This window comes from Rhamphochromis sp. 'chilingali' (genome assembly GCF_963969265.1).
Source record: "Rhamphochromis sp. 'chilingali' genome assembly, chromosome: 1".
NCBI lineage: Eukaryota > Metazoa > Chordata > Actinopteri > Cichliformes > Cichlidae > Rhamphochromis > Rhamphochromis sp. 'chilingali'.
In genome coordinates, this window is record NC_137929.1 from 51,088,262 (window position 1) to 51,231,456 (window position 143,195).

Genomic DNA, 143,195 nt, shown 5'->3' on the forward strand with positions numbered 1-143,195 from the left:
AGCATGAACTAGTTTTTCAGCATCACTCTGAGACAGGATATTTCTAATTTTAGAGATATTGCGCAAATGGAAGAAAGCAGTCTTACATATTTGTTTAATATGTGCGTTGAAGGACATGTCCTGGTCAAAAATGACTCCAAGGTTCCTCACAGCGTTACTGGAGGTAACATAAAGGTAATGCCATCCAGAGTAAGAATCTGCTTAGATACCATATTTCTAAGCTTTTCAGGGCCGAGTACAATAACCTCAGTTTTATCTGAATTAAGAAGCAGAAAGTTAGTGGCCATCCAGGTCTTTATGTTTTTAAGACATTCCTGCAGTTTAACTAATTGGTGTGTGTTATCTGGCTTCATGGACAGATAGAGCTGGGTGTCATCTGCATAGCAGTGAAAATGTCTTCTAATGATACTGCCTAAGGGAAGCATGTATAATGTAAACAGAATTGGTCCTAGCACTGAACCCTGTGGAACTCCATAATTAACCTCAGTGTGTGAAGAGGACTCTCCAGCAATAAGAACAGAATACACAGTTTTAAAATTACAGTTTAAAATTAAAGTGACTGAAAGGTGAATACATAACTGTAAGTAACTAAGAGTGAATAAATTGTCGGTAGTATAAGAAGAGTGTAGAGTAGTTTTTGTTTCTGGTGTGGGAAATGGTCTTATCGGCTGGAGTTAAAAAGCAGAGTGGCCTTGGGGACAAAGGTGGCTCTCCTCCTCTCAGTCCTGCAGGAAATGCAGCAGAAGCGTCACACAGAGGGCAGCCATTGAAACGCGGGGTGAAGAATGTGAGAGGGGTCATAGATGATTTTGGCTGCCTGTCAGCCCGTTGGCTGAAAACCTGTGCCAGAGTTCTGACAGGCAGGCCAATGATATTAGAGCACACTGATGCAGTGTGCTGCAGTCTGTTCCTGTTCTGTAGGCTGAGGGAGTGGAACCAGCAGGTGATGGAGAAGGTCATGATGCTTTCCGGGAAGGCATTGTAAAAAGTCATCATGATGGGTGTGCTGACTCCAAAGGAGTTGAGTTTCCTAAGGAGGTGTAGCCGTTGGTGGCACCTCCTGAGAATCTCCTCTGTGTTGGCAGAGAATTTCAGGAGGTTGTCAAAGATGGTTCCCAGGTATTTGTACTCCTCAACTACCTCCACTGGCTTCCCGTGGATGGTGGTGGTGACTGAATCAGCCAGATCCCTCTGCCTACTGGAGAAGGTCACCACCATCTCTTACCACCATCTCAAACCTGGTGTAGAAAGCGTTGAGGTCGTCAGGGAGGGAGGAGGGGTTCCTGCCCTCCACCTGGATGGTTCTGGGGGTGATGACCACAGTATTCACAGAGGCCATGGTTTTGAGAAACTGCCAGGCTGAGTGGAGGTCCCTTGTGGTGAATTTTTTTTCAACTGTGTTTTTCTAATGTAGTTTAGCAGTTTTTATGGCTCTCTTGAGCTCCTGGTTGACCTCCTTTTTGTCCAGAGCAGAGCCGGTAACATGAGAAAAGCACAAGAAAAAAGCTGAAGTCAGAAAAGGTTAAAAGGTGAAATATTTGACCACTTGTAGTCTTAATCATGTTGAACTGGTCTCTGTAGTGCAATACATAACTATACTACTGCACACTGTGCAACCTAAACTTTACACCTGTTATATTAAAGTTTTCCACACTTCCTAAAAGACACTTCTTGAAGTCTTCTGCCCTTTTGCCTAAACTTTAAACACAAATACTCTACAAAAAAACAAACAAACAACAACCACACAAAAACATTCAAAACTGGTTAAACTCAGAATCACACAGTATCACTCTGACTCTGTTACTTCTGACCTTTAATAACCTATTTATGCCACTGTTACAGGGCGTAAACTCACTTGTCAGTAGTGCACAGATCTTATCTGCAGTCTGGAATTCTGGTCTTATCAGAGCAGCAATAAAGAGTTCATAACATTTCTGAAATTTGCAATATGTGTGTGTGTGTGTGTGTGTCTGTGTGTGTGTGTACCACGGCTAAATACTCAAAATGCGGTTTTAGTGTCAGGGTTAGAGTTATCGTTATGGTTATAGTAAGCAGCTAGGGAAAGCATTATGTCAATTAGATGGCCACACAAAAATATGAAAACACAACTTTCTCTGTGTGTGGCTATGCGTGTGTGTTAAATACAATGATATAAAAAGAGAACAAATCTGAGTGCATAACTTTGTAATGATTAATGATTCAGGAACCTTTGTACAAATGTATGAGTCAATCCAGGCTTGAGCAGCAAAACCTATAATTGTTCAAAGTCCAACAACAATACTTAGAAGAAGCAGGAGACACAGAGGCTGCTATTCCAGTGCTTTGAAAAACATTTGTTCGAGGTAGGATTTCTTATTTTCTGTATCATCACATCCCTGCCACAGACCAACAATATAATCGGCTTTTCCTTCTTGGAAGTTTTATCAGAGAATCAGTTTCAGTGTGACAGAAAGTGGTTTGAGCATTTCGCTCAAGATCACATTCATGAATTTCCACTGTTGTCTAATGCCACTTAGCTTGCGTGAGTAAACACCCACCACTAGAGTTGTATGAAGACTACGGGTGAAGTCAGTGAGTGTTTGGAGAGAGACTCCAGTTTTTACCAGGTTTTGAATTTCGCACCATTTTGTAGAATTGACCTCAATGGATTAGTCTGTACCATTTTGTGTCCACATTGTTAGACTTTGTTGAAGAGTTGTTGACTCTCCTTCTGAGAAACTGCAGTGAGAGACAGTTGTTGCTCAGTATTGCTCTGTTAGACCCAAACAGACAAAAGAAAATCTGAAAAGCATAAAAACTTACAAAAATCTGAACGATCTCATTTAACCAAATGAGTGTAAATAAGCCAATCCTCAAATCCAATCAGCCATGAAAACCCAGAAGTACACGTAGAGGCGTAGGAGCTGTCACCTGTACTTTCTGATATTTTAAAGGGTTTAGAAAAAGCTACGTTACAAAACACATTGTTGTCTTGGTTTCTTTGACAGAGAAAATAGTAACAGGAAGCTTGCTTTTCTTTTTAATTTTCACAGTAATGAGCAATGCTCTTCAGGAGCTCAGTTTGATCTTCACACACACCCTCAGCTTTCTCTGCTGCTGTGGGAACAGGAAGCAGGTGAAGAAGAGCACCAGAGAGAAAATCTGTAGAGAAAGTCTTTGAACAAAGAAGAAATTATTTCCAGTGTCTCCAAAAGTGTTTCTTTGAGGTATTTTTTTTTCTAATTTGAGCTTTCATATTTAAGACTGTAATGTTTAATGTTTCAGAGGATTGTGCTGGTGCTTCCTGTAAGACAGAGATAAAGAGCATTTGTTTTTGTTAATTTTCAGAGGTGAATCATGGCTCTTTATCAGATTTCTGGACTTTTTACACTTCGACTCTCATCCTTCATTAATGCTGCCCTGTCTCTAACTCTTCTCTTCTGCAGAGGTAAGTTTAGAGGCATAACACACCATTACAGGCTGAAAACACATGTTCATCTTCAGATTATGAAAGAGTCGAGCCCTGGTCATGTACACAGAGAGACTCTTTACACAATAAAAAACACAGAAAAATGGGACCAAATTACTAACATAATGGTACAAATGTAATTTATTTGCATTGTTGTTGCTCTTTGTGTCATTTACTCTCTGAGTTTAAATAAAGAACAGACTCTTTTAGACTTCATCTGTGCAGAGATCCATCCATGTCTGAGGTGTTGCTTCAATCAGCCTTTCATCTGAATCCTACAGGAGTAAATCAAATCTGATGTGTTTCTTTGCAGGTTATTCTCAGGAAGCTCCAACAAAGCAAATAGTGGCTCTGCTGGGTGATGATGTTGTTTTACCCTGTTTCCTGACAACTCCTGTGGATGTATCACAGCTGCAGCTGGAGTGGGCAAGAACTGACCTGACACCAGGATTTATCTACATGTGGGACAAAAATAAAGAAAATGTGGAGTTGAAAGAGCCGTCGTACGCTGGAAGAACCTCACTGTCTTTTGATAAACTGAAGCATGGAGACGTCTCACTGACTCTCTCCAAAGTACAGCTGTCTGATGAAGGACCGTACAGATGTTTCATTCCACAACTGGGTCAAATGTCATATGTTCATCTTATTGTTGGTAAGATTATTTTATTTAACTTTATTATGACTAATTCCTACTGTCAAAGTTTATTAGCACAAAATAATCTTTTAAAAGTTTTCTGGAATATGTGACATTATTTGTCTTTTCCAGTGTAAATAAATAATTCAAAGTTACGATATTGATAATCTCACACACAGTTAGTAGATATCCAAATGTTCTCTTGTAAATTGAATGCAGCAGATTACTGTGATTTCTCTCGTCTCCCTTCATCAGGGTCAGCATCTACACCCGTCATGAAGGTGATGTCAAATGTCAGCAGCAGGGTGGTGTTACAGTGTGAGTCTGCAGGCTGGTATCCAGAGCCTGAGCTGCTGTGGTTGGACGGTGAGGGAAACCTCCTCTCTGCTGGACCTACAGAGACCCTCAGAGGTCCTGATGACCTCTATACTGTCAGCAGCAGAGTGACTGTGGAGAAGAGACACAGCAACAACATCACCTGCAGAGTCCAACAGAGGAACACCAACCAGAGCAGAGAGACACACATACATGTTCCAGGTAATAATGACTCACAGTCAGAAACTATGTCATTATTTCACCCTCATCATGTGCAGTTTGAACCAAATCAGAGCTAGTTTTACAAAAATAACTTGTATTTCTTTATGTTTTAAGGCTCTGCTGTCAGGAAGGAACCATCGGCCACTTTCATCATCGTGATCGTTGGCCTGCTGTGGATTTGTACCATTGTCACTGTTGTGTGGAATTTCATACCATCAAAAAAACCTGGTGCATCACACGTTTGTTTCCCCTCTCATTAATAATCAGACAATGTTTTTTGACACTGTGGATTTATGATACTCAGCTGAAATAACTAAGCAGAGCGTCACCTTTGTTCCACTCTATAAAAGTCTTTGATAACAACCAAACACATTCAATTCAATTTTATTTATACAGCACCAAATTACATCAACAGTCACCTCAAGTTGCTTTATATTGTAAAGTAGACCCTACAATAATACATACAGAGAAAAACACAACAGTCATATGACCCCTATGAGCAAATGCTTTGGTGACAGTGGGGAGGAAAAACTCCCTTTTAATAGGAAGAATCCTCCTTATTTTGTCATTTCTGTGTGCAGACCCCAAAGAGATTGAAACTGAGAAGAAAACAACAAAACAAAAATGCACCAGAGCTCCTGCTGACAACACCGAGATCATAGCAATAAAAGCAGTGCCGCCATCAGAACAGCTGGAAGACGACACATCTGCTGCTGAGGAGATCAAAGAAGACGAGAAGGAAAAGAAACAGAAGAAACAGAAGTACAGAATAAGTGGTTCAAAGAAAAAAGCTCAAATTTGACGACCGTTTGTCTTAAAAACAGAACTTTAGCTATCATGCTGCATCCAATGTTTCGAGGAGCTGACGCCATAACGTGCATGACGTGAGACACAGAAGACTCCAAACATGTTTGACACTCTGTTTCTGTGCTCACCGTCACTTCATCATCACATGACGGAAAACATCAAACTTGTGATGTGTTCAGGAGTTTTCATCTATGAGGGAACTGCAGTGACGTCACAGAAAAAACTAAAAACCCTGCAGTTTGTTTCGCAGCACTTCCAGACTCACACACTGCATCGTGTGGTAAAGGCTTTACCCACTGGAGGGAACCACAGATCTGACTGTTGTGATAAAGCAGAGTGCACGTCAGCCTGTGGGTCACTTTTAAAGAGGAAGTTCAGAAATGTAAAATGAGTCATGTGACCTTCCTTATGCGTTTGCTTCTTTGAGTCTGTCAGCTACCTCCGCATTATCTGGAGGATGTTAGGAAGTTAATGATTGTTGCGACTCAACAGACGGACGTGCTTTCAGCTTTTCTAGTGTGTTATTTTCCTCATGTGTGTCATTGCCTTCAGTTTACATCCATGTTTATCGACCATCCAGTTTCATGTTGTGCTTTGTGCTGCACAACTGATGAAGTTCAGAATCACATTTATTTAAGTTTGTGCACAAACCAGTGTCACAGCTTATAACTGAGGTGTGAGGGGTCGGCAGCAAGCTTCCACTTTCCACTGCAGAAAGACTTCAGATTGTTTGGAAGTGACCTTACAACCTTTCTCAGAGTGAAGAGCAACAGCCTGGCTTTGATTAGATTCATGTAGTGTCTTTGAAAAGTGTACAACATAATGAAATGAAGTTTAGCATCTAATCCAAAGTGTAAACTATGTGTGTAGATGTATTTGTATATACAATATACACACACACACACACACCAATTACAAGATGTACAGTATTTGCATGCAATATTAAAATACGCGGTGTGTATGATGTCCATGTGTACAGGGCTTTAGTTTTGCAGTTTTACTTTCAGTTCAGCAGAATGTTCAGCTGGATCTAAAACTCTGGTGTGATTACAGCGAGGGCGATCAGAGTGTGACGCACGCTGGGTCACTCTCACAGGTAACAGACTCACAGTGTAAGACAGAGACGGCGATCACTGGATTTGATGGTTTTATTATCAGACACAAAACACACTGATCAGTAAGTGTGTCATCTGTGAGATTTGTGACCTGCAGCAGTCTCTGTTAGTAACACTTCACAGTTTGTGTAATCTGAAGCCAGACTGTGCAGTTAAGACAAGTAAAAACTTGTTTCATTCAGAATCTGATGCCAACTTACCAGAGCATCCAGTTTGACCACAGCAGAGCCCAAAGACGATGACGCGCTGCCTTTCTGCTGGTTTTTTATCTCTGCTGAGCTCCAGCAAACTCTCATAACGACTTTATAACGACCGATTTACTGTAAAACTCAGGACAACAGGAGTTACAGTCTGCACCACTGCGGTAAGCCTTTTTTAATATATAATAATGTGTCTGTGTGTCTCTGTTTCGCTGTAGAGTTCCTGGTGAGTGTGATGGTGCACGTCCAGCTTTAGCAGACCGATGAACAGGTGAACACAGCGGACATGTTTCAGCATTAGCAGCATCATAAACAAACATGTTCTAAAAACGATATTTAAATATGAATTATGGTCTTAACAACAAATTTTCTCTTATAAAGTCAGACTTTCTGTCCACATTACTTTGATTTTTACTAGAAGTAATTTGTCAAAAAGACACAAAACACAGAACTGTGTTTCTTTTTCCAGATATTTTTCTTTTATTAGCGCTCTGAATAACACACAAACCCACCCTATAAAACCACCCTGTTGCTTTACAGAGCGTCCTGGGGTGGAGTCAGATTCCCACGCTTACGTTGTTATTTTTGCTCGTCTTGGTTCAAATTGTTTCCACTGATTGAAGGTGGATCAGGTTTGTTTATTTGACCTAAAATCATGCAAAGAAATCACATTATACAGAGTACACACTTGCCTGTGTCGGACTGTGACATCATTGTTAACACGAGCCACGATCCTTGATCCGAGCTCATGAGGTCGTCATTAAATTAAAAGCAACTCTAACTATGCACATCTTACATTTACATTTGTTAAAGTTACACTTACACTCTGTGGTCTCGCTTCATGTTGTGTCAGTGTGATATTGTGGTAACACCTAAGTGGACATTAAATGTTTCCATATGTAGGCTTACTGATACAAGATGCAAACCGGTGTCCCTCTGTGCTCACGTGCAATATGAGCACAGACTGTTTTACATTTGTTTGTTTTTTATTATCATTATTAATGTGAGATTAATCAGCTCTGTCTGTTTGATAGTCCACCGTTCACAGGTTTCAAGATGCGTTATCTTCAAACTTTGCCACAATAAACTAGGCCTTCAGGAACACGAGTAGCTAGGCTGGCTAAACATTTAAACCTTGACCTTTATTGTTCTTGCACCCAAAGTCAAAGTTAACCTTGGAAAATTATTTCAAGAAACCATCTTGAGTAATATATCATATGAAAAGGCGTGGAGAGAGCCATACGACACACTTTTTAGTTTTTTCAATTTGATGCCCTACAACATCCCAGTGACACCATAACAGGCTGATGTCTGCCTTTCACTCTCTGGGTGGAGGTCTGTGATGAAAACAGAAGCATTAGGGCAAGTGGTGAAAGACAGATGCTAATGTGTTCTATGGCAAAGAATAAAAGCATGAAAGATGTGTGTCTAAGTTAATTTGATCCATTTATTAATTAATTTAAGCAGTCACCTCAACGCACTTTATATTGTGAGGTATAGACTCTACAATAATACAGAGAAACCCCGGCGATCCACTATGAGCAAGCACTTGGTGACAGGGAGAAGAAGAAAACCTGTTGTAGAAGCAGACTCAGGGAGGGACGACCAATCATATATGACATATTTTAGTCATATTTCGATGACTAAAGAAAGACATAAAATATGTTCTCATCAGTCCATGTTGAACTTTATTTTGAACTTATATTCATATGAAGATAAGTTCATATTGAATCAAAAATAAAACAGGGTTTGTGCATCATGTAACCTCTGAGACTGTGGGGTTTCAGGCCCAGTGTTGATGTCTAAGCGAGGGTCTGAAACCTTTCCATTGCTGGAAACATGTCACAGTTCTGATTATAATATTTACAGACAGTTTCAGCCTCCGTTCTGCGGCAGATTGCAGTTAAGTGTTGAGAGAGAGGAATGAAAATTAACACCTAAGTGGACAAGTTCAAGTATCTCAACGTTCTATTTATAGCAGTGCAGTGAGAGTGGATCGACAGACTGGTGCAGCGTCTGCAGAGATGTGGCCTGAGAGAAAACTGTAAGCTGTTGGTTTACTGGTCGGTCAACATTCCTAACCTCACCCAGGAGTGACATTTCAGAAACAAACAACTTTAAAATGTGTTTGAGCGCTCACTTAGCGAAAGTTCAGACACGTGTTGTTGTGTTTACTTCAATCATTTTGTTTGAACTGACAAAAAAATTTCCCAAATCTCTGATGAATAATTTTGATCATATCTTTTCATTAAATGCAGTAATGATGATCTTTTGAATGACCTTTATTTTGTTTTGTTTTTTATAAAGACTGAACATCACTCATTACAAAATAGAAAACAAATTTAGAATGGACGTAAAAGGGAAGTTTTTTTTCTAGAAATAACTATATTACCGAATCAGTTTCCACAATATCAGACCATTAGCATGCTTCACTGAGAGCTGAAGAGAGTAAAAGCCTTTTGTTTTGACTTTCAGATAAGAAGCGAAGGATGTCTCTTCAGGAGATCTTCTGGAGACCGTCAGCTGTCACTTCTGTTTTGGTGCTTCTAACAATTCTCTTCTGCAGAGGTTAACCTCTGATGTTCCTGTACACTATCTCAGACACTTGGTTGTGCTCATTCCCAGCTTGTACCTTACCTCATGTTGCTATGTGTCAGATAGTCTCTGGGACACCTTGGGGCAGCCTGTAGCTCTGGTCCTGTTGGCTGTGGTAGAGTCTTAGCTCTATGGATCTGATCTTAGGGCCTCTTCTTGTGCTGCCATGATCAGAGCCTCTGTACAGTCCTGTAAGGTGGTCTTTTCCAACCACTGGTAGGATTTCTTGATACCAGCCATTTCCTCAATCGATCGATGGTACATCCCATGCAGGTGTTTGGTCGTCCATGACAGTTTCTGTCCTGTTCCTCCTCATTGTCCTCTTCAGCTAGCTGATGGAGTCTTGAAGCAGCTGATCTCAGGGGGGCTTTTTCCTGATGTATTCATGGATGGTTCATATTTAATCCTGGATTGTGGTTCTGCCACATGAATTCTCACGATTTCTCTGTTGCTCATAGAGCATCAGGATGCTGGACTTTGGGTGGAATCCTGCACGCATAATAATCTGTATCTGTCTTTACATCAGTCACATATATCTTCTCATGTGATGATTTTGTTACTGCAGCTGAGTATCTTATGACTGTTATGAAATAGTATGTATAAAACATGTCAGGTCCTGATGCTGTCCAGCTCTTCATTCTGGAGACTCATTGTTAGTTGTCTGCATTTCTGATGTTGACTGACTCTCTGTGGTCTACTCTTAGGTCCACCACCCACTTGCTGTTAGTGTTGTGTGATGTGCCCTTCTCCCAGATGTTCTTGCAGACCTTGTTCTAGTCTTCTCTTGAAGCTGAGAGTACACCTTGGACTAATATTTGGAGAGCAGCCTATTTACTCTCCAGGCCTCTGCTTCTCTGGCATATCTCTTCAGCCTCAAACGAGTGAACAGACCTGTGAGCAGTTGTTTGGCACTTTTTAGAATCTCAGTCATGAACATCTTGCTCTTCATCATATCATCCAGGACCCATCTTATAAAGCTCTACGGAGTGGAGAAGTTTCAATGTGTGAGACAAAAACTGGCTTTTTTTGCATATGAACCCTAAAAGATCAATTCTGCTGGAGGCGTAACACAAGGTAACAATGGTAATATTTTTATTTTAAAAATTTATTTTACTAATTATAGAAGCATCTAGAGACATCAAACTCTTTTTTTACTGTGAAGAATGAGGTGAAATTAAAGAAAAAGCTTTGAAAAAGGTCTATCCAATTACCCTGCATGCAATGGCTCAGTGGTTTCTCTCGTCTCCCTTCCTCAGGGTCAGTCTCTACACCCGTCATAAAGGTGATGTCAAATGTCAGCAGCAGGGTGGTGTTACAGTGTGAGTCTGCAGGCTGGTATCCAGAGCCTGAGCTGCTGTGGTTGGACGGTGAGGGAAACCTCCTCTCTGCTGGACCTACAGAGACCCTCAGAGGTCATGATGACCTCTATACTGTCAGCAGCAGAGTGACTGGGGAGAAGAGACACAGCAACAACATCACCTGCAGAGTCCAACAGAGGAACACCAACCAGAGCAGAGAGACACACATACATGTTCCAGGTATGACTCACATTCAGAAACAAACTATTTTATTATTTCACCCTCATCATGTGCAGTTTGAACCAAATCAGAGCTAGTTTTACAGGAATATTCTTCTATTTCTTTATGTTTTAAGGCTCTGCTGTCAGGAAGGAACCATCGGCCACTTTCATCATCGTGATCATTGGCCTGCTGTACGTTGGCGCTGCTATCGCTTTCGTTTGGAATTTCATGCTATCAAAAAAACCTGGTGCGTCACACGTTTGTTTCCCTTCTCTATATTTTCTGGAGTATGAAAGGCTGAATTTCTGAGACTAAACTGAGCACAGTGTCAGCTTTGTTTCCCTTTATAGGAGTCTGAATATGTTCGTTCATGGACAGTAATGCTGCTCTGGACTTTGGAAATTAACAAGTGATCATTTCAGCATTATCTTACCTGAATGAATATTTTATTCTCACACTGCTCAGTTTCCAGTTTATGATTGCTCAGTATTTTTACACTGTGGTTCAGGGATGAATGTAACATTACAGGATCTTGCAAAGAAAAGCGTCTGGACTTCTTTAAGGCCCCACCTTGCATGATAAGGTGGGGCCAGGTTTCACAATGAACTCACCCAAAACTCTGGCTGATTGGAGCCCACACCCAGTTTCACACCTTGGCTCAGGCGATTAGAGGATCATCAGGGGGTCCTTTTGTCCCTCTGTGGGGGGAAACTCCCACTAGGTTTATATCTGGGACTCTCCACCATTTGACCTTAGAACTGAAGAAGCTTCTCGGATGAGAGGTGAAACGTCTTCAAGTAACTTAAAGAAGTCCAGACGCTTTTCTTTGCAAGCTTCTTTGACTATGATGACCTGGATGACTGAGAACCTTCACAGACATTACAGGATCTTAACCAGCAGGAGGGACCAGAGGGAGTGTCAGTGGGGTTAAACAGGAATATAAATCAACAAACGCATGATAATTGCTCTGACTAATGCGTACTTTTATTTTAATGTTCCCACACAGTTACAGGTATTTTATGGTCACATAAAAATTTCAATAGGAAAGCTGTATTCAAACACACAAACACATGTATATGTATGACACTTTTCCTTTCTGTGTTTAGACACCAAGGTGAATGAAACTGAGCTGAAAACAATGACACAAAAACGCAGCAGAGCTCGTGGTGACGACACCGAGAACAAAGAAATAAAAGAAGAGCCGCCATCAGAACAGCTGGAAGACGACACATCTGCTGTTGACATGAGTGAGGTGATCAAAGAGGGCGAGGAAAACCAGGAAACAGAGACTCAGAGTACGGCACAGTCAGCCTTAACCAGCAGTGAAAACTAAAGAACAAGAAGCTCTCTGAGAGCACAAACCTCAGGCAGCTCGCTGTTTGTGCAGTGCTTACTTTTAAGCAAGAATAGTGTATTTTTATATAACATTACACTGGAGTAGGATAATAAGTATGTGAAAATAAATGGACATTAATGACTTGAACTTATTATGTAATATTGTACTGCATTATATTTATAACTAACTCATTCATTCTCCTGACAATACTTTAAAGATTTAACACATTTTGGGGTCAACGTGAAAGAAAGACAGATGTGAAATGTAAAAGTGAGGTCAGAGGTCAAAACTGACATCATATTTTAAATGTACTTTCTATATGTTAACGATACACACATACACACCACACTTGTAAGAATCATAAAGTTTAACTCTTTTTTGTTAGTTTTCCATCAGTAAACCATCAAACATGACCCCACTCTGAATCCCTGAAAAGTTTTATCAGAAGTCATTCAAACTTTTCCAGCTCTGGTGTTTACAGATGCAATGACCCACAGAGACGATCAGATGATAGAAAAGTCCAAACTCATGATGTTTTTAATTGCGTTTCACTTTCAGTTACTTTTTTGTTTTTGATTATCTGCTGACAATTCATTTCACTTTTCTTTATGCAGCATCAAATCACATCAGCAGTTAACTTCCAGGTTAACACATTACATTCGGTTTTCCCACTAGAGGGAGCTACATAGCAATCTGCTGCTATGACACCAGGATAAAGCAGGTTGTGTTTACAGCACAGCAAAGAGCCAGAGGACATACAAAGATGTTCAGAAATATAAAATGTGGAACTTCCTGTTGATGTGACCTTCCTCTTGTGCATTTGGTTTTGTGGTTCTTCTTTGGGCGTTGACTGTATCTCTGTCAAAGCTGATGGATGGTTAGAGGGTCGTGATTGTTGATTTGTTGATGCCAACACAATCAGATGATCCCAAAGACACCAGTGTGTATTTTTAAATGAGTCAGTGTGGAGTAAAGTTCCTTTACTGTTTAATGGTACAGTGTACCACACATGTTTTCATCTGTTTTTTCTAATGTGTGTCATTGCCTCCTGTTTAAAGCCACATTTATGGGCCATCCAGGCACTATGTGTTTGTTTTTGTGTTGTTTCTCTTGGTTTTGTAAATGATTTCTGTTTTTGTAAATAAAGTTTCTAAGTTACTCCCTTATTCTGCCTCCACAGTCGAGCTGTGACAGTATTTATGTCTGACTAAATACACCCACTGAACAGAGTACATACGCTGTCCATTCTGAGGGTTACATAACAGGACATACAAAAAATAAAAAAGCTCTTAATTTTTTTTTTTTATATAAAACCTCAAATAAACAAAAGCACATATTATGCCTTGTTGTTGTTTATTTAATAGAAAATAAGTCAAACTACAGAAGCAGTCCTGCAAAAAACTGAGCACAGACTCTTATTCAGTACCACACATAGTAGGATTAACTTGATGTAATAGTTTTGGTATGATTTTATGGGTCATCTTTACATCCTGACATGCAAGTATTTGTTCATGCACAGCTCTCTGAAGGTCCCACAACAGTATTTGAGTCAGGCTGAGGTTTGGACTGACCGGCTCATTGCTGCATTTTGGTTCTTTTCACTTTCAGTGGTGTAGATTTGCTGCTGTGCTTGGGATCACTTTCCCTGATGATCCAGTTTCAGCCAAGCTTTAATATAATACTTTGGTGTACAGAGAAGTTGATGTTGAACTCAATAGCTGTGAGGTGCCTGAATCATCACGCCTCCAACACCGGGCTGTCAGCTGTGACGAAGCATGAAGCGAGCTTTGTAAATGTTGTCCTGGTAAGTTTATGGGCTCAGTCTCTCATTTAAGGTCAAACTAAATGAAACGTGAAGTCAGTTTTTAAAGCCCTAAAGAACAGGGTCAGAGATTAAATTTGATCCACTGTGACAGAAAGTTTTGTATTTATAGCAACCCATGAAAACATCACAGGCTGTGTCTCACACTAAACACAGTCTTTACTGAATACACACTGCAGAATCAGGTTGCATGGGAAAAGCACCACTCTCTGGGTAATGATAGTTTATAGCAGATATAAGCTGTAATTCTTAGTAATCATACAAGGTTTTTCCACAGAGGCCTGTGGGAAGAGACATTTGCTGCAAGCAAGGAAGCAGAATCGACTCCACATGGAAGCAGTTGCTACAGTACTGTTCAAAAGTTCTGAGTCACCCTTCATTTTTTTATATTTTGGAGGAAAGTAAGAAATTTGGGCCACTTTATTTCCTTTAAGTAGTTTCACGAATTGTTCTCCGGGCTTTTTGAAGGATATTTTCCTTGGGGGAGGCCAATCCATGACTAATAGTCAATTGTCAGCACCAGTCAGATGATTTCCAGGTGGTCTAACATTGTGGATCCAAATCTGATGGTAATTCTCTGTCTCCAACACCACCGGCTGAAATGCAGTTTCAAACCATGGTAGAGCCTCCACCGTGTTTCACAGATAACTGCAGACACTCCTCCATGCATATTGACAATGATTTAAACCAAACATTTCAAGTTTGGTGTCATCACTCCACAAGATGTATTGAATCTGTTTTTGTCCAGTTTTTGTGTAGTTTGTCATGCTTCAGCCTGTTTCCCTACCTAATGGCTTCTTGACAGCCACCTTTCCACTGAGACCATATCTGATGAGGGCTTCAGGAAACAGTAGCTGGATCAACAGACAGTTGCGTCTCAGGTCCTATTTCAGCTCAGTCTGCTGTAGATATTTTTTTAGGCCTGCCACTACTTCTTTCATCCTCCACTTGGCCAGTTTTTTCCAACTCGGCTGGGTGTGGAGCGTTTCCTTTTCAGGCATAAACTGCACAACCCACCTACACATGCCAAGTTTTAGGCTAATAACTCTGAGTGCTCTTGTCTATGCTGGATAAATGTTTGGTTCCTCAGTCTCGTCATGCTGCATTTTTCTAGCCTTTTAGGGTTGTGGGCATTATCAATGTCATGTATGAAAGATACACAACAGAACAGAAATACAAAGAACACAAAGAACTTTAATTTGGAACAACAGCAGAAAGAGTCAGCTCTGAGATTAAACAGAAACATTCTTTGAAATAAATTAAACAGCACAAACGTGGCAATAATTAAATAATAATATAATACTTATTTTTTTGCCTAAGTTTCACAGAAGGCAGCAGAAATAAACAGCACAAACAACAAACAGCATAAATATGGAGCTGCACTGTCTACATGTTGGCGGATCCAGAACATCAAATGAATATCTGCAGTTTCAAGTTTCAGTTCATGGCCGTTCACACCCTAAAGGGTGGATCTGAGGGTAACCATGAATAAAAGGAGTAGTGAGACCAAGTTTGATTTAGATCCATGATCACTGAGCTATTTTTAATTAAAATTTTAATTCCAATGTATAATCTATTAATAGAGTCTCCATAAATTATGTTTTTGGTACTTCAGAGGTCTTTGGTGTCCTTCCAGTCTTCAATGTCTCCAACATGTTTTTCGACTCAGTTTCTACTTCAGTCCTTCCACATGATGTGTGACTGAACTGTTCCCACTGAAAATGTCTTTCCAAGGCTGTGGGTTGGAAATATCCAGTAAACTGTGACCAATAAACCAGCATGTTCATTTCAGTTCAACACAGTGAAAACCATGAAGGACTTTCCCACTTAACCTCCTAAGACCCGAACTCTTCCACAGCATGCATTTTTAATTTCTCTTTGATATTTGGGCTGATTGGGACCCGATGAATGTAAAAACAAAGAATTACCAGATTTTTTCTTTACCTGATTTTTGTTTCTAAGAAAAATGAGAGCCACACACGAGCATATTTATTTAAAATTTCAATAGAACAGTAGCAGTATAATGTCCTCATAAGTGAATATCAGGCCCTTGTAAAGAAAAATTGAGTATTTTGTTCAAAATAACCCAAAATGTGATGTTCACATATGTGGACGCCAGGTCCTAGATTAAATTTGTCCACTGGAGGTCATTCAGAAGCTTACTGAAAGATTCAAGGTGACCTTGACCAGCAAGATGTACAATTTAAATAAATGAGAACATTAAACCTGACAGTAATAAATAATGCTCTTTATCCTGCTAAGTGTTGATCTCCAGACTGAACTTCAGGTCTCTAATGAAGTCCAAGCAGTCCTCCAGTGTTTGACAGAGAGCTACAAGTGAAAAAAGAAAGTACAAAGAGGGTGAAAGAGATGGACCAAAGAACAAAACTGCAACGACATGATAGAGTCACATTCAAACTAGCCTCTAGTCTCTCATCCAGATCACCACACCCTGAACCCACTGCTCCACCCCTCCCCTGCAGCTGAGCCACAAACCACACCACAACTACAAAGAGGTGAAGCTTGGACATCTCTGCTGGCACATCCTCCTTTGAGCCTTTGAACTCAAAAGTTAAAAGTTGCAATAAATATTCAACTAGTGTACAATTATAGAGGATGAACACATCCATAGAAATTGAAACTGTTTTTGTAGCTGGCTATGAAGACGTGGATTTCTGCTGGCTTTTAACATGACAGTCTGTGAGGGCTGACTTGAGTAGATGAACTGCAGTTTGGGGCATTTTCACCCCTGCTTGGCATTAGCTCAGTGTACATGTTGGTTTTTAAACAATCATTAGGGTTAGATCGAAATAATGTTGCTGACAAGGAATGGAAAATAATTTAACCATTGGTTTTAGACTGGCTACTTCACTGCATCTGAATCCAATTTAAAGAATAACTACATGTGGCTTGTTTCATATATTTACTGTTTAGATATCCAGATTTTGCACGCTGTGTTTTTTCTGATACAACACTTGAGTCTTCACCTGAGGTCGAAGTTTAAATCAGACTCCGTTTATAGAAGTGACCTTATGATGGGTCTCAGTGCTGCTGGGCCAAGTGTCTTCCTGTGGCTGCTGGTTTGAACCTCCAACCTGACTATCAGGATCCAGCAGAGCCAGAAAAGGTAAATCTCCAATGCTCTCAGGTCCATTAACACCAACCCTCCTTTGAACTCCTGGAATTGTTATGGTTGGTTTGGGTCACTTTGTCGCCTTGATGCTTCTGTTGAAAGAAGTTGAATAATAAGTCAGTCTGATGGCAGAAGAAGCAACAACATGTTTGTGTTTGTTTGTTTCTGATATACATTTTATTTGACGGCGAGAGAAATACGCAGTCACAGCCACAACCGACACAAAGGCAGTAACTACGACAACCAGAAAGACCCTGGACCGACCTGCTGATATATAAACAAGAAAAAAAATGAACAAGGTCACCACACAAAACATCTCACCCAAACAAAAACAATGCAGAGAAAATGTGGGTTGTTATCTCACTATTTCTTGGAGACATCTCACGAGGATCTGGAGTTTGGAAGTTTCTAGGATACACGGGACTCTCTGTCGTAGAGGTCTTAGCGTACTTTGGATCTAAAATATAGTCATGATCTGTTCACATGAAGGTTTGGAAATGAGTTGAAAACAAAAACGTACCAAAACAAATCTTCTCACCGACTACAAGTTCAACAACAGCAGCTTTCACTCTGCTCTGCAGCTTGGGGATGAAACATCTGTATCTGCCGTTGTCTTCCTCCGACACGTTCAGGATCTTCAGTGAAATGTTCCCGTGTTTCATGTCGTCCATGAACAGCTCCGTCCTCCTGAAGTACGAGGCCATCTTCATGTCGGGAACCTCCTGCCTGTCCCTGTACAGGTGAACGTACTCCACTCGGCTCAGCCGGTCCGACGGGTCGGGCTTCAGGTCGGGTTTGGACCACTCCACCGTCAGACCCTGGACATCGAACATGGGCTCCAGGTGACACGGCAGGATGACATCATCACCCGGAGCGGCGATGATTGGAAGATTTGAACCGATCACCAGAACCTCACCTGGAAATATGGAAAATTAAACGTCTTGAACTCCACAGACCCCTGTAGAGTTACACACTGACGAAATAAACGCTAACAACAGTTGGCTCTGCCACTTTATACTGTAAAGTGAAAACTCTACAGTGATCCGGAGAAATCAAAAGAACCTCTAAGAAAAAGCACTTGGTAATAAAAAAAAAGAACTTTATTTTAACAGGAAGATGCCTCTGACAGAACCAGGCTCAGGGAGGTGCAGCCTCATAAAGAGCATAAAGATGTCTACTGAATTATGTTTAACTGTGTCATGGTCACCTTTTTGTTTTTACTGCTGAACAACTCATGTTAGCATCCTGACATTAGCGAGTCTCACCACTGGACTGCCTTCGTTAATGTGTGATTTTAACCTCAGCAAATAATCAGAATCAGAATCAGAATACTTTATTGATCCCTGGGGGAAATTATTTTTTGTTACAGTGCTCCATTTTAAACCAACATTAAGACAAGACAGACAATACGCTAACTAAGAATAGTACAATATATACATATATATACATACATACATACATAAGTCACTTATAAATAAATATTTGGAAAAGAAACATGTGTAGCTGTAGCAGCAAACAGTGTGTTAAGTGGATGCGTTGTACAGGGAGATGGCCACAGGCAGGAATGATTTCCTGTGTCGTTCAGTGGTGCTTTTCGGTAATCTCAGTCTCTCACTGAACGAGCTCCTGTGACTGACCAACATGTCATGGAGTGGGTGGGAGGTGTTATCCAACATTGTCTTTATCTTGGACAGCATCCGCCTCTCCGACACCACCTTGAGGGAGTCCAGCTCCATCCCCACAACATTGCTGGCCTTACGGATCAGTTTATTGAGTCTGTTGGCATCAAATAACCTGTTATTATAGGAGTCTGTGCAGTAAATACAGACACTCTGTGATGTTACTCATTCATTTAACTCTTTTAAATAACAGCTGTCAACTGTGACTGCAGACACAGTGTTAGCTGTTAAATGACTGTGTAGAAAAGTAGTTTGTGGTTCCAGCCTCGTAAACTTTTATTTTAAACTGATGACAGTTGCTGCCTCTGGGAGAAATATAAACTTCACACTTAAACTGTTGAGTCATGTGGAGCCTAAATGATGTGACACTGAAATATTGAAGAAAATAAGTCACACACATCTCTGAGACCAGCCAACAAACTGAACGAGTATCTCTGAGCAGCTACAGATTCATCTGAGATGAGACACGTGCACATTCATCTTAGTCAGTATTTTTTGAAGCTTTTAGCTCTGCTTGAATGTGTGAGGGAGTTTTCTTGGTTTCTTCAGATTCAATACTTGGAGTCCTTTATAATACATAAATGCACATGTTCTAAAGCTAAACTTTCTTTCTAAAAAGAAAATTACTTAATTTTGTGCTTTTATGACTTTTGTATGTTTTAAATGTTGCTATTAAGCTGGAAAGAAGGTCTCTATCACAGATAGCTGTAAATTCCTTAGATATCAGGACACAAAGACACGACACATTTTCAGATGATCATCGGTTTTTAATCTTTGATTGTTTGAAGTTTATTGACATTAAACCTCCATAAAAGTACCAAACTTGACAGAAAAACTTTGCTCATCATGAATGCAGAAGTTACCTGTCATCACCTTCAGTGACGCCACAGTAAGAAGTAGTGGCTCTACTGAATCTGGCAATCTGGCCCAAACAGCTATTATGTTATGACATCTTTCTTAAAGTTATTTGTTGTGCAACGTTTAATTAAGATCATTATTTACCTTGAACAGGAGTCCTGACGATGAAAGCCGAGCACAGGATTAAAGTCCAGAGTGGAAAAGGGAAAAAAGAGTCCTCAAAGTGCGATTTGTAGACACACATGATGAGAGCAAGCTCAGACAGTCTGTGGCTGAGAGAAGCAAATCTTCTTCTTCTTCTTCTTCTGTACAGCTGCAGTCAGGTCTGCCTCCTACTAATAAACGATGCAGCCCCTCCTTACCGCTCATGTGAACATCCAGGCTGTGAATGGGGAGGTTTTAATCACAGTGTTCATGCCGTAAATCTTTTAGCTGTCACAGTCTGACTCTTCCTCATTTTATAACTCGAGTGGCTTTTAATTAGTCTCGTGTTTCTAAAACCGCGTGTTTAGTTGGGTTTGATTTTTCTTTGGGATTAAAAGAATCTTCAGCTTCTTACTGATTGAATAATTAGAAACCTTCAGATATATCAGTATAAAGGAATGTTCAGGGCCAGCTGTAGACACGATAACTGGCGCCTGATATCCGTCATGGCCACCTCGTAGCTCAGGGCCTGCAAAACAAGCTTCGCCCCACAAGATTTAACTGGATAGAAAGATGAACATTCTCATATAAAACTCTGTGAAGTGCCAGGAGGCTTACTCTCTTTTGGGAAGCCGACCACAGCTCCAGGCTAGATCCAAGCTAAATTTGAGGTTGAATTTATGAAAGTAAATTCTTACTGTTCCATTTGAACTAATATATGAGTCACATTATGACTGAGGGAGATGAGTGTAAAACACTGAGTTCATTATTTTCTCAGTTCAGTTCAGTTCAATGTTTTTTATATAGCACCAAATCACAACAACAGTCGCCTGAAGGTGCTAAACATTATCAGCTAAAGATCTTAAAATAATGAGTCATGTGGAATAAAAACCCACGTGAAACAAGAAACTATTCTTCCCAGACTGTCTCGCCTAAGCATTTATCCTCCCTCGCACATTTTCTCATCCATTATTCTGTAATGTTGCCTAAAGTTTAGTAAAATTATAATGCATGGGAAAAACAGGAGTAGTGTCACTCTTGTGAGCAATCATATTTTACTGTAAGTCTTATTAGTAATATGAGTGTTTTCCCCATAGAGGCTGTGAGGGAAGCAGGGAGGGTCACAGATTGTCTTTAAACTGCATGCAAAGCGAGGAAAACTAGCTCGCCACAGAGCGAGAAACTGTACAGGACATGTAAATTCCAAAAAACAAAGCTTCAGATGATGGTTCTGCTTCAAATGGTGTAAAAAAGCACGTGTGAGACCAATGATTTTAAAATAGATATTCACAGAGAATTGAATATGAGTACACACACACAGTCACTGTATTCATATAAAAAATAACTTTATTTAAATCCATCCGAGAATGAACTTTATGTAAAATCTTCAAAACTGTGAACAGTCCCAGTATCCATCTGTACACAACAGAACAGATGCACAAAGACACACAACTTTAATCACAACATGTCTGCTCTACTCTTTTATAAGCGCTGATATTTTGTTGCATTTCCATGAGAAACAAGGAGAATGGGAGCTAGCTGTGTCGTTTACCAGAGGTAGATCAAATGTACATGATGAAATTATCACTGATAACTGCAACAAAAATTTAAATCAGAATCTGTTTGTATCTTTATTTTGTAACTTAAAATGAAAAAATATAGACACTTCTAGTTTTCCTTACATAAACCGGAGCTCTGTATCAGCTTAAGAAATGCATTGACTCTGTCGTAGAGATCTGCCCACCAGCCAATTTCAAGCTAAATTTGATAAATTAGTTTAAAAACATAAAGTCTCATGTGAAAATCAGTTACATGATGTCATCCAGGACAGCCTTTGTAAGTAAACACTTTCTCCACATCAGTGTCACGATAACCGACCTGTTTTGATTCAGACTTGCATTAAACTGATTTGGTAAACATGAAGAAACAAAAAGTCTTGAATGTGGTTTCCAAACTTTATGGTTACATCAAATCCTGTTGATGTTTTTACAATCTTCTGCATCTCCAAGATCCACACTGATAGAAAAATCTTTTTCCAACACACTGAGCTGGAAATGTCCAATAAAACTTTATAAATAAAGCAGCAAATCGATTTCAGGGAGGACTTCCTCTTTTAATTTGTCCATCACTAGTAGCTTTTAGGAAGAATTACTTTGTCCTTAACTAGTAAGGTGTAAAACTTTAATAAGTTAGAATTTTAAGTCTTCAAGTTAATACAAATCCATAAAAATAAATATGATCTTCATCCTTCTACATCTTGAGCAGAGGAGGTTTTCTTCAGTCTTGCATTAAAGGGACTAGGAAGTCCTTAAATCCTTAAATGTTCTTTTTCTTTGAAAATGAGCTCGATAAATAAAATCCACTGCCTTTATGATGACCTCAGTGCTGCTTGGCCCGAGTGTCTGCCAGTGGCTGCTGGTTTAAATTTCCCACCTGACTGTGAAGATCCAGGAAAGATAAATCTCAAATGGTCTCGGCTCCATTAACACCAACGTTCGCAAGGCACCTGGAATAGTTATACTTGGCTTTGGGTCGTTTTGCCTTCTGAAAGCTTCTGTTGAAAGAAATTGAATAATGAGTCAGTCTAAAAGGAAGCAACAACATGTTTGTGTTTTATTTGTTTCTTACTTACATTTAATTTCTGATGAAGGCAGCGAGAGAAACATGCAGAAAAAGCGACGACAACCAGAACCGACATGAAGGTGATGACAACGGCGACCACAGAGACCCTGGATCGACCTGCTGACGTAGACGAGAAATAAACAAGGTTACCACAAATGGACAAAAAAATGTCACCCAAACACAAGTGACAGAGAAAATTTGACTTCTCACCGTTTGCTGGAGTCGCGTCCTGAGGATCTGGAGTTTGGAAGTGCAATGGCGTCTCCGTCGTGGAGGTTTTAGCAAAATTTGGATCTAAAAAGACCATAAACACTAGAGTTATAATAAGCTGATAAAATGAGACTGAAAGTTTGGAAATGAGTTAAAATAATACACAAAGCATGATTCCAAGTCTGAAAGTTCAGTTTGGATTGAACAAATCTTCTCACCGACTACAAGTTCAACAACAGCAGCTTTCACTCCGCTCTGCAGCTTGGGGATGAAACATCTGTATCTGCCGTTGTCTTCCTCCGACACGTTCAGGATCTTCAGTGAAATGTTCCCGTGTTTCATGTCGTCCATGAACAGCTCCGTCCTCCTGAAGTACGAGGCCATCTTCATGTCGGGAACCTCCTGCCTGTCCCTGTACAGGTGAACGTACTCCACTCGGCTCAGCCGGTCCGACGGGTCGGGCTTCAGGTCGGGTTTGGACCACTCCACCGTCATACCCTGGACATTGAACGTGGGCTCCAGGTGACACGGCAGGATGACATCATCACCCGGAGCAGCAATGATTGGAAGATTTGACCCAATCACCAGAACCTCACCTGGAAATATGGAAAATTAAACCTCCCGAATTCCCACAGACCCCTGTAGAGTTACACCGTGAAGACCTGAAGATCATTAACAGCCCCATGAGTCTTTGTGCTGTTACCGCAGAAGTGTTTCTGGGACCAAATTAAATGAAACAAATACTCCTCAGTATATTTGGTAAAAAGAACTGTTTAATCCTTCAGTTTAAATGAAGTAGTGACATATCTGTGAAGGTTTTCAGCCATCCAGATTATCGTAGTCTCAAGCCCTTGCGTTAAAGTCTGCCAGAATTATTTTTCCCGTTTTATGTTCATGCAGATGCTTTAACTCTTATTTGAAACACCTGGAACATCCTACTCACACTGTGGCACTTTGGCTCTTAATAAACCATGTTGGTAGGGTGGCTCAGCGACTCACAGGACCACCTCGAAGCTGAAATACCTGCGACTTCCTGTCAGTATTTAGACCTGGAGAAGACCTCTTCGAAGAACCAAAACCATTCCTACTGTCTTCAACTCAAGCGTTTATGTAAGGAACGTTTGGATTCGGGGAATAAACAAAGTCATGTCCTTTTTGTTATGTAACATGCAATTTGTTTTTTTTTTTTAAAATATGTGATTTTTTTTTATAAAGAGAGAATGCTGATTTCTGTTGGACTGAAATATCTCATCGTCTTGGTTGGATTACCATCTAATATTTATGTCCCACCCCCAAGGATGAACTGTTGCCTGTAACTTTGTAATGAGATTAAATGTGTCAGGCTCAGCTTTGTGTCTTTAATAAAGAGAAACGCTTTGCTGCCTTTTAAACAGTAAATATTTTAATTTCATTAATGTATCACTGGATTATACTTGGATTGAGCTTTATTTAAATGTTCATTATATCTGTGTAAGTTGTCAGTCATCCATGTTCACACATTGGACATAGAAGACAGATGGTTTGAAAGAGGAGTGAAAGACGCCATCTATGTCCACTGTGAGCGACCATCTTTGAACAGAGGCGGGGGTTTACGACACCAACTCTCTGCCATCTATAATCCAGTTTTGAGATCCCTCCCCAGACACCTTAACGCCCACTCACATCTTGCGTCAGTCGATTTCAATGGATCACATGATAGGATGAGGCAAGGTCTCACAGCGGTTTCACCTGAAACATGTGGTGATAATGACCCACACTCTTTTTCACATCTTGGCTCATGTGATGAGGCACATGATAAATAGTGGGTCAACAACCCTCTTAAGGGAAAACTCCCACTATGGCTTAAAAAACCTGGGACTCCTGAGACAGCTTCATGAAACTTAAAGAAATCCAGTCTCTTTTCTTTCTAAGCGTAAGCTTTTTACTTTTTTTTTTTTTTACATTTCTTTGTTGTTTTCTGGGTTTATTTTTCATTTATTTATTCCCCTTTTGAGCTCTTTTGGTATAAAATATAAGGTAAGATTTACATTTTGTATCTTAGCAATAAATGCTCAAAAACGTAAAAGATTTGAAGACATTTGAGATTAGAATGAATTTTTATCCTTAGTAAAACTATTTTGTTTTTATAAATATATGAAATCCCTCCGTTTAATTCTACAGGGAGGGATAAACAACATATTCATTATACATTGCTTAGTTTTAAATCTGCTTTTTGCCTTTAGAGAAGGCTCTTCACGAGAATTCAAATTCTGATCAATAAAACAATATTTTCCTTTTTTAAGGTTACCTGCTTACATTAAGCAATCTCTAATTACTTAGTGTAAGTTCCCTTTTCACGGTGAGTATAAAAACTGTACAGATATACACTTCTGTAATAGCGGGCACAAACATTCATGGGACTGTGTCTAGATTTATAATTATGTATGATGCAGTTTCTGGTGTTTGTGTGGCAAAAACAATGCAACTATTAAGCTAAAGTGAAGCTATTAAGTGCTGAGGTTTAACCACTCGGTCCTGAAACTGTGCAGTGTATGAAACACAGGACCAAACGTTGTCTCTTCACTGATAATATAAATACTGTCTTATTTTAAGTCTTATATTTTTAAGTTGGATTCATTATAAAAATTGCTAAAGTAAGGGTGTATTGTCCATATATAAAACATTCAAAATAAACAGTGTGGTTTAGCTCGCCCTCCTTTCTTGATAGCATTTTTTGCAGGCACTGATCTTAACTTTTTAAATTCAGTGTAACAAATTTCAAAGTGTGGACATGTTACCGCGATGGCTGCTGAAGGTGACTCCTACACTTCTAGAAGACACTGTGTTCTATCAAGGGACATCAGATTAACTGGAAAAAGAAATCCACAACTTACTAAACTGTCCAATCAAACTGGAAAAGGTTTGAACAGAGTTTATAATGCAACCATAGACAAAAACATGAATTGTGAAAAGAAAAATGTGAAAAAATTAGAATATTAATATTGTTTTTAAAAAATTAAGAATAGTTCAAACTCATTGAATTAGTATAAATTAAATATTACCTGAAAAAACTATCATATCAGGTTGTGAGTGCTGTTATCATGTAGAGTGACCAATATTACCTACAACAGTGATTCATTAGTTGTAACTCTGATAAAGTCAAAGTAACAATAGACAAGACAAAGTCATCAACCCCTTGTTTAGAAACTTAGAGCAAGGACGCTTCAATGTTAAATTCCCATTGGGAATATCAAAATCATAATTGCCAAAAAATTAAATATGATTACAACATATACAACTTAATATCAATCAAATATGGAAAAAAAAACACAATACAAATCAAACATTGCTTCTCTGCCAAGATGAACTACCTGATTATGTAAAACAAAGGAGGGCTCCATAAGAGGCTACAGGTTAATCGTTTTAAAACAACTAACTATTAATGTGAATCTTCTGCAACCCAGCCAAGCATTTGATCATCATACTGGATAATTATTCATTCATTATTTTTTAATTTATTCATTTTAATCCTGTCATTATTTACTCGTTTAGCTTCATTCTCCACCTGATATCCACTGTGAGGAGATTAAGCTGAGCTCAGGGCTATACAAGAATAATAAGTATCTAGACTTTGCTTCATTCGTTCGGTTTAAAGTGTAAATATTTATTGGTTGTTGTTTGGGATTACACGTTTTTTAAATTTGAAACATATATTATTAATGTATGTATTCCAGTCCACTTAAATTTTTTTAATTAATAATTTTTGTAAATTGATTCGATTTCATTTAACGTTAAAAATAGAAATATATATTTACACACATACACTAGGTCACAGCACATTAGAGCCGCCCTGATTGGACGAAAATCACGTGATTAAGGTTTGAGCCTGAAACAAGATGGCGGCTCATTCCAAACTGTAAATTTCACAGCAACGGCTGCGCGAAACGAGTCTCTGAAAACATTTCATGCGACAAACCGGATGTTTAGTTAATGTATACGTCATTATTTCAGATAACCAGATGCTGGTTTTCCCCGAATCGCCACAGTTATCGCGTCACCGGAAGTGTTGCTAAGCACGTGTGTAAACAGAACAAACATGGTTACTGTTTACATTGTGATAAACTCAGGGTTCTGCTTCGTGTGGCTTCAGTATCGGCCTTAAACCTTCACACACAGACATGACACTCACAGTTATAGACTGTTCGGTGGATCAAAATAAAATCACGAAAATAAACCGCTCGTTAGAGGAGAAGTTACCCGAGAATCATCACATTTAATATATTATTATGTAATGTCAAAGTAATTCGCTGAAAGCTGTCATCGCTTATAATACCACACGGCAAAGGAAAATTGATAATAGTTAATTTGGCTGATTTGATTCATAAAATGTTATTAAACTGCAGCTCAGAGTAACGTTTAAAATATCCGCTTACCCTGAACCAGAGTCCACACGCTGAAAGCCGAGCACAGGATAGAAGTCCACAGGAACGAAGAGTCCTCAAAGAACGAGTTGTACACAGACATGGTGGATAAAGTACACAGTCTGAATGAATGAATGAATGAATGAATGAAGGCTCCTCTCGACTGTGTTTCTGCCTCCTGCTCCCGAATATTCTCTCTGACACATTTTCTCTCCGCCGGTTGCTCAAATACTCTCAGTGTGTTTTGGAAATATGGGCGGATCTAAACTCCACCCCTCTCTGTGTTGATTGGCTTAAAATGACATAGCCAATACGCTTTTCCGGGTTAACTGGTATGCTTGGTGTTTCCTTGGCAATATTTGTTTACAGTTCTAGATTTTTCTTTTCTTTTTTTAAATTGCCATTTGTCATGTGATTTTTCAGAAAAACATCTTTGTCATGACAGATTGAATTGTTGTTAAATGTCACCTGACAACGAATGATTTTGTATATATTAAAACAGTAAAAAAAATAAATAAAGTACATGTATATATAAGTATATATCAAAAGGAGGGATGTCACAACAATGAATCACCGGTTTACAAAGAGATAACAAATGTCTTGTTGCATTTCTTGTTTGGTTTGCGTAACTATTACTATGTGGAGGTAGAAAACGCAAAGTGTTTCTACAGACAAAAGCAAAACAGTGAATTCAAACAAAATAAGAAATTGGGGAAAATTAACAAACAATTAAAACAACACATATTTTGTAGTAAATACCAAGTAAAGGCTTGAAAAAACGTTTTATCACACCATCCCTTTTTTGAGGGAAAGAAAACAAACAAACAAAAGAATCTGCTGGCTGTAAATTGCTAATGCTACCCAGTCATATAAGTGTTAAGGCCAATATGTGACCCGCCTCCCACTGTGACACAAACTTCAATACAAGAGCAGTGAATTTAGGCCAAATGTGTATTTTTATTAAAAAACTAACCACAGCCTGTCCAGCTTAATTCAGTTTTTATACAAATAAATACGTTTACTTAAATATGTAACTGTTTTATGCACCGTACAAACAGTATAAACAGTTCCTGTTATTACTGTGCCCAACCGGCAGTATGTTCCCCAACCACCAGGGGGAGCTGGTGGAGCAGAGCTGAAAATGAACACTGTGGTCTTTGCATGTGAACTTCCCTCATGTGCAGCAGGTGCTGCCGGCTCTGTTCTCTGTGCAAGAGTCGTACTGCCCTTATTTTCACTGATGAGATGAGCCTGCAGCAGGTCTTGAGTTGATTTATCTTTGACCTGTAAACAGGTCAAAGATAAATCAGCTCACAGGAGCTACAGTATCCAGAGTCGTACGCAGTGAGGAGGTGAAATTATTAACAAGTCTGCTGTGAAGATCCTGTAAAGTTAAATTTTAATGCTTCATGAAATATTATCATCAGCCTCTTAAGAAATACAGCAAGACTGTCATAGCTGGCTTTGGGTCCCTTCATCCTCTCGATGTTTCTGTTAAAATAAGTTAAATAATGAGTCAGTCTGAGGGCACAAGAAGCAACAACGTGTTTGTGTTTGGTTCTCACTTTTTGTTTCTGAACCAGGCGATGGGAAAAATATGCTGCAAAAGCAGCAACTGATATTAAGGCCATGAAAGCGACGTCCACAAAGACCCTGGAACGACCTACTGATGTAGAAATGAACAAGGTCAAAACAAACATACAGTTTAGAAAAAAAAACTTCACAAAAATAGAAACAATGCAGAGAACAGTTGGAGTGTTTTCTCACCATTTCTCTGAGTCACATCTTGAGGATCAGGAGTTTGGAGGTTTCTAGGAAGCAGCAGCATGTCCATCGTCGTGGTTTCAGAGACATTTGGATCTAAAAGAGACACATAGTCAGCGTCTGTTTGTAAAATGAGGCTGAAACTTTGAAAATGGCTAAAAAAAAAAAAACCAAACAAATCTCCTCACCGACTACAAGTTCAACAACAGCAGCTTTCACTCTGCTCTGCAGCTTGGGGATGAAACATCTGTATCTGCCGTTGTCTTCCTCCGACACGTTCAGGATCTTCAGTGAAATGTTCCCGTGTTTCATGTCGTCCATGAACAGCTCCGTCCTCCTGAAGTACGAGGCCATCTTCATGTCGGGGACCTCCTTCCTGTCCCTGTACAGGTGAACGTACTCCACTCGGCTCAGACGGTCCGACGGGTCGGGCTTCAGGTCGGGTTTGGACCACTCCACCGTCAGACCCTGGACATCGAACATGGGCTCCAGGTGACACGGCAGGATGACATCATCACCTGGCACGGCGATGATTGGAAGATTTGAACCAATCACCAGAACCTCACCTGGAAACAGATGGAAAATTAAAAAGTTAAACCCTTTGAACTCCCACAGACCCTCATGACTAGAAATGTGTTTCTATAAAACATTTCTAGTCACACTGAACATTTTAGGTACAAGTCAGATTTTTGAGGCGCACACACACACACACACACACACACACACACACACACACACACACACACACACACACACACACACACACACACACACACACACACACAAACCTGATAATCTGTTTAAAGGAAATGCAGACGAGGCTCAGTTTACTAATGTTCACAACTCAGAGACGTTCAGCTGATTATCAGATGAGACAAAGAAAAGCAAAAGGCACTGAAAGCAACGACATGGAGTATTTTGTGCTAATTAATCAGATTCAGATTTCTGATTGAGTCATCATGACTTCTTTTCATTGCTTCGTGTCACAGTGACAGTCTTTGAACTACCCAGAGTTTAAGAAGATCATGAGATGAAGCTGCAGCATGTTGATAACTGGATCAGCAGGACGTGGTCTTACAGCAAACCAACAAAACAGCAGAAGATCTGCCTTCTGTCAGTTTTTCACAATGACTCATAATGTGGAGGATGTGTTTCTGTAACTATATAACGAACCCTACATACACGTGCTGCTCAGCAATAATTGCCTGTGATCTGCAGACACATGAAGTCTAGAAACTAGACTCAGCTGCTTATTTCCAAGATGGATCCACATATTTGGTCTGACTCAGATTTTGACACCGGACGCCTGTCCTGCAGACACATCAGTTAAAACTGTATGGATGGATGAGATTAGAGAGCAGAAGTTCCTGTGAGTCACTCACACATGGCATTGCTAGCTGCTGAATCATGACCAGAGTATCTGATTAGTTTGGTTAGTCTTATAAGATGAGTTATTAAAGTCAAAGCTCCTCGTTTGATTTATTATCAAATCAGCTTGTTCAGCTTGAACCAGACTGTAGAGCATGTTTCACTTACAGTCAGAGCTCTCTTACTTTAGTACACTAAAGCTGTGTTGTTCTACTTCATGCTAGGCTCAGTGACTCTGCCTCAGATAACCTGTAACAGAGCAGTGATTAAAAAAAAAACAATAACTGAGTGTTAATAAAACCTTCAGTGCTCCACCCAAACCTTTAAACCCAACTCTAATCATCTGTTTTTACTCCACCCTTCACATCCTCCTCATACACCCTCTAAATGAAGTCGTTTCCACTCAGTGATGATAGAACACCAGCTCAGTACAATACAGACTTCATCCTGTGTGTTAGTCAGAAACAAAAACGCTCTATTATATTTTTTAAACATAATTTTTTTTTTTTTTTAATTCTGCTGCATTAACAGAAGCAGCAGTCTGACAAGTTCACACTCACACAGTCCACCTGCTATATTAACGGGGGGAAGCCGCAAATCACAGGGGCGAACCTGAATCATCTCGTTTAAACTTCTTTCCGTGTCAGTAAGTCACTGATAACTGTCTTTGCTCACAGCGACACAGAGAAGAAACCACAGCTGTGAGCTGACAGTAACGTTTACCTCGAACTGGAGTCCACACGCTGAAAGCCGAGCACAGGATAAAAGTCCACAGCGAGGCAGAGAGCGGGCTGCACACAGACATCGCAGAGAGCACGGACTGAGTCAGTCAGGTCTGTGTTTCTGCCTCCTGCTCAGTCAAAGCGAGACTGGCTTTAAATTCCCGCATCACTCGTCTGTGATTGGTTGAATACAGCAACAGCTGACTTGCTCCGCTGCTGAACATATTTCTGTCCTTCACAGTGTTTGCGCGATTTAACAGGTGGTCAGGCTAACTGGTGATATTCGTTTATATATGAATGAATAAATAAATAAATCTTACAATTCATCGTGTCTATCAGTAAACTCACTGCGCTCATGATCGCAGATAAACATGTTTTTGACTCTAGCAATTTAATGCCAGAATTTTTAAATCAGGAACTCCAAACGTGAAACATCCAGAAACATCTGGAAACACCTGGAGCCTTGACCCGTTAACGTTCGTTATCAAACAACATGATCACCAGATCAGTTGTTCTTTGTTGTTAACAATAATTACTCATTGCTATAGAAAAGCTCGGACCACGGAAATGTTAGAAAAAAACATGATCTATAACAAACAATAATATTTAACTGTAACTCGATGAAGGGGACAAAATAAAGTTTCCAAAGTCTTCAAAAACTCCCATAAATCCCCGCGGTTAACCCCGTGATTATTTTTAGATTCAGCTGGCAGATAAAACAGGTGTTTGTCACAAGCTTCATGACTTTGATGACTCAGAACATTGATGCTAACTCATGCTGCAGGAGAAGACAAAGCGAACAAAATAAAACCATAAAACTAAAATACTGCTGTGCCTCTTATGATACTGAAAGACAAAATACTGCTGTATTTGCTTTGGTCATCTGTTTGTCTGCCATGATTGTTCTCTCAGCGCTCTGACCCCTCTGAAAATACTGTGTTGATTATATTTTATTTTATTTTTTTTACTATGATTTAATCTTTAATCTCACTGTCTTTGGATTCATTTTGAATCAGCTGAAAGTCCCTCTGAACGTCTCCGCTGATGTGTTGATCCTTCTTCTGTGAAATGATTTAAATCATCTGAATATGCGATGTGTTTCACTGCTCTATGGTTAGCTAAAAAAAACTTTAACAGATCCTGATATGAAGTCAGAACTCAGCATTTCTTTTTATCGGTGTAACGTTGTGAGTGTGCAGACAGGCTCTGGATTTACCCACACCTACGTGTCTAGACAAGCAAATTCAAAGGGATGTTATTTGTAAGTCACTGATTCTTAAAGTAAAAGTTACTTTTTTACTTCTATTTTTTTTTTTTTTACTTTAAGACTGTTTTGGTGGAGGAATTAACAACAACTCCCATGATGCATTGCATCAACGTATCCATCTGAGACCCTGTGTGGGTCTACTATGTGAACACTTAACACGGGTTCACGAACAAATCAGCTAAGTTCAAGATGTCACTGCGGATCGTCTGTAGCCTGAATAACGATCATTAACTCTCAACTCTTCATGGTCTTCATGATGGTGACGATGAAGAGTTCTGAGCAACGCTGTGTGATCCTCGAACTTTTGGTATCGACTCAATACTGATTAACTACAGTATTGCCAACACCAGTACCAATACTTTCAAATTATAAAGTCAGCTTCCTCAAAGTTGAAAAACGGACTCAAGGCATTCTTGACTTTTACTGCATTTAATGGACACAAGTGGCACCAACCATGCCATTTGAACTGTGCAAACAACATAGAGTGATCAGTTTTCACAATAAGTTGTTATCATAGAGAATAAACAATAAAGCATATTATTCAACAACATAAAAAACATTCACAATTTGACCTTTACAATGACCAACATAAACTTGACAGTTCTGTCACAAACAAACATCTAATTTTTCTACTAACATATAAAACACAAATTGCAAACCTCATTGGCCGCATGAACTTGAAGGGGTTAATGAAAACACATCTCGCAGTGCACACTCTTTCCCCATAGCCGGGAAACTTCTTTGCATGCGTCTACATAGCTCTACCACCAACTGAGAAAGGAAAGCATGCTGCTCTCTACCGAGTGTGACGTGTAAATGAAAATATTGTCAACCTCAAACAACAGACTGAACATTGGTTCCACCCTGGAAACATTCTGTAAAACCTTTAAATGTCTGTTGTTAAACCAAAAATGTATACATTAAATATGATTTATTAAAAAGAAAGTACTTTAATGTATTTATTGTAACTTACACCCATGAAATTACCATAAACTGCATAACTGCTGCTGACGGCAGTCACAAGGGGAGAGCAGTGTGTCATCATCTATGTGCCAACAACACTAACACGAGGATATCATATCGTGCGTCTGAGATGAACCATCAGCAGTTCTGAACACATTTTAATGATCACTAAATCACTGTGACTTGTACTTTCTGTATAAATATGCTTTTTTTTCTGAGTGTAGTCTTTTGGTTTTTTTCTTCAACCGTCTCCCTGTGTGTGTATTTGTGTCCATGCTCCCAGATGTTTTGGGTTGCCAGATCGTGATCCTGCAAGTGTTCCTGCGCTGGAGGAAGCCACACCTGCCACTCGTCATCAGCGCCTTATTTAAGAGTGTGGCTGAGCTCCAGTCGGTGCCGATTCTTCCTTCTGACTTGTCAGTACAGCCGCGGTCTGCTATTTTAGAAAACCCTCGCTAAAGTAAGGATCGTCTAGTCATCAATGTGTTTTGTCTTCACTAGGTATTGGTAGGAGTTTGCTGTTTTCACTATGCACTTTTTATAGACACTTGCACTGTGTGGATCAGGGAGGAAGCGCCACGCCACCCCAGTGCCTGGAACTTGTAAATAGTGATTCATTGTGCACTTTATAAATAAATTCACTGTTCACCACAAGAGTCGTGCATTTGGGTGCTACTTCTCGCCTGCAACTCCATGGTCTGCCACCACAGTCTCTGACAAATTCAGTGACATACAGGACTGAGGACTCGAGTCTGCACCTGTGTTAAGTGGAACAAAACAAAAACAGTCCTGGAGATGGCTATAAGAGTTATTATAGTTTTGCATTTTCTGACAATTTTTAGATTTTATTTTAGTTAACTAAAATGTCACTCTTTGTTTTTTTTATATGTAGTTTTAGTTTTTATTTTAGAGGGTTAAGACTGTTTTTGTATGAGGCCCTGAAAGCTAGTTTGTGATAAGGAGCAAGACGAGGACTACCAGACTTGGCAAATTAAATCCAGGTAGCTCCTCACGTGCATGTTTCCCATCAAACTGTCAGAAACATGAGACTAATGAAAACTTCATCATACATGACATTAATTGAGACATAAAGGAGTAAGAGTGTGTGTATGTGTGTAAAGCAGTAAGAGATGACTGCATCAGACTGAGCTAAGAATAATAAAACTCTGTAGAGCATTTTAATATCTGTGAAACACAAAATAATTCACAAAAATACAAACTTTCATCTAATCAAACAGTTTGAAAACTTCACAAAATGCAAACAGGAAACAACACACAGAAATGATAAATAAATAAATAAATATATATGAGGCACGGAATAATTTATTTATAACACACTTTAAAAACAAAGTTTACAAAGAGCAGGAAGGAGGTGATTTTAAACATTAAAGACAAATAAAAGAAACACGTTAAAGTTCATAAAAAATAAAAATAAGTAGAACAAATGTCAAGACAAACATTTAAAAATCAAAGACATCATCTCTCCATCTATGGTCAAGTGCATGCTTCACATCAGCGAGGTTAACTGTGAATTTCTATACCAAATAAAAGCTTTTTTAAGTTGACCCCAGAGAAAGATGGTAAGCTGCCCAGTTAGTCAGAAATATACTATAGTGTAAAATTAAATAATCAGCTCAAGTTTTATATAGTCAGTTATTTACAAATAAATACCTGTTATTCATCCATGACTTCTACATAATGTTTGTGCAATCAAAGTAAACATCTGTCAGATTATTATCACATATTTACTGCTTTGCAAACTTCATAAAGTACAAACAAACAAAGAAAACAAAACGAACACATACAAAATAGAAAACTTTTTTTTTTTAAGTAAATACTTTCCTCAGCAGAGCTTCGTGCTCTCATTCTATTTATGATAATAATAACGTACATGTAACGTCTTTCATTTATTTACTGTGTAGATACTGTGTAGCATTCACTCTGTGTTTTATCTGATAGTTGTTAAACACTTTTGTAAAAGTGACCTTGTGATGATCTCAGTGCTGCTGGACTGAAGTGTCTCCCTGTGGCTGCTTGTTTGAATCCCCAACCAAATTGTCAGGATCCAGAAAAGATAAACCAACGCTCTCCACTCCATTAACACCAACAATCCTTTGTGCAAAGCACTAGTAATTGTTATGACTTTGGATCCCCTGGTCCCCCGAATGCTTCTATTAAAAGAAGTTTAATAATGAGTCAGTCTGACGGCACAAGAAGCAAAAACATGTTTGTGTTTGTTTCTGACGTACCTTTTGTGTGATGGCGAGAGAAATAAGCAGCAAGTGCAGCGACTACAAGTAAAGAAACAGTGATGATGATGATGGAGATCAGCACAGCGACCCTGGACCGACCTGCTTAGGTGAAAAAAGGTCACCACAAATGGACCAAAAACGTCACCAAAACAGAAATGATGCAGAGATAAATCTGGATTTTTTTTTCTCACTGTTTCTCTGAGTCGTGTCCTCAGGATCTGGAGTTTGGACGTTTCTGGGATGCAGTGGTGTCTCTGTCAATGAGATTTTCCCGTAGTTTGGGTCTAAAAGACACAAAAAAACATAAGAGTCATAAATTGTTAATAAAAATTTGAGTTTGGAACCACAAACATCGCCAAAACAAATCTTCTCACCGACTACAAGTTCAACAACAGCAGCTTTCACTCCGCTCTGCAGCTTGGGGATGAAACATCTGTATCTGCCGTTGTCTTCCTCCGACACGTTCAGGATCTTCAGTGAAATGTTCCCGTGTTTCATGTCGTCCATGAACAGCTCCGTCCTCCTGAAGTACGAGGCCATCTTCATGTCGGGGACCTCCTGCCTGTCCCTGTACAGGTGAACGTACTCCACTCGGCTCAGACGGTCCGACGGGTCGGGCTTCAGGTCGGGTTTGGACCACTCCACCGTCAGACCCTGGACATCGAACATGGGCGCCAGGTGACACGGCAGGATGACATCATCACCCGGAGCAGCGATGATTGGAAGATTTGAACCAATCACCAGAACCTCACCTGGAAACAGATGGAAAATTAATTCTCCTGAACTCCTGCAGAACTTCCACAGATCTTCAGTGTATAACTCTGTAAAGTGACACACACACAAACACTTGAAGATCTTGAACAGCCAAATGAGTGTTTCTGCTGTTATTCCAGAAATGTTTCTTACTGAGATCAAATTATTTAAAGAAAGAAGTCCTCCTCAGTCTATTGGTAAACAGGACAGGGATCTCAATATCAGGATGCAAATTTACAGCAGAATAAATTAAGCTGAATGCATCCGGTTTAAATGGAGGCATATCTGTGCTGGTTCAGACACACGCAGTGTCAGGGATTCAAAGTTTTGATCATGGGAAACAGTCTGGTCAGTAACTGATTTAATCTAAACCTGAACAGCTTCCTCTGTGAGTAATCTCTGTAAATAAGTGACATCATCATGAGATCATCAGACAGACAGTAAAATGCTGGGTTCCTGTGGGTACCTGCTGATCCAGAACAAGGAAATTACAGTAACCAGACACAGGAAGACAAAAAAAAAAAAAAAAAAAACCTTAATCCACAAATTCTTCTGAATTAGGTTGTTAAAGCCAAAACTAGCTCATCTGTGGAAAGCCATGATGGACGCATATGTCGGCTAAAAATATTGGAACATAGTGTTAATTCATCCCCTTACCACAATGTATGATGTGGTTTCTGGTGTTTGTGTGGAAACAACAACGCAAATATTCAGTATATTAGGTTTGTGTGACGTTGGTTTAATTCAGTCCTCGTTTGCTGACATTATTTTTCCCCCCCGTAAGGCCATGATTTCTTAAACAAATTCAATGTAATTTAAGTGAATTAAGTTCTACAGTGTGGAGACGTTACCAAGTTGGCTACTGAAGACTTCTGGACTTCTAGAAAGACTTCCTGTACCATCACGGGACGTCGGAATAACTGGAAAAAGAAATTCACAACTTCAGAAGAGATCATGAGAAGATAGAGAAGATTTTATTATACAAGCAGCTGACATCATACACAAAAACATGAAGCCTGAACATGAATATATTTAAAAACAAACAAACAAAAACATATAAACATATGGAAATTAATTAATATAATCTTTTTTTTGCCTTATATTCGGTAATGTTTTATTAAATTGTGATGTTTAATGCTTTCTATATAGATTAGTTAGAAATATTCACAAAATAATTCCTTGACCCTGATAACAGGTCAGATAAAATAATAATAATAATAATAATAATAATAATAATAATAATAATAATAATAATAATAAAGAAACCATACACAAAAGTCCCTATATAATTGAATTTCTTTTATGTCTAGTCACCAGTGATTAACTAACTGGATGTGTGGTGGGGGTTTTCCCAGAAATGACTCAATGATGGAATTAAATCAAGACTGAAAAGAGCAGAGTCATGATTACCAAACAATAAATGAGCTTATGACATGTGTAAATTTACAACTCAGTAGAATATTCTTAGAAAGATCAAATGTGTGTACCACACAAATTAAGCACCCCTTCCCTTCCAAGGTGAACATATCTGTTCAGAACAAAGCAGGAGATCCATAAAAAGGTACAAGTTAATCTAGATTTTCTTCTATGTTCTTATTTTGTACGGTAGGTTCAGGGAGTTTACCTCATAAAACAGTGGAGTAGGACAGTAACTTAAAATCTAACGCAGAATGGAAACTTTAAACTGAAAGCCTGACTAAAAATATTTACAAGAATAAGTGAAACATATGTAAAATCAAGACTTTCACGTGACTGAATTTGATTGGACAAATCAGTCACGTGATCAGGCCTTACAACTGCGCCGAAATGGCGGCTCATTTCAAACTTTGAAAAAGTTTGAAATGTGTCATTACGTGATATCAGAGATTATATTTAATGTTTTCTAGCGAGTTTCCACACCGGACATGTTTCCTTATTTCGTTCTTGTTGCTAGGCAGCAATGTGACGCACGCGTTTTGTTTACGCTGTGAGAAACAGGTGTGGCGCGTCTGACGTAAATAGGCGTGTCGAACCTTTACACATCTTTAGAATGCTCAGTGGATCATCGCCTTTATCCGACCTACATAACACTCTTATCAACGCTCAAATGGGAAGAAACCGCTTCATACGGGGCAGAACCTGCCTGATAATCACCACAATTTAACATTATTTTACGTCTCAAAAGTAATTAACTGATGTCATTACTCACAGTGACACAAAACAAAGTTGAACTGCTAAAAGGGAATTCGGCTTGTTTATTTCTTGAAAATGTGAATGAAATGTAGCTGTGAGTTTACCTTGAACGGGAGTCCAGACGAGCAAAGCTGAGAACAGGATGAAAGTCCACAGTGAGGAAGAGTCTCCACCCAGCGAGCTGTACACAGACATGGCTCATAGTTATTCTTTGAATGAATAACCCGAATCATCGTGGACCGTTCAAGTAGGCTACTTCTTTAGCTCCGCCCCCCTCTCGCTCTCTTTTCCTTAGTCATTTGACTAGAAACATCTGGAAACACCTGGAGAAAACACGACCAGCCAACACAGTCATGAGCTGGAACACCCTTTCACCCAGTTATGTAGGTCTTACTAAACAAAAGTCCATCACTGAGCTATAAACAAGTGTTGTTCTCCATCACTTTGAACTACAGACATATTTGCGATAAATATACCCCCTGCCCTGATCCTCTGGCTCTTCTGGGTATTTCTGTTTGCAACACTATCACTCCAGGACACTTAGGCTGACCTTAGGAGTAATTTTCAACTGTATCAGATTGCTTTGCATGTTAAGTTGGGCACAAAGATTTCCCTTTTTATAGATATTGTTGGAAGTGCAGCTTCCATCCTTATCAGGGTCGGGAGGGAGCCCATCCCAGCTACCATAGGGCGGGAAACGGAGTGCACCCGTGACAGATCTCCAGTCTGTTGCGGGCCAATACAGAAAGACAGAAAAATTCACACTCACATTGCCTATGAGCAATGTAGAGTCTCCACTTAATGTTTGGACTATGGAAGGAGGCCATACCTAGAGAGAAACCTTTAAATTTCCTTTAACGCTTTGATCTGTATCGGATGCTGGAAAAAAAACTGAACATATTTAAACACAAAACAGTCTTGGTGTTTGGGGATGATTTGTTTCGGTCTAGTTAGCAATGATCAGGGGGGATTTTAACCCTTTAATTTGTCAATCGGAGACGCTTTAAGGTCTCACTGAAGATTTAAGTTCTCTTTAAATACTCAGGTATAACATTTAAATAAGTTCACACAGTGAGACTAAATAAATGTTAAAAGTCCGCTTGTTCACTGTAGCTGTTTTATACTACGTTGCCCATTATGCACCTCGGTATCTGTACTTCCGGTTGGGAACGTGTTCAGCGCAGTTCAGGACAGATGAGAGGTGTGTCGGAGGAGTAACGTATTTACTTGCATTCCTGTGTGAGTTAATACTGTGTGCGTGCTTACCATATGACCACACACACACCCATATACACACTCACACCCCCTTTACCTGCATGTGAATACTGTAATGCCTCCCTACCAACGCTGTACATCCTGTTGATTTCATCTGCCACCTCCTTAGTAAAGTTATTTGAACTACATCACTGTGGAGTACCATTCCTTCTGACCGAGGACGACTCAGTTGAAGCGTGATCGGCAATCAGTGCAAACATACATTACAATAAATATTCATTAAACATGCTGACAGTGAGGCAGAGGAGTGTTTCTTCTCCAGCCTGAACTTCACATTTTTGTATTGAAGGAGGAAATCCATCAGTTTCACTGCTTGATGTTTCCAAGCAGATCCTCCAGAGTCTGACAGCAGCAACTCTGACTGAAGACGTCTGTAAGAAATATTTCCTGTTTAGATCCTCTGATCTTCCACTCTCTGTTTTCTTGTTCTACACTTTCTTTATGTGAAAATGAGCTTGATAGATAAACTGGACATGGTCTTGAGCTGGGGTCAAAGTTCAAATTAGGCTCACTTCCTGTTATAGAAGATGATCTTGGTGCTGCTGGGCCCGAGTGTCTCCCGGTGGCTGTTGGTTTGAATCCAACCTGACTGAAGATCCAGTAAAAATAAAAAGTGTTTTTCTCATTTGCCTCTGGCTGTTTCTGATTTTAAAAAAACAGTTGAAAAGATTTTTTTTTAAAATCCAATTAAGTCTGATGGCAAGAATCGACATTATTTGTTTGTTTGTTTCTTACTTTTAATGTCTAAAAAAATGCACTAATAGAATTATGCAAAGAAAGCAGCGACAGCAGCAACGGACATGAAGGCGATGACAATGATGACCACAGAGACCCTGGTGATGTCAAAAAAGGAAAAAAGGTAAATGCACAAAAATGTCACCCAAACAGAAATAATGAGGAGAAGAGCTGGATTGTTATCTCACCGTTTCTTAGAGTTTTGTCCTGATGATCTTGCGTTTGGAGCGACGTCTCTGCCGTTGAGGTTTTAACGTGGTTTGGATCTAAAAGTCACGAAAAAAAAAATAAAATGAAACTGAAGGTTTGTAATGGTACAGAAAAAACACACAAAACTGTTTGGAACCACAAACATGACCGAAACAAATCTTCTCACCGACTACAAGTTCAACAACAGCAGCTTTCACTCTGCTCTGCAGCTTGGGGATGAAACATCTGTATCTGCCGTTGTCTTCCTCCGACACGTTCAGGATCTTCAGTGAAATGTTCCCGTGTTTCATGTCGTCCATGAACAGCTCCGTCCTCCTGAAGTACGAGGCCATCTTCATGTCGGGGACCTCCTTCCTGTCCCTGTACAGGTGAACGTACTCCACTCGGCTCAGCCGGTCCGACGGGTCGGGCTTCAGGTCGGGTTTGGACCACTCCACCGTCAGACCCTGGACATCGAACATGGGCTCCAGGTGACACGGCAGGATGACATCATCACCCGGAGCAGCAACGATTGGAAGATTTGAACCAATCACTAGAACCTCACCTGGAAACAGGCAGAAAATTAATTCTCCTGAACTCCTACAGAATTTCCACAGATCCTCAGATCGTCAGTGTATAACTCTATAAAGTTACACACAGAAGACCTGAACATCATGAACAGCCCCATGAGTCTTTGTGGTGTTACTGCAGAGGTGTTTCTGGGACTAAATTATTGAATGAAACAAGTCCTCCTCAATATGTTTCCAAAACCAACAGAGAACTCATGGGAGATTTGTTTCACCCTAAAGCCTTGTTTAGTTCTAATAAGTGATGCTGAGTCAGTGGAATTAAGGAGCCTGGGACCTGGTAAACCTCAGTTCAGAGTTCACATGAGCTGAGGTTGTGTATAAACCTCAGCTCATGTGTCCATAAGGACCCATATGATCACAGGGTGACAGTGACATTACACATCATCATAGGTCACAACACCACTGAAGGTTCAATATGTGGGACTCTGTCAGCTTTTATACGTGAAGAAACTGGAATACAAGCTCAATAAAGTCAGGTTCTGCCATTTCTATCTTTGAAAGACTTCAAGAAAATAAATTTCTCTGGCCCATAACACTCACTATACGTTTGAGAGATTTCAGACATAACCAATGAGTATTTCTTAGTTTTAGTGATTCCTCTTTAGAGAGACGGCCCTTTAGGGATTAACCATGCAAATAAACAGGTCGAGTTTCTGAGTTCTGTCAATTTCGTTGAACTTCTATTCTTTATCACCTCTTCAAAAACAAAAGCATCCATCAAGTTTTTGAAGGAAGCCACAAGTAACAAAACTGGTTTAACACATGAAAAAGTTGGATTACCTTCTTCAAAACTGTTCAACACTGCGGCTTTAATTTCATTAATTTGTTAATCAAATGCTCATGATAACCCTCCCAGGCCAGAGACATGTCAACCGTTAGACATGACAAGGAAAGGCAAAGGTTTTTTGTTTGTTTCAGCTCCAGTTTAAACAGAATCACCTTTGTCTTCTTCCATTTCTTCAGTCTTTGGGGTACTAAGAGTTACAAGACGAGATGAAGAAACAGCGAGAAGCAGAGAGCGTTTAAAACTACAAAACAGAGCTGTTTTCACATTTAACTCATAAGCTGTCTTTGTGGAGGATGTGTAGCACAGCAGGGTAGAAGCCTAACCGATTAACACAAATGGATGTCTGCGTATATCAGGCAATAACTGATTATTGGTGGTTATTCAAACATGATCTACATGGCAGATAAACAACAAAGTCACCAAAATCACCAGAGCTGCTTATATTTGGAAAGTCCAAATGTCATCTAAGCATTTAAAACAAATGAGTTGTTATTAAATGTCACAACGTCCTTTTGTTCAGTCACATCAATTCTGAGCTGATTAACTGATGAAATACTTTACAACAATTCTCCGTGACTCACTGACTGACTCATGGGACGGATACGTATTGAAGCCCGTTTGCAATAAAAAAAAAAAATCAAACAAACAAACAAAAACAACCCAAAAATCAAGTATCTAAAATCGAAATTTCGAGTTACTTTTCTCAACATTTCGAGAAAATAACTCGAGTTATAGATCCTTTTTTTCCTTAGTGGTGGTAACGGGCTTCCATAGATATGGGATGGGTGGATGGATACGGCCAGATGCGGCTTCTAAGTCTCTCTTTTTTTTCAGCGGACGGTTTTAACGTTTACCGGGAGATCTCCACACCTGTCAGATGTTGGTGCCAAACAGCAAAGTATAGCACGTGTCTTCTATTACACTTTAATCACGCGCGGCCCTGCAGTATTAACAGAGACACCACGTTCACACTCACACTTTCAGCCTGTTCAGTGTTGTCCGTTATAATTAATCCTCTGTGAGCGCTTAAACGGGGTAAAGCCGCTCATCGCAAAGGAGAGCCTGCTTAAATCATCTCGTTGAAACTTCTTTCCGTGTCAAAGTAACTCACTGATAACTGTCATCACTCACAGCGACACGGAGAAGAAGAACACACAGCTGTGAGCTGACAGTAACGTTTACCTCCAGCCAGAGTCCACACGCTGAAAGCCGAGCACAGAATAGAAGTCCACAGTCCACAATAGAAGACAGACATGGTGCACAGAACACGGAGTCCGTGGATTAATTAATCAAACCTGAGGTTGTCTGTGCTCCTGCCTCGATCTCACTGGATGTATGTATGAATGACCTGTTAGTCTTCAAATATTCAGATACGGTAACGAGCAATGTTCCCTCTAAGCTGCGCGCGTGCGCAATTGCTCACTGCTGCTGGCACGGTCTCTGCGCACAGAAAATCTGCGTTGCGCAAAAAAAAAAATCTAACCTGAATTGAAATTAATATTAAAACTTTAACAATTCTGTTTTGCAGTGCTAGTCAGTAAGTGACTGGCTGCTTAGAACGATGCCACCTTATCCTAGTCCAGCCAATAATGCGATGGTTGAGATGTGAGAGATTTGCGACGTTTAGCGCAAATCTTGTGTAGTTAGTGTGTAGTGTAGTCAATAGTTTAGTTGTGTGTGTCAGAACAAGGAGGCGACTGCTGAATACTGCTTTTCATTTTTCAATCTATACCGGTACACATACCAGCCAAACAATTTGCGTTATGGAACAGAATGATTTCGGGATTTATATGGAAGGGCCGTAAACCCAGAGTTAGATAAATAACATTGCAACTACCTAAGGAACGGGGTGGACTTTCCCTCCCAAACTTAGAAAGCTATTTTAAAGCAGCACAATTAAGATACTTAATTTATTGGTGTGATCCTTTGTATGAAGCAAAATGGAAATATTTAGATGTGACACAATTAAAATCACCACTACAGACAATATTAGCAGATAAAAAATTATATTTGGAACAGAAAAATAATTTAAACGAATGGACTAAAACTCCTTTAAAGATATGGTTTGATGAATGCAAAAGCCTTAAATCAGCAGCTGGAATTAAACTCAGATGGGTCACACAGGCACTGCCTGAGGTTTTAAATGACTATAAAGGAAGTACAACAACACTTGTGGTCTTTTTAGATAGTGTTGACCATCAACTCTGCAAGTGAATTTATTTTACAACTGTCATTTGAACACTGAGATTGGGGAGCTTACTCGAGTCCCTGAAACAGAACACTGGACATGTTTCACATGCGTCATGCTGAGTCACTGGTGAGTCAATGTGGAAATTAGAGGAAGCGATGTTTGTGCTTCTTTAGTTCAGTCTCATGTTTCAGATCACTTGGTAAAACCATAAAGTCAGCTGACTACAGAGGCGAGGGTGTGGATTTTTTTAAAATGATACATGTGGAACTAAATGTAAATCTGAAGTAACTGAAGTGCAGCTTTAATGCAAAACACATATCACATAAGTGTTGGGAGTTAGAGATTTTCATGCTGAGTCATTCTGTCTTCCTTGCTGTCACTTGGGATTTTTATTTGTCCAGTAGAGCAGGAAATCTTCTTTCTTCATCTTTTTGATTCTGGGTGGAGCAGGTGGATGTTTTCTCCTCTCTGTGTAGAAACCAGAGAGAGAGAGTCAGGAGCAGAGAAGCTGCAGATCAGACTGTAAAGATGAATGTTGAGGAGGAAGAAGCTGATGTGTTGTGATGATGTGACGGCATGTTGTCCGAGGTGCTCACAGTATAAATGTGGGAGTAGAAGGATGAGAGCAGCCTGATGTGAGCAGAGAGGAAGCTGCAGGTCAGCACTGCTGTTTTACTACATGTTACTGATCTGAGGGAAGAACTTCAGCATTTTCACGAAAACCACAGTGTTCAGTATAAAAACCTGTGTCACGGTTAATGTAGTGTCATTAAATGTGTCGATTCTGTGTTTGGACGACTTCACAAGAAGTCTGACTAAGTAGAAATGGAAAGTTTCCTTCTTGAAGGAGATGAACTTTGAGCTCTACTGGTCAGATTTACACCAGCATAGCAGGAAAAAAGACTCTGACTGGAGGCTTGATAACATCAGGTGTGTCATCAAACCTGTGACACAAACAGCTTTTCTGCAGGTCAGCCAGCAGATGGCAGCGTTCTCTTAAAGAAAAGCTGCATTTGAACTGCATACACTATGTTGATGATTGACGTCAGGTTTATAAGGTGCAAACAATAAACAAAGTAAAGGCTCCATTAATATAAATATAGGTTCTCATTGTCAAATGTAACCATGTTACGAGGTAAACAGTGACTTAACATCAAATAGAGGCAAAAAAGAAAACAGTGTCTAAACGTGCTTGAACTTTTTACTTTCACACTCATATTTACAGACGATTTCACACATTCACATATATCACTGTAACTTTACACTCACTGCAGTAACAAATACATCCATCCAAAATTCTTAAATATAAATATTCTTATAAATAAATATCTGAGGTAATAAAAAAATAAAATATAAAAATAACAAAATAAAGATCCTGAGCTGGCTAACAGCTGCAAACACATCTGTTTAACTGTGAACCAAAGGAGCTCTGTCATGTTACAGAGCAGGAATAAAGAAGAGTTGGACACAAACATCCTCTGATTTTAGCTCCGTAACTGCAGCAGAAACTACAGTCAGGAGGATTTCTGTCAGTCTGCACAAAGTTTGTAGCTTTAAATGACAAAAAGAGGAAGTTAAGCTTGAGTTCTGCATCAGGATCAAACTGCTTCTTTAAATAAATAACTAGAAACAGCCTGAACATCGAGTCCTGACCAGCAGGAAGTTTCAATTACATTTAATAAATTAACTGTGGCTTTAAAAATGAAGACCAATAAATATCTGAAGTTTCAATCACCTTGTATAAGGTGCTCACAGTCCTGTCATATAAAACTAGCTTTCATAAATAAACACTTTCAGCATCACAATAAGTGACTCTGTTTAAATTACAGCTGCATTAAACATCATTCACAGCAGGTCATTAACACAGTGCAGTAAAGTAATCAGCTTATAACCTGTTTTTGTAACTTCTTCTGTGTCTCCCACACAGTTTTCAGATGAGGGTTTATTTCCATCTTTCCACCTGAGCTGTGTCACAAACGTTCATGGAAATTTCCTTTAATGCTGTGAAATCCTTCCAGTCCTGCTGTTTGGGAATAATTCACTTCAGTCCAGAACAGTGATGATGATCATTTCTTTTACAACATTTTCTTTGTGTGAAAATGAGCTCGATAAATAAACCGGACGAGGCTCGAGTCTTCAGCTGGGGTCAAAGTTCAAAGTGTGTTCTTTGCTAAACCAGAGTAGAAAAGTAGTATAGAAGAACTAGTCCATTTATTCCTTTGAGCAAGCAGCTAGACTGGTAGTGGTTGTTTTTCTGTATCATCATCCTCTGGATGCTTCTGTTGAAAAAAGTAGAATAATGAGTCAGTCTGACGACACAAGAAGCAACAACATGTTTGTGTTTGTTTGTTTCTTACTTTCAGTGTCTGGTGAAAAATGTGTCTGGAGAAATATGCAGCAAAACCAGCGAGAGCCAAAACTAATAATAAGGTGACGACAACGATGACCACAGCGACGCTGGATCGACCTGCTGATGTAGAAAAGACAAGAAGGTCACCACAAATACACAAAACCCCAAACAGGGATGATGCAGAGAAGAGTTGGACTGTGTTCTCACCATTTGTTGGAGTCGTGTCCTGAGGATCTGGAGTTTGCAGCGGCGTCTCTGTCGTTGAGGTTTTAGCAAAGTTTGAATCTAAAAGACAAAACAGTCAAAATCTGTTATTAAAATTAGGCTGAAAGTTTGTATTGGGGACAAAAACAACTTTGAGTTTGGAACCACAAACATCAACAAAACAAATCTTCTCACCGACTACAAGTTCAACAACAGCAGCTTTCACTCTGCTCCGCAGCTTGGGGATGAAACATCTGTATCTGCCGTTGTCTTCCTCCGACACGTTCAGGATCTTCAGTGAAATGTTCCCGTGTTTCATGTCGTCCATGAACAGCTCCGTCCTCCTGAAGTACGAGGCCATCTTCATGTCGGGGACCTCCTTCCTGTCCCTGTACAGGTGAACGTACTCCACTCGGCTCAGCCGGTCCGACGGGTCGGGCTTCAGGTCGGGTTTGGACCACTCCACCGTCAGACCCTGGACATCGAACGTGGGCTCCAGGTGACACGGCAGGATGACATCATCACCTGGAGCAGCGATGATTGGAAGATTTGAACCAATCACCACAACCTCACCTGGAAACAGACGGAAAATTAAGCCTCCTGAACTGCCACCACTATAGACTGAAGACCTGAAAATCAGTAACAGCCCCATCAGTCTCTGTGCTGTTACTTTAGTGTCTCTTAATATACACTACAAAATTTCAGCCATAACCAGTGTGCAGTTGTTGTCAGTGATGGCTGTTTGTTGTTCTGTTACAGACTGACTGAGCCTCGTATGTTCTGTCTGTGGTACTGAAATTCTAACATTTTTAAGTTTTACATAAACAACTTGATTTAATTTGACATCTTTTATTTCATTACTATCATACAGAGCGACTGCTTTGTGTTTACACTGATTCATGCTGATCTTTTGATAATTTGAAACTGATTTGAAACTGATTATTTAACTGCTCCAAATAAAGAAAAATAAGATAAGTTCGGGTTTAATAACCAACTAATTTCATTTATTAAAAATTTTAAACTACAAATCCAGAGGAAACTACAAAACACGCACAGACACCTGATTGGACGAACGAGCCACGTGGGCAGTCAGACGTAATTCCTGATGGGGTCATGATGGCGGGTTGTCAAGCTAATGTGTTTTTATAGAAAACACATTAGCTTGTGGAAACACATGCAGTCAGCAGCAGCATGTGCGGACTGAATCTGCATCACTCCGGATCAATAAACAGTGTTTTAGTTTCGGCTCACCGGACGTTGTGTTTTGTAACTCTGCTCTTTCTCTCCTCTGACAAACACACGGCTCTCATAAACCTGACATGCTCGCAGACTGCTCGGTGAATCACCGCCATCGTGTCCGTTATAAACAAACCTCACACAGTCAGAACCTGCCTGACAATCTTCTCGTTTTAAGCTTCTTCCGGTTTTAAAGTAACTCACTGACAGCTGTCACACTGTTAGTGACGGACAACACAGCACAGCTGATAACAGTCATTTCAGCTTATTCACATCCGCCAGTTTTTCATTAAAATTCACTGTAATCTGCACTAACACGCAGCTAGAAGCTGGACACGTCGGCTTACCTTGTACGGGAGTCCAGACGGACAAAGCCGAGCACAGGAGAAAAGTCCAGAGTGAGAAAAAGTTAGAGTCCTTAAAGTAGAAGTTGTTCAGAGACATGATCGATGATTAAAAGTTCCGTTTTCTGACTGAAGCGCGTTTTTTGGAAAGCTGCAGTCCGATCAGTCCCTGCCTGCTTCGAGCGAATTGAATGAATGAGTTGCGAGGCTCACTCGCTGTTTAAAAATAACTCTAAGTCTCCGCCTACGGAGCGGTGTAACTGAGCCCTAGATGGTTATGAAGTCCCGTGATGTGATTACGCAGGGGAAACCCCACAGTGAAACCTGTCTGTCGCGCTTTGTCGCATCACCGAAATTACTCTGTACTTGGATCATTTCTATAGAAACTCCGAGTCTCAGTTTGTAACTAGTCCGCTCCGTCTCACTTTCTGTTCAGTTTGAAGCCTCAGACATTGTAATGTGTCTCACTGAGCAAAAATAAAAACAAGCCGACCTGTCAGGTGAAGTAAGCGAGTCTGAACTTTCATAATAGAAAAACAAAAACGTGCTGTGTCATTAATGACTCAGCAGTATGTAGCACAGCATCCACAGACTAACTTGGATATATGACTGTTTTAATCAATCCAATAATCTGTTAGATACAGAAGGTGAGTTTGATCATTTCTCTGTGAGATCAAAGCTGCAGCAAAGATTCAACGCTGTTTACAATGTTGTGATGATGTAACATCCTCCACCTGCCAGTATAAATGCTCAGACATGTCAGTGCAGAGAACAATGGAAGCTCTGCTGGTTAAACTGGTGCTGGCAGCACTGCACTGCTCCTTATATGCTATTAGTCAATACAGATATTGTACAGCTATCACATCACTGCTAATAACAACCATAATTATAGTTATAATAATATATCTGTATTTACAAATTACAGACTAAAGAGGAGTAATAATATATAAATGATGAATTAAGCACATTTTAATTTATGCTTAATAGTGTGGCATTAATATATAAAGTGCTCCCATTATTTTTAATATATCTAAAATAAAATCAGGACTCGTACTTCTGAGTTTCTCTGACATTAATTAAATGGATGAATTCACAATAACAACATTGATTAGCTCCACAGAAGCTCCAACAATACGAACATCCTGACTTCCTTGACTGGAAGCAGATGACATGTGCTAGCAACAGCAAAGCTCAATAGGAATGAAGTCTCACTCTCACTTCCTCTTCCAGCACACGCGTTTAGCACAGAATGGACGTAGCTCTGCTGAGAACTAATCTCACTGCAGGCGGCCTGGACAATCCTGGATTATTATAGAGAAATCAACTTCAGTGGGTTTTTACTGTAACACATGCACTGCTTTACCTGTCTGTGACATTTGCCTTCTATACAATAATAAGTGACAATAATCAAAAGAAATAAAACTAGCAGTGAAACCAATGAATATTAAATGTTTTTAAACAATAAAAACAAAGTTGAAATAAGAAAATTTGCTCTGGAAATGAAAAACTCTGAAATAAAGGAAACTAATTCAGAAAAAAAATCTCCAAAAGTTGATTCTGTTCATCTGGACGTAGCGCTACGTTTTACCTTCCTGGATGATTGAGGATGCATCAAGACCAGAAAAAAATAGTTTTATTATAACTTATTATAACTTTGTGCTGAAGCGGAGCGACAGCGCTGCATCTGCTAGACTGTAAATCCTGCTTAAGACAACACGTTTGTATAAAATGTTAGTAAACGTTTCTCTTATCAGTTCAGCAGTTTTTTCTAACAGGAACTTCTCTGATTTAAAACCAACAGACGTGATTTAAAAGAGGCAGTCAGCTTACATCTGAAACCACTGAGTCAAAGTTTGGTTTATTGGTGGAAGTTTGACAAAAAGCCTCATAACTTATGATGAAACTATGATTCCTATAAGTGTGGCGCGTATTATGATCATACAGAGCGCTCTGTAAAATTATTAAAAATTTTATGTCTCATTTGACCTCTGCCCTCTCCTTCAAGCTCAACAGACTGATCTGAAGGTCTCTTCAGTATTTAATATTGAATAATGTTACATTTTCTGGTTTTACTGTCCAGTAAAGAAACATTGGGGAAAAGAAACAACGATAAAATCAGCTGTGTTTTATATATATATTTAATTTAAATTAATAATACATGTTATTTGACTTTCAGTTGATGTTTTCACTGAGCTGAATACGCCTGTAGTGCATTTAAATATCCCTGGAACACAAAGAATTTAGAAAAACTACAAACACAGAACTTTCATTCAGTGAAACAACAAACAGGCATTAACTAATGAACAATACACAACAATGACAATGAAACACAAGTGATGTAATGAATCACTGACGGCACAACAAAGTTTATACAGACGAGCAAAAGAAAGTGAACGATGAGTCAGTCTGATTGCACAAGCAGCAGCAACATACTTACTCTTACTTTTAGAGTGAAAGAAATGATGCAGAGAAAAGTTGGACTGTTTTCTTAATTCCTTCTTTACAAAAAGGTAACATTTGACCTATTTTCATTGGCTAATTCTGACCAATCACACAGGTGGACCAAAAATCCTCTGCTGAGTGACCTCTGAACCTAGAAGAACCTTAACTGTGCACTGCTGTGGATGCTGTTTGCTGTAACAATGACATGATGTGTGAGTCTGTAGTTTTGGTTATAGTGAACCTGCCTCCTGTTTATGAGATATTTGTAGCAGAAGTCAGAGGGAATAAAAAAGGGGGAAAAAAAAGCGTATTTGCCATGAGGTTTGAGTGTTTAGCAGTATAAATATAATCTTTATGCCGGATCAGTGTGTGAGTACTGGGCTAAAGTGAGGATGACGTCACTTCTTGCGAAACGTCTGTTTTGAGCTTTCTATCCCTGATATTCTAGCTTCACCTGATTTGAACCAAAATTTTTACATTTGGATTCAGGTTAAAAAATGGTCACGAAAAGCGTTTCAACATCTGATCAGTTTGAGAAGAATCAGCTGTAATGTTCAGCATGTTTCCAGCAACGGATGTGTTTCATCAGTGGACTGATTCTTATTTAACAGACTCCTGGAGACTCAGAGCACTTTACACAACATTCATCCAGTCACACATAAACTTCTTCTATACTCGAGTGCTTTTATCTTTCTAACATTCTCACTCTGATGGATGCATCAGGGTTAGTGTCTTGCAGGATATTTAGGACATTTATTTTAGCAGTATAAATTATTCTTTATGGCAGCTCAGTATGTGAGTAATGGGCTAAAGTGAGGATGATGTCACTTTTTGCAGCAAATAATGTTTTCTGCTGAAAGTGGAACAAACGAGCAGACAGAGCTGGAAACTGCTCCGGTTTCAGTTTCTCCTCGTTGGCACAGAGGAGGCTTTTATTGAGGTATTTTAAAGAGTTTACAGCACAGTGTGCAGCTCGCTCTCTCTCTCTCTATCCCTCTCTGCTGATAAGAGTGAATGGAGCTCACCCACCTGTCTCTGTCTTTCTTACTTTCTCACATCTTTCTGCCAATCAAAACAGGTATTTATATTTTATTTATATATTTGCACAATATCCGATTGATTATTTGATTTCACTTTTGATACCAGTGTTAAAGGGATTGTCTAATCCACATTGTTCTTTACAATCCACAGCACTAATAATAATGGCCTCTGCATTTCTATCCTTCTGTCTAACATTCTCACTCTGATGGCTGCATCAGGTGTTTTGCTCAAAGATATTTGGCGTGCAGATTTAAGGAGCCAAGGATCAAATCACCACCCTTTCATTTTGGTAGAGGACCTGCTCTACAGCCACCTCATATGGAGAACACAGAGGAACTTGGAATTTGAATATCCAGGAAAGGTCATAGGTCATGCATTGCTCATTTTCACATTTTGTTTGCTGACCTCGGCTCTCTGTTCTTAAACTGGAGTGTTTTAAAGTAAAGTGAACATCTTCACTGACAACAAACCTGCTGTAATTAGAAATGGCATCTCCATTTTTAAATAATCAAAAATGAAAAACACTGGCACATAAAAACATGACAACAACACCTGGATCAATACTGTGAGATTATTACACTGTCGTATGTTACATCATACCGCTAATCAAAGAATTGTTGAATCATTATACGGCTGATTAAAGATTGAAATCATTATGTAGTTTTAAGTTGCATTATACTCCTGATTTAGAAGAAGGTGAAGATTGTTAGATTTATTCACCTGATTTGTACATTATTATTATTATTATTACATTATTACATCATACTGCTGATTTATAAAGAGAATACTGTTTGCAGGGAATCATGGCCTTGCTTTTCTGATTGTAGAAGCGTCTCCCTCACATTAGCCAGGAGCAGAAAAACAGGGAGCCGAGGTTGTAACTTAGACTCACTGAGAGATAGAAAGAATGTGGATGTTTAGGTTTTATGACTAGGTGGGGACCATTACCATGACGGGACATTACCGCCACACAGGAAGTGAAACCTCACACTTTGTTGTAAAGCAACGACCCAGAAAAACAGTTCAGTCTGAAACTGGTCATGAACTCATGATCTCAGGTCAGGCGATAGCTCTCAGTGGATCTGTCACTGGGAGTGTCAGTTGTTTCTTCTGCTGGGAGAACCATGTAAGCAAACACAGATAACACTTTTATGATGGGTGTTGGTTTTCGAGATCTGTGACCCAGATTCATTGTTTGCTTTACTTCCAGCAGCACTTTCATGATTCCTTCTGACTTATTACTGAAACACACTTATGTGGATTTACACAGATAGGTCCAGCTGTTGTGTAACACGTGAACTGTTCTGTATTGCAGATAAAGTGAACCCTGCTGTCTCGTACACTGACATTACCGCCACACAGGAAGTGAAACCTCGTACTTTCAGAGGTAAGAACATAAAAACTCACTCAGATACTCACAGTTCTCTCTTTGATCGCAGGCTTTCCTTATTTCCTTGATGACATCATCATTGTTTATAAATAGGAGTTACCTGGTGATGTAACGGGAGTTTCAGGGCGGTGTTTGCTCTTCATACTTTCACTCTCACTATCACAGGAAGACAGTCTCAGTCCTATCAATGACTTTATTTGGATTGTTATTGGCACAGACACTGACTCGCTAACCCTGCTGTTATCTCAGAGGGCTGTGCTACCCTGGATCACCACCAAGTCATTGGTTCAGGTATGTGGACGACACCTGGGTGACAATCAAATCTCAGGACGTACCACAATTCACAGCAACTAGCTGGACGAACACATCAGATACACCAGGGAGGATATGAAGGCAGGTTGCCCTTCTTAGACTGTGAAATTTCCACCAGTAATGGGGGACATTTAAAAGCTGATGTGCCAGGTTTCCCCAACATTATAAAGCGTTTACAAGAAACCTGCAGTCAGCTGAGAACGAAGAAATCACTTGGATGAGTGACGAAATGTTTCTCACACTGAAAACGTTCAGATGAACAAAATCAACAACTCACTTTTCTATTCAACGTTCAAGACTCAAACAGACACGTTTTGTTGTAACATTTGACTTGATTAACAAAAGACAGAAAGAAAGTTTCGTCATATCCTGATTCTGTTTCAGGCTCGGTCCGATCAGAGCTGTGTTTCAGGAAAAGCAGCTGATAAACATCGCGATTCACTCAGAAATATAACATGGTTAATCGTTAAAATAGAAAAGCAACTCTGGTTAAAATCTGCAGGGTCATGGTTTCACTCACTCACCTCCTCCAACCGCAGCGTGTCACATGTCAGTATTGTGTACCGAGAAAAAAGGAAGCTCTGCTCATTAGAATGATTTTTATACATTTACAATAAAAACCAGGGCTCGTTCCTCTGTGTTTCTGTGCCGTGAATCAAACACACGATGTCCCCACTACAACAACACAGAGTAACAAACGAACTTCTGCGACCGTCAGAACAAGCTGCAAACACACGCTCAAGTAATCGCAGATGACCATAACATTGCTGCAGACACATTAAGGAGAAGAGATAAGAGATAAGCAGAAGCGAATGGATGGATGGATGTGTTGATCATACTTATTGATAGTCTATAATAAGTAAGTAAGTAAGTAAAATTTTATTTATTGTCCAGGTGGGAGAGGTGAAGCACAGTGGAAATGTCATCCTCGGTCAACCTGTTTGGCCGGTATGCAAACTGCAGCGGATCCAGTGAGCGGGGGAGGTTGTTCTTCACATGTGCCGTGACAAGTCTCTCAAAGCACTTCATAATGATGGGGGTCAGGGCGATGGGTTGGTAGTCGTTCAGGCAGGATACTGAGGATGCACTGGGATGATGGTGGTGGACTTGAAACACGCTGGGGCGATCACCTGGCTCAGCAATGAGTTGAAAATGTCTGTGAAGACATCACTCAGCTGATCAGAGCAGTTTCTCAGTACGCGACCTGGGATGTTGTCTGGTCCAGCAGCTTTCCGTGGGTTGACCTTGATGAAAGCTCTTCTCACATCGGCTGCAGGCAGAGAAATGGTCTGGTTGGTGGTGGGGGGCGTGTCTTTCTTTGCTTGTGTGTTGTTCAGTCAATCAAACCATGTGTAGAACTTGGTTTGAGTGTGAACTGCACTGAAGGAGAAAGATGACGTTGAAGAACAAGATTAAGATCTGAATATTTGTTTTTTTTCCTATTGAGGCCTGTGAGAAGCAGGATAATTAATTAAAATGATAGGACCTAATGAAGTTAAAGCGAGTATCAGAAGGTGATTTAAGTGAAAATAGCACAGTTGTAGGTGGTAAATGGGCTTCTTATTGAGTTGAAGCCTTTATGTTCATGGCCTGAGTGACACACCAATTTGTGACCACTCAGCGCTTATAAATCAGACAGGGGCGAGGTGGAGGTCAGCTGGAGGTTAAAATGCTGCTACTGTCACACACACAGTTGTCAAATCAGCCATTCAGCAGTGTCGACCTGTCTCACCATCAAACATGTTTGAGGGAGCAGAGAGAGTTTTATCTCCGACTTTATCTCACAGGAAATTTCAACACTTGAGCGTTGGCTGGTGTTTTGCATCTAAGTCAAATACATGAGAGGACTTCAGAGGACGACTGAGGGGCCAACATACACTTAGAAATGTTCATGCTAATCGTAAGGATAAGGCCTTTACTCAGCTTTCAGCTGTGCTCTAACGCAGCTGGTGGGTTGTTTTTTTTTAACCTTTTTTTGAGAAGTAACACATCTCAATGCACCACCGCCTCCAGAGCGCTGGCATCCACCTGAGGGTTGAGTGCTGCATGAAATCAAGAGCAGCGAGCACGGGAGCTCTGCAGAGGAGAACTTTGGCAGTGGTGTTTGAGTATTTGATAGCAGCCACAGCTAACAGCTTGTCAAGAGATGCATTCTAAGACACTTCTTCAGCTGAGAATCAGAGTGGAGAAACACACAGTTTTACTTGTATACAAGGGCAGCACAGAGCACTCGCACTGAGTGAGGACTCTGAGACTCGCACTGAGAGACTGCCCTGGTCTTTATTTATAGATCAGTGGGTGTTTGTTCCCTACATTGGAATGTGGAGGTGTATATGTGTGTGTGTGTGTGTGTGTGTGTGTGTGTGTGTGTGTGTGTGTGTGTGTGTGTGTGTGTGTGTGTGTGTGTGTGTGTCAAAGTGTGACCCCATAAACGACTTCCCTTAACCTGCTGGTCTGGAAAATCCAACACTTCATCTATATGTAAAAAAGGGCCTTTAGACTAAATGTCATGGTCCTGGGCCATGTTGGCCCAGTATTCTTAGTTTTCTTGTATGTTTGTATTTTGTTCCCTATTTAGGCCATGTTTCCTGAGTTGCCCTGTTGTATTGTTCCCTAAGTGTTTTCCCTTCGTGGCTTTTACCCCCTGTGTGCCCCTCTGTGTATCTGTGAGCCCTCGTCTCTCCTTATGTTTTATTCCATGTTTCCCCTGCCCGTTATGTCTAAGTTCTCCCCGTGCTCTCCCTCCCCCCTGTGTGCCCTCTGTGTATTTATGAGCCCTCGTCTCCCTTTGTGGTTGTTCCATGTTTCCCCAGCCCGTTATGTCTGTGTTTTCCCCGTGCTCTCTCTCCTCCTGTCTGAACCTCTGTACTTCCTGTTTGACTCTGCCCGTCTCCCGTCAGTGTTATGTTCAACCCGCCCTGTCTCGTTATGGTTATCTGTGTCAGCTGTGTTCCCCGTGTGTTCCCACTTTCCTCGTTAACCCTCTGTGTATTTCTGTCTGCGTCTCCCTCTGTTCGGCGTCGCGTTCTCCCTCATGTTGTGTGTGTTCCTCCCTGTGTCTCTTGGCGAGCTTTGTATTTAGTTTTGGGTCCTCCTCCTGCCTGCCACACAGCGATCCATGACACTAAAAGTGATATAGCTACGTTAATCCTACCGTAAAACAATAAGACAAGGTATGACCTTTCCCATGCTCCTAGGATGTGGGGGTGAACGCCAGAACACTCTGGAATGTTACAGACCTCCTAGGATGAGACATTCTTTCAATGCCACCAACTATATACTTCTAAACACAAATGATTACATGCAGCATTCTACCATATGCAAACTTATACCATTAAAAGATTATACTGACTACTAAGTACAATTTTCCATTGACATAGCTGAAGCTGGATAAAAACTGGACAACTTTAGCTTTCACTGCTACACAAAAGGATCATGTTTTAAACAAACTGCAATGCTAGCTCAAATTTCATCTGACCGTTTGTGTTAAAGTTTAAAGTCCACAACGGTCAGTGCAGGGAAGCAAAGCAGACTTTAAACTGAAGCGTGATAGGAAAATGTATTCAAACTTTCCGGTGAACAGAGCTCTTTAAAGCCTCAAGTTGTTCTGATTTGATGCTGTGAAAAGAAAACTGAAATAAATTTAGATGTGCCAAATAATCACATGTAAAATGCTAAAAGCACATCAACAACAACTGTTAATATGTTCACACATTAGATGGACTGTACAGTTGATTTAGTCTGTCAGCAATAATACACCAAGGGGTCATTTTGTACTGTGGAACTGCTGCGTAAACACAGTGCCTGCTTTGATCTTTCATTGTACTCGTAACAACAGAAAAACAGATGGACCATCTGGTGCGTGGACGGTTGGTGAAATTTAATCTTGAGTTCATTTAGACAAAACTGCTTCTTTGGAGCCTCCTGTTTGCAGCATAGTAGCTGAGTTTCCTTTAAATCAGCAGAATGTTCTTCTGGAAAATGTTTAAATTAGTGCTGTCAGTGTTCATCACGTTCATCGCGTTAATACGACGTTAACGGCATATCCACATTAACATGGCCAACCCGACGTGATTAAAAAAATTTTAACATGCTCAACCCATCTGATTAGTGAGATGCTTGGCTACAAGTTGAACAGCCACAAGGGGCAGTACCCTCCATGGAGAAGGAGGCTAGAGGACAAGATCAAAGTAGCACGGAGGGAGGTTAGCCAACTAACGGAGTTGCAGAAAGGTGCGACAAAGAAGGTGCATAAGAAATACAGCAAACTGTTCATGCCTGAGGCCTTGGAAACTGCCAAGCAAAGACTCACAGCCTTGGCCAGCCGCTTGAGGAGGTACACCAGAGAGATAGAAGGCAGGAGAATAAACCAGCTGTTCTCCACAGAACCAGCAAAGGTGTACTCTCAGTGGCAAGGGAACAATAAGAGAACAGCACCACCAAGGCTGGAGACGGAGCAATACTGGAAGGGCATATGGGAGAAGGACGCAACCCATAACGGCAATGCTCAGTGGCTAGTGGATCTGAGGGCAGACCACAGCAACCTCCCTGAACAGGGTCCAGTAACCATCACAGTGGCAGATATCCAAGAAAGGGTCTCCAGTATGAAGAGTTGGACAGCACCAGGGCCCGACATGGTTCACGCCTACTGGCTAAAGAAGCTGACTGCACTCCACGAGCGCCTGGCAGCACAAATGAACCAGCTGCTAGTTAACGAGAGACACCCGGAATGGCTAACCGAAGGTCGGACGGTCCTGATCCCCAAGGACCCCAAGAAGGGACCGGTCCCCTCCAACTACCGACCAATAACCTGCCTCAGTACTACATGGAAGCTCCTGTCAGGCATCATATCGGCTAAGATGAACAGGCACATGGGTCAATACATGAGCGGGACACAGAAAGGAATTGGCAAAAATACCAGAGGCGCAAAACACCAGCTACTGGTAGACAGAACAGTCAGCCGAGACTGCAAGACCAGACTGACCAACCTGTGCACTGCCTGGATTGATTACAAGAAGGCCTATGACTCAATGCCCCACAGCTGGATACTGGAATGCTTAGAATTCTACAAGATCAATGGGACCCTAAGAGCCTTCATCAGGAACTCAATGGGGATGTGGCGTACAACACTAGAGGCCAACTCCAAGCCCATAGCACAAGTCACCATCAAGTGCGGGATCTACCAAGGAGATGCTCTGTCCCCACTGCTGTTCTGCATAGGCCTGAACCCCCTCAGTCAGATCATTAACAAGACTGGCTACGGATACCGACTACGGAACGGAGCAGTTGTCAGCCACCTCCTGTACATGGATGACATCAAGCTGTATGCCAAGAGTGAACGAGACATCGATTCACTGATCCACACTACCAGGCTATACAGCAATGACATTCGAATGTCGTTCGGACTGGAGAAGTGTAGTCGGATGGTAACAAAGAGAGGGAAAGTAGTCAGAACTGAGGGGATTGAACTACCAGAAGGCAACATTGCAGACATAGAGGACAGTTACAAGTACCTGGGGATCCCGCAGGCGAATGGGAACCATGAAGAGGCTGCTAGAAAAGCTGCAACCACCAAGTAACTGCAGAGGGTCAGGCAAGTCCTGAGGAGTCAGCTGAATGGTAAGAACAAGATCCGGGCCATCAACACGTACGCCCTGCCCGTGATCAGGTACCCTGCTGGGGTAATAGGCTGGCCAAAGGAGGAGATAGAAGCCACTGACATAAAGACAAGAAAGCTCCTTACCATGCATGGAGGGTTTCACCCCAAGTCCAGCACCCTGAGGCTGTACGCTAAGCGGAAGGAAGGGGGCCTGGTGAGTGTCAGCACCACAGTCCAGGATGAGACAAGGAACATCCAAGAATACATTGGGAAGATGGCCCCAACTGACCGAGTGCTCAGTGAATACCTCAGGCAGCAGAAACCCAAGAAAGAGGAGGGAGACGAGGAACCATCATGGAAGGACAGGCCCCTGCACGGTATGTACCACCGGCAGATAGAGGAGGTGGCTGATATCCAGAAATCCTACCAGTGGCTGGACAAAGCTGGACTGAAAGACAGCACAGAGGCACTAATCATGGCAGCACAAGAACAAGCTCTGAGCACAAGATCCATAGAGGCTGGGGTCTATCACACCAGGCAAGACCCCAGGTGCAGGCTGTGTAAAGATGCCCCTGAGACAATCCAGCACATAACAGCAGGGTGCAAGATGCTAGCAGGCAAGGCATACATGGAACGCCATAACCAAGTGGCTGGCATAGTGTACAGGAACATCTGTGCCAAGTATAACCTGGAAGTCCCGAGGTCAAAATGGGAGATGCCCCCGAGGGTGGTGGAGAATGACCGAGCTAAGATCCTGTGGGACTTCCAGATAGACGGACAAAATGGTGGTGGCTAACCAACCGGACATAGTGGTGGTAGACAAACAGAAGAAGACGGCCGTAGTGATCGATGTAGCGGTTCCGAATGACAGCAATATCAGGAAGAAGGAACACGAGAAGCTGGAGAAATACCAAGGGCTCAGAGAAGAGCTCGAGAGGATGTGGAGGGTGAAGGTAACGGTGGTCCCCGTGGTAATCGGAGCACTAGGTGCGGTGACTCCCAAGCTAGGCGAGTGGCTCCAGCAGATCCCGGGAACAACATCGAAAATCTCTGTCCAGAAGAGCGCAGTCCTGGGAACAGCTAAGATACTGCGCAGGACCCTCAAGTTCCCAGGCCTCTGGTAGAGGACCCGAGCTTGAAGGATAAACCGCCCGCAGGGGCGTGCTGGGTGTTTTATATATACAGTGGGCCAAAAAAGTATTTAGTCAGCCACCGATTGTGCAAGTTCCCCCACCTAAAATGATGACAGAGGTACACTTCAACTGTGAGAGACAAAATGTGAAAAAAAAAAAAATCCATGAATCCACATGGTAGGATTTGTAAAGAATTTATTCGTAAATCAGGGTGGAAAATAAGTATTTGGTCAATAACAAAAATACAACTCAATACTTTGTAACATAACCTTTGTTGGCAATAACAGAGGTCAAATGTTTACTATAGGTCTTTACCAGGTTTGCACACACAGTAGCTGGTATTTTGGCCCATTCCTCCATGCAGATCTTCTCGAGAGCAGTGATGTTTTGGGGCTGTCGCCGAGCAACACGGACTTTCAACTCCCGCCACAGCTTTTCTATGGGGTTGAGGTCTAGAGACTGGCTAGGCCACTCCAGGACTTTCAAATGCTTCTTACGGAGCCACTCCTTTGTTGCCCGGGCGGTGTGTTTTGGATCATTGTCATGTTGGAAGACCCAGCCTCGTTTCATCTTCAAAGTTCTCACTGATGGAAGGAGGTTTTGGCTCAAAACCTCACGATACATGGCCCCATTCATTCTGTCCTTAACACGGATCAGTCGTCCTGTCCCCTTGGCAGAAAAACAGCCCCATAGCATGATGTTTCCACCCCCATGCTTCACAGTAGGTATGGTGTTCTTGGGATGCAACTCAGTATTCTTCTTCCTCCAAACACGACGAGTTGAGTTTATACCAAAAAGTTCTACTTTGGTTTCATCTGACCACATGACATTCTCCCAATCCTCTGCTGTATCATCCATGTGCTCTCTGGCAAACTTCAGACGGGCCTGGACATGCACTGGCTTCAGCAGCGGAACACGTCTGGCACTGCGGGATTTGATTCCCTGCCGTTGTAGTGTGTTACTGATGGTGACCTTTGTTACTTTGGTCCCAGCTCTCTGCAGGTCATTCACCAGGTCCCCCCGTGTGGTTCTGGGATCTTTGCTCACCGTTCTCATGATCATTTTGACCCCACGGGATGAGATCTTGCGTGGAGCCCCAGATCGAGGGAGATTATCAGTGGTCTTGTATGTCTTCCATTTTCTGATGATTGCTCCCACAGTTGATTTTTTCACACCAAGCTGCTTGCCTATTGTAGATTCACTCTTCCCAGTCTGGTGCAGGTCTACAATACTTTTCTTGGTGTCCTTCGAAAGCTCTTTGGTCTTGGCCATGGCGGCGTTTGGAGTCTGACTGTTTGAGGCTGTGGACAGGTGTCTTTTATACAGATGATGGGTTCAAACAGGTGCCATTTATACAGGTAACGAGTGGGGGACAGAAAAGCTTCTTACAGAAGACGTTACAGGTCTGTGAGAGCCAGAGATCTTCCTTGTTTGAGGTGACCAAATACTTATTTTCCACCCTAATTTACGAATAAATTCTTTACAAATCCTACCATGTGGGTTCATGGATTTTTCTTTCACATTCTGTCTCTCACAGTTGAAGTGTACCTCTGGTGCAAATTACTGACCTCTGTCATCATTTTAAGTGGGGGAACTTGCACAATCGGTGGCTGACTAAATACTTTTTTGCCCCACTGTATATATAAATATATAAATAAAGCTGTATAATACCAGTAGGTCAGCTCTAATAGTAATTTGGTATGGCTTCGCGGGCCAAATGTAATTAGGCTAAATAAAGTTACTGTTGTAGGCCAAACACTGTCATTAGTTTCATGTTGTTCTTTGTACAGTTGTAAATCACCTGAATGGTTTCAGAGGTGGAACATTTACTCTCTGCAGATTGTTTTATTTTGAAAAAAATGATTCTCTGTGCTTTTCCTGTGGCCTACTCATCTTGATCCTGCAACGTCTGTTTCAGAGCTCAGCAGAGAAGATTCAGAATCACACTTTGGCACATTCAAGCAGCGCCTTTAAATATTATCTGAGCCTAAATATAACACAGCAGGTTTATTGCTGGAGAGTCTAGTTCAAAAGTCATGAACAAACTGTGTCACGCAATAACTATCTGCATTCTTCACTTGGAGACACTATTGTGCCGTAGGTTCTGAAACAATAGGAGTTCTTTATGAGACTAGTTCATTCCTTTTCATGAGCAATCAGAGGGAACGCCTTCCTTATTCAGCAAGGAAAGTAAACGCTGAACAAACAGCGACAGAGCTCGTTCCTCTGGTCTTAGTAGATCTATGCTCTCTTCCAGTCTAATCTTTCTGGAGTCAAAAAGGAATAAGACGACCACGCTGGGACCACAAATGTGTCACTATACAACTCAAATGTCCCAAAAAAGAAAGAATCGCAGGACAAACATGCAGCCTACCTGTGGCGTACATAACATAGCCCTATGATGATTTAAATATATTTGATCAAATGTGAAAAACATTCACTTATAATTTATTCTATGACCATGTAAAACCATTACAGCAGTTAAACTCTGTCTTCACTGCTGTCTTATAACTATCATTCATAATAATCAGTATTAATTAAGCATTAACAGTTAGAACACAAAACAAAAGTGGCAGCTCAGGTGGATCACATGAGCTTTGATTTCAGTCTTACTGCCCACTCAAAGTGTTTCTAACCACAAATCAGATTTTGTCTTCATGCAACACTTTAATCTGAGCACTTCAAGCACTTTAGTTTTCTCACAATTTAGAATAACTAATGAACTCAAGAAGCACGTTTCTCAACCAGCAACCTCTTTGCTGTGAGGCAACAGTACTAACCACTAACACACATGGACCATCATGCTGACCATTTACTGTTTAGTAAAGAACATTTTGGGGAAAGAAACAACAGTAAGATGAGCTCTCTTATTGTATTAAAATGAATATCCATATGCATATTACTTCAGCTGAATACGCCTGTAGTGCATTTAAATATCCCTGAAACACAACACATGTTCAAAAAATTCAAACACAGAACTTTCATTCAGTGCCACAACAAAAAGAGTTTGACTGCAAAAGAAACAGAAAATAAATAAAAACAATAAATGAATAAAATACAATAGTAATAAAACACAAGTTATGTAATGAGATCACTGATGGCACAACAAAGTTTATACAGACGAGCAAAAGCAAAAAAAGGCAACTTCACACATCAAAGACGAACAAAACAATAAATCAGTCTGAAGTCAGTCTGACAGCACAACATGTCCGTGTTTGTCTGCGTCAGACTTGCTTTGAGTTCCTGATGAAGGCGTTGAGAAAAATATGCAGCAAGAGCAGCGACAACCGAGGTGGAAATTATCAGGAACAGGTTGACCCTGGACAGACCTGCTGATGTAAAATTTAAAAAAATAAAATAAAACCCACACACACACACACACACACACACACACACACACAACCCAAGATTACCACAAAAACTTATACAAACTGAAACGATGCAGAGACAAGTTGGACTGGTTTCTCACCGATTCTCACTGTTTCAACGTGCTGTTGCAGTTTGGAGGGTTCAGCTGCATCTCAGAGCTGCAAAGTTTTAGTGTAGATTAAATTTTAGAAGAGTCAATATGATGATCTCAGCTGGGCCTGACTGTCTCCCTGTGGTTGCAGGTTTGAACTCCCAACCTGACTGAAGATCCAGCAAAGATAAAAAAAAAAAAACACCTCAGTTTCATTAACACCAATGTTCCTTTGAGCAAGGCAGCTAGACTGGTAATGTTTTTTTTTGTGTCTCATCATCCTCTGGATGCTTCTGTTGAAAGAAGTAGAATAATGAGTCAGTCTGATGGTACAAGAAGCAACAACATGTTTGTTTCTTTCTTTCTTACAGTTCGATTCTGATGTTGGCAGGAAAAATGTACAGCAAGACCAGCAACAGCTATAACGATTATAAAAGCGATGACAGTAACGACCACAGGAACCCTGGATCGACCTGCGGAAATAGAAAAACAAAAACAACAAGGTCACCACAAAAACCCAAACAGGAATGATGCAGAGTAAAGTTGGACTGTTTTCTCACCATTTGCTGGAGTCGTGTCCTGATGATCTAGAGTTAGCAGCGACGTCTCTGTCGTCGAGGTTTTAGCAAAGTTTGGATCTAGAAAACCACAAAAATCAGTTGAGACATAATCAGTTGATAAAAATATAAGACGTAAGAAACAGAGTGGTGAAATGTCTTTAAATGACATTCAGTTAATTTTAAGTCAATAAAAAGGTTAACAGGATGTCAACATGAATTTCTTTTTAAATTATTGTCACATTTTAAGCAGTTCACACAGTGATGGCACAAACTTGCAGTCACACAACAACAAGCTGATCTTTTTCTTACAGATCAAACAGATCTTTGAGTCTTTGTACAGTTTGTTTACTGAAGATCCAAATAAACTCAAACTTGTGCCCAGCTATTGTTTAATCATCAAAGACAAACACGAAAGAAACGATTAAATGCCCCAAATTACCATCGCATTCAAGAACATGAAGATGAGTGGATGTTTAACCCTCAGTACAGCTGTGGAAACTATCAAAGAGACAAAACTCTTCTTTTTTTAGATTGTTAACAAAAAGAAGGCAAGTGTTTGACACAATGTTAGATTTATAAGTACATTCTTATCTCAGGTTCCAGACTAAGATCACAGTGATCACATGTGTATAAATGAATTGTCTTACCAGAGACGGTGAGTCTGCAGCTGTTGTAGCCGCGGCCATAACCTGTGTCCACCTCACACAGGTACAGACCTGAGTCCTCAGTCCTGAGTCTGGACAGCTGGAGTCTGATTCGTCCTTCTCTGAGGGCGTCTTTGTCACTCTGGACTCGTCCTGAAAACTTTTTGTCCTGATCCTCTGAGAACTCGACACCATCATAAAGATGATAAAAAGTCCAGTATTTATGGCCATTATTCAGGATACAGAAGACCTTCAGTGCTGAGAGGGACGTGTCTGGTTTGGTGGTGAACGTCCACTCCAGTGTGATGTTGTGGTTCTCCTCTGCCTGATAGGAGCTCTGTGTCACATCCACTACAAATGATCCTGTTGAGGAGACAGAGAGGAGCAGACACACAACTTTATACAACATCAGAAGTTTCCAACATTTTGTGTCCAATGCACTAAATACATCCTCCTGCTTGGCAGCAACATCTTACAAGATCCAGTGATCCACTGTCTCTCCTCTGCACACGTCTAAACCATCTCAGGTTTGCCTCTCTAACTTCATCTTCAAACCTGAGCCGTCCCTCAGACTCATTTCTGATCTTTTCCATTCTGATCACATCAAATGAAAATCTGAGCTTCTTCAGCTCTGCCTCCTGTTTCTTGTCAGCAACACCATCTCCAAACCATAAAGCATAGGAGGTTTTAACATTGGATTTGCATTTACTTCTTATACAGCACTTTTGTACTCGAACATTCACACTTCGATGGATGCATCGGAGAGCAACTCAAGGTTAATATCGTGTCCAAGAATATCTGGCATATTTTGCAGATTCTACTTGCAATTGATCGAGGACCTGCTCTACCTCCTGAGCTACAGCCAGCCCACCTGGAGAGCACAGAGGAACTTGGAATTTTAATATCCAGCTAAGTTTCATAATTTTCCATTGCTTGTCTCTGCATTTTGTTTGCTGATCGCTGCTCTCCTGCCTGGTTCTGAAGGAGTTTCTTCCTGTTAAAATGGAGTTTTTCCTTCCGAAAACCATATTTACCTTTAACTGAACCCAAGTGGAGGATGAGAGTCGATAGTGGGACCATGAAGAAAGGCATGACATCCATGATGACGTCTTCTTAACAGTCTGTGAAGATCAAAAGCTGCTTCTTCTTCATTTTCACATTCAGGCTGCAGATGGAAAAAATAAATAAACAAAAACTTACGTTTCAAGACACAGACATGCTTCAAATTACATTACACTTTTATTTAACTGTATATTTGACTATTTTTGGGATAAAGAAAATAAAATAAAAAATAAAATAAAAACAGGTCCCCGACATGAAGATGGCCTCGTACTTCAGGAGGACGGAGCTGTTCATGGACGACATGAAACACGGGAACATTTCACTGAAGATCCTGAACGTGTCGGAGGAAGACAACGGCAGATACAGATGTTTCATCCCCAAGCTGCAGAGCAGAGTGAAAGCTGCTGTTGTTGAACTTGTAGTCTGCAGAGGTATGAAAATGCGCAGGAAAATCTGACGTGTATGGCAAACTTCACCGACGATATTTAGGGAGGAATAAACACACATCAGCCTTCGGCCATGTTGATGAACGCATACGCCCCCTAGAGCGCACTGACTTTATTAACAGCCACACAAATGGAAACCACACATCAAACATAAATGAACCATTTGCCTGTCTCCATAATTGAGCATTTTCTCTTCTTATGTCAACATAGTCGGTGAGAAGATTTGTTTTGTTGATGTTTGTGGTTCCAAACTCAAAGTTGTTTTTTTCCCAATACAAACTTTCAGCCTAATTTTAATAACAGATTTTGACTGTTTTGTCTTTTAGATTCAAACTTTGCTAAAACCTCAACGACAGAGACGCCGCTGCAAACTCCAGATCCTCAGGACACGACTCCAACAAATGGTGAGAAAACAGTCCAACTCTTCTCTGCATCATCCCTGTTTGGAGTTTTTGTTGTGACCTTCTTGTCTTTGAGATCAGATCGACCTAGGGTCGCTGTGATCGTCACTGCCAATGCCTAATTATCAGTTAAAAGCTTGTACGTTTAGTAAAGCAATCACTTTATAAAAACACAATATTCGGTGAGCTGTAGTAACTGTCTTTCTCCCCTCTGACAAACACACGACTTATAACCGCGTCGTAGACCTGCTCGGTGAATCACCGCCATCGTGTCCGTTATAAACAAACCTCACACAGTCAGAACCTGTCTGACTATCTTCTCGTTTTAAGCTTCTTCCGGTTTTAAAGTAACTCACTGACAGCTGTCACACTGTTAGTGACGGACAACACAGCACAGCTGATAACAGTCATTTCAGCTTATTCACATCCGCCAGTTTTTCATTAAAATTCACTGTAATCTGCACTAACACGCAGCTAGAAGCTGGACACGTCGGCTTACCTTGTACAGGAGTCCAGACGGACAAAGCCGAGCACAGGAGAAAAGTCCAGAGTGAGAAGAAGGAAGAGTCCTTAAAGTAGAAGTTGTTCAGAGACATGATCGATGATTAAAAGTTCCGTTTTCTGACTGAAGCGAGTTTTTTTTTTTTTTTTTGGGGGGGGAAATCTGTAGTCTGATCAGTCCCTGCCTGCTTCGCTCTGAATGAGTGAATGAGCCGTGAGGATCTCCCTTTTTAGATAACAGTCTCCGCCTCCTGCAATCTGGGTGGGGTTAACTGAGCCCTGGAGTGTTGCTCTTGTTATGAAGTCCCATGACCTGACGACGTTAACGGAAATCTCAATGTGACGTTTGCGTGCCGGTCGCGCTTTAACGCATCACAAAAATTACTCTGTACTTGGATCATTTCTATAGAAACTCCGAGTCTCAGTTTGTAACTAGTCCGCTCCGTCTCACTTTCTGTTCAGTTTGAAGCCTCAGACATTATAATGTGTCTCACTGAGCAAAAATAAAAACAAGCCGACCTGTCAGGTGAAGTAAGCGAGTCTGAACTTTCATAATAGAAAAACAAAAACGTGCTGTGTCATTAATGACTCAGCAGTATGTAGCACAGCATCCACAGACTAACTTGGATATATGACTGTTTTAATCAATCCAATAATCTGTTAGATACAGAAGGTGAGTTTGATCATTTCTCTGTGAGATCAAAGCTGCAGCAAAGACTCAACGCTGTTTACAATGTTGTGATGATGTAACATCCTCCACCTGCCAGTATAAATGCTCAGACATGTCAGTGCAGAGAACAATGGAAGCTCTGCTGGTTAAACTGGTGCTGGCAGCACTGCACTGCTCCTTATATGCTATTAGTCAATACAGATATTGTACAGCTATCACATCACTGCTAATAACAACCATAATTATAGTTATAATAATATATCTGTATTTACAAATTACAGACTAAAGAGGAGTAATAATATATAAATGATGAATTAAGCACATTTTAATTTATGCTTAATAGTGTGGCATTAATATATAAAGTGCTCCCATTATTTTTAATATATCTAAAATAAAATCAGGACTCGTACTTCTGAGTTTCTCTGACATTAATTAAATGGATGAATTCACAATAACAACATTGATTAACTCCACAGAAGCTCCAACAACACGAACATCCTGACTTCCTTGACTGGAAGCAGATGACATGTGCTAGCAACAGCAAAGCTCAATAGGAATGAAGTCTCACTCTCACTTCCTCTTCCAGCACATGCGTTTAGCACAGAATGGGCGTAGCTCTGCTGAGAACTAATCTCACTGCAGGCGGCCTGGACAATCCTGGATTATTATAGAGAAATCAACTTCAGTGGGTTTTTACTGTAACACATGCACTGCTTTACCTGTCTGTGACATTTGCCTTCTATACAATAATAAGTGACAATAATCAAAAGAAATAAAACTAGCAGTGAAACCAATGAATATTAAATGTTTTTAAACAATAAAAACAAAGTTGAAATAAGAAAATTTGCTCTGGAAATGAAAAACTCTGAAATAAAGGAAACTAATTCAGAAAAAAAATCTCCAAAAGTTGATTCTGTTCATCTGGACGTAGCGCTACGTTTTACCTTCCTGGATGATTGAGGATGCATCAAGACCAGAAAAAAATAGTTTTATTATAACTTATTATAACTTTGTGCTGAAGCGGAGCGACAGCACTGCATCTGCTAGACTGTAAATCCTGCTTAAGACAACACGTTTGTATAAAATGTAAGTAAACGTGTCTCTTATCAGTTCAGCAGTTTTTTCTAACAGGAACTTCTCTGATTTAAAACCAACAGACGTGATTTAAAGGAGTCAGTCAGCTTACATCTGAAACCACTGAGTCAAAGTTTGGTTTATTGGTGGAAGTTTGACAAAAAGCCTCATAACTTATGATGAAACTATGATTCCTATAAGTGTGGCGCGTATTATCATCATACAGAGCGCACTGTAAAATTATTAAAAATTTTATGTCTCATTTGACCTCTGCCCTCTCCTTCAAGCTCAATAGACTGATCTGAAGGTCTCTTCAGTATTTAATATTGAATAATGTTACATTTTCTGGTTTTACTGTCCAGTAAAGAAACATTGGGGAAAAGAAACAACAATAAAATCAGCTGTGTTTTATATATATATTTAATTTAAATTAATAATACATGTTATTTGACTTTCAGTTGATGTTTTCACTGAGCTGAATACGCCTGTAGTGCATTTAAATATCCCTGGAACACAACAGAAGTACAAAAACTACAAACACAGAACTTTCATTCAGTGAAACAACAAACAGGCATTAACTAATGAACAACATACAACAATGACAATGAAACACAAGTGATGTAATGAATCACTGACAGCACAACAAAGTTTATACAGACGAGCAAAAGAAAGTGAACGATGAGTCAGTCTGATTGCACAAGCAGCAGCAACATACTTACTCTTACTTTTAGAGTGAAAGAAATGTGCAGAAAACAGCTGAAACAGATGATAAGATAACGACGACCACAGAGACCCTGCATCGATCTGCTGATGTGGAAAATAAATTCACCACAAACACACAAAAACCCAAAAGGAAATGATGCAGAGAAAAGTTGGACTGTTTTCTTAATTCCTTCTTTACAAAAAGGTAACATTTGACCTATTTTCATTGGCTAATTCTGACCAATCACACAGGTGGACCAAAAATCCTCTGCTGAGCGACCTCTGAACCTAGAAGAACCTTAACTGTGCACTGCTGTGGATGCTGTTTGCTGTAACACTGACATGTGAGTCTGTAGTTTTGGTTATAGTGAACCTGCCTCCTGTTTATGAGATATTTGTAGCAGAAGTCAGAGGGAATAAAAAAGGGGGGAAAAAAGCGTATTTGCCATGAGGTTTGAGTGTTTAGCAGTATAAATATAATCTTTATGCCGGATCAGTGTGTGAGTACTGGGCTAAAGTGAGGATGACGTCACTTCTTGCGAAACGTCTGTTTTGAGCTTTCTATCCCTGATATTCTAGCTTCACCTGAATTCAACCAAAATTTTTACATTTGGATTCAGGTTAAAAAATGGTCACGTTGGGCACTTGGGCAAGACCCTTCACCCGTTGCCTACTCCAGAGGGCCCGGTGGCACCAGTGTCCGGCAGCCTCGCCTCTGTCAGTGCGCCCCAGGGTGGCCGTGGCTACAATGTTGCCATCATCAGTGTGTGAATGTGTGGATGACTGAATGTGTAAAGTGCTTTGGGGTCCTTAGGGACCAAGTAAAGCGCTATACAAACACAGGTCTCTGCTTTTGTGAGCACATGATATGACAGTGAATGTGCCATAATAAGACCTGCAGGTCTGAAGCTAATGATTAACTTAATTATCATAGAAATAAAATGTACTCGCTGAAACATACATGTAGGTCATGTGTTGTTTGTGATCTTTCATGAATATTCACACGTTTGTTTTATTCAAAGTGTTTACAATCTCTGTGAACTTCCACAAACAGGATTAAAGCAAAGTTTGAAGATTAAAATCACTTCATCCCACACGTTACATTTCTCACCCAGTTATCAGCTCTACTTCAGTAAAACGTGACTCTCATCAGCTCAGTCACAAATGAACACACTTTAACACGACATCAACACACTGCTTCTCTTTATGATTACAACATACAGCACATTGTTGTCTATCGGTCTTACAAAGTGGGATCACTGTTAATGGCCTTGTGAACGTCGCTGTTGACAGATCATTTCTTCTGCCTCTAAGTTTTTTATACTTTTCAGATATGTGTCAACATCTGAAGAAGAGCTTTGAATGGCCTTCATGAATAATTATAACTTGATTTATAGAGAACCCAGAGTTACAAAGTGCTTCATAGTTCAAATTAAAGCCTCACATTGAAGATTAATGTGTTAAGAACATAGACACAGTCACATGATCAGTCACATGATCAGTCACCAACAGACACCAAATGAGTTTTCAGCAGTGCTGTTAAACAAATCAGTGAAATGAGAGTGAGTGTGATGAAGAGCTGAAGAAGAAACAGACAGCAGACAGTGATGACGAACTGTTGCTCATTTATTTGATTTCGTCATCATGTTCACAGAATACTGACGTTATTCAAGAACATGGAACAACAACAGTAAACTCAGTGGGTCATTTTAATTTCTATGACACAAAACACTCAAGTTTTTAAACAGTTCATTTGGTTCAACTGTTTGAAAACATCATCAAATGCAAACAGGAAATGACACATGACAACAATAAATAAATAACTTATATAAAACAATTAAATTAATTAATAGGACGAGGTATTAGTCGTAAAAACAAGAAAACACACAAATTGTAACAAAATGTCAAGAAGAGGCTTGAAAATCCAAGAATCCAAGAAACTCTTTCAGGTCAGTATTTAAATGTTTTTATTCTCGTGATGAAGTTTAAGCTTGTTTCATCACACAAACACTGACTTTGACTTAAAGGCAGCAAAAGCAGCAATAAACACATTTGTGTTTAAACATTTCACACCTGTAAACTGAGGACGGTCAGAAATCAGACTATAAGGTTACAGTCTGAACATCGAATCCCAACCAGCAGGAAGTTTCACAGTAAATGTAATAAATTAGTTGTAGCTTTAAAAATCTAGAGTATAAATCAGCTTTTTTTCTGTTTATAAAGTGCAGCAGTTACTTAAAGTGTTCAGCTTCCGTTTCTCTGAGACATTAAAGTTAACAGACAACTAACAAACAAGGTTTGCATAAAACACGAGTGCTTAATGTGAGCTCCATGAATCCTGTTCCTGGTACTTCAAACTCTACTGGTGATTTTCCAAAACAGTTTTAATTTTCATTTTAATTTGTCCATCAGAGACACTTTGAGGTCTCACTAAAAGATTTAGGTTCACCTTAACCAGTGAGGTAAAGACTAAATAACTTAGATTAAACACGCTGACAGTGAGGCAGAGGAGTGTTTCTTCTCCAGGCTGAACTTCACAGTTTTGTACTGAAGGAGGAAATCCATCAGTTTCACTGCTTGATGTTTCCAAGCAGATCCTCCAGAGTCTGACAGCAGCAACTCTGACTGAAGACGTCTGTAAGAAATATTTCCTGTTTACATCCTCTGATCTTCCACTCTGGGTTTTCTTGTACGTCACTTTCTTTATATGAAAATGAGCTCGATAAATAAACCGGACGAGGCCCCAATCTGACTGAAGATCCAGCACAGATAAATCTCTGCTGCTCTCAGCTCCATTAACACCGACACTCCTTTGAGCAAGCAGCTAGACTGGTAGTGGTTCTGTTTCTGTCTCATCATCCTCTGGATGCTTCTGTTGAAAGAAGGAGAATAATGAGTCAGTCTGACGGTACAAGAAGCAACAACATGTTTGTGTTTGTTTGTTTCTTTCTTTCTTACTTACAGTTCGATTCTGATGATGGCAGCAAAAATATACAATAAGACCAGCAACAGCTACAGCCGATATAAAAGCGATGAGAAGAACCACAGCGACGCTGGATCGACCTGCTGATGTAGAAAAGACAAGAAGGTCACCACAAATACACAAAACCCCAAACAGGGATGATGCAGAGAAGAGTTGGACTGTGTTCTCACCATTTGTTGGAGTCGTGTCCTGAGGATCTGGAGTTTGCAGCGGCGTCTCTGTCGTTGAGGTTTTAGCAAAGTTTGAATCTAAAAGACAAAACAGTCAAAATCTGTTATTAAAATTAGGCTGAAAGTTTGTATTGAGAAAAAAAACAACTTTGAGTTTGGAACCACAAACATCGCCACAACAAATCTTCTCACCGACTACAAGTTCAACAACAGCAGCTTTCACTCTGCTCTGCAGCTTGGGGATGAAACATCTGTATCTGCCGTTGTCTTCCTCCGACACGTTCAGGATCTTCAGTGAAATGTTCCCGTGTTTCATGTCGTCCATGAACAGCTCCGTCCTCCTGAAGTACGAGGCCATCTTCATGTCGGGGACCTCCTTCCTGTCCCTGTACAGGTGAACGTACTCCACTCGGCTCAGCCGGTCTGACGGGTCGGGCTTCAGGTCGGGTTTGGACCACTCCACCGTCAGACCCTGGACATCGAACATGGGCTCCAGGTGACACGGCAGGATGACATCATCACCCGGAGAAGCAATGATTGGAAGATTTGAGCCAATCACCACAACCTCACCTGGAAACAGACAGAAAATTAAACCTCCTGAACTCCTACAGAACATCCACAGACCCCTGTCGAGTTACACACCAAAGACCTGGAGATCATGAACAGTCCCACTGGCCTCTGTGCTGTTATGTAAGTCTTTCTTAATATACGCAACAAAATTTCAGACATGTGCTGTTTGTTGTTCTGTTACAGGCTAACTGACCCTTGTGTGTACAGTCTGTGGTCCTGAATTTCTAACATTTTATTTCAAAAACAATATTACAAATGGGGATTAAGAATAACCCAATCATTTATAATACAATAAGGGTCTGGGGGGAAATGCGTAAAAGGTTGGGTAGAGAAGATTGCACTTCATTCTTGACTCCTTTACTGAGAAGCAAAGATTTTGTTCCAGGAATGTCTCGCAGTATGTTCGATAAGTGGCACAAAAAGGGATTAAGGGTAATTGGCGATTTGTATCAAAACATCACACTGATGAACTTTGAGCAATTGCAGTCAAATTTTAATATTCCTAGAGACCAGTTTTTTGGCTTTCTCCAGGTTCGTAACTTCGTTCATTCTAGAATTCCACAGTCTTCAGAAATAGTTATATATGATGATATTGAGACATTTCTTATTAAGCGAAAAGACAGAACTCATTTTATCTCAGCCTTTAATTCTCTCCTATATACTCTCAGTAGCAACACACAGTGCTATTCATAAATGGGAGAGAGATCTTAATAATCAATATAACGAAGAGGAGTGGAAAGGAGCCATTAACATGGGTAATTCCACTTTTACTTGCAACCGCTTGCGAGAAACCCAATACAAAAAAAAAAAAAATCATACATCGCCTTTATATAGCTCCTAATGTCTTGCATAAGATTGCACCTCATATTTCCCATCTTTGTAGTAAATGTCAAAAAGAAACTGGCACTTTTTTTCATTACTTTTGGGAATGTAAATTAATCAAAGGATTTTGGAGCTTCATATCTCAAGAACTAAGTAATATTTTTAACAATCTGATTCAAAGAGACCCCGGGTACTTTCTTCTTGGCCTACCCTCAAAAGAAGTAACATTGAATCACTTGCAGCGCAAGTTATGTGACAAACTATTGCTGGTAGCTAGGAAATGTATTCTCATTAATTGGGTTAAGGATAAACCTCCCTCTGTGACTTTGTGGTACAGAGAATTATTTAAAGTTATTCCTCACGAAAGAACTGCTGCTATTTTAGGAGGAAATGAGGGTTTCTTTCTCAATGTTTGGTCCCCTTTGCTTTCTTATTTGCCAAATGATTTGTCCCAACTGTTGAGGGGGGTTGGTTGCGATTAAGATGTTCTCAGTTAAATGGGAAGTAAGCGTAAAGGACAACAATTCACTCTTGGAGTTTATCTTTTTCTCTTTCTAAATCTGTGGCTAATTGAGTGAAAATGTTGTTTTTCTCTCTCTCCTCTTTACCCCATATGTGAATTTGTACAGGTATATAATGACTTTAATATATTCCCTTTGGGGATTTTTTCTTTTCTTTCTTTTTTGTCTGCTTTGTTATGTTTTATGCTTTTCTTGATAATGAATAAAAACTGTTTAAAGTGAACATTTTATTTCACTATAATAAAACTATCAAGCAATAACGTGTTTGTTAAAGTTTAACAACACAAACTGATCAGACTGATGCTCATCCAAGTTCTAAGAAACAACACAAGTATTTATTCATAATAATAGTTCATGTGACTCATCCTCAGTAAGTTTTACTGTATCAAGCTGATTTAAGTCAACCATCGCACAGTCTCCTGTGTTTTCACTGATTCATGTTGCCCTTCTAATTATTTACTTGTTAAGACTGACTGTTTAACCTCGCTGCGAGTTCAGATTTAATAACCAACTAATTTCATTTATTAAAAATTTTAAACTACAAATCCAGAGTAAACTACAAAACACGCACAGACACCTGATTGGACGAACGAGCCACGTGGGCAGTCAGACGTAATTCCTGATGGGGTCATGATGGCGGGTTGTCAAGCTAATGTGTTTTTATAGAAAACACATTAGCTTGTGGAAACACGTGTAGTCAGCAGCAGCATGTGCGGACTGAATCTGCATCACTCCGGATCAATAAACAGGGTTTTAGTTTCGGCTCACCGGACGTTGTGTTTTGTAACTCTGCTCTTTCTCTCCTCTGACAAACACACGGCTCTCTTAAACCTGACATGCTCGCAGACCTGCTCGGTGAATCACCGCCATCGTGTCCGTTATAAACAAACCTCACACAGTCAGAACCTGCCTGACAATCTTCTTGTTTTAAGCTTCTTCCGGTTTTAAAGTAACTCACTGACAGCTGTCACACTGTTAGTGACGGACAACACAGCACAGCTGATAACAGTCATTTCAGCTTATTCACATCCGCCAGTTTTTCATTAAAATTCACTGTAATCTGCACTAACACGCAGCTAGAAGCTGGACACGTCGGCTTACCTTGTACAGGAGTCCAGACGGACAAAGCCGAGAACAGGAGAAAAGTCCGGAGTGAGAAAAAGTTAGAGTCCTTAAAGTAGAAGTTGTTCAGAGACATGATCGATGATTAAAAGTTCCGTCTTCTGACTGAAGCGCGTTTTTTTTTTTTTTGGAAATCTGTCGTCTGGCAGTCCCTGCCTGCTTCGCTCTGAATGAATGAATGAGCCGTGAGGATCACCCTTTTTAGATAACAGTCTCCGCCTCCTGCAATCTGGGTGGGGTTAACTGAGCCCTGGAGTGTTGCTCTTGTTATGAAGTCCCATGACCTGACGACGTTAACGGAAATCTCAATGTGACGTTTGCGTGCCGGTCGCGCTTTAACGCATCACCGAAATTACTGTATTTGGATCATTTCTATAGAAACTCCGAGTCTCAGTTTGTAACTAGTCTGCTTGGTCTCACTTTCTGTTCAGTTTGAAGCCTCAGACATTGTAATGTGTCTCACTGAGCAAAAATAAAAACAAGCCGACCTGCCAGGTGAAGTAAGCGACTCTGAACTTTCATAATAGAAAAACAAAAACGTGCTGTGTCATTAATGACTCAGCAGTATGTAGCACAGCATCCACAGACTAACTTGGATATATGACTGTTTTAATCAATCTAATAATCTAATAGATACAGAAGGTGACTTTGATCATTTCTCTGTGAGATCAAAGCTGCAGCAAAGACTCAACACTGTTTACAATGTTGTGATGATGTAACATCCTCCACCTGCCAGTATAAATGCTCAGACATGTCAGTGCAGAGAACAATGGAAGCTCTGCTGGTTAAACTGGTGCTGGCAGCACTGCACTGCTCCTTATATGCTATTAGTCAATACAGATATTGTATTTGTATACACCATGTACAGCTTTCACATCACTGCTAATAACAACCATAATCAGAGTCATAATAATATATTTATTAATAACATACCAAAGACGAGTAATAATATATAAATGACGAATTAACCACGTTTTAAATACCTTATTTATGCTTAATAGTGTGGCTTTAATATAAAGTGCTACCATTATGTTTAATATATCTAAAAGAAAATCAGGACTCGTACTTTGAGGTTCTGTGACATTAATTAAATGGATGAATTCTCAATAACAACATCAGTTAGCTCCACAGAAGCTCCAACAACACGAACATCCTGTTTCTGCAGCTGTTTGTGCTTCACTGGAAGCAGATGATGTATTAATGGCAGCAAAGTTTGAGGGGAATAAACTCTCACTCTCACTTCTTCTTACAGCACACGTGTTTCCTACAGACTGCATGTAGCAACCACTACTTTTGGCCACTGCCTCTACTGGAAACTAATCTCACCGCAGGCGGCCTGGACAATCCAAGACTATTAGAGTGAAATAAACCTCAGTGGGTTTTTACTGTAACACATGCACTGGTTTACCTAAATCTTGTCTCTGACATTTGCGCTCTATGCAACACTAAATGATAATAATTAAAAGAAATACAACTAGACTGAAACCAAGAAAAATTAAACGTTTTTAAGCAATAAAAACTAAGTTGAAATAAGAAAATTTGCTCTGGAAATAAAAAACTTATTCAGAGAAAACTTTGTTTTATTAACTTTTCCCTGGAGCAGAGCTGACAGCGCTGCGTCAGCTGGACTGTAAATCCTGCTTAAGACAACACGTGACATCAGTTTGTATAAAATAGGTAAACGTGCTTCATCTCTCATCACTTCAGCAGCTTTTTCTAACAGGAACTTCTCTGATTTAAAACCAACAGACGTGATTTACAGGAGGAAGCAGATGTTGTTGGTTTATTGGTGGAAGTTTGACAAAAAGCCTCATAACTTCTGATGAAACTGTGACTCTTACAAGTGTGACATGTATCATCATACAGAACGCTCTGTAAAATGAGTCAAAATATTATGTCTCATTTGACCTCTGACCTCTTCTTCAAGGTCAGACTGATCTGAAGGTCCCTTCAGTATTTAATGTTGAATAATGTTACATTTTTAGATCACTTTAAGAAATTCTGTCATTAAAAAAAGTGCAGTTTTGGCTCCTCTTTGATCACATGTGACAATCTGAGCTCAGGCAAACTGCTGACTTACTGAGATCAGCAGTCAGATTATGAAGTATGCATATTTATAGATGTTATGTTTTTATGAATCTCCTGATACTCTGGTTCATGTTTTAAAGGAAAAACAAGAACACAAAACAAAAATGGCAGCTCAGGTGGATCACATGATCTCTGCTCTGATTTCAGTCTTACTGCCCACTCAAAGTGTTTCTAACCACAAGTCAGATTTTTATCTCCATGCTGCACTTTAATCTGAGCACTTCAAGCACTTTAGTTTCCTCACATCCAGTTTAAAATAACTGATGAACCTAATAAGGACGTCTTCAAAGAGGAAGCTGAACACAAACTCCACACAGAAAGAGCCCAGCTGGGATTTTAACCAGCAACCTTTTTGCTGTGACTGTACAGTGAAGAACATTTTGGGTAAAAGAAACAAGATAAAATCAGCTGTGTTATATCTTTTTTTAATTCTAATTAATAATACATGTTATTTGACTTTCAGTTGATGTTTATGAATCATAAACTCAGCTGAATACGCCTGTAGTGCATTTAAATATCCCTGAACCACAACAGAAGTACAAAAACTACAAACACAGAACTTTCATTCAGTGAAACAACAAACAACAAACAGGCATTAACTAATGAACAATATACAACAATGGCAATGAAACACAAGTGATGTAATGAATCACTGACGGCACAACAAAGTTGTTGTTGCACAAGCAGCAACAACATACTCTTACTTTTAGAGTGAAAGAAATGTGCAGAAAACCAACGACAGCCAAAACAGATGATAAGATAACGACGACCACAGAGACCCTGCATCGATGTGCTGATGTGGAAAAGACAAGAAATTCACCACAAACACACAAAAACCGAAAAGGAAATGATGCAGAGAAAAGTTGGACTGTTTTCTTAATTCCTTCTTTACAAAAAGGTAACATTTGACCTATTTTCATTGGCTAATTCTGACCAATCACACAGGTGGACCAATAATCCTCTGCTGAGTGACCTCTGAACCTAGAAGAACCTTAACTGTACACTGCTGTGGATGCTGTTTGCTGTAACACTGACATGATGTGTGAGTCTGTAGTTTTGGTTATAGTGAACCTGCCTCCTGTTTATGAGATATTTGTAGCAGAAGTCAGAGGGACTAAAAAAGGGGAAAAAAGCGTATTTGCCATGAGGTTTGAGTGTTTAGCAGTATAAATATAATCTTTATGCCGGATCAGTGTGTGAGTACTGGGCTAAAGTGAGGATGACGTCACTTCTTGCGAAACGTCTGTTTTGAGCTTTCTATCCCTGATATTCTAGCTTCACCTGATTTGAACCAAAATTTTTACATTTGGATTCATGGTTAAAAAATGGTCACGAAAAGCGTTTCAACATCTGATCAGCTTGAGAAGAATCAGCCGTAATGTTCAGCATGTTTCCAGCAACGGATGTGTTTCATCAGTGGACTGATTCTTATTTAACAGAGACTCCTGGAGACTCAGAGCACTTTATACAACATTCATCCAGCCACACATAAACTTCTTCTATACTCGAGTGCTTTTATCTTTCTAACATTCTCACTCTGATGGATGCATCAGGGTTAGTGTCTTGCAGGATGGCATGCAGATTTGAGGAGCCAAGGATCAAACCACCAACTTTGTGTGTGTGTGTGTGTGTGTGTGTGTGTGTGTGTGTGTATATATTTTACAACAACAGTTGTCAGGCCCTTTATTGCAAAGCAACGACCCAGAAAAACAGTTCAGTCTGAAACTGGTCATGAACTCATGATCTCAGGTCAGGCGATAACTCTCAGTGGATCTGTCACTGGGAGTGTCAGTCATTCCACACGACCTCTCACACGCTTTTATAAACATCTTTTACATAACATCTGATGTCATCAGAGGGATTCCCTCCTGCTTCACTACGCAGGGAGAACCATGTAAACAAACACAGGAAACACTTTTATGATGGGTGTTGGTTGTTGGGTGCAACATCCACCAACCAACACCTGGTCGAGATCTGTGACCCAGATTCATTATTTGCTTTGTTTCCAGCAGCAGTTTTATGATTCCTTCTGACTTTTTACTGAAACACACTTATGTGGATTTACACAGATGAGAACATTAAGAAGATAAAAACTCACTCAGATACTCAGTTTGTCTTTTAAAGCTCAGCAGAGAAGATTCAGATTCACACATTTTGTGCCATTTAAGTGGAGCCTTTAAATGTTATCTGAGCCTAAATATAACACAGCAGGTTTATTACTGGAGAGTTCAGGAGTCATGAAAAACTGTGTTGCGCTGGGAGACACTCTATTGTGACGTAGTTTCTGACACATTATGAGTTATTTATAACTCTGTTATTTGTGGTTCATTCCTTTTCGTCACCAAAAGGAATGAAGAGGGAACTCCTTCCTTGTTTACCAAACAAAGTAAACGCTGAATGAACAACGACAGAGTTCATTCCTCTGCTCTTAGATCTGTGCTCTCTTCCGGTCTATTTTTTCCTCGCTACCTTCATATTTTTTCTTTTTAAACCTTAAGTGTCAAAAGAATCCTGTTCACTTATTTTCAGCAGTGTGTTTACTTTATTACTGGAACAGTTTTCTGGATTTACATCTTTGAATCCAGCTGTTGTGTGAACACATGAAAATTTGCAGATAAAGTGAACACAGCTGGAAACTGTGAGGAAACAGAACAATAACACAAGTAACTATAACTACACTGTAACACATATTTTAATCATGAATGGCTCCTAAACATGTTAGCAATGAATAAGTTGATCATAAAATTATTTAGGTCAGGTGATAACTGTGAAATTGTCACTGGGAGTGGGACTGATACAGCCTCAGTGTGTTAATGATAAAGGTGAGAGGTCATCTTGTTTCGTCAGGTTGAAGGACGCCTCTCCTGCTGCAGCCAAGCAGTGAGAGGTTTAGGTGCAAACACTGATGGATTAGTTATTACTGACCCACAGTTGTTTTAGATTTAGCAGCTTAAATCAAGCTGATGTTGAACAAATGAAATGTTCCAAGCTGAAGTGAAAGTATTAGAAAATACTGAAGAAAAATAAAAACTGCAGAGAGAGAGAGAGAGAAGCAGTTCAGTCTGAAACTGGTCATACACTCATGACCTATCGCCTGACCTGTCCCTGGCTGTGTCAGTCATTCCACATGACCTCTCACACGCTTTCATAAACATCTCTCATGTCTGATGTCATCAGAGGGATTCCCTCAGAGGGAGAGTCATGTAAACAAACACTGGTAACACTTTTATGATGAGTGTTGCTGGTCGACACAAACACGAGCTTAAAGTCAAAAAGTCAAACACCACTTGTGTGAAGAGTGATCTATACTGGTTACAGTGGTTAAAATACTGATCGTGGCCCCTCACATAAAGAGGAATCCTCTACAGCTCCCGGAGTAAATCAGCTGGGTCGGTACAGAGGTAACAAAGAACCAGCACCACACACGGGCAGGGGATCACTCTCGCCCGGTCGCGTGGGCACAAATATAAACAACAGTCCACAAATAAACTAAATAAAACAAGGCAAAGTGAAAGAAAATGAGACCAATAAAAATAAAACCAACTGGGAGAAGACAGCAGGGTCCAAAACCAGCGGCTGCTACAGAAGTTTCTATAGTTTAATTAGGCTGGAACACAAACTGCTGAGGAGAGGTTTATAGCAGCAGACAGAGCCTGAAAAACGCATTTAGCACTTAACCTCCTCTGGTTAGCAGTCAGGATGCTTACCTCAGGACTGAAGTCGCTATACTGAATCTGCTTAAATACAGCAACTACCTCTCTCCACGACAGCTGGAGTCAAAAAGGAATAAGGCGGCCACGCTGGGGCCACAAATGTGTCACTATACAAATGTCCCAAAAAAGAAAGAATCGCAGGACAAACGTGCAGCCTACCTGTGGCTGTGGCGTAGCCCGACCAAGACCACCCGGTTTATCCTGATGATATATCCGCTCGCAATGCTGCTTGCAGGAGCAAGGGAGGAATGAACGGGAGGAAACCTGCGAGGCAGTGCAGGCGCCACGCTGCAATTAGTGTACACGTGACAAACAGAGAGCGAGAGCAATAGGGCCCATCTGGCGACGCTGAGCTCTCACAGCATAAACACTGTAAACTCACTCAGTCATTTCCTTATTTCCTTGATGACATCATCATTGTTTATAAATAGGAGTTACCTGGTGATGTGACGGGAGTTTCAGGGCGGTGTTTGCATGCTTTCATACTTTCACTCTCACTATCACAGGAAGACAGTCTCAGTCTCATAAATGACTTTATTTGGATTGTTATTGGCACAGACACTGACTCTCTAACCCTGCTGTTATCTCAGAGGGCGGTGCTATCCTACCCTGGATCACCACCAAGTCATTGGTTCAGGTATGTGGACGACACCTGGGTGACAATCAAATCTCATATTTAAAACCATCATCCTCTGGAGCATAAACTGGGTGTCTTGAAGACGCTACAACACAGAGCAAACAGCATCCCCACGGATGAGGTGCCCTCAACCTTATAAGGTGTTTACAAGAAACCTGCAGTCAGCTGAGACTGAAGAAGTCACGTGGATCAGTGACGAAATGTTTCTCCCACTGAAAACATTCAGATGAACAAAATAAACTTTTAGGGATCGTCTCGCTTTTCTTCGAGACTCAAACAAACATATTGTTGTAATTTTTCGCACTGATAACAAAAGAGAGACAGAAAGTTTGATCACATCCTGATTCTGCTTCAGGTGAAACGAGGCTGAGCTGCTCGCTCCGTGTCTGAAGGATTTTAGCGTCTCTGACTAAAATCTGCAGGGTCATGGTTTCACCCACTCACCTCCTCCACCCGCAGCGTGTCACATGTCAGTATTGTGTGCAGAGAGCAAAGGAAGCTCTGCTCAATAAAATCATTTAAATACATTAAAAATAAAAATCAGAGCTGTCCCTCTGTGTTTCTGTGCCGTGACTCAAACACACGATGTCCACACTACAACAATACAGAGAAACGAACGAGCTACTGTGGCCGTTAACACTAAACTCTGCTGCAAACACAACTTCGAGTAATCACATGTGAGTATAACATCACTGCAGACACCATAAAAATCACGTGTAGCAAAAATATTTCCCCTCCGTGTATTTTAACGTCCTTCACTGACCTTTTCTTTGGCAGCTTCGCCGTGGACATCCACTTTCTCGAAGACCAGGAAGTAAACAGCTCTGGTCATGTGACAATACTCCAAGCACGTGCCACTGCATACACTTATTTCTCCACATTATAATATTAAAGTATTTACTGAAGGGAAAATAAAAGAGGCAGAAATGTTCAGCTTTGACTCCGGACTGTTCTCATTTTCTACTTTAATCAGAAACTGTTGTTTAAAACAACAACAACAACACACTGAGGATCTCATTGGCTGTTTCCAAAACACCTGTTAAACTCTTTTTATTCATTGACTTTTAACTCAGAATCAAAGTGCTGTGTTCTCAGCTTTATTTATTTATTATTAAAAGTGTTGTTGTTGTTACCCAATGACTGTACGGTGTTTTGGGGATTTGTGCATCACTTGTGTTTTTAAAAAGTTTTGCATTTCTGAAACACGATTAAATCCTTCAGGTTGAGGTGTTGCTCAGGTTTAAAAGGCATTGATCCATGAGACATGAAAGATGATACAAAGCTGAACTTGGAAAGAATTTGTCTCTTGGAAAAGACATTTAGGAATTTATGTATTTTAAATACTTATTTTTGAATTATTTGAAAATAAAACCTAACACTAAGCTTTCCTTGGTAGTGTGCAGAACAAACCTGATGACACTAAATCCCAGACAGCTTAAAAGTCAACCAATCACATCCAAGCATTGAGCCCCCCCCCCAAGGCTGTGAGCAGGGTGGCAGAAGAAAACAAAGCTGGCTGAATCCAAACAAAGGGAAGAACACACACACACACAGTAACCACAGCAGTGTTTGCTCAGTATACTTTATTTATGGGCTGTTTCCACTGCACCTTGTGCTGAGTTACTAAGCAACTGAAACAGCCTCATAAATGTTACCAGAGGGAGAACACAGTGCCTACAGTCACAGCCTCCATATTTGTAGTTCCTTGTTTGTAGGACGATTTCTCCAAAACATGTGTTGATCATACTTATTGATAGTCTATAATAAGTAGTGTTGTTGGGAGTTGTGCTGAGCTTTTCTCTGTCACTTTGTCACAGAATAGCGTCATCAAGATGTGATGCCCACATTGGCCAGGAGGTGTCGCTGTGAGACGGCTTTGAGCCTCTCTTTGTCCATCATTAATGACGTTTACAGGCATCTTCTTCAGATCACCTTTGCTGAGAAGTTCACCAGGTGCAAAGAAACGAGAACAGAAAAGCCAAATATTTTTAAAAGGTCCAACATGAAAACCACAACTGACACTTTTCCATGTTTTCTATCACCTGGTTTTACTTCTGCTTTCCCCCCACAGCTTTCACTGCAGTGTAACACACACTTTGTACACAGAGTTGGTTTGCTGAGGCCGGGGTGCCTCTACTTACAGGGTGATGGGTCTTACAGGACAGATCGACATGTAAAGTGTGACTCATGGTGTAGCTGGCTTTGACCTTGGACTGTGTGTTTTATCCATTTTGTTAGTGTAACACTGGCCTGTTTATCCTTCCATTTTTATCATTATTGTGCTAATAAATGATCTTTTAGAGTTTTGTTAGTTTTCCTCTTTTTCCCACAGCTGAGACAGATGGTGAGACCTCCAATCTTTGTGTGTGTGTTACATTTATTTTTAGTGTTTGCCCGATGAGACATCGATAATCAGCTTTGTTGAGACTCTGTGAACACATAATTTTACATACTTTTTTCATAATGTTTTTTAAACTTATGAACTGCTTTCAGGAAGTTGCTGTTATTGTAACACCTGCACTAGTTTTCCTGAAGCTTGTCTCTGACAGTAATTAAACATAATAACTAAAAGCACTTAAACAAACACTGAACTAAAAATTTGCTGCCATGATGGATGGATCTAACATCCATCTACATAGATCCAGGTCAGAAAAGTACAAACATCTGAAGCACCAACAGTATAAATGTTTTAAATTGTTTATTTTTTATATGTTTTTGTCTAATTATAAGCTAAGAGAATGAAATTTAGGGGATTTCTGCTCCTGTTAAAAGTCCACACAGGTTAAAAAGTGAATAAAAAGGAGAAATAGAATGAGATCCTGATAATGCACTGAAGCAGCTCCCCCTCTGCTGAAAGTGAAAGTGTGATTTTATTGCTGCTTGAGCTGAGGACTGTTTTGAAAAGCAGAGCTAAAAATCAGAAGTGGGGAATGTGGGGGTCTTTCCACCTGGGTTCATAAGCAGAAGAAGGGGCAGGTAGACCAGAGGGGGGGAATCCCCCTCACTCCCAGACTGTGATTAAGTCTCACTGTGGGCATCCCCACTATGATCAAACATGACACCATCACATGACTGAACGTGACTGTATCCCAGATCACTCAGGATGAGCTAATGTGTTATTTATGGCATGAGTTGAAGCAAAGGTTAAACATTAAGATCACTTCATTACGCCGGTTACATTTCTCACCCAGCTATCAGCTCTACTGCACTTCAGCGTGACTCTGTCTCTCATCAGCTCAGTCACATGTGGATACACTTTAACATGACATCAATACACTGCTTCTCTTTATGATTACAACACACAACAATGTTTCTTGTTACTTCTTTTTAACTCAATCACACATGACTGACATGTGATAGCTCTGTGGTTCTGTGTTTGTCAATCACAGCATAATTAATATCAGGTTTATTTCATCATACATGTCAGACAATTTCTGAAGGTTTGCTTTGGTCCTTCTGACCAATTACCAAAGTCCACAGACAACATCTGGACTGTGCCACACTCACACACACACACACACCTAACTGATATAGTGTTAACCATCAAAAATGAATGCTTAACCCGAATCCCCGACACTAAAACCACATTTTTAATCTCAAAAATGCCTTAAAACTCGCGGGGACCAGTCCTCACAAAGATATCTAAACATCGTACACACGTGCGTCAAATCCCAGTAAAAGGTCAGGTCGTCAGGTTTCAGGTATTGGAAACATGGAAACATTTCACAGTAATAATGATATTCTGATTAAACCTCACTGATTTGATTTTGACTCATTTTTTTATTATATTCTGATTAAATTCAAGGATAATTAATTATTACCAGAATCAAATAGACCTGAGCTTGGTTGTGTCACTCTAAACATAATAAGGCTGTTAAGTCCTTTCACACTGTCTCAGATGCAGTGAGACGTAAGCCCAGAGTCTTCTATCTACAAGCCTATGAAACTGTTGTGCGTCCTTTGGAGGAGCAGCTGTGATCACCGTGTTCCTGTTGTGTTCCTCTGACATCTCGTTCCCTTTAATCATTGAAAACATGTGACTGTAAAACATTAACAATTATAAACCTGTATCTGCCCACATCTAAAGAAGAGCTCTGAATGTCCTTCATAAATAGTAATAATAACTTGATTTATAGAGAACCTTTCAAAACTCACATGATCAGTCACATGATCAGTCACCAACAGACACCAAATGAGTTTTCAGCAGTGCTGTTAAACAAATCAGTGAAATGAGAGTGAGTGTGATGAAGAGCTGAAGAAGAAACAGACAGCAGACACAGTGATGACGAACTGTTGCTCATTTATTTGATTTCGTCATCATGTTCACAGAATACTGATGTTATTCAAGAACATGGAACAACAACAGTAAACTCAGTGAATCATTTTAATATCTATGAAACAAAACACTCAAGTTTTAAACAGTTCATTTGGTTCAACTGTTTGAAAACATCATCAAATGCAAACAGGAAACGACACATGACGACAATAAATAAATAACTTATATAAAACAATTAAATTAATAGGACGAGGTATTAGTCGTAAAAACAAGAAAACACACAAATTGTAACAAAATGTCAAGAAGAGGCTTGAAAATCAAAGAATCCAAGAAACTCTTTCAGTTCAGTATTTAAATGTTTTTATTCTCGTGATGAAGTTTAAGCTTGTTTCATCACACAAACACTGACTTTGACTTAAAGGCAGTGAAAGCACAAAGTCACAAATCAGACTATAAGGTTACAGTCTGAACATCGAGTCCCAACCAGCAGGAAGTTTCACAGTAAATGTAATAAATTAGTTGTAGCTTTAAAAATCTAGAGTATAAATCAGCTTTTTTTTCTGTTTATAAAGTGTTCAGCTTCAGTTTCTCTGAGACATTAAAGATGGTAGACAAAGTCTACAAACATGTGAAGTAAGAAAAACAGTCAGAACTCAAACTGTACTAACAAAGTTTGCATTCATACAGTGAGGTCAGTTTCCATCACAGCGTTCAGGTGATGTTTTATTTTCATCTTTCCACATTATCTGTGTCACAAACGTCCATATTCATGGAAATTTCCTTTAATGCTATGAAAAATCTTCCAGCCCTGCTGAGGTTTGAGAATGATTCATGTCATTCCAGCACAGTGATGATCAGGGAGGATTTAAACCCTTTAATTTGTCCATCAGAGACACTTTGAGGTCTCACTAAAAGATTTAAGTGCACCTTAACCAGTGAGGTAAAGACTAAATAACTTAGATTAAACACGCTGACAGTGAGGCAGAGGAGTGTTTCTTCTCCAGGCTGAACTTCACAGTTTTGTACTGAAGGAGGAAATCCATCAGTTTCACTGCTTGATGTTTCCAAGCAGATCCTCCAGAGTCTGACAGCAGCAACTCTGACTGAAGACGTCTGTAAGAAATATTTCCTGTTTAGATCCATTCAAATCAGGCTCACATCCTTTTGTAGGTGTGACCTTATGATGATCTCAGTGCTGCTGGGCCCGAGTGTCTCCCTGTGGATGCTGGTTTGAATCCCCAATCTGACTGAAGATCTACACTTCTAGACTTGCAGTGGTTGTTTTTGTGTCTCATCGTCCTTTTGATGCTTCTGCTGAAAGAAGTTGAATAATGAGTCAGTTTGACGGCACAAGAAGGAAAAACATGTTTGTGTTTGTTTGTTTGTTTCTTACTTTTAGTTTCTGAAAAATGCGAGAGAAATATGCAGCAAAACCAGCGAGAGTCAAAACTAATAATAAGGTGACGACAATGACGACCACAGGGACCCTGGATTGACCTGCTGATGTAGAAAAGACAAGAAGGTCACCACAAATGCACAAAACCCCAAACAGGGATGATGCAGAGAAGAGTTGGACTGTTTTCTCACCATTTGTTGGAGTCGTGTCCTGAGGATCTGGAGTTTGGAAGTTTCTGGGATGTAGTGGTGCCATTGTTGAGGTTTTTGCAACATTTGGATCTAAAAGATGCAAAAAAAATAAACAGTAGAGTTATAATCTGCTAGTAAAATTGAGACAAACATTTTGTAACGGTACAGAAAAAACACACAAAACAAGTATCAGAGTGTTTGAATTTTAGTTTGGAACCACAAACATCGCCACAACAAATCTTCTCACCGACTACAAGTTCAACAACAGCAGCTTTCACTCTGCTCCGCAGCTTGGGGATGAAACATCTGTATCTGCCGTTGTCTTCCTCCGACACGTTCAGGATCTTCAGTGAAATGTTCCCGTGTTTCATGTCGTCCATGAACAGCTCCGTCCTCCTGAAGTACGAGGCCATCTTCATGTCGGGAACCTCCTGCCTGTCCCTGTACAGGTGAACGTACTCCACTCGGCTCAGCCGGTCCGACGGGTCGGGCTTCAGGTCGGGTTTGGACCACTCCACCGTCAGACCCTGGACATCGAACGTGGGCGCCAGGTGACACGGCAGGATGACATCATCACCCGGAGAAGCAATGATTGGAAGATTTGAACCGATCACCAGAACCTCACCTGGAAACAGATGGAAAATTAAACTTTGTGAACTCTCACAGACCGAAGACTTGAAGATCATTAACAGCCCCGTGAGCCTCTGTGCAGTTATTGTCATAGTTTTCTGCACTTTCTAAATTTTCAAATGAAAAAACTGTACAGCTATTCTCAACATTTAAGTTATAAGTTAATAAGTTAATAATAGGTAAAAAGTAGAGATAAAAGACCTTAAAGTGGAATAACTCAAGTCAAATCCATCAGTAGTTTCTTAGTCATCCAGCTCATGACAGTGTTTAAACTACCAGGAGCTCGGAGTTTGCAGCATAGCTGAGAATATTTACACTCTGGACCAACTAACTATGAATACTTCACCTTATAAATCATGACATAGTCCCCTCCCATTAAGTACATAAGGTGCTATTGGAAGTTAAATGTATCTATAATACTGCATTTGTTTGGTATCATGTCAGAGTTTGCAGCCTTGCTGAGAATAGTTTAACTGCAAAGTCTTCCTTAAATATGAAAATGCACACATCACAACCATCGCTTCCGATAACATTTGACTACGATCACACGTCATATGTGTGAAGATACGGTCGCTGAACTGAACAGAAAAAGGTCATTATCAGTGTCTGCCTATGGATCGTCACACACTCACTGACGGCTGCCATCAGCGCCGCATATAACAGACAAAGTTCTAACAGTGAATTCAGTTTGATCCAAATTTCAAAAAGTTACATTTTAGCTTTAAGCTGAAAGCAGAGTTTAAGTAAAACATCGGTTTACCTTGAACAGGTGCGATTAAGAAAGCCGAGCACAAGATTAAAGTCCAGAGTGGAAAAGTGTAAGACGAGCTGAGCCGGGACATAACAACAAGTGCAGAGACTGACGGGGCGACTCGGACTTCCTCCGCTCCTAAACGTGACTGCTGAGTGGCTGTCAGGGAGACGCTCTTATTAAGACGTCATGCGTAATTTTTTCCATGAAGGGCGTGTCAAACAGTCGTCATGACAACAAAACAAGTCCCAGCTCCGGTTTGCTCTGTGACTAGTGAGTGAGGCTGTGTTGTAATCACCAGTGACGTAGCAGTGTCTAGAAATTAACTGTGATATCATTCTAAATGTTGATATTTTGAACATTCTCATATTTTATTAGGAAGTAAAATGTAAGAGAAACAGAAAAACACGAGATTATAAGATACCAAAGCAATGTAAGGAAGTAGTAAAGTTTATTTATTAAGCACTTTTCACAGAAAGGCAGTCACAAAGCGCTGTACACAAATATTAAAACGCAATAGTGGTAAACTATTCCACAGACTTGGTGCAACAGACTGAAAGGCTCTGTCCCCTTTTTGTCTTCAGTCCTGTGCGGGGAACAACCAGCAGACTCTGAGTCTGTGAGCGGAGATGACGAGCAGCAGGAGCTGTGTATTTTTTTTTTTTTTTTTTTTTTTACTAAACTGTAAAAGTGTTTAAAACATCTTCACATAGCACACATCTGATGGATGGTGCTGTTACATTGTTCACGCAAAATCAAAGCAAGATGCCAACAGGTAATAAGAAGGAAAACACACTGACGAATGTTAAAAAACTCAAATGACCTGAAAGAAGATTAGCAGCATGATACAATTCAGAGAGCAGATACACAACCAGGTAACCAGGTTAAAGCTCCCTCAGATTGTTGTAACAATCTTTTGGTGGTGAGCACCTAAAATCAAACAAGTTAAGAGTTGTATGTCGCTTCATATTCATTCAGCTATCTACCGTCAGCCCGAGCCATGACTCAGTTATTCACATTGACACATTTTTTAATCTCTCAGTCTACAAAAATACTTATATATTGTTTACCCAATACTGAATATAACGCTGTATTGTCAAATTTGTGTTGTCTTTTTACATATGCATATTAGTGTGGATTTTGGCGTATCATAAGAGGGACATGGGGGAGGCTTGTGTCAGGAAGGACACTTGGCATTATTTCAGCACGTAGTTGAAAGTTGTCAGAGCGTTTGTCCCACAGGTTGGATGTCAGTTAGAAGAGGAAACGAAGGGAGATCCAAGGAGTTTATGGTGGAAGCTGAGGAAAGAAGAATATTTCATAGAGTTCAGATAAGAGCTGAGAAAGGCTCTGGGTGGTAGGGAAGAGTTATCAGGTGACTGGGAAAAGTAGAGCCGTAGTGCTGAGCGAAACTCTGGACAGAGGAAAGAAGACACTGAAAGTTTGCTGTGGTATGAGGAAGTATGGGAAAATATTCAAAGAAAGAGGTTAGATAAGAAAAAGTGGGAAAGCCAGGCAGATGGAAAAAGTGTAGCACTGATAGGCAAGGCACACAGCAAAGAGAGAGGGGGTAAAGAAAAAGGCTGATAGAGGGCTGTATAAGAAAATGATAGATTATATTACAGATATTTGGCATCCAGACTGGAGCAGACAGGGATCGAACCACCAACCTTTCAAGTAGTAGGTTCAAAAATAAATGTAATAAATTAGCCATTCCTTTTAACCTTAAACCCAGTCACTACAGAATATCTTTTAAATACAAGTGTGGTTAAATGAAGGAACCACTGTATCAGTGCACATACATTTGACAAAGTGCTGGAGTTAATTAACACAGTGCAGGAGGTCTTTCTGTACTCCAAGTACTCAACTCACAGTTCAGTTTCACTGAGACATTAAAGATGGTAGAAAAAACAAAAGAAAACATGTGAAGTAAGAAAAACAATCAGATCTGATCAAATGAACTACCAAAGACTCCGTTTCCACATTACAGTCAATAAAACAAAAGACGTCTCTATATGAACTCCATAAATCCAGTGTTTGTCACTTGAAAGTTGCTGATGCTTTTGAAATCTTCAGAATATTCACACGCTGTGATCTGCAGTGGATGCTGGGATCATCCTGGACAACCTTCCAAACCAAACTGCCTTTCAGCAGGTGATGCACATCAGCCAGCACTTGATCACAACTAAAGCTGGAAAATAAGTAATTAGATAAATAAATAAATATAATAAATCAAATGCTATTAGCTACTGGAGCTACATAATGAGACCACATGTTAAAGATATCTTGAAACCAGCTGATCGTTCTGCATTTAACAATTTCCAGTAACTCTAAAAATAATTCCAAGAAAACTAAGTATAATGGTTTAACTGTAACCTGACATTTCAAACTGGGGAGGTAGGGGTTTTTCCACAGACCAGAGCTCTTTATGATCACCAGGAAGCACATTTGGAATTTATTTTTAACCTTGAATAAACCCTTCAGTGTTTTCCACAGTGAGATAGTTTAACCAACTTGAGTCGATGTGGGAAACAATCACACTTTGGAAACAAAATTACCTCATAGGTCACATTTAAATCCAAGAACCATTGCTTCATTGCATCCCAACCCACTTACATTCAAAACTTCTCTGTTATTCATTTGATCTTAATATAAAATTAGTTTAGTGTTAAGTTTTCCTAAGAGTACAAGGCTTTATTTTAGATTTGTTTTTAGGCTCTATAAGTGTACTTCACACAGCTGTTCAGGTGAGGCGTCAAGATTCAAACCCCAGTCAGACTCACATCCTTTTGTAGGCTGTCAGGGGTTAAGACATTTGTTCACAAGTAAGAGAAATAAGACACTGCAGACCGACTCAGAGAGTATTAAGACATGCGCATGGGTGTGTGCCTCTCAGCAAAATCACACACACTCAGCGCAGGCTGGTTGCTTTATTTATAAGGCAAAATGGGTTACATAGTACTTCCTCTTTTAACCGAAAGGGAAAAGGCCAGACATTACCTAAGCTTATCTGACCTCTGCACACAAACTAAGAATAAAAACATAGAAGTATATCACACTTATCTGACATCACACACACTGGGTTAAAGAATACATACTTGTATACTTGTCAAACATCTCAGACACTAAAGTAAGGAATGCATTATGTTCTCTTTAACAATAAACTTGGTTATGTGAAAATATATGAACACTCGATTATAAGGCACACTTGATTATACTTGATTTCATAAAAATCCTCTCAAATTTCCCTCCTGTTGTTAATATATTTCACAGGTTTTAATCAATGCATAGTCACTTGTTAGTCACATTTTTGCATGTCATTCAGTGAAGTATTTAAACAACAGTTCTGTAAAGACTAGAATAGGGATTTTCCACTCTTTCCTCCATATTCAGCATATCATATTGGCGATAGGGATCCTCCATATTCCTCTGAACCAAAACATAGTTTCCTAACATACGCTTGAACATGTTTGACATTATGCTTCTCAGACATGGGATAATACAAGCAGTGAAAAGGCAAAATAGTAACATCACATTGAAAAGGGCCAACAGGCCTTTAATCACTAAGGATTTCCAGGAGCCACTCAGTAACCAGTCCCACCAGCCTTGCTTAACGGCTACGTAGTCCTGCTGCTGAGCGTCTCTCAATTGTTTCAGAACATTCAAAGCATTTGTCATGTTTAATGAATGTATGTTGTCAGGTATGTAGGTGCAACAGGTGGTGTTGAACAACACGCAGAGACCTCCTTTCTCTGCAAGAATAATGTCCAAAGCTACTCGATGTTGCATGACAGTGATGCGGATTGCATCAATTTCTTCATTCTGTGCTTTGTCAATGCGGGTGGAAGCATTCAAAAACAGTCCAAAACGATAGTCTAAAGTCTCTATTTGTAGTGCGTGCTTTCCTACTCCGATCCAGGGAAACAAAGCGTGCATTACCTTCTGGCCGTTGGTCCAGAGTTGTAACTTACAAGCACCTAAGCACAACAGCTTTGGGGCTGGGGCTGGTGCTGGTGCTGGGGCTGGTGCTTCTTCTGGATTCATCAGGTTGTTTTCCTCAGTCATCTTGTTGAGTTTTTATTCAGGCGTCCCTGGTGTTGTTATTGGTTCTTCTCTTTGGTGGGATAGGTCACTCTTTTACTATGTGTCTATTCTTCAGGATGACCTGGTACACCTAAACTTCTGGTGAGTAGACTGCCAGCGAAGTGGAGTGGCGGGATATACCCAATCAGCCCTTCCTCCACCGGCAGATCACCTGGAAGCTAGGGGAACCGGCGTCTTATTGTGGTGCAAACACTTTCTTCACGTGGCTTTGATGGATCCACGAAGGTCGTTCGGCTATCTTACAAGCTGTCGGTGTAGTAAGCAACACCTGGAAGGGCCCCTCCCACCTCGGAGCACTCCAGTTTTTTCGCTGGAGGACTTTAATCAGAATCCAATCACCGGGGTTCAACCTGCAAGAGACTGGAGATAGATCACTCGGCAGTTGATTGCTTAGTATCACTTCTTTATTCTCAAACAGTTTTGTCATCCATTCTGCCATCGTTGTTTCTGCAGGAAGCAGGGTGCTGGGGTTTAGCTGATTACACTTCTCTATAGTAATGTGTGAGTGTGAGAGCAGAATACCTACATAAGAGAGTTGTCTCCGAAAGCTTGAGTCAAAACTGCCTTCATGTACCCTGCTACTCCATCGACATGGAGAATAAAAGGTTTTTCATAGTCTGGTAATGCTAAGACAGTACATGTTTGCAATGCTATTTTTAAATCAGTGAAGGCTTTTTCTGCTTCTAGGGTCCACTGTATTTTGTCTTTTAATGCTAGGTCTTTTCCATAAATTAGGTTCTGTAGTGGCTGGGCCAGCAGTGCATACTCTGGGATCCAGCACCTACAGAAATTGCACAGACCTAAATAACTCATCATTTGTTGCTTAGTTATTTGGTTTTGGTGCATTTTGGACTGCTGTCTTTCTGCTCTCTAGTAAGGTGCGGCCTCGGCCTGTTAGTTGATGTCCTAAGTAGATGACTTTATCACTCCACAATTGTAACTTGTGTTGTGATACTTTGTGGCCTTGTTCTGCCAAATGTTGCAGAACCGTCATTGTGTTTTCTCTACAATCATCTTGTGTATGGCCTGTAATCAATATGTCATCTACATACAGCAGAAATTTTCCTGGAGCAGGAAGAGAGCAAAGTGACATTGATTTCTTTAGAACTTCTGCATACAGTGTTGGGCTATTTTGAAATCCTTGTGGTAGCCTGGTGTATGTGTATTTTTCATTATAAAAAGTAAATCCAAATAGATTCTGTGAATCTTTATGTAAGGGAACAGAGACAAATGCATTTGAGAGGTCAATCACCGAGAACCATTGTTCTTTTGGTGTTACTTGATTTAAAATGATATGTGGATTTGCAACCACTGGAGGTATTTGCTCTGTTACCTCGTTTATTGCTCTTAGATCATGAACTAGGCGATATTTTCCAGTATTGGCCTTTTTTACTGGAAAAATTGGTGTATTACACGTGGCTTTATTAGTTTTCACGAGAATACCTGCTTTCTGCATGTCTGCTATTACTGGCCTAATTCCTTCCTTTGCTTCTGCACTCAAAGGTTATTGTGGTTTCACAGGCCTTCTGGCCCTGATGCTGACCTAACTATCAGAGTGTCATTAGAGAATCTCATTTTCACTTGAGGCATTTTTAGATACCTTCTAGTTTTTCAAAGAATTCACACATCTTACATATTTCAAACTTTGAAGTTTTTTGTTTTGTCTCTAATGACCTTATGATGATCTCAGTGCTGCTGGACCCGAGTGTCTCTCTGTGGCTGCTGGTTTGAATTCCCAACCTGACTGAAGATCCAGGGAAGATAAAGCTCTAACGCTCTCAGCTCCATTAACACCAGCGTTCCTAACAGTGCCAGGTTACTGTTATCTTTGCGTCTCATCATCCTCTGGTTGCTTCTGTTGAAAGAAGGTGAAAAATTAGCCAATCTGATGACACAAGAATCAACAACAAGTTTGTGTCTATTTGTTTGTTTCTTACATTTACACGGTCAGAGAAACATGGAGCGAAAGCAGCGACAGCCACAACTGATATAAAGGCAAAGATAACGACGACCACAGAGACCCTGGACCGACCTGCTGATGTATGAAAACGTTTTACTAAAAATATCTCTCAAATGGAAATGATGCAGACGAAAGTTGGACTGTTGGACTCTCACAATTTCTTGGAGTCGTGTCCTGAGGATTTGGAGTTTGGAGGATTTGGGGATGCAGTGGTCTGTCTGTCGTCAGGTTTTTAGTATTGTTTGGATCTAAAAAACAAAACAAAAAACACCTCAAAAACCAGTAGAGTCGAAATCTGTTTGTGAAACTTGCCTGAAAAGTTGGAAATGAGTTAAAAACAAAACAAATCTTCTCACCGACTACAAGTTCAACAACAGCAGACTTGACTCTGCTCCGCAGCTTGGGGATGAAACATCTGTATCTGCCGTTGTCTTCCTCCGACACGTTCAGGATCTTCAGTGAAATGTTCCCGTGTTTCATGTCGTCCATGAACAGCTCCGTCCTCCTGAAGTACGAGGCCATCTTCATGTCGGGGACCTCCTGCCTGTCCCTGTACAGGTGAACGTACTCCACTCGGCTCAGCCGGTCCAACGGGTCGGGCTTCAGGTCGGGTTTGGACCACTCCACCGTCAGACCCTGGACATCGAACGTGGGCTCCAGGTGACACGGCAGGATGACATCATCACCTGGAGCGGCGATGATTGGAAGATTTGAACCAATCACCACAACCACCTCACCTGGAAATACGAAAAATCAATTCTCCCGAACTCCCACAGACCCCTGTGGAGTTACACACTGACGACCTGAACAGTTTGAGTTTTTGTGCTTGGGATACAAAAACTTTTTTTCATTTAAAAAAAAGCCTTATTTTCCCAAAAACGTAGTGAAGAGATTCAGTTCAATTCCGTTTTATATATTGTGCTAAAATTACAAAAAATGTCTGTTCAAAGTGCTCTAAACTGTAAGATAAAGATCCTACAGTATTTCTGGAAAAACACTAACAATCCGATTCTTCTAATGGGCAATCAGTTGGCAGTGGAATGAAAAAACTGCTTTTAACGAGATGAAACCTCCTCCAGAACCAGCCTCAGGGAGATGCAGCCATCTGCTGTGAGTGGTTAGTATTTGTTTCACTTTTTAACCTGTTATATCGCAGGTCTGTGCAGTAAGAGCGGATACAGGGCTCTGACTGATCTCTCTGTGGTGCTAATCATTTGTTGAAATGGAAAATAGCAGCTGTTGCCTGTGGATGAGACACATGCAGTGTCAGCAGATTTAATAAAGCAGTCAGCTTGTTGTCCTTCTAGCTCACTATTAATTTTTAATGTCAAGAGGAAATACAGAGAACAGCTGCTTCTGGGAGAAACTTCAACATACTGAAATCATCAGAGCATAAATGATGACTTCAAGTCACTGAAACATCAGGAGGTGCTGAATAATTAACCTCACAACCAGGAAGAGATGAAGAAAGGTCACAAACCTCTCTAACCAGCTACAGGCTGATCTTTTACAAATCAGATCAGACAGATTATTATCAGATTATCTGAACCTTTGAGCTCCACTTCAGTGTCTGGGGGTTTTCTTGGGGTTTTTTCAGATTTAATCTTGGAGACCTTTATAATAAATAAATATACATTTTCTAAATCTAAACCTATTTTTTTGATCTTAAAAACAAAATAAAAGAGTTCTGAGTCAAATATATCTCCCAGAAAAGCTAAAAAGCTATTAAGACTTTGTAATTCTGCTCCTATGTGAATATTTTCCTAATAATAAACCAGCTTTCATCGTTCGTATAACCCGACGTGTCCTTTTGTCCTGTTCTTCTGTGTTTAAGCATCTATCGGTTGCTAGACAACCATAACGTAAACCCCAGCTTTAAATAAACGCCGTTTGAACTCGTTAGATCTCAACACAAAGACAGGACGCTCATATTTTCAGATACGATTTGATTTTTAATGTTCGATTATTTAACGTTTCTTCACATTAAGTCTACATAAACGCGCAAACGTGAGAGGAAAGTCGCTCATTGCAGTGCAGAACATAAATGTAGCAGTTACGGCGCCGATCCAAACACACACGGATGCTGAGGTGGTTTAATAAATGGATCCGTTTACCTTGAGCAGGACTCCTGACAATGAAGCACAGCATAAAAGCCCAGAGAGTAACAATGAAAGAGGGTTTCTTTGAGTCTGAGCAGCAGGTACACATAATAGATGATAACAAATATAGAGCCGCTGTCTGAGTGAAATGACGATTCTTCTTCTTCGTCTTTTATTTCTTTTCGTTTGTCTTTTTCTGTAAAACTAGAGTCGGCTTTTCTCCTGCCTCGAACTCTCTCATTACTTGTCACAGTCAAGCAGTTTGACATTATGGTGGTTGGGGGTGGGGAGATTCATGCGCATTGCGATTTGATTGGTTAAACTCTTTACTAAAATAACTAAAGCTTTACTACTTCACTTCACAGGTCTTTGTCTCCGTGTTTTCGAGTTTTTGAGCATAATTCAATAGAGATTCACAGAAATTCATTACTTGACTATTACTTTTTTCAGTTACAGTTGCCGTACAAACTCTGGTTCCGCGTCATTTCGGTTATTTGGCTCTTTCTCTACTTGGTATAGGGGAAGCAAATGTCTCCATCAGGCAGAAAGTACCGCCAGGTGCCCTGATGTAAATTACACCGGTGACTTGTAATACTGAGTTTTCATGAATTACATTCATGTTGCACAAACCGAAAACATGCTCCATGCGATTTTTGGCCTGATGCAATCTTACTTATTGCAGAGTACATGTAGAAATTGACCTCATTGTCATGTTATCTGTTGCCACGGATCTGACAGTGTTTGCACCATCCTCTTCAGCGAGCTCTTTAGAAAGACTCTTTCTTTCACAAGACAGAAAGAAAAGGCAGACTGCCTGGTGGTTTTTTACGAAGGTCACAGAGTCAGTTGCAACATCTCCCTCTGCGTATCTGTACATTTCTGAACTACTGGGAAACGCTGGCAGATGTGACACGATTTTCAGCGCGTGTCACTGTGTGAAAAGGGGTCAGCGGTGAGCATACAGTAAAAGCAGCCTGACAGTAGATACGAGCGACACGGGCGGTTGCCCGGGGCGGCATCGTGGTGGGGGGCGGCATCACGTGCATTGGCAAAAAAAAAAAACCCAAACAAAAAAAATGCTCGTAGCCTACTCATGCTGCCCCGACATCAGCCAGCGCGTATTGGGAGTGGCATAGGCACCGATCGGTTTTCTATCGCCAATTTGAGTAAGGGCGCCCTCCGTTAACGAGGTGCGCCTGCTGCTTGCGGCACAGGGAGGAGAGGGCGGGGCTGCGGGGGATTCTCTGGCTGGCTGGAAAATAAAAACAAAACAAAAAACACGAAAACACCAGACATTATGATACAGACTTATAATTTGCACCGATGTTTTTTCGAAACGTGAAAAGTGAGCGCGAGAGCCCTCGGTGCGCCTGCTCGCTGCTGAAGTCAAAGTAAACTTTTTCATCTCCGCTACATACAGCCCAGTTATAGAGAGACGAGACGACGAGGCTCCAGTTACAGCAGTGCAAGTAAACAAACAATGTATATAAGAAGAGTAAGAAAATAAATCTACACTTTAGGACTCGGGGTAAAGGATCAATAAGAATTTAAAATGTATAATTTACAGTTTGATGATTTAAAGTCTCACACACAACCCGTCGAAAGGGGAGAGGGCCCTGCTGCTTCCAAATAGAGCACATTTCATTCATAATGTTGTAAATCCAAGCCCATTATGTATTCATGATTTGAATCCTGGGTTGTGTGAAATCCCAGAAATACACTTTAGACAAAGTGAATCTGTGAACTAAGGTGTAGGTCTGTTAGGTTATGTTGTGGCGATCCTCGAGTTGGTGGATTTGTGTTCATACTGAGTGCAAAATTAAAACCAATGGAAGATGGACAAGAAAAGTTCAAAGCCATCAGGTGCTCAGTTTACAAAAAAAGAGGAGGAGAGGAAGAGGGAGTCTTCGCCCAGGGCGCCAAACGGGCTAGGACCGCCAATGCAGCCTGACACACAATTTTGTCACTGCGCTATTTCAAAACACCAGTTTGCATTATTACTAAATCTAACCCTGTTGGTCCCGTTACCTTTAACCCATGCGTTTTGTTTTTCTTAAGGAGGCATTGCAGTTGTTGCGACACACTCACAGGCTCATCGTGCCATCAACTGTTGGGTTCAGATGATTAATCAGCCTTTTTGTTTCATCATTTCATCATGAGTTTGACATTTTGAATTCTTCTATTTATATAAACCTATCCAGTGATATTTTAACATGATTTCAGTCTGTTTCGAGTTTAAAATGCATATCTATGCATATTAAGTAACAGACTGATAGCTGAGGATCATTACACAGCAGGGATTTATTTAAATGCCGGTAAAATTGAATTGGTCATATGTTCATTCTTTAGACTGTAGGTTTGCCCAGTGTAACTTCCTGTTGTCAGGAATAGCGAGCACTGTGGTCAGTGAATGCTGGAACAGCTGGATAATACAATGATACATTGTTTCTGTACTGCATTTTATTTCACATATTGTCTGCATCCTTTATCCTTTGTGGCACTTTGGGAAGCAGGTGGAAAATGTGATGAAATCTTTTCTAAATTTAGTCGTTATTTCATTTTTTTTCCCATCTATTTAACACCTGTTACCTTTGACTTGTAACAGCTATGTTGTGATTTCTAATGAACTGAGTAGATGGTTTGATGCCCAGCAGGAGTGACTAATATTTTCCTGCCTATAACAAGTGAATATAAAGTCCTCGTGGGAGAACATTGTCAGCACAACGCCTGGGCTTAGCTGTTTTTTTATGACCAGCAGCATAGTTCCGGAGAACTGCCCATGTGTGTCCAATTTCCTGCTCAGTTCTCTTCTCAATAACAGGAATGCTCTGTTCATGTTATTCCTTTGGTTTTTTGGGGAAGTTACAACCAAAAGCACTTTTTATTCCATGCATCAATACAGCAAACATTTGCCACTGAATCATTAGAAGACCATTAAAATTTTCAGACACCGAACACCATGTTACAAAGTCGGTATGACAATGTCAATGATTTATACTAAAGTTAAGCTATGCTAAAGAGAAATTTGACACATTTATTTTGTGATTAAAAGTCAAAGATGATCTGACGTGTCACCCTCTGCTGCTTAGGGAACAAAATGCAGGAAAGCCCCATGAGAGATTCTTCGAAGAGTCCCAGTGAACCATTAAACTCATCTAAGCCCTGCAGCAGTAAAACTCTGTGTGAACAAGTCCAGGAAGGGCCTGCTGGGACTTGCACATGAGATTACATATTCTGGTAACTGTTAACCATACAGTCGAGCTTATATTCCTGTAACTATGATCTGATGAACCAATGACAACATAAAACAAATAAAAAGCTTTTATGAGCAAATTTTTGAAGCTGTAAACACAAAATCTGACATTTCCTCTTTTATAACCCCAGTAAATAATAAAATGATAGTTACTGGCAGTGATCTGGTCTATATATCTGTTTCTCTATTGAAACATTTTTCCAACTCTTACCCATCACTGTATGCTTGGGTTGAATGGCCTGCTTTGTTATTTCATAGATGAAAACTCTTTTTTTTTGGTCTGCACTCATCTAACTTACTGAATTACATTCATCAAAGAAGTGTGATAAACTATTGTTTTTGGTCCCAACACTCATTTCTTCTGTTTGCCACTAAAATTCGCACTGATTTCGGAAAAAAATGCATTCAGATTTTCAGCTCCTTCCTCTTGGAATCAGTGGCAAAATCACCTTAAAGGAACTTAATGTCATTTTAAATGACTTAGTGCTGTCAGGGCTCTGTGTGCGGGCAGGCGGAGATGGGGATCCAAATGCAGGACTCGGAAAACGGAATGCAACTCAAAACCTCAGCTTTATTGCTGGCAAGAAAACAAAACATGAAGTGAGGACTGAACACTGAGACCAAAAAACACACAGGCATAATCTGATGGTACGACGCAACACTGGGTTGAGGACAACACAGGGCTAATGTGGTAATCAGGGAATGGGTAACAGAAGGGAGACACAGCTGGGGGAGATCAGGGCTAACGAGACGGGAGAGCTAAGCTGCACACTCTAACATAAGACAAAGGTCGTGTCCAAATTCATGGGCTGCATCCTCCTGAGGACCCGGCCTTCGCGGTCTACGTTGGCCGGGTCCTCAGAAGGTCGGGTAGGCCGGAAGTAAACGGCAGTTTACTTCTTTTTTTTTTTTTTAACTTATTTTTACTTACTTTTTTTTTTTACTTATTTTTTGCTCTGGTTTACATCCCAAAATCCTCTAGTCTTATAGTATACGACAGCGGATCACTTGTAAACATCGGTGCCAAGGTTGCACATCTAATCTTGGACACTTTTAAACCCGACCCTTCCTGGTCGCCAGAGATTCTACGCGGCGCGGAGAACAACGAAGGCTGGGCCGCTCATCCGAGGCGCAGAACAAAGAAGCGCCGAGGGAAATGCGCTGGCATTAGGAATAGACTGAGACAGCAGGCGCATCGCGCACCACTGCCCAGTATCCTACTGGCCAATGTACAATCCATGGAGAACAAGCTCGATGACCTAAGAGCAAGGGTCACCTTCCAACGTGACATGAGGGACTGCAACATTCTGTGCTTCACGGAGACATGGCTGACCCCCACCGTGCCGGACCAGGCCGTAACTCCGTCGGATTCATTCTTTGTGCTCCGCGCGGACAGAACGGCAGAGTCAAACAAAACCAAAGGTGGAGGAGTGTGTTTCATGGTAAACAGAAAGTGGTGTGATGCCAGGAGCATTTCTACTCTTTCCAGCGGCTGCTCGCCACATCTGGAGTTCTTGAGCATTAAGTGCTGCCCTTTCTATCTGCCCCGTGAGTTCACCTCAGTCATCACCACAGTGATCTACATCCCACCCCAAGCGAACACAGGTATGGCTTTGTCCGAATTACATGATGTGCTGAGCTCGCTTCAAAACAAGGACCCTGGCGCAGCCCTCATCGTAGCAGGAGACTTTAACAAAGCGAACCTCAGACAAGTCATGCCAAACTTCTACCAGCATGTTTCGTGTTGTTATGGTTCAAAATATTGGGGATGGAGACAAGAGAAAAAACCACAATAACAACACTGGTCCGGCCGGGTTAAGTCAAACGATGATTTTAATGATCACACACGTGGGAGATGGACACTGTATGCAGACAGCCTCTGATCTCAAAATGGTGGAGCATTGCTCAAACTTTTATAGCCTCTGGTGCCCCCACCTTATCATAAAAAGCCTAAACATTCACATGCTTTCTCTCACACAGCGCCTAAGCTACGACCTTGGCTCCCTGTTTCTCTGCTCCTGCTGAAATGGGGCAGACAACTCCAGTATATTCTGTTCTCTTCTAATCAGACAAATAAGACAATAACTTTCTGCGAACAGTATTTCTTATAACTCAGCAGTATAATGCATCATAAAACAATATCATTCATTCACAACAAGTCAGCAGTTTAATGTAATGCAAATTAGTTTAACTAATGCAATAGTTATCAGCTTCTTCTAATTCAGGAGAATAATGCCAACTAAAACTACATAATAATTCACAATCTTTAATTAGGGGTCTAACATGGCATAAAATAATATTATAATCTAACAGTGTCCAACGAGAGGGGATCGTATTTTGGATCACTGCTACACGCCATACAAACAGGGCTACAAAGCTGTCTCTCACCCTGCTTTTGGGAAGTCTGACCACAACGCCATCTTCCTCATTCCCCAGCAGTGTTGGTCAAGTTACTTGAAAAAAGTAATCAGTAACTAATTACTGATTACCTCCCCAAAAAAGTAATCCCGTTACTTTACTGATTACTTATTTTCAAAAGTAATTAATTACTTAGTTACTTAGTTACTTTTTAAAAACACGATTTACAACCTGAAGAGGTGATAAAGCGATAGATCTTTCAGCCCAATTCTACTTTTTCTACATAATCCATCATACAAAATGTAATCAAATGGAAAAGTCTCTTTTTTTTAACTTGTTTTATCAGTTTTAATCTTTTAACTTTATGCATCAAGCAAAAATTTAATTATATGCAACATTCTCTGACTTGAATAAATTAGTTTAACATTTAAACCTATTTTCTGCACATTCCAGCACATAAAATAAAATATTTTTTGTGTTTACACTCAGTCTTTCAAATAGATGCAAGTAAAACACAGCAGAAAATAAATAAAGTCAAAGACTCAGCGGTCCTGTTGCTCTATTTTCACCTGTGAAGCAGGACTACGGTAGGCGGAGGTTTACCCTGGTGCAGGTGTGCCGCGGTCAGTTGAAGAATCCGCGAGTTTCTCTGGGAATTTCCCATTACGTCGTTGCGCACTTGGTGCTTGCTTGGAAGTTTAGGGGGTTTTTTCGCTGTAAAAAGAAGTTTTCTTCCCACGCACGACGGACGCTAATGTTTTGTCACTTTTTATGGAATCAAACTCAAAGTAAGGTCAGTACTTCCACGCTTTAAACGCTGCACGCTCATACTCTCTCCCACAATCGATATGTGATCCATTGTTGATCTGCACACAGCTGTTGTCACTAACGGCGCACTCGCTTACGCCACTGTCGTGAGACATTCTTGCAAAAAATCACGGTTTTAGTAAAGCAGTAACGCAGCGTTACTACGGGAAAGTAACGGTAATCTAATTACCGTTTTTGCAATAGTAATCCCTTACTTTACTCGTTACTTGAAAAAAGTAATCAGATTACAGTAACGCATTACAAGTAACGCCTTACTGCCCATCTCTGTTCCCCAGTATAAACAAAACATGCGGAGGGAAGATGTGACCACGAGGGAGGTTAAACGGTGGACTGGCCAATCAGAAGCTACGCTACAGGACGCACTCAACGACGTCGACTGGGACATGTTCAGAGCATGCGCAGTCGACATCAACGAGTTTACGGAAGTAGCAGTATGCTTCGTCAATATGCTAGCCGAGGAGATTATCCCCACTGTGAGAGTCACCACATTCCCAAACCAGAAACCGTGGGTGGACAGATCGATCCGCACTGCAGTAAACGCCAGGACCGCCTCCTACAACGCGGGTCTCGCCACTGGCGATATGAGCGCCTACAAAGCGGCCTCATACGGGGTGCGGCGCGCGGTGAGAGATGCCAAACGCCAGTACCGGGAACGTGTAGAGTCCCGCTTCCACCAGGGCGACACACGGAGCATGTGGCACGGACTACGCACCGTCATCAGCGAGAGACCGGTGACCAGCATCGCGGAGCATGACGTCCGAGCGGCACTGAGGAGAGTGAACACAAGAAAAGCGGCGGGGCCAGACGGCATCACCGGCCATCTGCTGCGCTGCTGTGCTGACCAGCTAGCAGGTGTGTTCACTTACATCTTCAACGAGTCCCTGGCGAAGTCTGTGGTCCCCACATGCTTCAAAAGATCCACCATCATCCCTGTGCCCAAGAACAGCAAACCCTCATCCCTGAACGATTACCGGCCAGTTGCACTGACCTCGGTAGTAATGAAGGTGTTTGAGAGGCTGCTGAAGAACATCATCTCCTCCTCCATCCCAGACACCACAGATCCGCTGCAGTTCGCCTACCGATCCAACAGATCCACAGAGGATGCCATCGCCCACGTCCTGCACACCACTCTCAGCCACGTTGACAAGAAACAGGGTAACTATGTGCGAATGCTGTTTGTTGATTACAGTTCAGTGTTTAACACAATAGTGCCCTGCAGACTGTTCACAAAGCTCAGGGATCTGGGACTTAACAGCCGTCTGTGTGCATGGGTGTTGGACTTCCTCACTGGCAGAACTCAGGTGGTGAGGGTGGGTAGATGCATCTCTAACAGCATCACCATCAACACAGGAGCACCTCAGGGATGTGTCCTCTCGCCACTGCTCTACTCCCTCTACACTTCAGACTGTGTGGCCACCCACGGCTCCAACACCATTGTGAAGTTTGCTGACGACACAGTGGTGTTGGGTGCCATCTCCAACAACGATGAGGCGGCCTACATGGATGAAGTGAAGAATCTGGCATCGTGGTGCCAGGACAACCACCTCCAGCTGAACGTCAGCAAGACCAAGGAGCTGGTGGTGGACTTCAGAAGGGGTCAGCACAGAGACTACAAGCCCATTATCATCAATGGAGCTCCAGTGGAGCCACCAAGTATCTTGGTGTCCACATCTCCTCAGACCTGACATGGGCTGCCCACATTCAGGTCCAGACCAAAAAGGCTAGGCAGCGCCTGTATCACCTACGACAACTGAGGAAGTTCAGGGTCTCTCCAAAGATCCTCAGGATTTTCTATACAGGCGCTGTGGAGAGCATCCTCACACAGAACATGACATCGTGGTTTGGGAACAGCTGTGTGAAGGACCAAAAAGCTCTCCAGAGAGTGATCCGTACAGCAGAACGCTGCTGCAGGATTGCTCTCCCCCCGCTTCAGGACACCTACACCAGGAGATGCCGGACTAGAGCAGCGCAGATACTGAAGGACCCGTCCCATCCTGGAACAAACTGTTCCAACTCCTGCAATCTGGTAGAAGGTTCCGCATCATCCAGGCAAGGACAGAGAGACTCAAGAGGAGCTTCTATCCCCAAGCCATCCGGGCCCTAAACACACACACCCGCCCTCTCACATCATCTATAACTGACTGAGACAGGACTCTTCCAGACACTAAACCAAGGCACAATGTACATTTCAAATTCCTTTAATTTTAAATATGTTAATATTGTCTATCCTGTAAAATAGTCAGAGGTCTATTCATATTAATGTACAGAATTCACCTGGTTGCTGCTACTACTGCACATTCACCCAATGTACATACTATATATATATATATATATATATATATATACATATATATACATATATATATATATATATATATATATATATATATATATATATGATGTTCTCCCTCTACCCCCCCCCCCCCCCCCCCATTTTTGCACATGTCGAGGAGCGTGTCAGGCTACATTTCACTGTGTGTTATACTTGTATGACTATGCATGTGACAAATAAAGAAACTTGAAACTGAAAAACTAACTAAAATATAACAGGACACTGGCAAAAATTCTCGACCGTCTCATACTTCTGTTTAATCAGTTCTCTGTTTGACGTTTAGTCAGCTGTGTAAAAACCAAGGAGGAACCCACCCGGGGGATTAATAAAGTTTTATTTTATCTAATCTAATAACTTTAATCTCAGCCAAACCGATTTACTCACGAACAAACAAAACACTGAAAAAAGCCCAACAATAACATTTTTAGGTTGTCTAAGTGACTTATATATTACGTTTAACCCGAGCAGCGAAAGTCCGCGGTGATCTGAAAATGATGTGCCGGGAGTTGTGCCGTTCTCGGCCGCATCAGTAACCCTCAAGCTCCCGGCTAGCTGTCGAGCTGGTGGGTAGCAGACGTCTCCGAAAACGTCGAAGCACTTTTGCAAATATGCGATATCTTGATAAACCGAGCAGATATTTGATGTTTACACAGCTACTTGCCTGAAAATATGTTAAAAGTTTATTTTGTGACCCAGAAAGATTAGTATGAGTAATTTTAAAACTTAGTAGCGGCCGCCATTGTTGGAAACTGGAGTTTGGCTGGGCTGCGCTATGAATTCTGGGATATGGTGGGCCACGAAGGACACACTCGACCCATCCTTCAAATTCGGGGAAAAGGAGGACGCATTTGTCGGCTGTCTACGAATTTGGACAGCCTTCGGTGCATCACTGTGATGTAATCGGTCTACAAATGCGTCCTCAGGAGGATGCAGCCCATGAATTTGGACAGGACCGACTTTCACAATAAGACAGGAAACAAGAACCACTAAACAAAGATGCAGACACGACACTGAGAGACAGACTAGACACTGAACAGAAACTCCAATACACATGAGAACCCAAAACCTAAGAACTGATCCCTCACCAAGAATAACAGAAACAGATCTATAATGATAATAATAATAAGCACCAGAACATCAGAAAACAATCCATAATGCAAAAATAAACCAAAAATATAAGAAACTCAAAATGCTGGGTCAACACTGACCCAGAACCGTAACAAGTGCAGTTATTTCAGACAGCAGTGGTTACTGGCCTCTCTTGAGGAAGGGAGTTTTAAAAACTCAAACTTTCCTGGTTAAAGAAAGAAAGAAAGAAAGAAAGAAAGAAACTTCCCCCTTTCTGTTAGTGTAAAGACATTTAAGCTGATTCTTAAAACATCAACACTTAATGATTATTAATACAAATTAAGACCAGCCAGAGATGTCTTAAAGAAATATGTGCACTTTAATCAGTACACCTCAGTTTTGCTTCATTCAGTGTAACAGAAGACTTTCTTTGTTTATTCCTAAAACATTGTTACATTGTTACCAGTAATTATGCTCATCCATTTATGACAGCCACAGTCATTTGGATGAGCACCACGTCAGCTGATAAAGGAATCCAGACTGTGTACTGACTCAAACTGGATTCAGACAGCAGCAACAGTGATGACTCCCTCAGTCAGTAATATGGACATGTTCCTACAGCTGCAGTTCAATGTTCAGGGCACAGAAATGTTCCCTGGCTTTCCCTCCATAACTAGTGCATTTCCACTCTGTTTTACTGGGGGAGCCGGTAGTGAGTGCAAGAGTCTGATAGCTTGTTGGAAATAAGATATCTCGCAGTGTGGAAGATCGGGTGAACTTGATGATGTGGTTAGAGCTGTGTAGGGCAGTGCAGTCGTGTGTCAGGAGAGTGAACAACAGTGGGCTGAGAACATAACCCTGAGGAGCTCCTGTGCTCAGCCTGATGGTGCTGGAGATGTTGCTGCCGATTCGGATGGACTGAGGCCTGTCTGACAGGAAATCTAGTATCTAGTTGCAGAGAGAGGTGGTCAGTTTGCTGAGTTTCTCAAACTAATGGTGTTGACTGCTGAGCTAAAGTTTATGAACAGCATTCTGACATAGGTGTCTTTCCTGTCCAGGTGGGAGAGGGAGAGGTGAAGTGCAGTGGAAATGTCATCCTCGGTCAACCTGTTCGGCCGGTATGCAAACTGCAGCGGATCCAGTGAGCGGGAGAGGTTGCTCTTCACATGTGCCATGACAAGTCTGTCAAAGCACTTCATAATGATGGGGGTCAGGGCGATGGGACGGTAGTCATTCAGGCAGGATACTGAGGATTTCTTTGGCACTGGGATGATGGTGGTGGACTTGAAACACGCTGGGACGATCACCTGGCTCAGCAATGAGTTGAAAATGTCTGTGAAGACATCACTCAGCTGATCAGAGCAGTTTCTCAGTACGCGACCTGGGATGTTGTCTGGTCCAGCAGCTTTCCGTGGGTTGACCTTGATGAAAGCTCTTCTCACATCGGCTGCAGGCAGAGAAATGGTCTGGTTGGTGGTGGGGGGCGTGTCTTTCTTCGCTTGTATGTTGTTCAGTCCATCAAACCATGTGTAGAACTTGGTGTGAGGGAGAACTGCACTGAAGGAGAAAGATGACATTGAAGAACAAGATTAAGATCTGAATATTTGTTTTTTTTCCTATTGAGGCCTGTGAGAAGCAGGATAATTAATTAAAATGATAGGACCTAATGAAGTTAAAGCGAGTATCAGAAGGTGATTTAAGTGAAAATAGCACAGTTGTAGGTGGTAAATGGGCTTCTTATTGAGTTGAAGCCTTTATGTTCATGGCCTGAGTGACACACCAATTTGTGACCACTCAGCGCTTACAAATCAGACAGGGGTGAGGTGGAGGTCAGCTGGAGGTTAAAATGCTGCTACTGTCACACACACAGTTGTCAAATCAGCCATTCAGCAGTGTCGACCTGTCTCACCATCAAACATGTTTGAGGGAGCAGAGAGAGTTTTATCTCCGACTTTATCTCACAGGAAATTTCAACACTTGAGCGTTGGCTGGTGTTTTGGATCTAAGTCAAATACATGAGAGGACTTCAGAGGACGACTGAGGGGCCAACATACACTTAGAAATGTTCATGCTAATCATAAGGATAAGGCCTTTACTCAGCTTTCAGCTGTGCTTTAACGCAGCTGGTGGGGTTTTTTTTAACCTTTTTTTGAGAAGTAACACATCTCAATGCACCACCGCCTCCAGAGCGCTGGCATCCACCTGAGGGTTGAGTGCTGCATGAAATCAAGAGCAAAAATGCGCTGATAGAGACATTCAAGGGATTTTGAGTCACTCTGTGCTCCAGATGGTTTAGTTGTTGATTGCGTTAGTCATGACGTTAACACATCTAAGCCGCATTAAAGTGCTAACGCTAAGTAACCCCTTATACAGGTCGATCTGCGTTAACTCATCATGAGTTTGCCACATTAACGCGGGTATGCCATTAACGTCGTATTAACGAGATTAACACTGACAGCACATGTTTAAGCTGCTGTCAAATTAGTCACATAATTCTTATATGATATTCTTAATACAAGCTGTGGTATAAGTAAGGTGGAATTGAGCAGTGATTTATTATTTGATATAGAAACAACAATGTCTTCACTAAACCTCTTGCCCTCTACTTCACGAGTAAATAGATACCTTCTCTTTAGAGCTCATGTTGTTAGGCTGCTCATTTACTGCATCTATATGGCAGAACAAGTCAACACCATGGCACATGTCTAATGCAAAAGTTCATACATGCACACAGTGACAGCTGTTCTTTCAGGCACATTGATAATATAGAAATAAGAGGAAATCGCCAATGGAGTCAATGGACATGACAACTGCATTTGTTCTCCCTGACCGAGAAACACAAGTGATTCCAAATGCTGGGCCAACAGCCCCCTGTTGTACCATAGAGGTACTGCAGGTTTGATAGCTGATTGTTAGTACGGACAGCGAACAAGAGAGGTGAAGAACAGAGTGGATGTAGAGTGGGGTGGGTAGAGACCAGTTTTAGGGACGATTTGTGACAGAATGACAGCAGCAAGAGTGAATGAGAAGTTTTACAAGATCATATTGAGAGCTGTTATCATTCATGGTGTGCAGACGGTTGCCAAAACTTTATTACGAGTAAGCAGAACAAAGAAAATTTGAAATGAGTACATCAGAGACAAAGTTACAGATACAAGGTTGAGATGTTTTGGACAAGTGCAGAGAAGGGATTTTTTTTTTTTTGAATGAATGCTTTATTGGCCATATGCAGGTTGGCCCGCAGAGGAATAGAACCTTACACACACAACAAAGACATCACATGGGAATACAAGTCGGAGATCGGCAGCGTTACAGAGAAAACACTGAAAAAGTACAAAGTACAACAATGGGAAAGTACAAGAGGAAAAAAAGAGACCTCTACTGATGCTGGGCACCTATGGGAGGACAGCATGAGAACAGGAAACAAAAAAACTCCTCTGCACAGAGAGCACATAAATGTCCACATTACAACATTGGAGCACGTGACAAGCCACAGGGCTGGGTAGGGGGTGAGGAGGGATAGTGGACATACTGGATAAAGGATGTTGAAGATGGAGCTGCAAAACAGGAGGACAAGAAGAAAAGCGCATAGAAGACTCACGGGTGTAGTGAAGGAGTGAAGGATGCCGAGACAGGATGAGATGGAGTGAGACGATCTGCTGTGGCAAGAAACAAGATGAAAAGAGAAGTGTGACAGAGTGTCATCATGGCTGTTAGTGGATGAGATCCAAAGGAATAAAAAGAAAACAAAGGAGGAAATAGTTCAACTTCAGCTCTTGTTATGATCAAAGATGCTCCGTTTTCAAACTGGCCCACTGTGGTCTTACGTTTGGAAATATCTGACTTAAATGTACGTTGGACTTGTTTCTCTAACGTGATCACATGATCACACATCTAACCAGCATAAAAACTGCTACAGCAGATAAACTGCGACTACTCAGAAACTTAGACTTTCTGGCAGAGAACAAAGAAACCTTCAAAAAAAGCAGCTTGGTTCCTTCACGTTCGTGTGGAATTACAGACCAGGGGAATTTTTAGTCTTGAAATCATGCATGACTCATGCGTCGGGCTGTGATGATGTCTCCAGCTCAAAGGCCTTTAATGGTAAAATGAGACATGAGCTTCATTGTCTGATTTTGGTGCTTGCTGAATAGATAAGAGGCACAGCTGCAACCACAACAGAAAAGCTCAATCCTAAGGCCTCCACCACACAGCCATAGGGACTGGGTGGAGACTGCTTGTAAACCACCAGTCTATATGGAAAAGTGAGCATTCCCAGACTAGTTAGGCATGGTTGATGGAGTCTGCTTGCTGTTTGTAGGTGAAATTAGCTGTAAAGTTGATTCCACACTGAACGCCTCCTTTGTGATTGATTTGGAAATCCTCACCTTGGAAATAAAAGTCTCACATTGTAAAAATGTGTTGATATAACTTTTGCTTCAATAAGGAGAGATCATTAGAAGTAATTAAACATAATGAAAGACGACTGGACTCGAGTAATGATGTCGGTATTGAGTCTTACAGCGTGGGAGAGTGGGAATGATGGAAAGAATATACTAACAGAGAAACGCCTGGGGAAGCAGACCGATGACAGAACATGATCTCCTTCTAATCTTCTGTACTGAACACATGCATAAACGTTATTTAGGAGGTGAATGCTTTTCAAGTTTCATTAAAAAACAAATCAGCATCTTCCATACAAAATCCAGCAACCATAGCATCTGTTAGCTACTTTAACAATTGCAGGAAGGTTTTTAGTGCAGACCAGTTTCACGGAGTGATATCCAGCAATCGGATGTAATGGATTTTCCAAGTAATGACTCATGACTAACCAGCACAAAATCTGGAAATACTCGGATATTTGGCCTTCCTGGCAGAACAAAGAAACATCATTAAAAATGGTGACATGCCATTAGTGAGATGAAATTATTGGCACGGCTTTTAGCTTTACCAGCAACAATGTTTTGAGGATAAATTCACTGGAAGAGAAAAGCGGAAAATGCAAACATTTGTCTTCTCATTTCTCAGCACAAATGCTCTGAAGAATAACATCCGGCACCTTCTTTTGTTTCTGATTGGATGTGATGGACAAAAGCAGTGTTTGTTATTTTCATTCTAATGTGGACTATCACTGGTCGTCCATCTGTGCCAATAGATCCACCTTTGTGCTCATTAACCATTCGAAATGTGATCACGGTGCACCATGTTACAAAGTCAGCAGCACACTAAAGTTAGGCTAGGTTAGAGTGCAGTTGTTTTTCCATAAGCTCTGCTTTTCACAGATCACACAATTGTTCTTGGCTCATGAACCATAACATCACGAAGGATCACATGCTCCATCACCTTCTGATGGGGAGACAGAGGATGGAAAAGTAACATCAGAGATTTTGGGAAACAAATCATTCAGGCGACCCGACCAGCAGCAGCAGTTTCAGCAAGACTCAACAAGCCTAAGAATCTTTACACAGAAGCAACTCAGCCATAGTGATGAGTGAAAGCTGTGTTTTATGTGGTTGATAAATGTGCTGAATGAATGTGTGTGTGAATGAGGCTTGTAGTAGACAGTCTTTTGAGGGCTCAATTAGGTACAAACACAGAGAAGATTCATGGATGTAGTGAAGGAGGACATGTAGATGGTTGGTGTGACAGAGGAGGATGCTAAGGACCTGGTGAGATTACTAATCTTACTTTGTTATGCTTTGCTAGGAAAGCAAAAAAAAAGATCAATCTATTTTACAGGAGTATCAAACATCAGACATGTCTATGAAGGTGAGCTGCCAGGTGAGGTGAGCTGTTCTACTGAAAGTGCTTTCAGCAGAATACCAGCACCTTTGGTGAACTGCAGCCATGCTGGCAACTGTGGCATCCTGATAGTTTTGATGTGCAAGCAGCTCTGAAGCAGTGCTGAGTTAGCAAATAATGGCACAGCTCCTGTGATGAAGTGATAAAAATGTGCAGCTGCACTCTTGAAAGAGACAACATCAGTCTGAACCTGACCCAGTGCGTCGATCACTGATTACAGCCCGCAGTCTACGATCAGGAGACAAAGACTCATTTTCACATATTTGCATCGTGGTTTGAGGGTTTTTGTGTTGCATTTGAGTTTCAGGCTTTTCCGATTCTCTGTCGCAAATTTGTGTAACATTGAACTTTAGTTTCAGGTTTATTATTTTAATTCTTGTTCCTGATTAGTTTTAAATGGAGTTTGGGTGCAGAGGAGTGATAGTGGATAGAGAAGATTCATGGATGCTGTGAAGAAGAACACACAGTGTGACAGAGGACGATGGCAGGGATAACCAAAAAGAAGAAGAGCCAGCATCTTCACTTCCTGACTCTGAGTCAGCCTCCTTTTAGCCCATCTCCCCAGTTCATGACATAGGCCGTCATCTCTCCTTGCCCACTGCCGGCATGCCACAACCTCTCCACCATCTTAGCCTGGCCCTGAACGTGTGGAGGCCTGCTGTTCCCGAGCCCTTTGGTGCCGACTCAGCATCTGTTGCTGTGCAGCCTTAGCACGAGATAAGCACAGAGCCTGCTTCTCTGCTCCGCCCCAACATCCCGCTGCTCTTTGAAGCATCAGCAGTCAGGGCCTCTGAACTTTTACATGTTTAATCTTTTGAATTCCGGTTTGTTTTTTGTTTTATCCTGTTTGAATTCACTGTTACTTCTAGTGTTTTTAGTTCCCTCTGTGACTAAGTACTTTGACCATGAGGTCTTCTCCAGTGTTAGATGTTTATTTCCTGTTCCACTTAAGAGGTTAGTCTTCTTTCATGTCTTACGTTAGTTTTTCCTCGTTCCTTATGATCTTCTGCTCCTGATTTTGATCTGTGTTTAATTATTCTAACTTGTGTCTCATTCACCTCCAGTCATTCCCTAATTAGTCCTTGGTGTTTATATATATTATATATGTCCCACTGTTCACTTTCTATGATCTGTTGCTGCGTGTGTTTAATCCTTGCACATCTTTGTGTGTTTCCATCTGAAATGGCTCTTGACACTAAATTCAATCAAAAATTAACAATTATCCAACAAAAAACAAACAAAAATAAAAAACATTTATGGTCCAGTTGATTTTTATCCATTAAAGAAAATTTCAAAAATCACTTCCCTTCAGTTTTCTTCACAGATCACATTTGGATGAGCTCTTGGTTATCACGTGACCAGATGCGTTTGGCACATATTTATTCAAACCATGTTCAAAGAGTAAAGGCAGGACAGAACAAACACACAACAAAGCAAAACAGGACCACGTTCACATATTTACACACACTTTGACATTTGAGGTGTCAGAAAAAGACACATCCTGCACAAACAAGTTTTTAACACATTTAGAACAGGAGATGATTACGGCAGGAAGCTGTGGTCACTGTGACGCTAACAAAAAGTAGAAAGCATGCGGCACCCCCCAGGTTTATCAGCCTGTCTGTCAGTGCACCAGCAGCATGGAGATAGCAACACTGTGTGCTGTTATTGGTGAGTAAAAGTGTGTTGGAGCGCTCTCATTTAGTGCAAAAGCACTAACTGTCTTCTTCTTTATGAGCAGAATCTATATGTATGTGTTATATGTGTTTTATGTTATGTATATTACATGTTATATTATACATTATATTTTTCAATGGCTCATAAATGTTACTCTATATATCATAGATTTTCAGTTATCTTATTGTTACAACCATAATTTATCAATTAAAGATGCACTCATTGTTGTCTTGAAGCTGCCATGTAATTACAAGGTTGCTATAAGTAACAGCAAATGATTGTTGTATTGTTTAGTAACAGCTCAGTAACTTACTGCATGTAACTACTAAGTAATTGCCAGAATTACAAAGTGTATTTTAATTTGTGTGTTTAGGTTTTTCTTGACCGCTCATTTTAGTTTCGGAGCTGATTGCTTGTCTCAGTTTAGATTTGATCACATTAAGTATTATTATTTCAAAGGTTGTGTGGGTAAGTATTTGTCAGGGTCAAAAATTTTAAAGTTCAGAAAAACAATTATAATACAAAACTGTGATTTTTGAATGCAGGCGAGTCACAGTCATGCACGCGAATAATCTCAGTAAACCTGCACGTCAAAGCCTGTTTAGGCTGGTTGCCATGGCAAATTTGTCCAAAAAAGCTTAAGTTTAAAAAAATTTCACGTGTATTTTTCTAAATTTTAAAGTTATTTTTTAAGCACATAATATCATTGTTGGTTTCTTTGTTTTGGTCAAGTTTAATTTCCTTTTTTCAAAATTTCTGTTACCTATTTTTTTTCCCATATTTAATTTCATTTGTTGTTGTTGTTTCTTTTGGGACAAAATGTAAAAAAAAACCTCATAACTAATAAAAATCAAAAGTCAGAATTTTATTGTTAAAGGTTAAGGGCAGTCTGTCTTTGCTATTGTGTGTTCCCACTAACGGCATTTAGTGTGATGTGTTGCTCCTCTATCTGAGATCGTGGGTGGCACATGAAGCTTCGATTGCATCCAGTCTACGTTTTCTACTGTAGCTCACTGCAGCCGCTAACCGCATCACATTGTAAACAGGTAGCCATTCTGCCTTAGGCCGGGGTTTCATTACAGCCACATGCTAAACAGACACATTTTAATCCAAATAACATCCGTAGTGAAACAGCATCTAAAGCAGGCGTCTATGCATCGCCCAGCTTTCACGGTCGCTCCTTTCTTCAAGCGCATTAACAACATAAACTTACGTTTGCCATCATTTCTCTTTTTGTTTTGCAGCTTCACTCAGAATCATTCCTAACAGATCCCAGTTCTTCCAGTATGAGTCCGTCTCCATAAGCTGTGGGGGGCAGGAAAACTCTTCAGAGTGGAGAGTTAAGAGGAGCACGTCCTTATACATAAACACCACATGTCCCTCATCCTCAAATGGAATAGGTGAATCTCACTGCGACATCAGTGATCTTTATCCAGCAGACACTGGAGTTTACTGGTGTGAGTCTGCAGCAGGACAGTGCTCCAATGCTGTCAACATCACTGTGGCAGGTGAGCTTTGATCAACAAATCATGAGTTGCAGCCAGTAGTGACTCAAAGTACCTGAAAAGCTTCTACACGTTTACAGATAACATGAACATATCATGAAGAAGCAGCTCTTTTTATGCCAAGTAAGCAGTGTTGGTCTGCAAAAAGTAAACAGGATGGTTTAATTCACCAAAAAACCCGCAACATTCACCATCTGAAGTTTGATCATATCACACTGTAACCATACAAATTTGATTTAACTCATGAACTATTCTACACAGGCTTCAACTGACTCCAGTTATTTGTTCGAATGAAAGTCCTGTTATCTGCAAGCAAACATCCTGCCAGCAAGCAGATAACCACTTCAGTCTCGGCTAAAAACAAAGCAAAATTTTAAAATGACACTAAACAAAAGAAAAGCTTTTAAATAGAATTGCATCAGAAACATAACTCGATGCTGCAAGGGGAGTCTGAACTAAACGTTTTATGTTTCAGCTGGTTCTGTGATCCTGGAAGGTCCTGCCCATCCTGTGACGGAGGGAGACACTGTAATTCTGCACTGTAGATACAATGCAGGCTCATCCTCCAATTTCACTTCTACTTTCTATAAAAATGATGATCTCATTGGGAGCAGCTCTACAGGAAACATGACCATCCACAGGGTTTCCAAATCAGATGAAGGCCTCTACAAGTGTAACATCACTGGAGTTGGACAATCACCAGACAGCTCGCTGGTGGTTATTTCTGCAGGTGAGCAGAAAACATAAAGAGTTATAACATCTTACTGTGAGCACGATGGATTCATACTAGAATCCAGATATGGTTGTTTTACATGACAAAGTTCTACTTTTGTGCTTCTAATCTTTCTATTGTAATTCATTTTAAAGTGGGAGGGTGTTACCTGGGAGGGATGCTATTATGCATTTTTGTGCAACCACCAAAATATGGTTATTTTTCCAATTTTACCCAGTAAGTATTGAACAAATCTGAACATAAGTACATCCAGACACCTTACCCACACAACATTAGTTTAGTTTGGTTAAAAAGTGTAAAGGAAGGACTTTTCCTTCTTCAACTGTTCATTCAGTTCCAAAATATGCACAAGTTTTAAAGACCCGAATCCCCCTTTTTATGTTTGTCTTTATAAAAAATTGTTACCGTATTTCCCGGACTACAAAGTGCACCTGAATATTAGCCGCACAAGCTAAAATCAGGGGAAAATCCTGTTTTGTACATACATTAGCCGCACCTGACTAAAAGCCGCAGGTGTTTCAATGTTGACTTATCATATGTAAGAGAATATGCACAAAGCGAATTGTCAGGAAAGAGATGGCTGTTTGGAGACACACCCCTTTTATTAATATTTTGAAAAACAAGTTATGGGTACATATTTGCACAACTTTTTAGGTATATGTACAAGTAGCGGTAATTACAAGTACGAAACATGTGCTGTGCTTCATAAACGAGTAACAAATGTAGTACATAACAATAACCTACAGCACACCAGAAAAATAGATTCAGACTACCTTTTAGGCTCAGGTGGATGGATGGATGTTTTCACACTTTTCCACGCTGTCAGATTCCACCGGTGGAGTTGAGCATAACTTGCTTTTCACAAGTTTATTGCCGCACACCATCCACGACTCCCGCTGAACGTGTAGCGCTACTTTGAAGTTTGTTTTTCGTGCTACTTGTACGGCACTATGTTGCCTGGCGGATGGACATGTGACCAACATACCACTCTTGAACACCGATACTGTGTGTCTGATCACATGCCCTTCCGCCAGGCAACGTAGTGCCGTACAACAGCGGAACAAACAAAACAAATCCTCTTACGATATGACAAAAATCAGGGACAATCCATAGAAAAGCCGCACCTGACTAAAAGCCGCAGGGTTCAAAGCTTGTGGAAAAAAAGTAGCGGCTTATAGCCCGACAATTACGGTAGTTAGCAATCTTTAAGAAAACTGCTGACTGAGTTCAAATGATGGATTTGTATCAACCACCAACCACTTGAGTGTTTTTTCTAAAGAAACTGTTTACTTTAAAGGACTGTTACAGCGTCATGAGAAATGCACTTGTTTGATGTCCTACCTGAAGGGTAGATCCTGTGTGCTGTCAGCCAAGCTTAGCACAAAAAACCCTGCTGGACGTTTATACAAAGGCCTGTGGGTCTGCATTTAGGCCAATGTGTGGTATTTTTGTTTTGAAGCAGGGAGTCCTGACTCGTCGTCTGATTCTCCCCCCCGAGTGATTCTTCCTGTGGTGGGTGTCTGCCTCATGCTGATTTTGCTGATGCTGCTCTGCCTCTGGAGGAGCCACAAAGGTCAGCATGTTTTGATGTAAATAAAAAAAAGAAATGACATTTTACATCCTGTTGCTACAATGTCACTTTCACCGTGTGTAGAATTCCTTTCTCTTGGTCGCGGTTAAAAAAAACATCCCCCAAGAATAAAACTAAAATCTGCTGCACTCACACGAGAGTCCGGTCCTACCTCCTCCTACTCTGTTCATTTCATAAAGGCAACACTACAGATACATCCAGGTCATTTCAATCAAACTTTCTTAATCCTGCAACCCTGACACTTTTAGAGCAGTCAGCCTTTGATTTCTCCAAACATTCCTGTGACTGTTTGGATTGTTTGACTGTAGAGAGACATTTAACGATTCGTCATCTGCATAAGTGTGGTGGCTAATACTAAACAATCTGCTCGAGACAGCATTTCTGTAGAAAACAGCAGGACAAAGATAGAGCCATGACGGATACTGTGAACAAAATCTGGAACAGAGGACGCAGGGGTGAGCAATTCATTTTCCAAATGGACACAAACTGGTGGTGATAAGAGTTGGGATCGCAGCACATGGTCACTCCTCCTTCAGCCTTGTTCTGTTGGCGTTTTCTTCCTGTTGAAAGGGAGTTTTTTTTTCTTGCCACAGTTGCAAGTGTTTACTGATAGTGGGACTCATTTAACTGTTGAATAGTGTAGACTTGTCTTTACCTTACGACATGAAGTGCCTTTATGTGCCTGTTGTTGTTTTTGATGCTGTAAAAATAAACCTTAATTTAACTGAAAATGAATCAATGCTGCCATAGTGATTTGCACTGTTGCCTCACAGCAAGAAGGTCCTGAGTTCGAGTCCACCAGCTGGCCAGGGCCTTTCTGGGTACGCCAGCTTCCTCACGCAGTCCAAAGACATGCAGTTAGGTTAAATGGCAATTCTCAATTGCCAGTTAATTGTGAACTGCCCATGTAAATACTAATCTGGTTGTGTTAGCTCTGCAACCCTAACAGGGATAAGTGGAAGGAAATGGATAGATTGTGGCCACCGTTCTCTAGATGAACTACTGTGACAGATCCTCTAATCTCAGCCCAGATTTCCCCATTGTGCAGGAGATCAGAATAACCAAATGTCTCAAAACTAGCTTTCAAATCATTATCAGGTCACCTTTGTCACCTGATAAAAAGTAGTTAATAAGAAACCACTAATGCTGTGCAATGCATGAAATCAATAAGATATCCATCAGGAAGTCAAGGCTGGGCAGGTTCTCTGTTTAACATCTACTGTTTACATCAGGGTGGACACACACATATGCAGTTTCACTTTATTCAAAAGCTTCTTTAATGAATTTGGTGATGTTACATTGAACGACTTGTTAATAGTGAGTTTCTCTGCATTACGCATTTGTGGTTGAAGTGATGATGCATTCACTGCTCACTTCTCTATTCATTGCAACTCTTAAAGCTTTGTTTCTTTCATCAATGATATTTGACTACATTTGTGTGCCTACAATACTGAACTGTTGAAAAGGTTAACTCATGCATCATAAAACTGCATTTTAAGCATAGTTATGGCCTTTATGAGGAAGTAGCAAACAAAAGTCTGACTCTAGCTACGCATTCATGACCTACAGGCACGCCAAAGCTATTATTATTGTGGTTGTGCATCATTGCGATATTGTGTGGAAGAATTCTAAAATGAACGTAGCAACACAATATTTACACTGCCACTTAGTTTTAACCAGTTAATACAAAACCAACACTAATAAAGTAAACTGAACAAAAAGTGGAATAAACCTACAGAAATATAGAATACTAATAAAAATATCTAACTAATGTCAGGTGATATCTGTAAATAATACTTGTATCTCTTAAATGGGAGAAGGTTTACATGAAAAAAGAAGAAATTATGTTCGGAAAACCCGAAAAAGGATCTATAAATAAAGTTACTGTTGTTGGCCAAACACTGTCATTAGTTTCATGTTGTTCTTTGTACAGTTGTAAATCACCTGAATGGTTTCAGAGGTGGAACATTTACTCTCTGCAGATTATTTTATTTTGAAAAAAAATGATTCCCTGCGCATTTCCTGTGGCCTACTCATCTTCATCCTGCAACGTCTGTTTCAGAGCTCAGCAGAGAAGATTCAGAATCACACTTTGGCACATTCAAGCAGCGCCTTTAAATATTATCTGAGCCTAACTATAACACAGCAGGTTTATTGCTGGAGAGTCTAGTTCAAAAGTCATGAACAAACTGTGTCACGCAATAACTATCTGCATTCTTCACTGGGAGACACTATTGTGCCATAGTTTCTGAAACAATCCGGTTGTTCAGTCTGACGTCACTAGCCGTGTCTGGGTCTAAACTCCGCTGCAGGTCCATATATCAAACGATCACTATGGCATTACTGAGAGTTGAAAAACTGTCTAAAGTCTTTCATCTTTAATAAAATGATCAGCGTTCTGCTCTACCAGGTGTAACAATTGAGTTTAACATCCAGGCATCCATGAAAACGGAATTTATGACATTTAACGGAGTTAGAAGTTAGCAGGGAGTTAGCTCGCTAGCTTCTATCTAAATACAATATAGCATGTCCTGAATGCGGGGTTTTGGAAACAAATTAAAACGTACAGCTCTGCTATCACTCCCAGCATAAATGAAGACAGAAAACTAAACAGCAGTGACGTTTGTAGGGTTACTGAAGTTGGGCTAGCTGGTATATAATGATGTGCTACGTGACCGCTAGCGACACAGCTATGTTAGCATAATATAAACAAGCTAACTTTTTTTCCACTCGATAAAATTTAACGTGAGTGTTGTCGGTGGTCAGGAACAAATGTAATCGCATGGCAGGATGCTGTAAAAGGACCAAACTTCAGCCAGGAGAACAACTGAGATAATCCATCCACAATACGAGTTAAGTCATTCATATACTGCTGCATGGGCTGGGCTGCAGTTACATCCTAAGGTTTTAAAAACTGAGCTTAAATAAATGATTAGCGGTAATAAAAGCCGAGGGAGGTCAACAGTGATCACTGACTGTTTTAGGAGCTTTTTGAGATCAAATAGAAGAAAATACATAACATTAAACATGTTAACAACACAAAAGCCATATTAAACGCAGACTACTTTAGACCCGGAAGTAGGATTCGTCGCGTCATCACTGAACAACCGGATAGGAGTTCTTTATGACTCTGTTATTTATAGTTCATTCCTTTTCATGAGCAATCAGAGGGTTTCCTTTTCGTCACCAAAAGGGATGAACTAGGAATGAAGAGGGAACTCCTTCCTTGTTCACCAAACAAAGTAAACACTGAACAAACAGCGACAGCTCGTTCCACTGGTCTTAGTAGATCTGTGCTCTCTCCCAGTCTAATCTTTCTCTGCCACAGTGATTTTTTTTTAACCGTAAGTGTCAAAAGAATCCTGTTCACTTATTGTCAGCAGTTCAGTTTTCTGGATTTGCATGTTTGAATCCGACTGTTGTGCGAACCCATGAAAATTTGCTGATAAAGTGAACACAGCTGGAAACTTTGAGGAAACAGAACAACAACACAAGTAACTATACTGTAACACATATTTTAATCATGAATGGCTCCTAAACATGTTAGCAATGAATAAGTTGGTCATAAAATCATTGAGGTCAGGTGATAACTGTGGATGTGTCACTGGGAGTGGGACTGATACCGTCTCAGTGTGTTAATGATAAAGGTGAGAGGTCATCCCTTCTTGTTTGTCGTCTTTACCTTACAATATAAAGAACCTTGAGATATAGATCTATCTATCCATCTATATCAAGGTGCTTTATGTTGTAAGGCAAAGCCCATGCAAAACAGTTCTGCAAAAACTGGTCATAAACTCACTGAGGTCAGGTGATCACTCCCAGTGGATCTGTCACTGGGAATGTTAGTCATCCCATGTGACACAGTTTCATAACCATGGTTTACGTAACACATCTGATGTCAGCAGAGGGATTCCGTCTTGCTTCACTGTGCAGGGTAAACCCTACAAACAAACACAGGTAACACTTTAATGATGGGTGTTGGTTGGTGTTGACGGAGATCTGTTGCTGTTCTCACGTCACTGCTTTGTTTTCTTCGCATGTTCATTCTCCAAAAATGTGACTCAGATTCTCAAATTCATTGTTTGCTTTGTTTCCAACAGCAGTTCTATGTTTCCTTCCACATTATTACTAAAACGCACTTATGTGGATCTGAGTCCAGCTGTTGTGTAACACGTGAACTGTTCTGTATTGCAGATAAAGTGAACCCTGCTGTCTCGTACACTGACATTACCGCCACACAGGAAGTGAAACCTCGTACGTTCAGAGGTAAGAACATAAAAACTCACTCACATACTCACAGTTCTCTCTTTTATTGCAGGCTTCTGTGTCTGACTGAATTTAAAGGCCTCTGTGATATAAAACTGTAAATAATGAGAATAAAAACAATCACCAGCATTCACATGAGATTTTAAACTAAAGGACAAGCTGCACTAAACTTTAGTTCTCACAGCATAAACACTGTAAACTCACTCTGTCATTTCCTCCACTATGTACTGAAGACTGTGTGAAGTCATGTGCATGTTGTTGTTATCTGCCTAGAAACAGAAGACCTCTGCACTGTTACTGGTTAACTGTCACCATAGTTACAAACATAATGCTTTAGTACGTGCTCCAGACTCCGCCCTCTAGTTTAACTTTCAGTCAGCTCCTGCTGTTTCACTCAGAGATGCCCAGTTGTATTTATTGTGATGAAACTGACATGCTCAGAGTTTCTGCACAGAGCTTTTATACTGAAGGAGTCGGCTGCCTTTTCTTTTACTATGATGTAAACACAGACTGGAGAGGTGCTGTTTTATAGGCAGCTACAAATGTTATGTAACACTTCAGGCTTTTGTTTATGCTGTTGAAGAACTAACATCCTGTGGGTTAAAAAAAAAAAAGCATGCAGACTGAGCGTGGGAACCAAAAACACAATAGTTAGACAATATATGGAAAATATGTAAGTATATTTATAAAAAAACAAACAAACAGACAAACATGGTGTTTCCCTTGTTGTTCACAATCTCATAAATGAAAATAAATGGCCTACAATCCTTCATATCCAAAGCCTGATGCTGTCTGTTGTGTTTCTCTTCTGTTATTGTCAAGAAAAGACACATTTCATAAAAATAGTTACCGTCAGCAAATCTTAGAGACACTGTCCTGCTGCCAGCAAAGGTTTGCATGAATAAAAAATGTAATTAACAGTCTTTAGTAAAAATATTTTGCCTGTCCTGTTTTATTGCAGGTCAAATATCAAGTTTACTGTGACATTTTCAGGGATTTTCACTTTGTGTCTGAACAGAATAAAATAGCTGCATCTTCACAAACTGAATCCTAATGTTACTGCTCATTCAGTGTCATCATTCTGCATTACTTGAAATGTATAAAACAGTGAGAACACACACTGTCCACGCTCAGTTAACATGTGACAACTTAAAAATATATTATTTTTCCACAATGAGCACACTCCTGTCTGTGCTACCATGGTGACCAGGACAAACCCAGTAACCAACTTAAACCACTGACATGGTGTTGTCATCAAACATGAAGGGAAAAAAAAACAAACTCAAATGAGCTCAGCAACCGATCTGAAACTAAAGGGTGGGACAATGTTACATGACAGGCCCTGCAAAACATACATTAGGCATTTACTGCTCCACATTACCTAACCAGACACGCCCACTGCAGACAAACACAACTAAGCTCTCTAAGGTAAAATCACGCAAAGCCTAACACAACATCCTCCTCGCCTTTTTCGAGCCATAAACTTTATGTTTTAACATTTTATTTTCAGTAGCACAAGAATTGTTGCTTCGGTGACCAGATGTGTTTGAGCAATAAAAAAATAAAACTGTTAATGATTAAGTTCAAAACATGTGAAACACAAGATTTCTGGATCATTTTCTACAGGTTCACAGCACCAACAGTTACACTTACAATCCTATTCTTATGTTCAATACAAAAATCTAAACACCATAATTTGACTTTAAATTGTTATCAATGGTAAATTGTACCTTTAGAAAAATCTATCACTGCAGATATTTTTATCTGCAGAAACAGGTAACATCCTGATATTAATAAGATAAGATAAGATAACCTTTATTAGTCCCATACGTGGGAAATTTGTTTTGTCACAGCAGGAAGTGGACAGTGCAAAAGTTATGAGGCAAAAATTAGGATACAATAAGAATAAATACAGTACACAACTGTACAGAATAGAATAAAATAAAATAAAATACTATATACAGTAGAATAAAATAAAATAAATATACAATAAGATAAAAATAGAATACAAATACAAATGCTATATACAACTGAGTAAAAATACAACGATGACAGAAAGGATTATTGCACTTAGTATTATTGCATATGTATGGATGTGTGTGTTTGATCAGTTAAAGTCTTTATTATGGAGTCTGACAGCAGTGGGGAGGAAAGACCTGCGAAATCTCTCCGTCCCACACCGTGGGTGCCGCAGTCTCCCACTGAAGGAGCTGCTCAGTGCTGTCACAGTCTGCTGCATGGGGTGGGAGATGTTGTCCATCAGGGATGACAGCTTAGCCGCCGTTCTCCTGTCACTCACCACCTCCACTGGGTCCAGAGGGCATCCTAGAACAGAGCTGGCCCTTCGGATCACCCTGTTCAGTCTCTTCCTGTCCCCAGCAGAGATGCTGCCGCCCCAGCAGACCACACCATAAAAGATAGCAGAAGCCACCACAGAGTCATAGAAGGTCTTCAGGAGTGGGCCCTCCACTCCAAACGACCTGAGTCTCCGCAGCAGGTACAGCCTGCTCTGCCCTTTCCTGTAGAGGGCGTCTGAGTTATGAGTCCAGTCCAGTCTATTGTTCAGATGAACACCAAGGTACCTGTAGCTGTCCACAGCCTCAATGTCCATACCTTGGATGTTCAGTGGTTGCAGTGGAGAATGCTTGTGCCTGCGGAAGTCTACCACCAGTTCCTTGGTTTTACTGGCATTGATCTGGAGGTAGTTCAGCTGGCACCAGTCCACAAAGTCTTGGGTCAGACCTCTGTACTCCTTGTCGTCCCCATCAGTGATGAGGCCGACTATTGCAGAGTCATCAGAGAACTTCTGCAGGAAGCACTGGGTGGAATTGTGGGAGAAGTCTGCAGTGTAGATGGTGAAGAGGAACGGAGCCAGAACCGTTCCCTGTGGGGCCCCCGTACTGCAGACGACCCTGTCCGACACACAGCCCTGAGTCCTCACATACTGTGGTCGGTCGGTGAGGTAGTCCAAAATCCAGGTAGTGAGGTGATGGTCCACTCCAGAGTTCACCAGCTTGTCCTTTAGAACCGAGGGAAGAATGGTGTTGAAGGCACTGGAGAAATCAAAGAACATGATTCTCACAGTGCTTCCAGCGGTCTCCAGGTGAGCGAGGGAACGATGTAGGAGGTGAATGACGGCATCATCCGCTCCAATGCCAGGCTGGTAGGCAAACTGAAGTGGGTCCAGTGATGAACTTATTAGGCGTCGAAGCTGAGCCAGGACCAACCGCTCCAGGGTCTTCATCAGGTGGGATGTCAGAGCCACCGGCCTGTAGCTGTTGAGGTCCTTGGGGCGTGAAGTCTTTGGCACTGGTACAACACAGGAGGTTTTCCAGAGCTGTGGGACTCTTCCCAACCTCAGGCTCAGGTTGAAGAGGTGCTCCATCACCCCACACAGTTGGTCCGCGCAGGACCTGACGACCCTCGAGCTGATGCCATCTGGACCCGCTGCCTTCTTGCCATTAATCCTCCTCAGTTCCCTCCTAACCTGGGTGGTTGAGAGAGACAGGCTGGAGCCTTGTGTTGAGTGTGTATTGGATGCTGTAGTTGGGGGTGGGGGGGAGTGAGCAGGGTGAATAAAGGAGGTGTGAAGTGTCTGAGGTGGAACAGCAGCATTGGGGGTGGGTGAGTCAGCAGCCGATGTTGCAGACTGCCTCCTGGCTGAATCAAATCTGTTGAAGAAATGATTCAGTTCATTTGCCCATCTCACATCCCTCCCAGGCAGAGAGTTCTGCTGTTTGTGGCCCGAGATGGTTCTGAGGCCTCTCCAGACTTCACCAACGTTGTTTTGTTGAAGCTGGTTCTCCATCTTCTGCCTGTAGCTGTCCTTCCCATTCCTTATCAGTCCCCTCAGCTCTCTCTGCACCCTTTTCAACTCCTCTTTGTCTCTGGATTTGAAGGCCCTCCTCTTCTGCTTGAGGACGGTTTTAATTTCTAGGGTAATCCAAGGTTTGTTGTTGGAGAAACACCGTACAGTGAGAATGATAATGAGAAAAACCTGAGCCCTGGATTTTAATACACATCTGGTCTTTGAGAGCAGCGGTTGAGATGTGTAAGGCACATGTAGCCCTTTTCCTACTCGACTGGACGGGGCTTGAATCTACTCAGTTTCAGTGGTTTTCCATTACAACTAAGTAGCACCTAATCCACAACGGGTCTTTATAGCTGAAAACCCAGTGATGTCATTGTGACACAAACAACACGACAATCGAGGATGTTGTTCTTTTTTTTCATGAGAGAAAATGAATTTGCTCCAATTATAAGTTTTCACAGTTTCTTATCAAATGGTAAGAATTTAAAATTAGTTTCACATGGCGCCATAAACCTCGGTCTCTCTGGCTCAGAGACAAAGGCTGCCACAGCCTGGCAGTAAACCCTTTTTATTGTGGGTCACAGAAACTGAATATTAGCAACATCTGATGCCTGATATCAGCTCATGTTTCTTCTTCTGCACCTCTCTGGACATCGGCCTTATATGCTATACTTTCTGCTCCGTCTGTGCCTTTTTGTCAGACACGAGGACTACTGTGTTGTCTAAAAGGTCTATGCTAATCGGTGGTATGCAGTCTGTTGACATTGACGTTTTCAGATCAACTCACATTGTAAATATTCACATTACTGGGAAACTGCCTTCATCCAGCTGCCGGTAAAAGTTCAACCAGTTAGAGTTATTGGTGCTGGCTGTTACACTCATTGTCACACTGCAATTCAATGAGCTCCAGCTGCAGTTGATACGGAGCATTATCAGGGTCGATGGAGTAGGGGGAAGAAGAAAAAATCAAAACCTGTCTTTTTCAATAGATTTAATATCCTGAAACTGTTCAATAAACTCCACAATACACAGTCCCATAGCTGTCACATTCCACGTCACTTGTGCAGTAATGATGTCCTGTGGAAAACTTTCTAGCACCTCATGCAGTGCTGGAAAAGCTGCAGCTTAGTTTCGAAGGCTCTGATGTGCACATAGAGCTGGTTTACCACCACATCCTTCCTTTTGTGCAATGCTTGTCCCATTTCAGCCACAAACTGCCCAATTTTCTTCCTCAGAGGACAAAAAACCCCAAATCCCCGTAGTGCAGGTCTCCCACTGATCATTCTTGTGACATATTACATCTCCATACTCAGCTTGATGGTCGAGCAGGGACTGCTGAAACTGGCTGTGGTACAGGACTTTGGAACAAACTGACTGAATGGTCTGAACAGAGAACAGAACTTGCTGGTGAATCATACGGTGAAGTTTAATAAGGTTGCCTCCTTCTTCCTTTTGGTCCATATTGAGATGAAAGCATCACACAGATGCTTTAGACGCAAACAAACACTGCATTGTTGTCTAGAAGCAGAGATCATTGCCGCCTCCATGTAAAAGACTTCACACAGAGAAGCAGAAATCCCCCACCACATCCGTGTCATCACTTTTAACACCTTTGAGAGATGAGACTGACGCCAACCTTTCAGTATTAAATTAATTAAAAGGGAAAAAATGCTTTCACTGCTTTCAGTTTGAACATTTTCTGAACCTGTCCTCTCTCCACAGATATGAACTCTGAGGCGTCCTTCTACTCAACACTCAGTCTGGCAAACATGTGCCAGGAAACACCTAAAGACTCCAGATTAAGTGTTTAAGCTTTTTATTTATTTATTCTTTGTATTAACGTGAAGAAATGTTTGTGGAGATTTCAAAGAATTTTCTTCAGCAGCTAAAATTTCTTGACATTTCTTAAAATTTGCACAAATCTGTCATTTTGTCACTTTCGGTCAGTTCATATCTCTTTGCAGTTGGGTTGTATATGAAATGATTGTTGTTAGTCTTTGTTGGAGGTGTGTTTACTTCAGTCATGTTACATTTTCATTTTTTTTATTGTTAAGAGTTTGTCTTTGTAGTGTCTTTGTCTTTCTTTGCCATTTTTTCCAGCGGTTTTGTAGATATCACTCTTATTTCTGTTTGTTACTTTGAAGCAACCACAAAGAGCTTGAGTAACTGAAGTTTTTTTGTAGTCCTAGTGGTTTTTTTGTTGGTTTGTTTTTTTGCTTTTTAAAATTTTCTGTCGAACATGTGATGTAATTTAGCAACATTGTACCAACTTTTTTCGATTTAAAGTTTTCTTTTTCTGATTTTATCTTTCTGTAGTCCGTTTCTCTTTAGAGTAGCTGTTCATTGCTCTGCAGCTTAGGGCGTTTGCATCTCTTCATCGTCTTTTTTGTGTGTTCTTTAATACACTGAACACAACTTCTGGCTCAGAAGTTTTGCTGTAAGAAAACTTTCAGTTACCCAAAAGCAAAAATGTGAATGCCTTGATTTGGAAATCAGTGCTTGTAATAGGCCTTGAACTTTCTGTTGCTACATTCAATGATTTTGTCTTGTTATGATAGTAATGTGATCTTAACGAACAATAAAACCACCAAACCCAAGATATAGCGCAAAACCTTTTTGTTGTTTTCACAGAAGGAAGAACAGTTCATATCTTTGTTATCGATATCTCTCTGGGACTCTCCCTATTAGGCCAGAGTCTGGCTGTATCTTGTCTTTGAGCGGCTTTCTCTGTCTTTTTCTCAAGTAAAAGTCTTACTACATAAATAATGGATAACACCGATTACAGCTTGCACTGCAGAGGAATTAATTAAAGCATAAGCAATTTTGTGTTTTATAATGCTTTATTTATCTGTATTTTCTTATACTGTTTTTGTTGCAGCTCTAGTGTTCTGAAAGGTCATATAACACCAGTAAGGGGGAGACATACATACAGGTGGGACAATGAGTGATTCGGTGAAACTAAATTTTAGTATCACAACTAAAGGAAGGAAACCTTTAAGTTATTGTTAGTGTTTATGTCATGGTACCTGGGTCTGTGACCCAGGGTTTTGAGTTTTGTGAATGTTGAGGAATCTTCTAGTTTGTTATCCTTAGATTTCAGTTCCATGTTTTGCATATGTTGTCATTCAGGATTTTGTTAGTATGTGGTTAAATTATGTATGTACTGGCTCACTCCTGGTGGCCGATTGGCGGGGCCGGGCGCCTGTGGCCCGGCTGGGCTCCTTCCAGGGGGTGGGATGCCCTCAGGCCTCTGGGCCTGAAGCTCGGTCCTCTCTGGGACAGCTGGCTGCCGGCAGAGCCCGCGGGCACGCCACCCCCTCTGGCCTCTGCTCCGTAGCTGCGGGGTGACCTCTCCTTTGGGGCTCTACTCAGCTCTTCCCAGGAGGGTGGCACGGTTCCCCCCCTTTGGTGGTCCTCCTCAGGTCCTTGTACTCTTGGGCCTCTGGATATCTGGGGCCTGGATCTCCTCCTTACCTGCTTCATACCCTGGTGGACAGGGCTATGGCTCCCCACACTCCCTAGCAGATCGTTACATGGAGAAACCTTTGGAATGCAAGCATGCTGATCCGCACAGGTATGCACACAGGTGTACACACGGGTGTTCACAGACGCGGACTACAGCTTTCTTGGCTGCTGCCTCAAAGCACATTGTGCGCTGTCTATCTTGTGTGCTGCACAATATTGTTTATTATTTAGTAACTATTGATATCTACTGCTAGCTAGTTTATTGTTATGGTGCTTTTTTTTTTATTATTATGTTGCTCTTTGTTGTTTGCTTTCTCTTCTGTTTTTTTTTCTCCATACAGGTGATCCAGGTGTTTTGTTTTTTTTGTTTGTTTGTTTTTTTTTCTTTCTCCCCCCCCTTCTCACCGTCTCTTCTCCCCTTTGGTTTTCTTTCTCTCCCTCTCTTTCTTTCATTCTTTCTCCCTGTCCTATCCCCCAGTCATGTCTGTCCCGTTTGTAGCAACTGAAAATAAAATAAATTCATAATTATAATAAAGGCCAATCAAATGGACCAATATGGCAAGGCCATGATGATCCAGTTGGTAAAATAAATCCGCTTGGCATCTCTCTTGGCCTTAAGACAACAATTCTGATGGCTGAAGATCCAAACGGGACACACACACACAAAAAAAAAAAGTATTTGGTTAAATTTTCCCCGTCCTTTTGGGTCTAGTTTCTTGTGATTTGTGTGTCCCTGTGAAGTTAGTCTTGTCTCATGTTATTTGTCTCCCTCCTCTGCCATGCCTGTTTATGAATGTCAAGTTCGGTGTCATTGCTGTGTCCATATATCGTGTGGCCAGAGACAGAGCCTTGAGGAACACCACAATCAAAATGTGCAATGGAGGAGCTTGTAGAGGAACTGCCTATGGACACAGAAGGTTTTTCATTTCAGAAATAAGAATGCAACAATTATTATAGAGCATTATGATCTCTACAGGAGATCATAATGATTGACTGAAATGTGACATTCAAATTTGAAAACGCTCAAATAAAATGGTGATCACAAAGCAAAACACTGCAAACAACTTGAAAATAAATCATATGAACATGTCTCCTTATATCTACAGTAGCACAAACATACTAGATCACACTCATTTCCCATTGCATTTTAGATATTTAATGTTTTTCCTTTCATGATAAAGAAAAAGCTGCTGTGAGTAAGAAAGAAATCTGTCAGCGCGACTCTTTGGACTTGCACTGTGAGAAATAAATGCAGTGATGAAATATTTAGAGTTTCACAATAGAAGAAAAGATAACATCTAGACAGGTGAGATCTGAAAGTTTTTTTGTTGTTTTTTTTTTAGATAAGCTGAACCAAATGAATCTTTTCATTATCACTGGGGCATCACAAGGCTTTGTGTGATCAGTCATCTGTACAAGGACTGACCTTTGCCTGCTGTCGTAAATGCTGAACTTCTAACTATTCCGGCATGTTAGAAATGCATTGTTGGTATAATTACAGCCTTAGAAGAAAACAGATTGAGCCCATACGCAGTTGGATACGTATGGGCTCAATCTGTGGTCATAAATATTTTGTACTTGTAAATCAGGATTTGTATGTGTAAAAAGAATTTGTGTGGGCGTAACCCAAAAATACGTGTGAAACTCAACACACAAGTTTCAAGTTTTTTGATCCTTTTTTTCTTCCTTTCAGCTGATTGGTCAATGTCATGCCAATCACAAATTTAACTATCCAGTCAGAGAACAGATGGGTTTGGCTGTCGGAGGGGCGTTTTTTTGAACTGCAGGTCCATGAAGGGTAATACAGTTTGAAGCTGGAGGATCTCTATATAAATATCCGATAGCAGTTAGGTCCCCTAACTTTCAGCAGCTGTTAAAAGGATAAAGTTGTGGCATATCAGTGGTTAGAAATACCATTATTACTTTAGGATTAGTTTAACACAAAGTCAGGGCTGACCCGGGACCATGGCTGTGAGTCGCAGTGCGCAGCATAAAGGTCCTTTCACATCGGACACAGGATGTGCTGCTAATGCTAACTGCTAACTAAAAGCCAAGGATCCAGAATTTTTAAATGTGGATGAATCCACTGCGGAAAACAGTTATATGCATCATCTGGGAGAACTAGTTTCTTTCAGCTGTTTAAAGAAATTAAAAAGCTACACAAAGATGTAAAAGACAATTGTATTCATTACACAAACAAATGCTGCTGAATGATAATTTTAGAAAGGGTGGTGGTGATGTGTGCAGAAATCCCCCATCACAGGCGTGTGATCTACTATAACACCTCTGGCACAATGAGACTAAAGTGGGTGTATCATCTTGATCTTATCTAAGGGGAAAAAACACTCTTGGTATTTATGCCTACTGGTTATTTATAAAAATTATTCCGTATTACTTTCTTGGTTTCATTCTGGTTTATTTATCCCTGTTTTTTTCCTGCTTCCCTTGTGTTTCTGTGTCTGGTTCTGTGTTTATTTACCTTTCTGCGTTTGTGTCAAGCTCATCCTATGGTCCATGTTTCAGAAGCATGGTGGAATAATTCAGTTAGAAATTAGTCAAAATAATTTATGGTTGATTCCATCCTATCAGGGTGGAATTTTGGGGGGAACCTATTAGGGTGGAAATTCTAAAGACAGAGCAATAATTATTATTGTTATCATTAATTATTAACAAAGAGAGGGAAGATAGTCAGAACTGAGAGGACCGAACTACCAGAAGGCAACATTGCAGAGATAATGGACAGCTACAAGTACCTGGGGATCCCACGGGCAAATGGGAACCATGAAGAGGCCGCTAGGAAAGCTGCAACCACAAAGTACCTGCAGAGGGTCAGGCAAGTCCTGAGGAGTCAGCTGAACGGTAAGATAAAAGTAAGATAAAGGTAAAAACAGGATCCGGGCTATCAACACCTATGCCCTGACCAAAATCAGGTACCGTGCTGGGGTAATAGGCTGGCCAAAGTAGGAGTAGAAGCCACTGACATGAAAAGTTAGAAAGCTCCTTACCATGCATGGAGGGTTTCACCCTGTTCAGCACCCTGAGGCTGTATGCTAAGTAGGAAGGAGGCCGGGGACTGGTGAGGATCGATAAAATAGTAATTACAGGTAAAACTACCTGTAATTACTATTTTATCGATCCTTGAGCTTGACCATTATGAATTTCATCTATTTAGTATTGTCAGTATTGAAACAAATAATAAAAAAATATAAAACATAATTCCTTTTTTTCCCCCAAATGTTATGAAGCTGAAATGTGGCCGCAAAAAGAGAATCACCCCATGATAAAGTTTGAAATTTTCATTGTTTACAGGCTGTGATCAGCTGACCTGTTCTGCTTGTGCTGCTGTTTTGATGTTTACTGCTTGTCGATTTAATTCAATTCACTTTTATTTATTCAATGCAAGATCACAACAGTTGCCTACAGGTGTCAAACTCCAGGCCTTGAGAGCTGGTGTCCTGCAGGTTTGAGATGTGTGCTTGATCCATCACAGCTGATTTAAATGGCTAAATGACCTCCTCAACATGTATTGAAGTTCTCCAGAAGCCTGGTAATGAACTAATCATTTGACTGAGGTGTGTTGACTCAGGGCGCGATCTAAAACCTGCAGGACACTGGCCCTCGAGGCCTGGAGTTCGACACCCCAGTGGTTTGCAAACTTTTTTTTTGCTAGGTCCCGCTTTGTTTCACAAGAAAATCCTTGCGACAACATTTCCACACTCTTAGGGTTTGGTATGTTCTTGACAGCGTTTGACTTGGTTTTTTTGTGTTTACACGTGGACGGAGAGATTTTTTCGAAACTGCCTGTGTGGACAAGATTTCCTTTTAAACGAAAATGGAAAATCTCTGTTTTCATAAATACCCGTGTACGTGAGGACGTAGCCTTAAGTAACAGGAAAACAAACCATCTCCATGTGTAATTATTTTATGTTTAGTTGTTTTTTTCCTGTGTGATAACATTCAACATTTGGTTTGGACAAACCAGCATGTGCTTCCCACGCAGGGGGAACATATTCGGCGATGCTTTATCTTCTGCTTTGCGTTTCTGTGGGAGCGCCGTCACAAACCTGTCCATTATGCTAGCAGTGTCCTGAACAGAACGAGCTTCAGTGAGGGGTGGCAATCTGCCTTAACCGGTTGGGGTGAGAGGATGGATACAGGACACAGACATGTTGTGGAAATGTGATTCATAATAACGAATGGAGAGCGGTGTGTAAACACGTGGAGTAAAAAGGAGACTGAGGAAGAAATGGTGCATCATGGGAATCTCCCGGCAGCCTACGTCTATTGCAGCATAACTAAGGGAGGATTCAGGGTCACCTGGTCCAGCCCTAACTATATGCTTAAGCAAAGAGGAAAGTTTTAAGCCTAATCTTAAAAGTAGAGATAGTGTCTGTCTCCCGAATCCAAACTGGAAGCTGGTTCCATAGAAGAGGGGCCTGGAAACTGAAGGCTCTGCCTCCCATTCTACTTTTAAATACTCTAGGAACAACAAGTAGGCCTGCAGAGCGAGAGCGAAGTGCTCTAATAGGGTGATATGGTACTACAAGGTCATTAAGATAAGATGGGGCCTGATTATTTAAGACCTTGTATGTGAGGAGCAGGATTTTGAATTCAATTCTGGATTTAACAGGAAGCCAATGAAGGGAAGCCAAAACAGGAGAAATATGCTCTCTCTTTCTAGGACCCTCTCAGGATTAGCTGAAGGCTTTTCAGTGAGTTTTTTGGACATCCTGATAATAATGAATTACAGATCCAGAGCAAGTATCTGGTTAGACACTGTGTTTCTAAAAGTTTAAGGCCGAGTATGTTAACCTCAGATTTATTTGAATTTGGAAGCAAGTAACATGCTTCTTCACTGTAATTTAATAGTCTTGTTCTTTCTCAGTTTCACAGCTTTTCTTTCTGTATTTATAGACGTACTGTACATTCCCATGACTCAGTTTTATTCTTCCTTTTTTTTTTGCCTCTTATGACAGTAACCTGATCTGAAAGCAAAAGCTTGCAAACAGTTTTTAGTCTATTCAAAGAATAAAGCACAGAAATAGTCTTGTTAGTTGACGTCTCTCTGGCTGATGGCCACACTGGTATCTTGGCTTTGAGGATGGTGAGTAATTTTTGGGTAGCACAATCTACTGGATTTTACTGTACGTATGTGCTTATGAGTCAGAGTTTTAAATTGATCTAAGCCAAAAATAAAGAAACGCTAAACAAAATCTGAAACCTGAAATGCCCTCATGCTCATCACAGCAACACAAAATGTTTTTACAAACTGTCTTGAGGCTTCAGGCTGTTTCGGTGCAGAAATGAGAACGTTTCCATTTTATTACAGCCCCTGAACTTTGATCAGTTTTAGAAAATGAAAATGAATAAAAATACTTTTACTGCCATTTATAACGAGACTATACTGACACGACTGCAAAGGAAAAGAAGCAGGTGACAGGTGATTTTTATGAGGAAACAAGAGAAGCTAAACACACTAGTTCACACCTCAGTGGGTTTAACTTAGGTGATTTCTGGGGTCTGTAAGAGGAACACCACACTCAGCAAAGCTTTGCTTTCCAAATCAGATCTTTAGTTTCTGTTGACAGTGTTTACCAAGCTGCATACTGATTGTGAGGGAATAAAAACCAGATAACCAAAGATAACATTGCAGTGATACGGTGATAAATTAAATTATGAGAAAGTATGATGAAGACTGCCTAAAGGTCAAAAGGTCAATGAATGCTGATTAAAGTCAGGTTTTTACACAGGCGGCCCTTTATGCATTTGTATCCACTACATTAATGACATGACCTACTAATCAATTTTGATAACATTCAATTTCCTTGTAACTGGTACAATCTCTGAAGGGGCAGCTGTGCTCTTATCAGGCAACATGAGTTTCAATGCAACAAAGTACCTGGTAAATCTTTGAAAGGCATGATTATAGCCTAGCACTGGGTTTGTGTAAATAAAAACAAAGAATATCTCTGGGACTTTTCACCACTCTTGGTAGATACATGAGTGCTGCTTGCAACACAGTCATTCACTCACAGTCTGGTTTTCTTTGATAGCGCTCTAATGCTTTCATCTAGGACAGCTTCACATTCACTCTGATTACTTATTTTACACTGTTCACTGGTGCAAACCCAGCGTCCAGAAACTCCCTAAACTACTAAAAGGAGCTCTGACAGTTCACCATTAGTGTTTAAATGGCTTCTGGTTATTATGTGTTCAGTAAAGCATTTGAGGCAGACACTCATTAAACAACTCGAGCTTGTTTAAAGTAAACATTGTCTGCTTATTACATGTTTTTATTACTAAACTTTATTTTGGGGGATGCTGCAGATATACTTTAATCATTTTTCACCTTCTGTACAGAAAAAAATATATTTCAGCTCTTCTGGTTTCGCTTTTTTGAAAATAACGATTGTGTGATGGTTAATGTTTCTCAGCTTTTCTCCGTCAACACAAAACTGTACATTTACTATTTTTTTTCATTTGTATATAACAATAATCCAATCTAAACCAAAAATAATATTTATGTATCAAACCAAACCCTACACAGTGAAAATTAAACAATCTCGTGCTCACCACAGCTGCTGAAACTGATCCTAAAATACAAATTTCTCGACACTTCCTGCTGTTTCTGGATACTAAAATTAAATGCTATCAGTTCCTCCCTACCTCTGAACTCTAGCGGGAAATGGGTTTCACTGCCACGTATTACCAAGACACTACAGCAATGACAAGTGATTTTATCTGGAAATAAAAGCAAAATATAATATTTCACACCAAATTCCCCCTGCAGTCATCTACTGTGTCATTGTAAGGGGAAGAGTCAGTTGGTTGCTGGGGGCGGCCTTTGTCTAGCTGCGTGCTGGTTGTGAAAGGGGAATGGATACGATGCATCCATTCATCCACATATCCAATTCAGGGTTGCAGGAAGCCTGGAGCCTATTCCAACTGTCGTAGGGTAAGATGCAGTGTACGACCTGCACAGGTCGCCTGTCTGTCACAGGACTACGTCACAGAAACACAACCATTCACACCCATGGTCAACTCAGAATCACCTGTTAACCTAACCCCATGTAAATATTTGTGTTATGGAAGGAAGCCAGAATACCCGGTGAGAACACAGAAACTTGAATTGAACCAGGATCTTCCTGCTGTGGGGTGACAGTGCTAACCATCGTACCACCATGCTAACCTGAAATGGATACCCAACAGACTGTACAGGTGAAGTGACAGATGCCACGTGGAAAAAAAATGTGACATTACACACCTGCAGTCGCTGATTTACGAACTCAAACAATCAGCAGCGGTGTTACATTCGTACTCCATCAAAATCCCACAAATTTTCACTTTTCTTTGGCTAAACTGGTCTGTGAGGTGCTGCAGGTACGCTTTCAACAGTGGGGAAAAAAGTGTGTGCAGTCCAAACAAACCAAATGCCTATGCAACAGTCTGCTGATGTAAAGGGAAACAAGCCAGAAAGATTTGTTACAACATTCCAGAAGTCTCATCTGTTGCATTGTTAAGAGCTCAAACAAGTAAGATGTCATTCCTTTTCATTTGTTGTTTTTTTCCCACTTACACTTCAAATACACAGCAACACCCAGACAGTGAGTACATATTTAAATTCTATAAGGCCATTATATCCAGAATAGATTAATGACTGTACTTAATAAATAACATACCCCGAGTTTATGTCAGATCTCATATAAATGAAGACCCAAACGCAGACACTAGAGTGAGGTCACACAGTGATTTAAACTCATAAAAACTTCCAGAGTTGAGAAAGCCAAAACAATGGGACTCTGAATTAAAAGGGTGGTGAGTAAATCATCAGAAAACACATGAGGAGAGTTAAACACCAAAATAAAACAGGAAGTGAAAAGTACATCGGGGGTGATGGGGTCAGATATGGGCATCTTATAACATAAAACCAGAACAAATACCTCAAAATCATAAATTTTGTTACAGTATAAGCGTCATATACATGAATCTTTTTCATGCCTGGAAATCACCGGATTTCCTCAGAACTGATAGATCATCTCTGAGGGCGCAGCCGTGACCTTGATTTCACATTGTGAGAGTTTTAAAAAATGTTTTCCTGCTTCCTTATCTTCAGTGGAAGAAAAAATACTCTTGTATCCTGGAAAATGAAGGGTTGGTTGTAGGCCGACAGTGAGATAATCATATTATAAGGGGAAAAAAATGTCTCTAAGGGACTTTCATTAGGTCACTGTCTTGCTGTTGGCGAGGTTAGCATGTTAGCTTTGGGAATGTTAACGTCATCATGTTAGTTAGTGATACCACTGATTTCCTTTCCGGTCCGATACCAAGTAATATTCAGGGTGGTATCGACGATACTGATCCGATACCGATACTTTGTACAAAAACATATTTTATTTATTGTATCTCAAGTTATAGCGTCATAATGATTACAGTACATCAGATTACTTGTTCTCATCACTTAATAATGCAGAATTCATCATATAGAAATAAAAAACCTGAAGTTGTGCGCTATTTGAACACCTTGCCTTCCTGCAGCACTAAAGGACTCCGTGAGAGACGTCTGTCTCGCCCTAGCAGCACCTGTCCCTGTCCACTCCTCTTCAGCTCGTCATATTCTGTGATATGATTTACTCTGGGGTGTTTGACAAATTTGTGGTGTTGCCACAGCACCTCACTTTCTTGCCACATGTATTGCAAACCACGTCTCGGCTGTTTGTGGATGTAAAACACGTCCGCACATAACTCCAATTATGCGCACACCAAGGGGCTGCCACATTTATACAGCCATATTTCGCATATGACTATGAAAGGCGGAAGAGGAGTTCCTTCCAATTGTAGACAATCCGAATGATATAGGTTATTTCCACAGTGTTCCTGTTAATGATAAACTACAAATTTACTCTAAATGACTAAAATATCGATTATTTAATGTGAGAATCGATTCTAGAACATAAATGAATGGTATCGGAGGAATCGATATTTCAGTATCGATCCACACATCACTAGTGTTAGTAAAAAAACAAAATCTCACTAACTTTTGGATATCGCTCCAGAATACAGCTGGAGCACACCAAGTAATTCATTCACATTTATAGTCTGTTTTTTCATAGTGCTCGAATAAAACGCCATATTTCCATATTTTATTCTAGGACTCGACTAGCTTCACATTCAGAATGACTGTTATTTTTGGACACTGGTACAGGCCCAGGGTCCAAAATTTCCCCATAACATCAGTGAGAGTACAGTTAGTAAGTACAGCTGTGACACTGAGTGAAATGAAACATGTGTCCTAATAGCACAACTGAAAGGGAAAGCCCTGCTGGCTTACTGTTAGTGTTAAAAAATGCTCTGGTTATGAGCACATGTACAGTATAATGTTTTACATGGAACAGGATCGCTCAGTTTAACCTCTGCTTTCCAAGCTCCTTACTACGATGACCGGGATGACAGAGAACCTTCACAGACACTCTGCTTGTAACAAGCTGCTCTGGCTCCTCCCCCTTTAAGCCAACCTTGCTCTGATTTGTCTTTTTAAACACAACGTTTTTGTAGCAACAGCTTCCTCCATGATATTCCATTCAGAAAACCTTTGATGGATGCTGACTTTATTAAAGCAAGCGTTGCTCTGAGATCAGTCAGTTATGAGATGGTGACGAGAACAGGATGAGACGACAAAAAAAAAAAAAGAGTGACCAGGTAAATAAGGTGAAACCGCACCGGCTGTAACAATTACAGTCTTGGAAATTGATATCACCTTGGTGACAAATAACACCGAACACAATAATGAAAGCAATAAAGCCGGGGTAATCAAACATGCACATTTAATCCGTGCAGTTTGTAAAGCCGGTGGGTGTGGCTGCGGTGCCTGAGATGGTGTGGCTCAATGTGGTGTTAAATGAGGATTTAGAGCAGGGGTGTCAAACTCAAATACACAGTGGGCCAAAATTCAAAACTGGAACAAAGTCGCGGGCTAATGTTAATATTTATTGAAATATATTTATTCCTCCAGATATAAGAATGAATCTTTTCTTATGGACTCAAACACGTTTTGCTGAAAAACTGAATATGGAATAAGCAAAGCTTAATACTAAACAATATATATGTTAGCTGTATAATACCAGTAGGCCAGCTCTGATAGTAATTTGGTATGGCTTCGCCAAATTTGGCCCGCAGCCTAATTACATTTGGCCCGCGGGCCAGAGTTTGACACCTATGATTTAGAGGAATGTGGAGCCTGAACATGGAGGGTCACAGTGGATATGATCCCCAGTGTGTTTTTTCCTCTGTGTGGGCAGTTTGTGAACTTCCTGTGAGTCATGTCCTGCTGGCTGGACCAGATCCTGGTTCACAGCTTCAGCAGCATCAACACGGTCAGGTTCAGCTCAGTTATTGTTGTTGTGTCTATCCTTCTGGTCTCTGTGTGTGTCACCCAGTATCCTGTTGGTGGACCATATATTCATGTGGTTGTTCCACATGATTATATATAATATAATATATGGTTCCACACACTTCTTAACATTCTTAGCTTAAAATATATATAACCTAAAAAATGTTTAGACTACTACACATGGGAGAGAAGAGATGCTGAAAAGAACGTGGGCATGCTCAGACCAGTATGTAACCAGTGGTGTAAATAGCTGTGACATTTAGTGTCCAGATTCTGGTACTGTTTTTCTCAAGCAGTCAGTTTAGTCCTTTAAAGGGTCAAAAATATCAAGAAAATTAAAGGATAAAAGAACAAATGATTTTATATGTGGAAAGATTAAAATACAAGTTTTGCATAAAATGTGCTTATGCATTAATTACTTGTTTGTTACTAGAGACACTAAGATAATGTATTTTGGTGTTTTTATGACATGACATCGCGATAAATACACCACATATGCTCACGGAGTTTTAAGGAGCTGCTGGGAAGAAGGATTACTCACATTGGACAACTGCTGAATGTTGCTATAGTTACCCTCATAATTTAAAGATTAGTTAGTAAAAAAAAATGTTAATGATTTGTAAGAAATGTGCAGCGAAATCCAGTCTGAAATATCACACGAGGTAAAATCACCGGATGTGCTTTGAATGATGAGAACAGTCAGTGTTTACTGACATCTACTGTTCATTTAATGGAATTTCATTGGAAGACGTGCAAATAAAGTTTAGGTGCAGCTGCCTTGTGTTTTATCATGGCAAGCCCCCCAAAAACAAAATTGAAGAATGATAGTGAAGGAAATTGTAGTCCTATAGAACTAAACAGGGTTCATGCATATTTACTGGACATGCACAAACAGCTGGCTATGAAATGAAAGTGCTATCTGAAGACTGCCTGTTTTTCCATCATTTAATCTGCTGTCATTTAAATGTCATAGACCACCTTTACGTCTTCATGAGCCAAACAGTAAAGAAAATGACCACACTTACACTGTTTATCCTGTACAAACTGCAGTTCAATACAATTCTTGCTTCAGTTTAAATTTTCTTATGTCCTTTTCCATGACATTTTATTTTAAAATATCATATAAGTCTTTAAATTCCATCAGACACAGAGGCCTACTATAAATGAGGGAACTTTAAATGTAAATAAGGTTCATTTCTTAAGCCTTTCAGAGATGTTCACAAAGTACACCTAAATAAGTAAAATAAACCAGAAAAGTAAGTCCTATAATAGCCAAGAAAGACGTCAAAAGACACAATAAGTCACAACCAAATAAAAAGAAAAAAAATATAAACATATAGTTAAATAAATAAAAGATTCAGTGAAGTTAAATGGTAAATGGTAAATGGCCTGTATTTATATAGCGCTTTACTAGTCCCTAAGGACCCCAAAGCACTTTACACATCCAGTCATCCACCCATTCACACACACACGCACACAGAAGTTGTCAAGTTGTCAACAGAAAGCCTGTTTAAACAATTTCAGGGAGATTTTCAATGTTCTTACCTGTAAAACTGAGGTTTCACTTCCCGTGTGACGTATCTGTAAAACAGAACATTTCATCTGTTACACAACTGTGTAAATCCAGAAACGCGGGTCAGAATAAAGCCAAAGAGACAATCAAACTGCTGAAAACACTGACAAAACAAGAAGGAATGACCTCTCACCTTTATCATTATCACACTGAGACTATATCAGTTCCACTCCCAGTGACACATCCACACAGTCATCACCTGACCTAAATAACTTTATGATTGGTTTCTTTATTCTAACATGATTTCAGAGCCATTTATTATTAAAATATGTAACATGTTACACTTGAACTGCCGTTGTTACTGTTTCTGCTGTGTTTAGTTTATCTGCAAAAGTTTCAACAGCTGATGAAAAATGTAAATCATGTAAATCCAGAAAACTGGGAGGGTAAAAAGTGAAAACAGCTGCTGAAAATAAAGTAAAAGAAATCGTTTGCGACACTTGTGATGAAATGTTAAAGAATAAAAATCTGTTCTTATTTAGCTTGTTTGGTTAGTATGAGGCGATGAAATGTTAGCAGTTCGAGTTAAACAACTCTTAAATGTTGACTGTAGTGAGATCAATGTGCCAACTGATAACTAGCTTCAGGAAGGAACCGGGTGTGTTGCATTTCTGCTCATAAAGCCGTTAAAAACACTGTGTGCAATGCCACAATGTGTCAGAGCATGTGCTTCCTCATTTTGTTTACATGTTTGTTGTGTTTACAAGGTTCTATAATACAGGAAAATTATTACATGCTGTTACCCTGTCAGACCAGGGGTGCCGCTAATGAGGCTGGATAAGAGAGAGGGGAGAAGAAGAAAGTAGAGGTAACAAGATGGAGTGCCGCTGTAAAGCCTGTTGTTGAACCCAGAC

The 143,195-nt window shown here is 40.6% G+C and overlaps 10 protein-coding genes across 27 annotated transcripts; 2 read left to right on the plus strand and 8 right to left on the minus strand.

Moving 5' to 3' along the window:
* Positions 1-3,336: 3,336 nt before the first annotated feature.
* LOC308408490 (butyrophilin-like protein 2) lies at positions 3,337-13,156 on the plus strand (the record flags this gene model as incomplete). The annotated part of the gene is made up of 9 exons (XM_080900782.1): positions 3,337-3,427; positions 3,762-4,100; positions 4,338-4,619; positions 4,734-4,799; positions 5,201-5,381; positions 10,090-10,229; positions 10,593-10,874; positions 10,990-11,103; positions 11,963-13,156. 9 exons carry the CDS (start codon positions 3,337-3,339, stop codon positions 12,187-12,189), a joined length of 1,722 nt encoding a protein of 573 aa, XP_080756908.1. The 3' UTR covers positions 12,190-13,156.
* Positions 13,157-15,333: 2,177 nt separating this feature from the next.
* LOC308402208 (myelin-oligodendrocyte glycoprotein-like) lies at positions 15,334-18,268 on the minus strand. 5 transcript variants are annotated; one of them, XR_013972718.1, is made up of 4 exons: positions 17,686-18,268; positions 17,512-17,604; positions 17,002-17,414; positions 15,334-16,345 (listed from the first exon to the last, which is right to left on the minus strand). XR_013972718.1 is itself a non-coding variant. In XM_080890898.1 (4 exons), coding segments are annotated over exons 1-4 (480 nt in total). In that variant the 5' UTR covers positions 17,981-18,268; the 3' UTR covers positions 15,334-17,237. The 5 variants fall into 5 exon arrangements, 4 of the variants coding, with proteins under 4 accessions (XP_080747024.1, XP_080747023.1, XP_080747022.1 ...); XM_080890898.1 differs by having other exon boundaries at positions 15,334-17,239; positions 17,322-17,411; XM_080890897.1 differs by having other exon boundaries at positions 15,334-17,239; positions 17,322-17,414.
* Positions 18,269-21,179: 2,911 nt separating this feature from the next.
* LOC308402118 (myelin-oligodendrocyte glycoprotein-like) lies at positions 21,180-32,974 on the minus strand. Of its 10 annotated transcripts, none has more exons than XR_013972704.1 (7): positions 30,916-31,036; positions 29,013-29,390; positions 28,828-28,920; positions 28,626-28,723; positions 27,073-28,551; positions 25,438-25,508; positions 23,116-23,256 (listed from the first exon to the last, which is right to left on the minus strand). XR_013972704.1 is itself a non-coding variant. In XM_080890741.1 (5 exons), exons 1-5 carry the CDS (start codon positions 30,995-30,997, stop codon positions 22,344-22,346), a joined length of 690 nt encoding a protein of 229 aa, XP_080746867.1. In that variant the 5' UTR covers positions 30,998-31,036; the 3' UTR covers positions 21,180-22,343. The 10 variants fall into 10 exon arrangements, 5 of the variants coding, with proteins under 5 accessions (XP_080746867.1, XP_080746866.1, XP_080746865.1 ...); XR_013972706.1 differs by having other exon boundaries at positions 28,626-28,726; XR_013972703.1 differs by lacking the exon at positions 30,916-31,036 and adding an exon at positions 32,841-32,974 and having other exon boundaries at positions 27,073-28,726.
* Positions 32,975-34,413: 1,439 nt separating this feature from the next.
* LOC308402153 (myelin-oligodendrocyte glycoprotein-like) lies at positions 34,414-38,559 on the minus strand. Of its 3 annotated transcripts, none has more exons than XM_080890802.1 (6): positions 38,426-38,559; positions 37,001-37,069; positions 35,771-36,148; positions 35,588-35,680; positions 35,394-35,435; positions 34,414-35,315 (listed from the first exon to the last, which is right to left on the minus strand). In XM_080890802.1, exons 1-6 carry the CDS (start codon positions 38,514-38,516, stop codon positions 35,281-35,283), a joined length of 708 nt encoding a protein of 235 aa, XP_080746928.1. In that variant the 5' UTR covers positions 38,517-38,559; the 3' UTR covers positions 34,414-35,280. The 3 variants fall into 3 exon arrangements, with proteins under 3 accessions (XP_080746928.1, XP_080746927.1, XP_080746926.1); XM_080890801.1 differs by having other exon boundaries at positions 35,394-35,495; XM_080890800.1 differs by having other exon boundaries at positions 35,394-35,498.
* Positions 38,560-40,322: 1,763 nt separating this feature from the next.
* On the minus strand, positions 40,323-67,355 carry LOC308402201 (myelin-oligodendrocyte glycoprotein-like). Its single transcript, XM_080890887.1, has 4 exons — positions 67,212-67,355; positions 40,708-41,085; positions 40,520-40,597; positions 40,323-40,429 (listed from the first exon to the last, which is right to left on the minus strand). Exons 1-4 carry the CDS (start codon positions 67,306-67,308, stop codon positions 40,341-40,343), a joined length of 642 nt encoding a protein of 213 aa, XP_080747013.1. The 5' UTR covers positions 67,309-67,355; the 3' UTR covers positions 40,323-40,340.
* LOC308400216 (myelin-oligodendrocyte glycoprotein-like) lies at positions 45,281-48,322 on the minus strand (the record flags this gene model as incomplete). Its single annotated transcript, XM_080887772.1, has 4 exons — positions 45,281-46,367; positions 46,446-46,723; positions 46,838-47,215; positions 48,226-48,322. The coding sequence occupies 4 exons, from the start codon at positions 48,320-48,322 to the stop codon at positions 46,320-46,322; spliced, it is 801 nt and encodes a 266-aa protein (XP_080743898.1). The 3' UTR covers positions 45,281-46,319.
* Positions 67,356-71,276: 3,921 nt separating the features above from the next.
* Positions 71,277-76,022, minus strand: LOC308402166 (myelin-oligodendrocyte glycoprotein-like). Of its 2 annotated transcripts, none has more exons than XM_080890833.1 (5): positions 75,827-76,022; positions 73,005-73,382; positions 72,813-72,890; positions 72,622-72,722; positions 71,277-72,531 (listed from the first exon to the last, which is right to left on the minus strand). In XM_080890833.1, the coding sequence occupies exons 1-5, from the start codon at positions 75,921-75,923 to the stop codon at positions 72,484-72,486; spliced, it is 702 nt and encodes a 233-aa protein (XP_080746959.1). In that variant the 5' UTR covers positions 75,924-76,022; the 3' UTR covers positions 71,277-72,483. The 2 variants fall into 2 exon arrangements, with proteins under 2 accessions (XP_080746959.1, XP_080746958.1); XM_080890832.1 differs by having other exon boundaries at positions 72,622-72,725; positions 75,827-76,018.
* An 11,103-nt stretch (positions 76,023-87,125) lies between these two features.
* LOC308408492 (myelin-oligodendrocyte glycoprotein-like) lies at positions 87,126-89,620 on the minus strand (the record flags this gene model as incomplete). The annotated part of the gene is made up of 5 exons (XM_080900805.1): positions 87,126-87,179; positions 87,955-88,061; positions 88,149-88,238; positions 88,396-88,773; positions 89,539-89,620. The coding sequence occupies 5 exons, from the start codon at positions 89,618-89,620 to the stop codon at positions 87,126-87,128; spliced, it is 711 nt and encodes a 236-aa protein (XP_080756931.1).
* A 4,068-nt stretch (positions 89,621-93,688) lies between these two features.
* LOC308402274 (butyrophilin-like protein 9) lies at positions 93,689-97,923 on the minus strand. 2 transcript variants are annotated; one of them, XR_013972725.1, is made up of 6 exons: positions 97,708-97,923; positions 95,950-96,330; positions 95,749-95,841; positions 95,571-95,668; positions 95,308-95,488; positions 93,689-93,983 (listed from the first exon to the last, which is right to left on the minus strand). XR_013972725.1 is itself a non-coding variant. In XM_080890967.1 (5 exons), the coding sequence occupies exons 1-5, from the start codon at positions 97,799-97,801 to the stop codon at positions 95,456-95,458; spliced, it is 699 nt and encodes a 232-aa protein (XP_080747093.1). In that variant the 5' UTR covers positions 97,802-97,923; the 3' UTR covers positions 94,279-95,455. The 2 variants fall into 2 exon arrangements, 1 of the variants encoding a protein (XP_080747093.1); XM_080890967.1 differs by lacking the exon at positions 93,689-93,983 and having other exon boundaries at positions 94,279-95,488.
* A 17,050-nt stretch (positions 97,924-114,973) lies between these two features.
* LOC308399905 (uncharacterized protein) lies at positions 114,974-128,823 on the plus strand (the record flags this gene model as incomplete). The annotated part of the gene is made up of 6 exons (XM_080887321.1): positions 114,974-115,004; positions 116,255-116,518; positions 116,991-117,245; positions 118,708-118,821; positions 123,034-123,105; positions 128,639-128,823. 6 exons carry the CDS (start codon positions 114,974-114,976, stop codon positions 128,725-128,727), a joined length of 825 nt encoding a protein of 274 aa, XP_080743447.1. The 3' UTR covers positions 128,728-128,823.
* Between the last annotated feature and the right edge of the window lie 14,372 nt (positions 128,824-143,195).

Bases quoted from the DNA above. Each gene is read 5' to 3' on its own strand.
- LOC308402208 (XM_080890895.1), bottom strand. From the start codon at position 17,980: ATGTTCGATGTCCAGGGTCTGACGGTGGAGTGGTCCAAACCCGACCTG. The intron at 17,605-17,685 runs GTGAGAAGATTT...ACTATATTTTAG, and splicing joins TGTTGTTGAACTTGTAGTCG to ATCCAAAGTACGCTAAGACC. The intron at 17,415-17,511 runs GTGAGATAACAA...TTTATATATCAG, and splicing joins TGAGATGTCTCCAAGAAATA to CAGGTCGGTCCAGGGTCTTT.
- LOC308402118 (XM_080890738.1), bottom strand. From the start codon at position 27,163: ATGTCTGTGTACAACTCGTTCTTTGAGGACTCTTCGTTCCTGTGGACT. The intron at 22,571-22,660 runs GTGAGAAGTCAA...CGTCTACGTCAG, and splicing joins GGACGCGACTCCAGCAAACG to CAGGTCGATCCAGGGTCTCT. The intron at 22,383-22,460 runs GTAAGTAAGAAA...TTCTTTCAACAG, and splicing joins GCCTTCATCAGAAATTAAAT to AAGCTTTCAGAAGGCAAAAC.
- LOC308402153 (XM_080890800.1), bottom strand. From the start codon at position 38,516: ATGTCTGTGTACAGCTCGCTGGGTGGAGACTCTTCCTCACTGTGGACT. The intron at 36,149-37,000 runs GTAACGTCTCCA...ATCTGTTTCCAG, and splicing joins AGTCTTCAGTAGCCAACTTG to GTGAGGTTCTGGTGATTGGT. The intron at 35,316-35,393 runs GTACGTCAGAAA...TTCTTTTAATAG, and splicing joins CTCTCGCCATCACACAAAAG to AAGCATTCGGGGGACCAGGG.
- LOC308402201 (XM_080890887.1), bottom strand. From the start codon at position 67,308: ATGTCTCTGAACAACTTCTACTTTAAGGACTCTTCCTTCTTCTCACTC. The intron at 40,598-40,707 runs GTGAGAAGATTT...CGTGACTTTTAG, and splicing joins TGTTGTTGAACTTGTAGTCG to ATCCAAACCACGTTAAAACC. The intron at 40,430-40,519 runs GTGAGATAACAA...TGACATCACCAG, and splicing joins GGACAAAACTCTAAGAAACG to GGTCTCTGTGGTCATCATTG.
- LOC308402166 (XM_080890832.1), bottom strand. From the start codon at position 75,923: ATGTCTCTGAACAACTTCTACTTTAAGGACTCTAACTTTTTCTCACTC. The intron at 73,383-75,826 runs GTAAGCCGACGT...GTCTGTTTCCAG, and splicing joins CGTCTGGACTCCTGTACAAG to GTGAGGTTGTGGTGATTGGC. The intron at 72,726-72,812 runs GTGAGAACACAG...TTTCTACATCAG, and splicing joins GGACACGACTCCAACAAATG to CAGGTCGATCCAGCGTCGCT.
- LOC308402274 (XM_080890967.1), bottom strand. From the start codon at position 97,801: ATGTGTACCTGCTGCTCAGACTCAAAGAAACCCTCTTTCATTGTTACT. The intron at 95,842-95,949 runs GTGAGAAGATTT...TTTGTTTTTTAG, and splicing joins TGTTGTTGAACTTGTAGTCG to ATCCAAACAATACTAAAAAC. The intron at 95,489-95,570 runs GTAAGAAACAAA...TTCTTTCAACAG, and splicing joins GTTTCTCTGACCGTGTAAAT to AAGCAACCAGAGGATGATGA.